The sequence below is a fragment of the Doryrhamphus excisus genome, chromosome 10 (assembly GCF_030265055.1).
Source record: "Doryrhamphus excisus isolate RoL2022-K1 chromosome 10, RoL_Dexc_1.0, whole genome shotgun sequence".
Taxonomy (NCBI): domain Eukaryota; kingdom Metazoa; phylum Chordata; class Actinopteri; order Syngnathiformes; family Syngnathidae; genus Doryrhamphus; species Doryrhamphus excisus.
The window spans coordinates 19196697-19318592 of NC_080475.1; the positions used below are offsets into that span (position 1 = coordinate 19196697).

General features: G+C 43.1%; 1 protein-coding gene, 2 long non-coding RNA genes and 1 other non-coding gene across 9 annotated transcripts; 1 reads left to right on the forward strand and 3 right to left on the reverse strand.

The window, feature by feature from the left end:
- Nucleotides 1-14221: 14221 nt before the first annotated feature.
- Nucleotides 14222-19139, reverse strand: LOC131137549 (uncharacterized). The gene is made up of 3 exons (XR_009131937.1): nucleotides 18277-19139; nucleotides 15974-16284; nucleotides 14222-15897 (listed from the first exon to the last, which is right to left on the reverse strand). It is a non-coding gene; the product is annotated as an uncharacterized LOC131137549 (long non-coding RNA).
- An 11520-nt stretch (nucleotides 19140-30659) lies between these two features.
- Nucleotides 30660-30732, reverse strand: trnav-aac (transfer RNA valine (anticodon AAC)). The gene has a single exon. It is a non-coding gene; the product is annotated as a tRNA-Val (tRNA).
- Nucleotides 30733-36638: 5906 nt separating this feature from the next.
- Nucleotides 36639-116660, reverse strand: LOC131137546 (cholecystokinin receptor-like). 6 transcript variants are annotated; one of them, XR_009131932.1, is made up of 6 exons: nucleotides 116299-116660; nucleotides 76300-76548; nucleotides 59319-59580; nucleotides 53010-53140; nucleotides 38897-50634; nucleotides 36640-37423 (listed from the first exon to the last, which is right to left on the reverse strand). XR_009131932.1 is itself a non-coding variant. In XM_058085645.1 (5 exons), exons 1-5 carry the CDS (start codon nucleotides 116429-116431, stop codon nucleotides 50072-50074), a joined length of 1338 nt encoding a protein of 445 aa, XP_057941628.1. In that variant the 5' UTR covers nucleotides 116432-116660; the 3' UTR covers nucleotides 38348-50071. The 6 variants fall into 6 exon arrangements, 3 of the variants coding, with proteins under 3 accessions (XP_057941628.1, XP_057941629.1, XP_057941630.1); XR_009131933.1 differs by having other exon boundaries at nucleotides 38595-50634; XR_009131934.1 differs by lacking the exon at nucleotides 76300-76548 and having other exon boundaries at nucleotides 36639-37423.
- On the forward strand, nucleotides 112092-113122 carry LOC131137547 (uncharacterized). Its single transcript, XR_009131935.1, has 3 exons — nucleotides 112092-112682; nucleotides 112755-112832; nucleotides 112950-113122. It is a non-coding gene; the product is annotated as an uncharacterized LOC131137547 (long non-coding RNA).
- Nucleotides 116661-121896: the final 5236 nt, after the last annotated feature.

Here is a 121896-nt window from a genome sequence, read left to right on the forward strand (position 1 = left end):
AGCGAGGTGATACAAGGGAATACAAGGGCTACACCCCTCCCTTGGAGTGTTGAAGTGCAAGTGCACCAGTACAAGAATTTTTATTTTACATTGGTTTTTGTGTTCAGAGTCAGTGCGTCTAGAATATTCTAATGCGTCACGTCAGTGTACATCATTTGTAAAATACTTAATTTTGGACTAGGATAAACACAATCATCATTACATTAAAGTAGAGTTACAGTCCAAATTCTAGGTATTTCTGTTAAATAACTCATTTGGTATAAACAAATAGTAAACACTTAATTTCAATTTTTCCTGAACGAAAAACACTAAAAATGGCTATTCTGTCGACAATGATTTTAGGGCTAAAATACCCAAAAAAGAAGGATGACATAGAGAAGATGGCCAGTAAGTGGGCGAAACGTACTAAAAGCTTAAATCCAAGTAGGCCCGAAGGTGGAACATTTGATGTGAGTTTGTTTGATGACATGGAAGTCAGAATTAAAGACTATAAACCTAAAGACAACAGTAGCAAGAGGCAACAGAAAAGGGAAAAGGAGTTGGAAATTGTTTAAAAAGGAAGGTGAATTGTTCAGGAAAACAATTAAAAAGAATCGCGAAATGCTGTAAGCTAAAGGCGATGATGGATTTAAAACAAAAACCAAAAACATGGAGGCTAATACTCAGTTCTCTGCAGTGGCTTCATCTGGCATTTATCCTTTTATCTCTGGAAATGTCCAACTTGAAGGAGAGATTGACATTGACAAGCAAGAAGTCATCTCACCAGTTGAAAGGTTGCAAAATCCACCCCAATACTGCAGCACGGAAAGAAAGGGTGCAAAAGCAAAGAATTCAAAAGTTTTGGATTGTTATGCTGACAAAGATCATGCTCTTAAAGAGATGACAAGAAAGGATGGACACTCCTATTGGTTAAACCTGGAGCACTTCGACTCGGATAGAGAAAGGGAAAGAACTATGATTCAAGAACTTGAGGATGGAACAGATGAGGTTAATGAAAAATATGTTCAAAATAAAGCTGCAGAAGAAAAACAAGAGAGGAATAGAGGAGCAGGAGGAGGAGTACGTAGTGCTCTAGCAGGGAAAAGAAGGGTAAGTTATCCAGAGAAAACGCGCGAGGCAGAAGAAAGAGAACTGGTGCAACTGGTAAAGACAATGGAAAGTATGATTTCAGATACAGGTCTGGCATACACCCTCTAGAGAGGAATTGATTAGCTGGGTCAATAGACCCAGCTAATCAATTACCAATAATAATAAAAGGAACACAGGGACAGTACATTCCTTGGCAGACACTTGATCTTGAGGGGTTGATCGCCAGGCTGCCTGGTATTCATGAGGGGGCCAGCAAATGGATAAGGGCGTTTGAAGAAGAAACGGTGGGCAAAGTACTGGCACTTGGAGATATCAAGGCTGTGTGGGTACGAGTGTTGGGGATACCAACAATGGAAAACATGTTATATCTAAGTGGCCATCAGGGGATGCGAACTCCAGAAGCGGATGGAATTGAGTTCAATCCCTATCGCAGAGACTTATGGGGGGACACTGCGACGGGAGTATCCGATCAAGATTGATCCCAAGGCCCTGAAGGGACAGCCACTCACTGAAACAGAGAACCCTGCTGAAATATCAGCCGCCAGCTCAAGAGTTGGAAGCAAGAGACTGAGGAGGAAGTTGACAACAGTCCTCTGACGACCACGCTATTCAGAACGGCAGTAGTTGAAGCCATGCCAACTCCAGTAAGAAGTAGACTGGAAGATGTTGTGAGACTGGCATCAAAGTCACACAGAGAATTCTGTGAGCATGTGGTACGTGCTATTGAGAAACACAGACGAGATGAACAAAGGGTGCAAGAGCAAGACAGACAAGTTCAAAGAAAGTTGCCCAATTACAACTTGGGGAACTATCAAACAAAAAAAAAGTTCAAGCCTCAGCTGGGGATGCAAGGCCAAGTGTGGATGCACCCGTGATACCAGCTACAGCCCCACCTGCAGTACCATCAGCACAAGCGCCACCTGTCATTAATGTATATGCTCAACCAAAAGCAAACCAAATGCCACAAAAGGGAAGGCAATCTCAGATGGCACGAAGAGGCGGATCAAACAAGGGGTATCAGCAACAACCCACGCCTCAGCAAACACTTCCCAAATGCTGTTGGGGATGTCAGCAGCCTGGACACACTCGACGTCACTGTCCAACCAACCCATGGCCGGCACCCAATTGGGTCGAGGGAGGCTATGGAGATCGACACGACAGCAGTTTTCGGTCCGGTCAACCCATGGGGAGGTCCAAATTATGGTTATTAGGGGTGCCCAGAGAATCCTGCAGGTGAAGGTCAGTTGCCACTAGTAACATTAATAACTAAAAAAGAACCAGTAGTTCAAGTGCAAATTGAAGGGAAACAAATACCAATGTTGGTCGATACAGGAGCAACTTACACTTGTGTAGGTCCAAAAGACAGCTCATACCTCCCCATGTCTGACAAATTTGTCAAAACAGTAGGATTCTCGGGAAAGCTTCAAACAATACCAATGACAGCTCCAGTTCGGCTAACCATGGGGGGAGACACAACGACATTGCCAGTTCTGGTATCTGAGCAAACACCAGTAAATTTGCTAGGAAGAGATGCCTTATGTAAGCTGAATGTAAATATTTCATGTACACCTGAGGGAGTGAAATTAGATAGAGCTGAGGAAAATTTCCAAATGACTGTTCAGACAGCACGAGCAAAAGTGTACTGGTTAGGAGATATATCAAAACCAGTGCTCCTGGCTTTCCAAAAGTGGGAAAAGTACATCCTTGCACAAATTCCAAAAGCAACAAAACCACAGTCTGAGTACCACTGCACAGTCTATTATGATCCATCATGTAGCAACACCAAAAGAAGTGATCATTACTCCAGTTGAGGTTCCACAGATGCCACAAGTCAGTGAAGGTGAGAGTGACTTAAAACAAAACATGCTGAAACATTAGGGTTAGTGAAATCTGAGAGAGCTCGAACCCAACGTGAAACTTCCAAGACGCGCTCAGTACCCTCTGAAATTAGAGGCAGAGAAAGGTATAAATCAAACGATTGAAGGGCTTGTGAGAAAGATGAAAAAGGTTTGTGGGGATCACATGAAGGATTGCTCGTTGCACCAGTCTTGTTACTTACATTGCTTATATCAGATGTGCACAGTCCAGATAACTGTGCAAAGGGGGAAGTTGTAAGGAAGGTAAAACAACAAGGATATTGGTCACTATATTTACAGTCAATCAGGTCACGTTGGCCTCCCCAAGTCACGTAGCCCTCTTAAGTTCAACTATAGTTTAACAAAAAGATAAGTCATATGCAATGTGCAAGAAAGATATATTCCCCCCTTTTGGGGGTACTAAACCCCCAAAACAACAAACAATGTCGCTTGGTCCAGTCTTGGCCCCTTGGCACATTACCATTTTCCGAAACGAATTCACATATGGCGTTCAAGGGGATCTTGCTGCCTTCTTGTCCTGGAACATGGGCATGGGGAAGGGGAAGTGTTGTTGGCTGGGATTCGGGGCCCAGGGCGAGGGCAGAATTGGTTAAGAGCAATGTTTCTGCTCCCATTATCATCGCCCAGAGGATTATTGTGCCTCTCTACAAACGGTGTTGGCCATCTTTAGTCCCTTTCTTCGACCACCCGCCGATGGTCAGCACGATGTCATCTGGAGGGACTCTTTATGACGAGGGGCTTCTTTCGTCGAGATGAGGTGGTGACTTGGCACGTCACATGTAGGAGGAGGGCGCTCATCTCACCCCTTCCTCAATGCCAGCCTCCTGGATGGATGTCCTTCTGCTCGGCCTGGCTCCTTCCTTGACTGTGGCCCCCAGGAATGGTTTGCCTCGGTTGATGCGGTCCTCCGGAATGGCTCGTCTCAGTTGGTGGGTTCCCTTGGATGGCGCCAACTTCACTGGAACATTGACCTTTCCCTGCAAGCTTCTCTGGGCACCCCTAATAACCATAATTTGGAACTCGCCATAGGTTAACAGGACCCAAAAATTGTTGTCGTGAATTTGGTCCTTGGCCTTGAGGTTGTCGATCTCCATAGCCTCCTTCGACCCAATTGAGTGCCGGCCATGGGTTGGTCTTTTGTGGATGTTCGATTTGCTCTTGGTTAAGCATATACATTGATGACAGGTGACGCTTGGACGATTGGTACTGGAGGTGGGGCTGCAGCTGGTATTACGGGTGCCTCCATACTTGGCCTTGCATCCCCAGCTGAGGCTTGAGCTTTCTTTTTGTTTGCCAGTTCCCCAAGTTGCAATTGGGCAACCTTTCTTTGAACTTGTCTGTCTTGCTCTTGCACCCTTTGTTCATATCGTCTGTGTTTCTCAATAGCACGTACCACATGCTCACAGAATTCTCTGTGTGACTTTGATGCCAGTCCCACAACATCTTCCAGTCTACTTCTTACTGGAGTTGGCATGGCTTCAACTACTGCCGTTCTGAATAGCGTGGTCGTCAGAGGACTGTTGTCAACTTCCTCCTCAGTCTCTTGCTTCCACCTCTTGAGCTGGCGGCTGATATATTCAGCAGGGTTCTCTGTTTCAGTGAGTGGCTGTCCCTTCAGGGCCTTGGGATCAATCTTGATCAGATACTCCCGTTGCAGTGTCCCCCCATAAGTCTCTGCGATAGGGATTGAACTCAATTCCATCCGCTTCTGGAGTTCGCATCCACTGATGGCCACTTAGATATAGCATGTTTTCCATTGTTGGTATCCCCAACACTCGTGCCCACACAGCCTTGATATCTCCAAGTGCCAGTATTTTGCCCACCGTTTCTTCTTCAAACGCCCTTATCCATTTGCTGGCCCCCTCATGAATACCAGGCAGCCTGGCGATCAACCCCTCAAGATCAAGTGTCTGCCAAGGAATGTACTGTCCCTGTGTTCCTTTTATTAATATTGGTAATTGATTAGCTGGGTCAATATACCTCTCTAGAGGGTGTATGCCAGACCTGTATCTGAAATCATACTTTCCATTGTCTTTACCAGTTGCAGCAAAGGTAAGAGAAGTGTTACGGGGAACCCTAACAATTCTCTTTCTTCTGCCTCGAGCGTTTTCTCTGAATAACTTACCCTTCTTTTCCTTGCTAGAGCACTACGTACTCCTCCTCCTGCTCCTCTATTCCTCTCTTCTTGTTTTTCTTCTGCAGCTTTATTTTGAACATATTTTTCATTAACCTCATCTGTTCCATCCTCAAGTTCTTGAATCATCGTTCTTTCCCTTTCTCTATCCGAGTCCAAGTGCTCCAGGTTTAACCAATATGAGTGTCCATCCTTTCTTGTCATCTCTTTAAGAGCATGATTTTTGTCAGCATAACAATCCAAAACTTTTGAATTCTTTGCTTTTGCACCCTTTCTTTCCGTGCTGCAGTATTGGGGTGGATTTTTCAACCTTTCAACTGGTGAGATAACTTCTTGCTTGTTGTCATCAATGTCAATCTCTCCTTCAAGTTGGACATTTCCAGAGATAAAAGGATAAATGCCAGATGAAGCCACTACAGAGAACTGAGTATTAGCCTGCATGTTTTTGTTCATCATCGCCGTTAGCTTTCAGCATTTCGCGATTCTTTTTAATTGTTTTCCTGAACAATTCACCTTCCTTTTTAAACAATTGTATGATTTCCAACTCCTTTTCCCTTTTCTGTTGCCTCTTGTTACTTTTGTCTTTAGGTTTATAGTCTTTAATTCTGACTTCCACCTTTGGGCCAACTTGGATTTAAGCTTTTAGTACGTTTTGTCCACTTTTTGGAGATCTTCTCTATGTCATCCTTCCTTTTTGGGTATTTTAGCCCTAAAATCATTGTTGACAGAATAGTCATTTTTAGTGTTTTTCATTCAGAAAAAATAAAAACTGTTACTATTTGTTGATAACAAAATGAAATAATTTAACAAAAATACCTTGGACTGTCACTCTAACTTAAGTTAATGATGATTGTGTTTATCCAGGTCCAAAATTAAGTATTTTACAAATGATGTAAACTAACGTGACGCATTAGAATATTCTAGACACACTAACTCTGAACACAAAAACCAATGTAAAATAAAAACTCTTGCGGTTGTAACCACTTCCCTTGTATCACCTCGCTCAACACCTCCTCCAGTGAATCAGTTCACATCTGGTCAATGGCACAACCACACAGCTTGACTAAATTTAAAACACTTTTAAAATAATGTAAAACAGAGTTCAATCACGATGCAGAAGAGACACGTTCTATTGTCAACTGTAACAAACCTGTCCTTTCAACAAGCCTACCACTTTTGCCACAGAGCAAGCAAAGTTATGACGCATTTCAAATTTCTCCTTCACAATACACAACACATGAGGCTGACTAACACAGTTAAACTAGGTGTTCTAACTTAGCAACTCCTGCGACAAACACAGAGATGACAAACAAACTGCTTGCACTTCAGCTATGTTTCAAGTTGACCTTTTTATTGTTCCAGAAGAGATCATTCAAACACAGATTAATATAGGAACTATTGTGACAATACACTTTTAACCACACTTCTCACTTGGCCGGTCACAATGCCAAGACACACTTTTACCCTCAGCTGACCCTCATTCATATAAACACACACACTCACTCAAGACACTGAAGAGAAAAACAGCTGAAAGATTTACAGATAAGACAAGACAGTCAGCCAGGCACACACACAAGTCTTGAATAAGCCAATCAAACTCTGGAGTTTTATTTACATACAAGAAATCAATCACACAATTTGAGCAATTCAATCGATTGCTTCACGCCTTACTTTCCTCCAGTTTTCTAGATTAGGTATACATTAATATGCTCATAAATTAATCGGTCCACCTCATAGGACTGCAAAACTGTATTCGAGTTACATCACAAAGTAGACAAGAAGACTTGTTTTATTGCAAATCTACCATGTGTAGTTTGAGTATGCTTCTCTTCTCACTAGACGTGAAATGATTCACGTGTATTTTATTAGGCGCAACCTTTTTGCTCTATAGTTCGTCACCTCCTTTGCGCGTTTGGAGGTCGTAACTACCCAGACTCAGAGCTCCTGCAGCATATGTAAGTCTTAAAACACACACAGCCGGCAAGAGCCTCTTGCTCTTTTTCTTACACTTTACACTTCTACAACAAGCCAATCATGCTGTAATACAGCCAGACTCGAGTCATTTTTAGTAAAACACACAAAGGTTTTTCCCACTCTCAAGTGAGGGCTACAGTGTATGTGTGAGTGTACCCCACCAACAATCTGCATTTGTATTACTCAAGCAATAATAACAGGCTCTTTTATTTGGAGAAATTAAACATTAATGCTCATTAAGTACCTCCACAACTGCACCACACTGTCAATCCAAATGGTAAGAAATCTTACCTGTTTTTACGGCCGTTGGCTTGCAGTGCTGTGCAGTTCTGGAGCCACAAGCATCAACGTCTTTTGTTCCAATCCTGTTCATGACGCCAAATGTTGGCAAATAATGCAACACGAACCATCTCTGCAGTTGTAGGAAAAGGGGTCCCTTTGTTTATTTAACACAGCACTTATATAGACCTCATGAACACCAGCAATGACGTGGATTTCCAGAATTCAGTCCTTATCTGGTCATGTTTCTTGACTGGACCTAAGTATTTTGGCAGAACGTCCACACCCATATGAAAACATCTTGTATAACAATCAGGTCACGTTGGCCTCCCCAAGTCACGTAGCCCTCTTAAGTTCAACTAGAGTTTAACAAAAAGAAAAGTCATATGCAATGTGCATGAAAGTAGTCATTTTACAATAGCGGGGGCGCCCTTGTGCTTGCAGGTGTGTGGCCCTTGATGCCCTAGTGGGGTATGGTCTCCCGCTGGTCTCGGGGGTGCGGCTCTCCACCGGCCTGCTGGCGCCCTGTTGCCGGTTGGGATTGCTCCTCCATGGCCTCTTGCTGGTCTCTTCGGGGAGATGCTTCGGGGGCGGGTCTTGGGGAGTCGGCCCTGGCTTTGCCCGCACCCACGGGGGATCTCTGGCGGTGGGGGCTTGACCTGGCGGGGCGGGGTTTACTGGGTGGTAGAAGGCAGTATCTTTCCTTTTGTCAGTGACATCTCAGTGACAATTACACATTCACACACACGCATTCAAATACACGAACACACTTACGCACATATATGAATATATACACAGAAAAACACACCTCCATATGGACACTCACAGCACATGGGTGCTTCTCTACACAATCTACCATCATATCCCTGATGTCTATATGCTATTGGTATGCTATTATTACAGTAATAATGATGTCAAGCAGTGAGATTTTAATTACTGCAACTGTATGGATGTAATTGTGTTTACTATCATGGTTCATGTCTTCATTGTTACTATTGCCACTGGCTGGACTGTTTCATTTCAGTGATCATCTCCGTTGTGATTCTTAAAAACTCAAGCTTCCCGCTATGGAGGTGGTAATTCTGCTCAGCTGGGGTCAGTGTGCGTGCTCCATATCCAATGTCCCTCATCTTCCCATTTTGGTTCTGATAAAGGACTGCCCCCACACCATTCTGGAAAGCATATGTCAAGTTCCTTCTTGCCTTGCGCATCCCCTGAACTTGAAAAAGGGGGGCTGAGTAGCCACACTGAGGATAGACTGGATCCACTCGATGCTTTTGCTGTCTAGCGAGAAGTAAGTCTCGTTGTGGCAAGGTACAGCACAGGTGAAAACCTTCAAATAAAAAGGGAAAGTGTATAAGTACACACAATATACATACTATTTACAAATATATATAATATACACACATAATATACATATAAGGTATATAAATCAGCGTCATGTTGTTCACAGCAGTACATTAACCATTATACATTTTTTGACAACGGTTGGAAATATTTTTATCCCCTTTACCTGCATTTATTAACCTATTCTTTACTTAATTTCTTTCCTCATTATTCCGTTATTTAATTTGATCTGCTTATTAAACCATTTGCATTGCGCCTATCTTGCCAAGTAACTAAAATTATTATTATAAAGGCTCTAAATAATATAAGCACACTGCAAAAGAATGAGCACTACGCATTCCTTCGATGCCCAAAGCCCGCTGATCAGCCAATTAGGGCCAATTAAATGAACCACCGCGAGCCGCCGTGTGCACCTACAGGCGATCGACGGTGTTCCAGATCCCACTTTTCCAAACAATTGCACCATGTTAATGCTCTTAATTCAGTCACAATAACTAAAGTGAGGCGCGCCTCATCGGCGGCCGTCATCCAAAAAAAAAAGAGCCGTTGTTGTGCCGAGTTTTGCATGCCTGCCGGATTTTGCATCCACCTCGCGGGAGCGCGCACGCTCAGTTAAAACGAAAAATATGTGACGCAGCGGTGTTTTTTGGCCACAGGACTTCACGATAATGAAGATATTATACTTTGTGTCTCCTTTATCATTTACTATGAGACATCTAAAGCACACAGTATATGAAAACTTCGATTTATTGGCTTGGTATTTGTTAGGTATGTCAAGCATTTGACGCATGCGTATCCAGGAATACGGTGAGTGGAGCAAGTTAAACATTTACAATGTAATTGTGGCGCTTTGTAACACATTTCTTCCGCCATTAAGGTATTTCTGCATAACTAATGACAAATATGACCAAACCAACCAAACCACAAGGAAGAGTTGTTAACAGACAGTGAATGAGGCATGATGCAACAGTCGATCTCACCCGTTTGACATACTTTGGACTGTAAAATGAAAAATAAAAGTGTTGAACTTGGGGGCTCCACTCATTCATTCATTCATTATGGAGCAACACAATGGTTATTTGGTGAATTTTAAATTCCCCATCAACAAATATGGGTGCATGCATTCTATGCCGAGATTTGCATCCACCCCTATTTGGGCTGAGATAACTTCTACATGTCTATAGTTCACATGATTTACTTTGAAGACATCCATCTCTCATGTGGATGTCATCATTTGAACAAAAAAGTTCCCATATTGGAAATATGGGGTGCATGCATTTTACAGCAGGGCGGATTTTGTGCCTGCCGAGATTTGCATGCACCCCCTACTTGGACTAAGATAACTTCTACATGTCTATACTTCACATGATTTACTTTAAAGACATCCATCTCTCATGTGGACTTCATCTTTGGACCAAAAAAGTTCCCATATTAGAAATAAAGGGTGCATGCTTTTTATGGCAGGGCGGATTTTGTGCCTGCCGAGATTTGCATGCACCCCCTATTTGGACTAAGATAACTTCTACATGTCTATACTTCACAGGATATACTTTAAAGTCATCAATCTCTCATGTGGATTTCATCATTTGAACAAAAAAGTTCCCATATTGGAAATATGGGGTGCATGCATTTTACGGCAGGGCGGATTTTTGACCTGCCGTAAAATGCATGCACCCCATATTTACAATATGGGAACTTTTGTGATGAAGTGATGAAGTCCACATGAGAGGAGGGTGTTTTAAAGTAAATCATGTGAACTATAGACATGTAGAAGTTATCTCAGTCCAAATAGGGGGTGCATGCAGATCTCGGCAGGTCAAAAATCCGCCCTGCCGTAAAATGCATGCACCCCATATTTCCAATATGGGAACTTTTTTGGTCCAAAGATGAAGTCCACATGAGAGATGGATGTCTTTAAAGTAAATCATGTGAACTATAGACATGTAGAAGTTACGCTGGTCCAAGTAGGGGGTGCATGCAAATCTCGGCAGGTCAAAAATCTGCCCTGCCGTAAAATGCATGCACCCCATGTTTCCAATATGGAAACTTTTTTTTTCAAATGATGACATCCACATGAGAGATGGATGTATTTAAAGTAAATCATGTGGACTATAGACATGTAGAAGTTATCCTGGTCCAAGTAGGGGGTGCATGCAAATCTCGGCAGGTCAAAATCCGCCCTGCCGTAAAATGCATGCACCCCCTATTTGCTGATGGGAAACTTTTTTGGTCCAAAGATGAAGTCCACATGATAGGTGGATGTCTTTAAAGTAAATCATGTGAACTATGGACATGTAGAAGTTATCTCAGCCCAAATAGGGGTGGATGCAAATCTCGGCAGGTCAAAAATCTGCCCTGCCATAGAATGCATGCACCCATATTTGTTGATGGGGAATTTAAAATTCACCAAATAACCATTGTGTTGCCACATAATGAATGAATGAGTGGAGCCCCCAAGTTCAACACTTTTATTTTTCATTTTACAGTCCAAAGTATGTCAAACAGGTGAGATCGACTGTTGCATCATGCCTCATTCACTGTCTGTTAACAACTCTTCCTTGTGGTTTGGTTGGTTTGGTCATATTTGTCATTAGTTATGCAGAAATACCTAAATGGTGGAAAAAATGTGTTACAAAGCGCCACAATTACATTGTAAATGTCTAACCCGCTCCACTCACCGTATTCCTGGATATGCATGCGTCAAATGCTTGACATACCAAACAAATACCAAGTTTTCATATACTGTGTGCTTTAGGTATCTCATAGTAACTGATAAAGCAGACAAAAGGTATAATATCTTCGTTAATCTGAAGTTCTGTGGCGAAAAAAACCCGCAGCGTCATATATTTTCGGTTTTAACTGAGCGTGCGCGCTCCCGCGAGGTGGATGCAAATTCCGGCAGGCATGCAAAACTCGGCACAACACCGTGCCTTACGTGGCACGGGCGCGTCAAACCACAGCGCTAATATTAAGGGGAATTTCTTACCGGCTGCCTCTTCAGTGTTGTAGCTCCAGCTTGCACAAGGTTTGGGACGCAGTTCTGACTACCTTTTCGATCCCACCTGTCTGCAGCCTTACCTGCTAAAAAAGGAAGTGCGCCCTAATGCAGACGCCCAGGTGCGCTTAAAGCTGATCCCCACTTCCGGTTCAGATTTTTCTCACCTGATCTCCCGTGTTTAATTTAGCAAAATAACGTGATAATTGCAATGAAAAGTTATTATTTCCTTAATGTGGGCTATGAAAAGTTTTTTTTTCTCATGTTTGTCTTATCTAAATTATTTTGGACAATGGTTTGACTTGACACCTCCCACTCGATCTACCCAAGGGGCGCCGGGGAGATCGCCAGTTTTTGAAGTCAAACATTTTGCTGTGGATCAGTTGGAATAGTCTGTTCCTCTACAGGTAGTATCACCACCAGTAGATACTACCTGTAGACTACCTGACATCCCGATGAAGAATGGTGCTGTGCATCTTCTCTCTCGGTCCGTCGCAGGTCGGATGGGTTCTCTTGGCCTTTACAAGGGGAACACAGTAGCTTGGGAAGACCTTTACATCCACGTCTCTGACAATGCCTTTGTTATCTGGATTTGTGCTTACAACTCTGCCCAGCTTGAATTGCCCTCTCAACGCATTTTGGTCAGCAATCCATACGATGTCTCTGATTTTGACGTTCCTTTGAGTGGTGTGCCACTTACTCCTTATGAGGTTATGAACAGGTTGGGGCCTGCTAATTGGCTCCAGCTTCTCCAGAATTTGTTGACCTCCGATTGCATTACTCTGAGTCTTTTGTACGGGTAATTGGAAAAGTCGAATGATTTCAGGTCTCCGCTTTGTGATGCTCGGCCAAGGAGAAGACTGTTTGGTGTAACATACTGGACACAATCCTTTCGACTCTGGATGGGGCGGTCATTCACCAGATTGGCCGCCAACTGGAGTACTGTCTGGAACTCACTATAGGTGAATATAGAATCTCCACAGACATTCTGGAGTGCTCTCTTGACGGCACGCACGGCAGCTTCTGCAGCACCATTCCGATGAGGGGAGTCTGCAGGGTGGATTTTCCACATCCACTCTGTTACCTTCTTGGCTGCCGTCTCTTCCAGACCTTCTCTGTTCTGGCTTCCCAAGAATTTATATAAATCTTTCAGGACAGATTTTGCTTCTATGAAATTCGTGCCTGGGTCAGACCAGATTTTTGATGGATGCCCTCTGATTGCAATTAACCGTTGGTAGGCCAAAAGGAAGCTTTCACTGCAAAGGCTGTTGACCAACTCTGCATGAATGGCTCCGCTTGCCATGCAGCAAAATACAGCACTCCAGACTTTTAGGCTCACCCTCCTCTTGATGTCGTCCCTAACATGGTAGGGTCCAAAAAGGTCTACAGTCATAAATTGGAATGGTGCAGCGGGCTCTGTCCGCTCAGGTGGCAAGTCTCCCATCACTTGTTAGCATTTTACCGACTTTGCTTTTCTACAAAGAACGCAGCCATCAACAACTTTTTGGGCTATTCTTCTTCCCTTGACTACCCATGCCTTCCGTCTCATTTTTAGCAGGGTACCAGCTACACCTTCATGACCTTCATCGTGGGCTTCCCGAGTAAGTAACATGGACACCCATGCTCCACACGGCAGGAGGGGTACAGCACTTTTGTCTTCTTTGAAGATCTGCACACGTCCGCCACAGAGCAGCAACCCAGTGTCTGCCTCTTTGTAGACCACTAACCTGTTGGTCGTAGTATCCGGGAAGGTAGCGCCCTCAAGGAATATGTCTCTTAGGGCATTCTCTCGCTCTTTTGCAGAGATGACACCTGTTGAGAGAATTGCCTCCCACTTTGGACTGCCTGCTGCTGGACTCTGTCCTCTGAACCTCTTTGCGGCCCTCCACATCCATGCAACTGTTTTTACTAGTCAGGTCAAACTGCTGAATCGCTTGATTTCCACTAACTGGATTGAAGCTGGCGCAGGTGGTCTTATTGAGTGACTGGTGGTTTCCTCCCTTGGATTGGTTCTTGCTCAGGGAGAAGGTCTTGGCCGAGTCTAATTTTTTTTCCTCCTCTTTGAGAAGTTGATGCCCATTGTAAGATTTTCAGTTGAAAAACAATGGCCTCTTACTAGCCTGGGATAGCCATAGCAGCTGAAAGGTACACCAGACCAGGGCTTGAGAGCTTTTCGAGTTTATTTTACAAGACAGTGCAGCAGCATTTCCCCCAGCACACACAACAAGCTTCTCTAGACAATTTCACCCAGCCCCTTTTATCTGTGAAGGGCCAACCACAGTTCTCAATGAGAGGGTGAAGCAAGTCCAAAAGGTACCCGATTTACATTCCCAACACCCTTCATAAGTCCTTCAGGAGTCCCCCACTGAAGGGTCACTTCCTGTATATATATATATATATATATATATATATATATATATATATATATATATATATATATATATATATATATATATATATATATATATATATATATATATATATATATATATATATATGTATAAACACTCAAGTACACCTAACAACTTGGATTCCCCAACTACCACCCAATCCCCCCCTCCTCCAGGTGGCACTTGGGAGAGTCCAATTGAGGTGATCAGCCTCTGGCCTGCACTCCCATGGGCGCACCTCCATGTTTGGGCCACGACCAATCACCTCAAACAAAAGGAGAAACTAATGAGAAATTAGGAACAACACAAATGACTTCTGAATGAAAAACTAACTAACTAAAGTGGCACTTAAACGGCAAACACATATAATTAAAGCACTAACCAAAATATATGTAAATAACTAAAGCCAACTATATACACAAAGAGAAACCGGACAGTGTAGGTGGGGCATACACCTGATCAGTGAGGGGGGATTGGCAGCTCCCTCACACTCCCTCCCCCTTCGAAAGATCTGCCTTCCTCCTGGCGCGACAAGAAGTCTGCTACGGTGTTCTGCCTCCCAGGCACATACCGGATGTTGAACTTGTAGGGTTGAAGGGACAGGAACCATCTGGTGATGCGGCTGTTTGTATCCTTCATAGTTTCGAGCCACTGGAGTGCCCGATGGTCCGTTTCCAGTGTGAACTCCTTCCCCAGAAGATAGTATTTGAAGGAGTCGATCACCCACTTGATGGCCAAACATTCAAGTTCCACCGTCAAGTAGCGCATCTCACGTGGGAACAGCTTCCGGCCACGTGTTTCCTGTCCTCCGCCCCCTCCTGCAGCAGAACTCCACCAATCCCTCGGAGAGAAGCATCCGTCTGGACGACGAATAGCATGTCGAAGTTTGGACTCTGAAGAACAGGCTCATGACACAGGGCTTCTTTGAGATCCTGAAAAGCTTGCTGCTGCTTTTCTCCCCAGACCCACCTGGTCTGGCTGGCTCGAGTGAGGTCCGAGAGGGGTACAGCTCGGGCTGAAAAGTTCGGAATGAACCTCCTGTGCCATCCCACCAGGCCTAGAAAGAGCGAACCTGCTTCCTGGTGGTTGGTCTCTCCGTCGCTCTCACAGTCTCCACCTTGTCCTTCACATGGCGGATCACCCCATTTCCCAGGATATGGCCCAGGTATTGTAGTTCCTGCCTGGCTATTGAACACTTTTTGGGGTTTATTGTCAAGCCCGCTTGCTTTATCCGGCCCAGAACAGCTTCCAGGTGGCGCAGATGTTCCTGCCATGAATTGCTGTGGATGATAACGTCATCAAGGTATGCCACAGAAAATGATTCCATACCTGACAAAACCTTGTTCATCAGTCTTTGAAAGGTGGCAGGAGCACCATGGAGTCCAAAATCTTTGTGAACTGCCACAGTCCATGAGGGGTCCAGAAAGTGGTGAGAGGCTTGGCAGCCTCATTAAGGGGAACTTGCCAATACCCCTTACATAAGTCCAGTGTACTGATGAACCGTGACTGGCCGACACGCTATATCAGGTCATCAAGTCTGGGCAGAGGGAAGGCATCGAACTTTGATTGTGCATTTACCTTACGGAAGTCAATGCAAAAGCGGATGCTCCCATCCTTCTTGATGACCAGAACAACAGGGTTACTCCATTCACTGGTGGAAGGCTCAATAACTCCCAGCTTACGCATGACCTCGACCTCCTCCAAAAGCACTGGAACCATCCTCTCCGGAATCCGGTACATCCGCTGCCTGATGGGGGTGCTGTCAGTCAGCTGGATGTCATGTCGTACCAGGGCAGTGGTTCCAGGCGTCTCCTTAAAAAGGGAATTACATTTTTCAGTCCTTGCTGCTGTGCAGGAGAGAGATGAGACCTTGCTGGAGTGAACTCACCCTCCTCCTCTTCTTGCACTGCCTGGACAAAAAACTGCGGGCTACAGGTGGCGTCTCGGGATTTCCACTCTTTTAGCATATTGATGTGAAAAGTCTGCTGCGCATTTCTTCGCTCAGGCACTTCTATCTCATAAACAGTGTCACTGACCGTATATGGTCCCTTCCATTTTACCAGTAACTTATTGTCCGATGTCGGTAGCATTAAAATAACTTTCTGACCTGCTTCAAAGGATTGTTGCCTCGCAGCTCTATCATACCAGCTTTTCTGGTCCCGCTGGGCCTTCTCCATCTTCTCACAGCTCCGTTGCCGTCTACTTTCACAGAGTTTAACAGAGCCCATATGTGGTAATTCAGTCAAAGTGTTTGGACCAACTTGAGTTGAATTTTTGGTGCCTTTAAGCAGGGCTCTACATTAAAAACCAAAATGACTTGCCCATAGGGAATCCTTAAGGTGAGAACTACTTGCCCGAACTTGCCCCATGTAAAATGAAAAGACTGCCATAATGATATCATGTAATTTTTTGTGGCATCACATGAGAATCTCAAATAAATAAAATAATGAAATAAATAATACTTTACACATGGTAGTCGTAGTAAGCAGTGATATTTATAAGTTGTGCACCACAATGAAACATTATTGAATAGACACATTTGTGTACTAGTAAAGTGTTTTTAATCCAGAAAAAAAGCTCAATGGTCAAACAATAATTTGTGAAGCAAAGGTGAGAAAAATACACAGAGAAATGAAACCGCTAGGTTTTGTAGCTTGTGCAAAATCAGCACTTGGTATTGGATCTAATGGGTGGTGTTTCATTGTGACCACTTCAAATTGTCACAGCAATGTGATTCACTCACCTGTGCCATCATTTGATTTGCTGCCGCTAATAAAATACTTGTTTAGGAGGCACTGGTTCATCACTTTTTGCTGTTTCCTTCAGAATTAGACGATGTTGGCAGCGCCGCCATGACGGATGTTTTCGTAGTCAAACGATCGCTGATTGGTTGATCGCGAACAACGGGCGTGGGTAAAACGCGGACTGTGGATTACGGACCGCGGTCTAAATAAACGATTCTGATTGGTCCATTTCAAGATTTGCAAGGATTGCTTTGCAAATTACCACCGGAATTACTCAGTCCGTGTTTTACCAACACCCAACAAGAACCGCTTTAAAAAAAAACTCTTGGCAGTATGGCATTCCAAAGTGCACTTGCCCGACGGGAATATCGCTGATTGGATTTACTTGCCCGAATTTTGTTTTAACTTGCCCCGGGCCATCGGTACATCGTTATTGTCGAGCCCTGCTTTAAGGCAGGGGTGCTCATTAAGTCGATCGCGATCTACCGGTCGATCGCGGAGGTAGTACTGGTCGATCGCGGCGTGACATTAAAAAAAATATCATCCTAGCATCAATGTCGTCACTTGATTGATATACAGGGCAGCCATTCAGATGACAACTGAATGTTGCCCTTCGGGTGACCAATCAAATCAAACAACGTCTCTAAGTGCAGCAGAACTTACAATGTCAGCCTATCATCCATCCCCGTTACTTGATTGACATACAGGACAACCAGTCAGATGACAACTGAATTTTGACCTTTAGGTCACTGCTCATGCGTAAACAACAATGCAAAGTGCTAAGCTAGTCGGCGAATTGCGTCAGATTTTAAGCCCTCTCTAAAGTTTATGGTCACTAAAATGAGTGAAGTAGCTGGACCAAGTAAAAAGGCAAAAACATATCACTTCCATACGGAATGGGAGGTGGACTTTTCTTTTCACAATGTCTTTTTCGAAGTGCGTTTGCCTGGCTAACCTGGCTATCAGCAGCTACTGTCCGGACTATGCATCCCCGGCTGATTCAATTCAGTGCAAGTCATCAAATTAAACTCAGGTAATTACAAAAAATGTTAATAGTTAATTATGTGTGTTTTGCAATATTGGCTCATTTGGTTATGTAAGGTACATCAACATACATTGTACGTACAAATAATCCTCAATATATTTGAAAATAAATAGATGTTTTGCATTTTTGTAGTGGGTAGATCATTTTGACTCGGTCATTTTAAAAGTAGCTCGCATGCTGAAAAAGTGTGAGCACCCCTGGTTTAATGGTAATGGTTTAATTTCTATCCTTAAATGTGGCGTTCTGTTGCTTTTTTTCTTGACAGATTTCAATAGTTATGCATTCTAAGATATTGTCAATAGGAAGTGACATTTTCTTTACCGCTTTAAAAACTCAATGAACTGCACACTTATTAATAAAAAGACAATCGTTCATCTGTGAAAGAGTGACATATTTACTTACCAAAGCGTTCGAAGCACAGGAATCAAAGCAATCCCGACAAAAGTGACCACTTCAGTAGCATGGACATCCGCTCGCTGGACTTGTCAGGACACGGAAGTTAATTAAGCGCCAAATAGATGAGGGCTCCTTTGCGCTTGTGTGAATTGATCAACTAAACACATCTCACTAATAACTTATTTTTTCTACATTAATACAACTGAGACATATTGAGTTGTTCAACTTTTTCATCTTCTAATTACATGGTACTTGCTTAAATTGAGTGTTCGTAACAGATTGACGAAAAGTTAGTTAGGTTCACTTGGTATTTTTTATTAAGCTCCATGTTATGTTTTACAGTGTACTAACTTTACTAGTGGTTGACAGGTACTGATCACAGTTTAACATGGCATTCATCTAATCTGCATGGAATATGTTTTGAATGAAACAGAATTAGACTACAGCAGTCTCTTTGTAAATCAAATTGTAAAAGAAAAGAAAAAAAAATGGAAAGAAAACAGCAACAATGTTCCACATGGACTTAAAGAACCATAGCGCGTACCATCCCCAAAGTGGAGGACTGGTAGAACAGAAAATGCATGGAAGAAACAAAGTGTCGAAGGACATAATGTTTAGATCTTGTTAAATTACAAATAAACATAATGGCACAAATGGTTTGAGTCCATATGAAACGTTGTTTGTTAAACCTTATAGGTTGACACAGTTCGAAAATGTGTAGGAAACTGATGAAGATTCCACTTTGATAGAAGACATGAGATTGACACCAGGAGACTGAGTGTTGAGTAAAAGTGTAAAAAGAAAACACTGGCACTCTCCCAAGTGGGAAGGGCCTTATCAAGTACTGTTAACGACACCACAGCATTAAGAATTGCAGAAAGAAACACTTGGATACATCAACCGCATTGTAAAGTAGTCATTGTTCGGGAGTCTGACGAGGAAGGTAAAGACCAGTCTGTGATGCAGGGGACTTCAGAGTCCTAGACTCTGAGGCATCGTGCTGAGCAGTGAAGATTATAGCACATCCCCTTGTCCAGAAAACCGAACAATGCATCCTAGTTCTAAGATCACTATTGTAACAGGATTGGTATTCCTAACAAGTTGCAGTGTCTTCTTCTTTCCCATACAGTGCCTCAGTGTCTCGGAGTGGTCCATGATCTTGATCGCACACCTCCACCCTTGCTTTGCCAACAACCTGCCAACAACATCCTGATACAACAACATGCATGATGAGTCCTCTCATCTCATCAGCCATGCCATTGTGTCCAGTTTTATCTTCACCAAGACCTGAAGAAGATCCATCACATGAACTGTGCTCTGACAGCAAACAATCACTTCCAGACTAAAAGTTCAGAAAAAATGTTTGCTGACATGGTGTTCACAGTGACAACGACAATCACATCACCAGCCACTGAAGTGGAATGTGGCCGACTCAGAACTGGAAGGATCACATCTTTGATGCAAGGACAAGCCAAGCACCAGAATCTAGAAGTGGCAACAAATGGCCACCTGCAAGGAGGACATCCGGAGGAGAGACTGGGACAGCAATATGACCCTGGCATGTGCAGCAAAGGAGACTTTGGACCAAAGACTTGATGGGGGACTTTCTTAACAAGCAAGGTGGAAGGAAGCAAGGAGGTGGGGTGTGATGGGATCATGGCTACTCTGACTCATCTGACGCCAAGGATGATACCGAAGTTGACAGTAACACACGCACACACACAAACAGTACTCGAGAGCAGACGTGTGGTGTTGATGTAGAGACAAATACAACTATGACATTGTAAATAACATGAGCGGAACATGTGCAGTAGTGACCCTAATACATAGACTGATTCCAGTATCCATTTACCCTATGAATGTTGACATGTTACTAAATGCTATCTTTGAAGCAGATGAACATCACCTCCCAAACTACAGTAAAGTCTCGTTATATAGATATCGGTTATATCGAAGTACTGCTTATTACGATACTATTTTCATTTCCCGGCAAATTTCTAGTCTTTTATGATATAATTAGTTCTGTTAGTACGATACCCGGTTATTATGATAATCTGGTTACTACGATTTTCATCTCCCGCCAGCCAATTTGGTCTGCTTATATCGATACAAAAGCAGCTTAAATCAATCTTTGCTTAAGGATTTCAATACCAAAAAAGAACACGGCGAACGGCTGCTTCCAGACACTTCCACCACCAGAGCACAGCACACACACCGATTCCCGCACTTCCTGGTTCACAGGTTACGCTCAACCCGCCCACATAGCTGGCCAACCACATGCCTGCAACAGAAGAACCAACTGACATAGCATACACACCTATTCCAACGAAGACACAATCGTACAAATACATGTATTTAATTGTGTTGTATTCAGATATCTTTTTATCGCTTGCAATAATCACTGTTTTTCATATGTACATGCTGGCGTTCGTGGTTTCTCTCGTGTGTATAGATTCTATACACACGAGAGAAACTGTTGCAGGCATGTGTTTGGCCAGCTATGTGGGGCGGGTTGAGCATGACCTGTGAACCAGGAAATGCGGGAATCGGTGTGTGTGCTGTGCTCTGGTGGTGGAAGTGTGAAAAATAAAGTTGACTGGAAGCAGCCGGTCGCTGTGTTCTTTTTTGGTATTGAAATCCTTAAGCAAAGATTGATTTAAGCTGCTCGACATTGTTCTATACTATAGAACAATGTCGAGTGCATTATTGCCCACTTTTAATGCAGTTTGACGCAGGATCGGATATATCGACAGTCCGGTTATATCGATATTTTTTCCGACTCCCGACAATATCAATATAACGAGACGTTACTGTACTTCCAAACGAAAAGGGAGGTTCCAGACACCGACTGGATGATGAAGACAATCCCGCTTACATCGATGCCATCAGCGTGCCACAAGGGGTACGACCAGAATACAAACTAGTAAATCAGATTGCATCAGGTTTGGAGGAAAGTATTATCCCATGGATAAGTTAACAAAAATGTGGATAGGATTAACTACCTCCACTATGACATACAGAAGCTTGGGAACTACACCGAGGCCGGACTCACAGCAATTGGAGAAAAACTCCATGCCACGTCACTCATGGCCTTCCAGAATCGCATCGCCTTGGATGGACTGCTGGCACATCAGCAGAGTGTGCGCCATGTTTGGCGACCAATGTTGCACGTCCATCCCCAACAATACAGATTCCACAGGAATGGTGATGCGTGCGATCTCTGGTGTAAAGGCGCTAAACACCAAGGTGAAGAACACTGGTGTTGACACTGAGATGTTTGGTGACTGGTGGAGAGCATTTTGGAGACAAGGGTCTCCTTATGTGATGTCCGTGCTTATTACACTCGCTGTTGCCTTTCTTTTGTGCGGCTTATGTGGATTTTGTATCCCTATCTTGAAGGTTAGAATCACATGGACTGTGAATTTAGCCATGGCACCAATGACAACAAGGTAAATGAAATGTACCCCCTACTGGTGGCAGGTGGCAGCGATGACAGTGATGATGACTAGGACAACCATTATAGATATGCTCCTGACTTGTTTCCTGACCAAGACAAGTACTTTGACTCAGATGACGAGAACACTTCCGTTTAAATGTAAGCACATTTTCTGACAAAAATGACCTGCGAGGAAAAAACCGAGAGGAGATCCAAGGAGCAACAGCAAACAGATAAAAGCGTGATAAACAGGAGGGAAATGTTAGAATAAAATGTAGATACAGGTATTATTTTGTTAGTTATCACCCTTATATCCATTTGCTTAGACAATAGAAAGTGTTTGAATGTGCTGAAGAAGGAATGTTCCTGTGACCCTAATCAGAGAACCCCAGCGACCCCCAGGTCCTGGAGGTGCCTGGATGCGCCAACAGCAACCCTGCAGATGCTCATGTTTATCCTGCAAGAATGTGTCAAGATAAGAACTCATAAAACATTAAAAGTAATTGCTCTCACATACACACACACGTAGACAAACAAATACAGCTTGTGCAACTGTCTTCTCCACCCCCCCCTTAGAGTTGCACGACCATGTAGTAGGGACCCCCGAAAGAGAATAAAAGGAGAGGAGTGTGAACTGCATATTCAGAGTGGAGCGGCATGTCACTGGGTATGTTGTTTCACTCTCCTCGCTGCGAGCAACTTTGAATATTGTTGTCTGTCTCTTCTGTATTTCTATAGTTAAGTGTTTTTACAAGTGTCACATGAGTTTGAACCTGACAGTTAAACCTGAAAGTCTTTGGTCCACGCCTGGCAGAGAGAAAGTTCTCTACAAACTCCGCTGCTTGCCGTCCAGAAGCTGGGTTGCGCTCCTTAACCCAGACTCTCAGCTCCGGTGACAGTGAACGGTAGAACTCCTCTAGGACGAGGACTTCACCCACTTGCTCCTTTGTCTTCTTCACTGGCTGCATCCATTTGTGGTACAAGTCTTTAAGGCGGTTGTAGAACTCCCGCGGCGTCTCTCCTGGCTGGATGTCAGGCTCTCGAAACCGCTGACGATACACATCTTCATTTATTTCATATTTGGTCAAAATGGCTTCCTTCATACACTTGTAATTGCATGAATCTTCAAAAGCCATGGCAATGTAGGCTGCACAGGCCTTACCAGTCAGATACGGGATTAATCGAACTGCCCAGTCTGTCTGTGGCCATTGATAAGCTGTAGCCAAACGTTCAAAGGTGGTGAGATATTGTTCGATGTCATCACCATCTTCCAACCGGGGAATAGCCGACTGTGCCCAGCCTTTTGCTGTGTTTTCTTGTAACGTAGGGGGCTCTGGCACTTGTCCAGTATGTTGGTGTGGAGGGGAGATTAGGGGTATTTGTGGCTCACCCATGGGACTCGAGGAATCACTAAGGCGGTTGACTTGCTCTTGCATCTGCCTCCATCGTTCATCTTGCAGCTGTGTCTCCCTGTGTCACCGATTACTGAGGTCCGTCTGAGACTGCAGGCATTTCTGCAGCATACACACAATGGAAGTCAAATCCATGCTACCTGGTGGCCCCGCCTTGGGTAGATCAGCCCCGGCCTCCACAGCTGTGGCTCCTTCCTCTTGCATTTCTCCCTCCAGCTCCACTTCAACCAGCTTCTTCCTTGGCCCCATTGCCGTTCCGGTGTACTCAGACTGGCAGTGACGATCCCACTTCTGACACCAAAATGTAAGATTTTGAGTCGAAAAACAATGGCCTGGGATAGCCATAGCAGCTGAAAGGTACACCAGACCAGGGCTTGAGAGCTTTTCGAGTTTATTTTACAAGACAGTGCAGCAGCATTTCCCCCAGCACACACAACAGGCCTCTCCAGACAATTTCACCCAGCCCCTTTTATCTGTGAAGGGCCAACCACAGTTCCCAATGAGAGGGTGGGGTCATATTAAATATAAGTCCTTCAGGAGTCCCCCACTGAAGGGTCACTTCCTGTATATATATACTATATATATATATATATATATATATATATATATATATATATATATATATATATATATATATATATATATATATATATATATATATATATATAACACTCAAGTACACCTAACAACTTGGATTCCTCAACTACCACCCAATCCCCCCCTCCTCCAGGTGGCACTTGGGAGAGTCCAATTGAGGTGATCAGCCTCTGGCCTGCACTCCCATGGGCGCACCTCCATGTTTGGGCCACGACCAATCACCTCAAACAAAAGGAGAAACTAATGAGAAATTAGGAACAACACAAATGACTTCTGAATGAAAAACTAACTAACTAAAGTGGCACTTAAACGGCAAACACATAATTAAAGCACTAACCAAAATATATGTAAATAACTAAAGCCAACTATATACACAAAGAGAAACCGGACAGTGTAGGTGGGGCATACACCTGATCAGTGAGGGAGGATTGGCAGCTCCCTCACACCCAACATCACGTGCAGTTCGTCTTCCTCCACCAGGTAGCCCAAACCAAGTGCCTTGTTGTCGTCGTCTTGCATCTGATTTGGCAACACCAAGGTCTCCACAGTGCTCGCTTCTGTGCCAGCATGGATGTCTTTCCTCCCACTTTTACCCGAGAAGACCCAAGGCTTCAGCTCAAATCCTCCTGCTTTCAAGATCTTCTGCACATTGGCTGTGATGGCTCTCAGCTGTTCGGGGTCATTCTGAGAGGTGAGAATGTCGTCAACATAGCTGTCTTTATGGAGTACCTGCTGCTCCCCTTTGAGGCGAGCGAAGGGGGAAAGGTTGGCAGTTTCACGCATTGCTAGTTGTGCGATACACCCAGCTGGCTTGTCGCCGATGTTCACTCAGGTGATTGCGTATTCCTTGAGTTCTTCCTTCTCCGAGTCACGCCAAAGGAATCGGTGTAGGTGTACTTCCTGGTCCTCCAGCCAGACGGAGTTATACATCTTTTTAATGTCTCCTAGAGCAGCATAGGCTCCACACCTGAATCTGAGGAGGACAGCATGGATTTGATTTAGAACGTCTGGGCCTTTCATCAGCAGGTCATTTAGGCTCCTGCCCCTAAATTTCTGACTGCTGTTCCAGACGAGTCTTACCGGGGTTGTTACAGAGTGGGGGTTTGGTGCAATGAGATGGCTTACGTACTAGATGGGCCCAATCCAAGTGAGGATCTCTTCCCTGGATAACTCCATTGCAGCTTTGCGGGCGACCATCTCATGCACTTGTTCAGCATACGCAGCCTTCCATTCTGGTTCTTTTGCCAATTGTTTCTCTGTTCTGAGAAAGGTGGCCTCAACAGCGCTCTTGTTGTTCGGTAAGGAGGCTGGGTCTTCCAACCAAGGATATTTGGAATGCCAATGGGGTTGCTTGCTGTGGTCATCCCCTGTGATGTAGGTGAGGCTTGCTTTCACAACTTCCAGTTCCCTCTCCTCAGCAAGAGTCATTTCTTTGCCACCTGGTTGGCAGTTTCCACAGCGACAGCCTTCACACTTCAAGCTGCATCAATGCTGTCCCACTTCCACCAGTTTAGGAAATCGTGTTTACTTGTTCTTGACATCTTCTGGCTTAGCAGAAATTCTCTATGGGGCCCTCCAACGAGCTCCTTGTACTTCATGGCAGCTGCTCTCATCGACCGCACAAAATGTGTCTTGGACATGTGGGTAGCGACAAAAAGGTCTTCAAAAAGTTCTGGATGAGTTCCCCCAACTGTCTTTCTGAGTGATCCATCCCACAATACGAGGTCTCCCACAGCTCTGACTTGTTGCTGTGCTAGTGAACCCTCTCGGTGACTTATAAGGAGGTTTACTTCTTTGGGTCTCCTCAATTCTTCGAGTGAGGTGCCTGGGAAGAATTATTGCAGTTGTTTGGGGGTCGCTGTTTTATGAACATCGGCAATGGTGTCCAAACCGTAGCAAACCATCTGGTGTGATTTGACCGTGCCTCTTGAGGTGTTGACCCTGATTTTTAGGAGGTATCTTTTTGTCTCAACATGAATTTTCATTCCTCCAACGCCATGCACAACAAGGGTGATTTCCTCGCTTCGGAGGTTTAGTTGACTTGCAGCTTTGTGAGTTATGTAGTTGGTGTCTGAGGCAAGATCGATAAGTGTTCCAATTGACTGTCCCGCATTTGCGGTGACTTCAAGGAGCATTATCAATACTGGGAGCTCTCGCAAACCACTTTCCTTCAGAAGAGTAGGTGTATATTTAATAGTACTAAGGGCCTTGGACGTGCTGTTGGAAAAGACATCTCTGCACTGCTTTGCCAGGTCAGGGGAAAGTTTCTTGAGGAATGCCTCTTGTTCCTCTGTGTTTCTCCTCCTGCTTTTTCCGTCTACAGGACCGACATGACTTCTCTGAAGTGGCTCTCTTCACCTCTGCATTCGGGCAAAGCTAGTAATGGTGTTCTGCTGTGTGTTGATTCCTGCAGTCTTGGTTTTTGCATAGGAATCCAGACTTGCAATCTGAGGGGTCGTCATGAACTTCCAGACACTTCCTGCATGCACCTAGCCTTTGCACTGCCCCTTTCTTCTCCGGCAGTGTGAGGGATTTGAATTGCCTACAGAAATACAGCTTTCTTCTGTGCTTGCTATCCCCACAGACAATACAGCCGACCTGGTCATCACCTGCTTTGGTCAGTCTTGTTCTGGCATATCTTTGCTCTGATCTGGGGTCTCTTTTGTGAGGCTCCTCCTCTCTTAGCAACTCCAGTTGCTCATATATGGACTCCTGTGCCTTTAGGAATGCCAACAGACAGTCAAATCTTCTTGCCGGGGTTACACCATTCCCTCCATCAGCTGCGTGCACAAGCCACTCTTTTTTAAGCAGCTCTGGAAGTTTACTTTCAATTGATTTTGTTACAAGGGGATTCTTAATTGCTCCTGTGTCTCCAAGGTTGATCAAGTCCTGCAGTGCTCTCTCCACTGCCTGAATCAACTCAACAATTTTCCGTGGTTGGTTTCCTCTAGCGGCTGGCATTTTTGCAATTCCTCAGCAATTTCGATGGCAATAGCTGCTCTGTTGCCGAAGCGGTTCTCTAGCACACGGAAAATGTCTTCTGCTGTATTGTATGAAGTGAGGCGAAAGTCTCTGGTAATTTTGTCATCAAGGCTGTCCAGTAATTGCACCTTTTTGACTTCTTTTGAGCCCAGTGGTTTGAAGGGCTTCCCAATCTTTCCTCCACCTGGTGAAATCACGTCTGTTACCTGAGAATTTGGGAAGGGCTGTCGGCCTCAATCTGATTGCCTGCATGGGGTAACTGGGGCTGTAGGGTTCTTGTGGCCATTTCTGCATCATCTTCGCATTTAGCTTGGATGAAGTCTGCCTTCCTGGAGATGAGCTTTGGAACCTGGAGCTCCAGCGCCTTTAGCTGGTTTTGGAGATCCTTCACGTTTTCCAGTGGGATCCAACGCTTCCACTGACCATAGGCTTCTTTAGAAGACCTCACCAGCTGTTGAAGATGACTGAGCATGTAATCATATGTCTCAAGTTTAGCGCTTGGTGTCACGGCAGCAACATGCTCGTACTCCGCTTCCGCCACATGAAAGGCTGTGGACAATTCATCACATCCAAAGTTTGACCAAAGAGTCATTCGGATCATGCGTCTGACTTCCTTAAGTTTTGCCTCGCATTCACTTTTTGCTGTTCGGTAATGATACTTCCTCATCTGTCCCTAGCTCCGCCTCCAGTTCTGCAATCAGTCCGGCTTCCATGTCGTCATTTGCCTCCAGGACCCTCTCAGCCTCTTGTGTGATCTTGTCAAAATAGCGCTTTAGCTCTTTTTCTGACATATCTCCAAAGCTTCGTGTAATGTTGTTAAAGAGTCGTGTAAATGCTCTTTTTGCTGTTGTCCTGTCCACTTTAAGTTGCTCCATGGTCTTGGTAGCACATGATCAGCCATTATGAACTTTTATTTTTTCTTGACGCAGTGATGATTTTCTTGTTGCCTGATCCTTGCACACACAGGTCAAGCACTCTTGGTTTTCCAGCTCACTGACCGGTTTTCACTGTCAAGTTCCTTCTTGCCTTGCGCAACTTGAAAAAGGGGGGCTGAGTAGCCACACTGAGGAAAGACTGGATCCACTCTATGCTTTTGCTGTTCTTTGGTTTTTATTTAGCGAGAAGTAAGTCTCGTTGTGGCAAGGTACAGCACAGCACAGCACAGGTGAAAACCTTCAAATAAAAAGGGAAAGTGTATAAGTATACACAATATACATACTATTTACAAATATATATAATATACACGCATAATATACATATAAGGTATATAAATCAGCGTCACATTGTTCAGCAGTACATTAACCATTATACATTTTTTGACAACGGTTGGAAATATTTTTATCCCCTTTACCTGCATTTATTAACCTATTCTTTACTTAATTTCTTTCCTCATTATTCCGTTATTTTATTTGATCTGCTTATTAAACCTTTTGCATTGCGCCTATCTTGCCAAGTAACTAAAATTATTATTATAAAGGCTCTAAATAATATAAGCACACTGCAAAAGAATGAGCATTACGCATTCCTTCGATGCCCAAAGCCCGCTGATCAGCCAATTAGGGCCAATTAAATGAACCACCGCGAGCCGCCGTGTGCACCTACGTGACACAGGCGATCGACGGTGTTCCAGAGCCCACTTTTCCAAACAATTGCACCATGTTAATGCTCTTAATTCAGTCACAATAACTAAAGTGAGGCGCGCCTCATCGGCGGCCGTCTCATCCAAAAAAAAAAAAAAAAGAGCCGTACCTTACGTGGCACGGCCGCGTCAAACGACAGCGCTAATATTAAGGGGAATTTCTTACCGGCTGCCTCTTCAGTGTTGTAGCTCCGTTATTATTTCCTTAATGTGGGCTATGAAAAGTTTTTTTTATTTTCTCTCATGTTTGTCTTATCTAAATTATTTTGGACAATGGTTTGACTTGACAGCATCTGTGTGCTGAATGAATGGACTTTCAAAATCAGGGTATGCAAGTACGGGGGGTTTAGTCAGCAGGTCAATCAAGCATTCCAGAACCTTTTGATGATCCTCACACCAGTTCACTGGGGTCCGAGATGACTGCTGGGCGACATTTTTCCTCACACGTGACACATTGGGCCGTGCGTCGTGAGTCCTCACCTGGAGCAGGTCATATAAAGGCTTTGCTATTCTAGAGAAGTCTTGCACGTACATATGTTCGATAATAGCCCAAAAATATCAGCAGCTGCCTGACATCGCGACTGTCTGTGGTGTCTTGTTTTTCAATGCTTGAACAGCCTCTAGGTCTTTGGGATCGATCTTCACACCCTCTGCTGAAACTAATCGATCCACATACCGGACCTCCTGGCGAAATAACTCACACTTCTCTGGTTTTAACGTGACTCCATGTCGTTGTAGGGCTTGCAGGACTTTGCGCAGCACCTCCACATGCTCATCAAAGCACTTGGCAAAACATAAAACATCGTCGAGGTAGGGGATGCAACATTTGTCCCGCAGGGTATCGAGCATCTCTTCCATGCTCCTCTGGAAGGCGGCGGGGGCATTTGATAGTCCAAATGGGATCCTGACCCACTCATAAAGACCCCAAGGAGTTATGAAGGCTGTCAGGTATCTCGATCCCTCGGCTATAAAGCCCTGGTGGTAAGCTTTGCCTTGGTCGAAAATTGAGAACCTGTTGTAAATGCCCCCCCCCCCCAGTGAGTCAGTGAGGTCCTGGATCCTGGGAAGAGGGTGTCTGTCTGGCACGGCTTTGTTATTCAGCAGTCGATAGTCTATACATAGCCTCAAGATACCATCTTTTTTTCTGACGCAAATGACAGGGGCTGCATAAGGAGACCGGGACTTTACTATCCATCCCTTCACCAACAGCTCCTGTATGCACTCCTTCACTTCTTTATACAGGGGTTTGGGGATCAATGCATAAGCCTTTTGAACTGGGATATCGTCTTTGACTCTGACCTCCATTTGCAGTGATTGTATACAGCCAATGTCATCACTGCTGTTGGAAAAAGCGCCTGACTCCTCAATGGGAAAGTACCAGACTGAACTGAGCATGTGCAAGGGGAAAGTACTGGACTGAAAAGGTTGACACCTTCTGGGAGGGCTCAAGAAGAGAAGGCGGGAAAGGGGCAGAGCCTAATCAGAGCATATAGGGAGTAGATACTCAATGCTCTTGGCTGGTTTCAGGCTGCCTAGCAAGAAGGCAGCTCTACAAAAAGCTCAAAGGAGAGAGCAGCCTTAAAAGCAGAGGGTCCAGTGTCACGCACGACCAACCATCGGTTACTCTGATCGTGCGCAGGCTCGGATGCAGCCTCTGCAACACCGCGGCTGTTAACACCTGGGTGAGTCTCTCTCGCTCCCTGATTAAGAGGCCTCCCTAACCTCTATGGGAGAGGCCTTAACCCTTTGAATGGAGTAGTCAGGCAGGGAGGTGCGCCTGCTCCTTTAACATGAGGGGAGCCAGGGTCTTGCATCCCCTGGGTAACTAGGGATTAAACACACCTTATCTGGTTGTGTAGTACTTACCAGAAACTCAAGTCTATCATTTATTGACGTGTTTTATTCGTATTCCTGTTGTCAGCCGCTTCAGGATGACAGCAGTTCGCTGATAGTGCTTAAAGATGACCCTAACTGTTCGACCAAGACAAATCGCAAATCTCCCCTCAAAACCTGTCCAAATGTCAGTTCCCTGAACGGGAATCAAACCCAGGCCGCGGCGGTGAGAGCACCGAGTCCTAGCCACTAGACCACCAGGGACTGCGTTATGGCTGCACTCAGAAAGGCAGTGACAGTGTCGCTTTGACGTACTCCAGTAAAGGAACCAAAATAGTTCTGAGACTGGACCTTCTCCTGTAATAAAACTGTTTTTTAAAACAGTGATAGCTGCATGATAGCATGATAGTCGTTAGCATTTTAGTATTTTAGCTAATTTACGCATGTCTAAAGGCAAATGCACCCGATCAGTTGAAAAGTTGAAAAGCCATGTTTCCACCCAGTTTTGAACAGGGGACCTTTTGCTTGTTAAGCAAACATGATAACCACTACACTATGGAAACCTGAAGGAAGGGGCTTTTAAGAGGACTGGCGAAGTCACAAAGCAGTTGCCAAACATTGAAACACAACGATGTGTCCAAAGTGGGGGCAGATTGACAATTGTCCAAATTGACAATTATTTCTCCTTTGTAGGGAAAATTGTTCCAGAAATAATGGGCTTTTCTTCAACAAAACAAGAAATCACAATCACGGTTTGAAAGGTTTAATAGCAAGCTGTGAAAGAAACACCTGAGCCACCCTCGGGCTCACCGGACTCAACTTGTGCGCTTGATGTCAATGGTTTGGCTTGTAACCCCCTCTAACCTTGTCTGGTGTGGGAGGGGGGCTTTTGAAGAATGAAGTTAAAATCCTTACAGCCAGCCAATAAGCTTTTTTCAAACTGTTTGCCAAGTCGGAACTTAAACAGGGATTGTGCTGAAACACGGGCTTGAAACAGGGACCTCTAGAACTTCAGTCTAACGTCAGTTGGATCGAAACCACCCTCTGCTATGGCTGCACTGTTTACGTGCCCTTTGACACGGTTGCAGATGTATTGTCTTCGTTCCTTTTGAAAATCCAAATTTTAACGGAAGTGACTTGCCTTGCAAAAATCAAGTGTTTGGGCTGTGTCTTCCTTTAACAGTAAGAGTATTATTACTTACATTTACATGTTGATTTGAAATTTCAAATGCAAGTCAGTGGTAACCATGGATCAGGATGAGTTCCCAAATGATGCGAATGACTGTGACAGCTGATGTCAAGGGTACAAGTCCCTGTTCAGGCGGTGAGTGGTAGGCCCCTTCCCTTAAATGTGAAACCAACCTCTTTTGTCCTGTTAATGCGGTTTTCTGAGCCTCGCAAATTAAGAGTCTCATGCTCTACCGACTGAGCTAACCAGACCTTTTAACAGGATTTCAGACAATGCATTGATGCAGACTGGTCATGATGATATTTCTATAGATTTCTATCGATATTGGGGTGGGATTTAATAAGTTCTACTTCTTCCCACTCCATTTCGAGCTTTCAATGTGTTATATATTATTTCTTCTTGCTCAAGACTGGTGGTCTTGATTGTGCTGATTTATGTGTATCTTGTTGTATGTTTGCGACAGTGCATTTCATTTGGTTTTTTTGTTTGTTTGTTTTTTGCTCGAAATAAAATGACAAACAAACAAACAAACAGGATCTGTCCAGGCATAACTCCAAGAGTCAACCGGTTTAGGGTACTCAGCTCCAAGAACAGCAAATAGAGGGCGCGCATGAGGGCCAAAGAGTTCATGCAGTGCAACATCATTTAATCCCGCCATTGCAGTCAGAGCATACAGATGGGAGAGCAAAGTGATTTCAGCCAATAACTGGCGCACATCTCCCCAAGCCAAATTAATGCCTGCCGTTGCCTGTAACAGTGCATCGTTCCACCTCGAACCACCTTCAGTGATCGGGGGCAATTTTTTAGCCACTCCTGCTACATCTGTGACTCGAAAGGGTGAATATTCTGTGTGTCTGCCTTGACTATCTACCTTAAAGGGGAAACATCTTCGCAGGGGAATATGTCTTTGTCTTACTTTTGCCTCCCTTCCATTCACTCGCTTCCCGAGTCTCACTTTTATAATTTGGCGTGTGCCTCCTGTTTGCATTAAAATGGTCTATCCACCAGGTCACACTGGTCCTCTCGGGACTTCCGTCTGACCCAGACCTGGACTTGTTACTATCTCCACTTCTGTGGCAGCTCCTGTCACGGTCGCCTTTTCCAGACAGTATGTTTTCTTTGTTCACTCTCTTTGCTAGTCTGGCTGCCACTTTTCTCACTTTTCTCACTTATCAGTCATTTGTTGCGCGTCCTGTGTCAAAGCCAAATTAGATGTGATATTGTCCCCTGTGGTGACAATATCTGAAGGCGGGGCTGCTTGGCTGTCATCCACCTGGTGTCTACTTCTAGCGGTACATAAGTCCTCTACAGGGGTCATGTCGTCATCACCGTCAATGTCTGCCCCGCCCTGAATATGTTAGATATATGCCAGCGTCTGTAGAGACATACAACGGAGCTGCAGTCAGCACTGGAACCTCCGTGGGGGAGGACTTATTAGACTCCAGTGGAGCTAGAGCAGCACTGGCCATAGCCATTTTGTGTACAACCTGTCGTCTATGTTCAACCCTGTCACATTCCTTCTTATACTTTCCTCGCCTCAACACTGACACATCTTGCTGTCCTTCTCTCAACTTCTTTTCAGCCGACCTCATCGTCTTAATCACATCACCTCCAAGCAACTTCCATTCTTTTTTCATTACCACTTTATCAGCCTCATGACTGGCTTTATCTTGACCACTCAACACTTGCTTTGAAATTCTCTGATGCAACACTCCTGGAGGGCCTTCACAACCCTCTCCCTCTTTACACTCCCAGTCAAACTCACGATCCATTGCAAAAATAAAAGAGGACAACACCCCACAAAACACAGCCAACAAAAGGAAACAGCGTTTCAGGCAAACAAACAACAACAAGGGAACACAATACAACAATATACCCCAACAACCTTTAAATATTATGGAACTTCACGCTCAAAGCACAGGACTTCCAACCTTTGTATGGAACTTTGCATATAAATATGGGACTTTCAACCCTCGTAACTTGTGTTCAAATACAAAACTGTATAATAACAAAATACAACAGGTTGACTTTCAACTTAACTTATCCACTTCCGTTTTGGTATGTTCAATTGCAGAAATTTGAAGTAACAGGTTTTCTGCTTACCTTTCAAATGTGGGGCCCATGGATTGGAGAAGGCAAGTGAAGTCGACCGGACAACCTACACACTAAACTCCCCCTCCACCACGTTGGGCGCCAAAATTGAAGGAAACTCACAGCCTCCCTGTACTTCGAGGCGAGTTCCTGGTGGGTGTCGAGTGGAGGGTGGGAGAGATCAATACACAAACCAAGATAGAATATGCCCAAAATGTATTCCTGACACCACAAATCTAATACAGACGTCCGGGCTTATCACAGTCCCTGTCCAGCCTACCATCTAAGTGGGTCTTAGATCAGAGCAGCTGCAAAAAGCCCCTTCTTTCCCTTCCCTGTTTTTACATATTTCAGATTGTGCAGATGTGGCATCCGCCGGCCAGTAAGAAGTTGCCACTACCCTGAACAGCGGCATATGTTGTCCAGACGCAGAAGGGCCCCCAATCCTCCTGTAGGTGGATGCCGTTGGTGACCTCCTGACCTGTAAACAAACTGCAAGAGATATCTTCCCCATCCCGTAACTCTTGGGGGTGCGTGTCTGCTTTGCACAGACACACTAATGAATAATCACCTTCAGTTTGTATCTCTATTTTACTTTCTGCTAGCAATTCATTCTTATTAATACATTTGTCCAACGTTATTGAATAGTTTCTCGATATTTTTTTAAAATTGTGGCAATAAGGCCACTAGTCAGTAGTTAGTAAAATGATGTTTGTCTAATTTGTTTTTATTTGGAATTTTTTTTGGTGTTTTCAGGCTTTTGTTAGCCCTCAACTTGAAGAGTTCCAGGGTGAATTACTGCATCTACCACCCCCCTGCACTTCATGCAACAGTGAGTTTAGTTATTCTACTTTTTAACAATACACTCAGCCAATACAATTATAGAAGGTACCTTCGCCCAAGCTCCACTCGCCAGGCACTTCCTCCATGTTCACGTCAGTTTCGCCCAATAAACATGCCGGTTCTTTCTCAACATTGTCAGAGTCTGTAGTAGTCCATTAAACTTATGGTGTGTAACTCACCCGGCACTTCCTCCGTGTTTGCGTCAATTTCACCATCAAACATGCATGTTCTCTCTCATTGTCGGAGTCTGTTGTCATTGGGATGTCCTCCTGGCACCGCTACCATCATTGCGCCAATTTCGCCATGAAAAATGCCGGTTCTCTCTCTCATTTGCGGAGTCTGTTGTCGTTAGGTAGTCCTCCTGGCAGCGCCTCTGTTATGGTGTCAATTTCGCCATCAAACATGCTGGTTCTCTTTCATCATTGTCGGTGTCAATGCAGCCCTTTGTACTGATAAGTTGATAATGCCTGACTTTTAGAACTTTTTATGAATTGTACAATTTGAATTTGCAAAAGGCTGTTCAGGATTCTGAGTCAAACCACATACTTTAGGATTTATGAATAAAACAAATATTGTGACGCTCCTGCCCTTGCCTGGTTCCTCTGTCTCCTCCCTGTTTTGCTTTTCGTTGCAGACGCTGTGTTACTGTACAGTCAGTAACACAGGGTCTGCTGAACGCACCTGAGATTGGTCACCTTCCCCTCTATGTAGGCTGACTGCTGACAGCTGGGGAACGCCGGATTATTCCTCATTCTCGACTCCGAGTTCCCCTGTGCTGCTACTGTGTTTCCTACATGTGTGACTCTGTCTCCATATGCACGCTCAGCAGCCTTCACCTTCAGCCTGTATGAGAGAACTGTGAGAACTGTCAGGAAGCGCTATATTATCTCTGAAGTGGCTGCAAATTGTATTGACATTTTAGACAAACATCCTCCAGTTTCTTTACCTGCACCCTGTGATTTTATTGTTGATGATTTTACAGTAAATTAAAGACAGCCATCGACATTGTTGCTCCACTGGTTTTAAAGAAAGTCCCAACTAAACATACTACACTGTGGAGAAATGAAGAAATCAAAAAACTGAAGAGAAACTGCAGGGTGGCAGAGAGAAAATGGAGGAAAAACAAATTAACAGTAAACTACCAGATATACCGTGAGCAATTAAAAACATTTAATAAAGCTCTGAGAAATGCAAGAAATGACAATTTTAACAGAATAATCTCATCTCACAAAAACAATCTCAAAATCTTTTTCACACCATTGACCATTTAATAAATCCGGATGCCAGCAAATTCCAGCACACTCCAACAAACTCTCTTTGTGAGGACTTTGCGGTTTTGCATCTTTCCGGTTTTATGGCCCCCGTTTGTGGAACAGCCTGCCGGAGGACCTAAGGGCCGTAGAGAATGTTGAGATTTTTAAAAAAATAGGCTCAAGACCCATCTATTTAATTTGGCTTTTAACTCATGCTCTTAGTATACTCTTTTTTTTAACCTTTGAACTTGACTTTAATCTTATGGTTATTTTATATGTTTTTATATTTTTACACATGCTTATTTTAGGTTTTATCAATGTTCTTATATATTTTAGTTTTTATGTCATTATTTCTATATATACTTTCTATATTCTTATTTTTTATGTTTTTATATTTTTTATCCCATATATCCAGTGTTTCCTCAGTGAGGGCTCTCTGCGCTGGGGGCTGTTCTCTCCTCTTGTGGGGCTTACCGACTGGGGTGGTTGGGAGCTCTGTGGCGGTGCCCCACTGCAGCACAGTGGGTCGCCTGCCTCCTTTTTGGTGTGGTGGGCCCCTGAGCATTATGGCCTGGGCCGTGGGCAGCCCCCAGCGCAGATGGCAGTGCTTCCTGAACTGGTTCCTCTGTACTCAGGCAAATAAACTTCTTATGTGTGTGTGTCTATGTACACTGTAAAATTCGACAATTTAGTTGAACTCGAATGGTTTGAGGAAACAGATTGCCGTAAATCATTTAAGTTTATTAACTCAAACCTTATAAGTAGAACATTGTTTTTCAGTTAAGTCAAAGCAACCCCTTGTTTGAGCTAAAAAGACAAAATTTAAAGTTAGAATTACTTAAGCTAAATAAATAATTCAGATAGTATTATTTGAGTACTATAAACGCAAACATGTCTCGTTAACTCGACTCTAAAGGCACAAGTTTAACTCGCTTTGTTCAATTGTACTCACCTCATTCTAGTGGTATAAACATAATGCTTTGCAGTAGTGATTACTCACTTCATTTAAGGAAATCGATTGCCTTAAACTGTTTAAGTTATATGAACACAAATGAGACAATTATTTAAAACAAATTTGCCATTTATTTTAAAACAATACAAGCATTCTTTATTGAAGATAGACTGTTCAATAGACTGTTTAAGTCTACAAGACTTTAAGCATTAAGGGAGGCAGCAACACACTTAAAATGTGAAATCAAGCAGAAACAAACTGCTTGATTTCTCACCCTGAAAAGCAAGCCGATCCACACAAAACTACCAAACCAAGTAATTCTATATTACTAAAGACATTTCCAGAAATTTCAATCCTTGTGTAGACTTCTGAAACTGAAATTACAAGACCATATTATTTTCGAGAATAACTGTCAAAACTTGAAACTCAAACATATAACTTAGATTGTTGTCAAAATGAGACTGACTGGTGGAAGTTTGAAAATGTAGAAATGTACTGAAATATCTTTTTTCAAATTGGAAATTGAAAATGCAATAAACAATCTGGAAAAGCATAATATTCTAAACAACAGCTACTCAATGGACTTGTGAGGCGCTTGGTTCAACATACAGGTACAGCTTTTACCAAGTTAGCTCATTTTTTTAAGGCCTGCAACTTTCTACCATCATCAAGGTTTAAGAGGACAACCTGGATAAACTCAAAAAACCCATTCAGCTTCTCAGAGTAGTTCAATGGAGAGCATAAATCAGTCCAAACAAATTTGCATTTTTCCGAAACGCATCAGGCCAAGATCTCAGAGACATTACAACCTGACCCTTGAGGACGATGGACACATGGTGTGTTTCAAAATTTATCCCAGCTGGCACCTCATCCTCACTGACCACAGTCAGCAGAGCCACTGCTTCACCGTGGGGTGCCTCTTTATCCTGCAAAGTAGAAAATGTTCACCATCATATTTATTCAAGGATTGACCGGAAATATTGAGTACATAATCCTGCTGATTTTTAAAACGGTTTAAATGTTGTGCTCGCAGACTGCAAGTTAAGAATTGGTTATCTTATATAAAATACAAATAATTTAATCAAAATAAAAATGACTTTATCCTTGAGGAAATTGCAATGTAGTAAGGCTTTCTTCTTTCTTTTCAAAAAAGAGACACAAAGAAACTTTCGGGCTATTCACAGACTTTAAAGGGGTAGTTGGGATTTTTTTAACATGAGGTTGTATGACATCCCCATCAGCAGTGTAGTTCATCACACGTGACTTACCCCCCACTTTGTCCTGTAGGCGGTGTTCTGGTCGGATTTTGGTGAAGAGGAACATAGTTCTGGTTAGTTGGTGGGGTTACTTAAGTAAAGAGTTTGGATTCTCATAACAATATGCGTTCAAAAGAGTATTACATTTGCATCACAAAAATGCCTCCTCAAAGAAATCAAAACTCACAAATTGCTCGGCATTATATATGTATCCCTTCACACGGTCACCTGTCCATTGTTGAGTTTGGTTCCACAGTGGATGAAGACTGCAGCGACGCAAGATGGGCAGGCAAATACTCGTAGTGATACAAACGGAGAGAAAATAACACAGAGAAACTGAGAGGTCTGACGTTTTTGTTAGCAACGGTATTACTCTTTTGAAACCATATTGCTTTGAAAAGCCAAACTCTTTACTTAAGTGGCCCCACCAACTAACCGGAACTACAGTCTGCCTCACCAAAATCTGACCAGAACTCTGCTCAAGGGACCAAGTGGGGGGTAGGTCACTGTTGATGCACTACACTGCTGATGATGTCATACAACTTCATGTAATAAAAAAAATCCCAACTATCCCTTGAAACTTACATCTGCTTCAAGACAGGATTTCTGTAAGGATTTTATTTCTTACAATATGTGATTACCAAGGACATGTGATCAACTTCGATTAAAGAAATCCCAAATGTATATGAGAAAAATAATGTCATGTTTGTAATGTAATGCTTCTGTAATGTTGTTCTTGTCCTAAAGTACACAAAAAGGACAAGATGTGAACATGTGAAGCTAGACTGTGAATGCAACAATCAGATTTTATCATTAATTTATTGTATAGGAGTAGCTGTACCTGATTATCATGTAAGAGCTTGTAACCTTTCACCGAAACATCAGATTTTCTTCATTTGGTAGAGCTTTAGAAGCTGAGATGTGTGCTTGTCAAGAGCAGCAAAGGAGGAGTAGGGAAGATTCTGATTGGTGATGTGATGGAATTCACAGTAATGGAATTAAAAAAGAGACGGGCTTTTTTTTACAGAGTACCCATTACCCAATGAAAAAGTCCTGCATCTCAATTTTAAACCTATGATAGACTTATGTAGACAAAATAGACAGTTATTTTTACATTACATGTGCTCTTATATTTTTACCCACCTGGGCTTGACAGAAGAGTGCAGGCCATCTTGCAACAACATCAACCAGGGGAGGGTCTGAATGTACTATTTCTTCCCGCTTCAGCGCAAAGGTCTGCTGCATATGTCAATGAATGAGAACCATATCTTTCTCCATGGACATTTTCTTAAACTGCTCCACCATCTCGAGTCTCTGTGTCTCCAGTGTGTCCTTAGTCTGTCCTTGATGGTAATTTGGAAGAAAGTTGAAGGCGCAAGTCATAAGTCAAGTTCAACATGTTTTTAACGTCATATATTAGGGCATTTACGCTCTCAGGATGGGACGGCAAAATAAGCCTCTCTACATTTACATAATCAAGAATGACCCTGAGTTTCAAACTTTTGTTTCCATTAGCACTGTTTTAAGAAAATCTGCAATACAAAAAGGGAAAAAACAAAAGTAGTATAGTTTTCTTCAACAACAAATTAAAAAAAACATTCCAGAGGTAAGCACATTGTCAAATAGCTTTCCTCTAGCTTTGTGTCAGGTTTAACCCCCAACACTTGTAAAAAACACTGCCTGTACAAAGGAAGACACAGAGAGGTGAGTTTCTTTTTACTTGCAAGGAGAGTGATGGAGACTGCACAGTTACAATCCTCCTACCAACTCTGAAACAGTCCCCATTTCTCCTGCCCTTTTATTTACTTAGGGACGCCCTAGTTACACGAGATTTCAACTACTAAGGGGAAGGGGGGTTTAACTAAACAAGTTGAAACCGGTTCTTTCGTACAACATGTTATCCATAAGGTGTGGGTATCTCATCCTTGGCATGTGATCCTCTGGGGACATACACACATTCTTTGAGGTCATATCTACTTCTGACCTGTGCAGTTATGTCTCCTGAGGGTGTGATAAAACTATCTGCTGAGGAATGTTCTGTCATGTTCTGTTTTCCCTTAATCATGATGTACACCACAAGTGCAGGCGTCACAGCATTAATCTTACATTGCTATGTGTTACTAATCTTACTTTGTTATGTGAGTGATATGAAATGTATGTAGGTCATAAGAAAAATAGGTCATAAGAATATAGTAAAAATAGGTCATAAGAATATAGTAAAAATAGGTCATAAGAATATAGTAAGAATAGAATAACTTTATGTACAATTCTTCCAACACTTTGTTACAAATCAAAATTGGAAGATGAAAAATTACCCTTTAAATGTATTTTTATTTGGCAATCTGACACGGTTTGGAGATGATAGTTAAGAAATACCAAAAGTGTGCAGACAATTACTTTTCTGTTCTGAGATATGTTAATTGGCTAACTTACCCTTAAAAGCGAACTTAAGCAGTGATCTTTCCCCCACTGAATGCGGGAGGAAAAACTTTAAAAGTTGTTCTTACCATAGACAAGACATCAAGGTCCATTCGCCGCTGGCCTCAGCAAAAGTGAAGAAGTCGTTTCAGATAACCTTCTGATTTCTTGATAAAACTGAAATAATTCAGCTGTGCTCCTTGTGTGGGTACCGTGCTGCTGAAGATGTGAGGGTGAACAGGTGCAAACAGGTTCCAACAGGTTTCATAGAACTCGCTCAAAAATTAAAATAAAATCAGAGAAGATGAGTTTATCTAACTAAATAGGTTTGTTAACATCTACTTGAAACCTTCTGTAACTTTAAATGAACTAAAAATGAAAGAGTTATTGAAACAATTGTTATTGTTTAAGTATATTCAATTCATTTTAAGTGAGTGTAATTTTTTTCAAGAATCAAGTCTAATTAACTTAAGTGGTTTAAAAAGATGTGCTACTAGGTTTTACAGTGTATGTGCGAGTGTGTGTGTATATGTGTCTTGTTGTCTTTCTTTTTTAACATGTAAAGCACTTTGTGCTACAGTCTATGTATGAAAAGTGCTCTACAAATAAAGTTTGATTGATTGATTGTATGGTTTAGATGAGGGGTGCTCACACTTTTTCAGCATGCGAGCTACTTTTAAAATGACCGAGTCAAAATGATCTACCCACTACAAAAATGCAAAACATCTATTTATTTTCAAATGTATTGAGGATTATTTGTACGTACAATGTATGTTGATGTACCTTACATAACCAAATGAGCCAATACTGCAAAACACACATAATTAACTATTAACATTTTTTGTAATTACCTGAGTTTACTTTGATGACTTGCACTGAATTGAATCAGCCGGGGATGCATAGTCCGGACAGTAGCTGCTGATAGCCAGGTTAGCCAGGCAAACGCACTTCGAAAAAGACATTGTGAAAAAAAAGTCCACCTCCCATTCCGTATGGAAGTGATATGTTTTTGCCTTTTTACTTGGTCCAGCTACTTCACTCATTTTAGTGACCATAAACTTTAGCGAGGGCTTAAAATCTGACGCAATTCGCCGACTAGCTTAGCACTTTGCATCGTTGTTTACGCATGAGCGGTGACCTAAAGGTCAAAATTCAGTTGTCATCTGACTGGTTGTCCTGTATGTCAATCAAGTAACGGGGATGGATGATAGGCTGACATCGTAAGTTCTGCTGCACTTAGAGACGTTGTTTGATTTGATTGGTCATCCGAAGGGCAACATTCAGTTGTCATCTGAATGGCTGAATGGCAATCAAGTGACGACATTGATGCTAGGATGATATTTTTTTTAATGTCACGCCGAGATCGACCAGTACCACCTCCGCGATCGACCGGTAGATCGCGATCGACTTAATGAGCACCCCTGGTTTAGATTCTTTAGCTTGTTCTCCAGGGTGCACCCTTTTGTGACCATCGCTTTTGTTATACCCCTTTGGACTGAATAAATTGTGCAAGCAACCTCACCTGCCTCTGTGTCAGCAATCCAGAGCTACACCGCACCGCGACAAATCCACTGACAATCCAGTGTCTTCCCAATATTTATTATATTAATTGAACAATTTATGAACCTAAACCATGGAAAACTAGAAAGCATAAAGCATTAATGACAACTATAACCTTACATATACTACAACAAGTATAGTAACATGACACATTGAAACACAGTTTCAACAGCACAAATTGTGCAGTATTACCACATGACACAAGCAGGAACCAGATGTGACAAATACAAATTAAAATACATAGAAGCTTTGGTAGACATGTACATACTGTATACAAACAATCAGTGTGATAATAAATAAATAAATAAATAATAGAGGTAAACATGACAGAACAAGTTCAAGACTCTTCCTCCTTGATGTAGGCTGCTGTTTAACCAAATGTATCACTTGCCCCTTGCAATGTTTGGTACAGTTTCAAAAAAAAGTATTCATTAAAAAAAAGATCTCTGTATAACGCCAGTGAGTCCAAATGGACAGCTCTTTACCCTGCTCGGATGTGAAACAAAAGATCTTGTAAGTCAATTTCTGTGTACTAAATATCCCAAGTTACAAAGTAGACACTTATGGTGGCTTATGGACACAAATCTTTTATTATCTTTAAATTTAGTGGGTACGATATACGTATATTCAGCTGCACTCATTCCAGAAATTAACGGTAATCACAAAAAGTGAGGTAATCCCACAATTCTCACTGAATTCACTTGAAACTTACAAAAGTAACAATAAATAAAAAAAAATTGAGAATTAAACAATCAAAATCAGCCATCACTTTTGAATTGTTGATTAACATAATTATTTTAAAAAACAAATTAATGAAACAGGCCTGGACAAAAATTATGGTACCCATAACTTAATATTTTGTTGCACAACCTTTTGAGAAGATCACTGCAATGAAACGATTTCTGTAAGTGTCAATGAGCCTTCTGCACCTGTCATCAGGTATTTTGGCCCACTCCTCTGGAGCAAACTGCTCCAGTTGTCTCAGGTTAGACGGGTGTCTTCACCAGATGGCATGTTTCAGCTCCTTCCACAGATGTTCAATGGGATTCAGATCTGGTATCATAGAGGGCCACTTCAAAATAGTCCAACGCTTTTCTCTTAGCCATTCTTGGGTGCTTTTGGCTGTGTTTTGGATCGTTGTCCTGTTGAAAGACCCATGACCTGCGACTGAGACCAAGCTTTCTGACACGAGGCAGCACATTTCTCTTCAGAATGCCTTGATAGTCTTGAGATTTTATTGTACCTTGCACAACTTCAAGACACCCTGTGCCAGATGCAGCAAAGTAGCCCCAAAACATAACTGAGCCTCCTCCATGTTTCCCAGTAGGGACAGTGTTCTTTTCTTCGTACATAGGCTTGATTTTTCAGTCTATGAGCATTCAGTTCATGTGCCTCACCAAGAATCTCCAGTTTTGACTCATCTGTCCATAGAACATTTTCCCAGAAGCTCTGCGGCTTGTCAACATGCATTTTCGCAAATTCCAGTCTCGCTTTTTTATGATTGTATGCTTTCAACAGTGGTGTCCTTCTTGGTCGTCTCCCATGAAGTCCACTTTGACTCAAACAACGACCAATGGTGCGATCTGTCACTGATGTACCTTGGCCTTGAAGTTCACCTTTACAATCTGTGGAGGTTGTTCTGGGCTCTTTGGATACAATTTGAACTATCCATCTCTTCAACTTGTCATCAATTTTCCTCTTGCGGCCACGTCCAGGGAGGTTCGATACTGTCCCGTGGACCTCAGACTTCTGAATAATATGTCCCATTCTTGTCACACGAACTTCAAGCTGCCTAGAGATGGTCTTATAGCCTTTACCTTTCAGATGTTCGTCTATAATTTTCTTTTGAATGTCCTGGGACAATTCTTGCTTTCTGTTGTCCATGTTCAGTGTGGTCACCAAACAGCAAAGTGACCATTTGTCACCCTTTAAATTGGCAGACTGATTATGACAGATCATGAGTTTGAAGACACCTATGATGTCAATTAAAGGACACACGTGAGATAATCATGTGGCTCTGGTCAAATTGTTTTCAATCTTTTGAAGAGGTACCGTCATTTTTGTCCAGACTTGTTTCATTAGTTTATTTGTTTAAATAATTATGTTAATCAACCGCCCTGTGATTGGCTGGCGACCAGTCCAGGGTGTACCCCGCCTCTCGCCCGAAGACAGCTGGGATAGCCTCCAGCACCCCCGCGATCCTCGTAAGGATAAGTGGTAGAAAATGAATGAATGAATGAATGAATGAATGGATGAATGTTAATCAACCATTCAAAAGCAAAGGCTGATTTTGATTGTTTAATTTTCAATATTTTTTTTATTTATTGTTACTTTGGTAAATGTCAAGTGATTTCAGTGAGAATTGTGGAATTTTCTTTCTTTAACTGAGGGGTACCAACAATTTTGTCCAATTGTGTAGGTTGTACAGGAAACATACTTACATACATCTAAATTGTAATGTCCTGCTTAAAGAGCAAAATACTTTTCCAAACAGTTCATATGTTGGACAAACTGCTTTTTGAACCACCCCTTTTTTAAATTTACAGTATATGACCAAATAACGTGCATGGAGCAAATGAGTTTTTAATGTTTTTTTGGGGGCGTTGTTCTCAGGGCATTGAATTGGTCGCAACTTTGTTGTTCAGATTGTCTTAGAAGATGTTTTGCCTCTAATTGAAGCAGGCCTCACCAGTTCATGTTCACAGACTAGACGCCAGTGAGTCCAAATGTGACAACTCTTTACCCTGCTCGGATGTGAGGCAAAATATCTTGTAAGGTAACCTGACCAGTCCAGTTGCGATCGATTCTGTGTCCTAAGAATTCATTGACCTGGATGAATGAGGATATTCACAGGTATATTGTGCCTTTTCTGTGTCAGCGGTGTGAAAAAGTGTTTGCCCTCCTTCCTGATTTTCTTTTTGTACGCTCGCCACACTAAAATGCTTTAGGTCATCAAACAAATGTGAATATTAGTCGATGACAAAACAAATGAACACAAAATGCAGTTCTTAAATGGAACTTTTGATTATTAAGGGGAAAAAAAGCCACTTGTGAAGCTTTGGGACTCCAGTGAACCACCGTGAGAGCCATTATCCACAAATGGTGAAGCATGGAAAACTAGTGAACCTTCCCAAAAGGGATCCCATTATTAAAAATGTACACCAAAGTTTTGACACAGTTTGAGTACATTTTCTGTTGGTATATAGAGTACTTTCATTAATAGAGGCGCAGCTGGCCTACCGCTGCTTGTTCGACCTCTGCACTTCCTGTGTTACATCAGTTTCTGTTTTCTTTTCGGCATGTTGTGTTCACATTGTTGCTGTCTGCAATAAAGCTTATTAAAACTAAAAACTACAGGTTATGGGCCCAGAGCGTCGCAAGAAAGCTGAAGTCCATGGAATACGGTGTTGTGGAAATTCACAATGAAAGACAAGCGGTTTATGGACAGGCTATGCGGACCAGAGAATTGGGCAACATGGAAGTTTCAGATGGAGCACTTGCTAAAGGCTAAAGGACAGTGGGGCATGCTAACGGAGCAAGACGTGCTACCCGGAGATGCTAACACAGCAGCACATGCTGAGTTTACAAAAGGAAGAGAAAAAGCATTCTCTATGTTGGTGCTGAATGTAAGTACACCACAGTTGTATCTGATAACCAGCTGCCAGACTCCTACAAAAGCATGGACTACGTTGAAAGGCCATTTTGAGAGAGACACTTTGGCAAACAAATTATTTCTGAAGAAATACTTCAGATGTGAGATGAAAGAAGGAGATGGTTTAACTGAGCATCTTAAACGAATGAAGGAGCTAAGGAGTCATTGAAGAGGAGGACCAAATTGTGACACTATTGGGAAGTTTGCCACCAAGTTATGCAACTATTGCCGCTGCACTTGAAACAAAGATTGACAACCTGACACTGAAGATTGTTCAGCAAGCACTGATCAATGAAGAACAAAAGCGAGTTAATGCTAATGATAACAGTGGTGCTACGTCAAGTGGTGCATCAGCAATGTCGTCACAATTATGTGGAAATGTGCAGGATGTCTCCAAAGCAGTGGGAGCAGCAGGACAAAGCATGTGGAGATGCTATAAGTGTGGGAAAGATGAAAGACGGAATTTATAAGTCGGTCAAAATATTTTGTCACCTTCATAGATGGCTACTCAAGGTACTGTAAAGCATACTTCATGAGACAAAAGACTGAAGCGCTATGCAAATTCAAGGAATTTGAGAAAACTTTCACAAATGACTGTGGCGAAGCATCTCAAGGCTGAGAACAGACAATGGCGGTGAGTACACCTCAAAAGAATTTCAAGAATATTGACTAAAGACTAAAGGCACCCACCATGAAATGACTGTACCCCACTCACCACAGCAAAATGGTGTTGCTGAAAGGAAAAATAGAACACTAGTTGAAGCAGCGAGGAGCATGCTGTCTCATGCAAAGTTACCAAAGATGTTTTGGGCAGAGGCTGTAGCCACAGCGGCCTACATACAGAACAGGCTACCCACTGTTCTGAAGGGAGAAACACCATATCAGAGATGGTGTGGCAAAAAACCTGATGTGAGTCACATGAAAGTGTTTGGCTGTATTGCTTATGCACATGCACCAGATGAAGACAGAAAAAAGCTGGACAAAAAGGCTGTGAAACTTCGCTTCATGGGATATGCAAACAATGCCAAAGGCTATCGACTGTATGATGAAGACAAAAAGAGGATTCTAATCCGTTGTGATGTCATCTTTGACGAATCAAACTTTAACTGGAAGCAAGAAGTGAAAGTACCCTGCACAGAGAACGAGATAACTGACACCAAATGAGAGTGAAACGCGAGATGATGAGGTCGCTGTCGAGAGCACTGTCAGAAAAAGTGGCAGAATCAGACATGCTCCAAAAAGATTTGTATACGATGAGTGCGCTGATGTAGTGACTGTTGATCATTATGCCAACATGTTGACAGAACCACTCTCACTGAAAGAGGCAATGAAGAGTCCTGATGCAAAGTAGGTGGCAAGTAGCGGCTGACTTGGAATATGAGTCTCTAATTGAAAATGAAACATAGGACTTAGTGGACTACCAAGAGACAGAAAGGCACTAGGATCAAGATGGGTGTTCAAAGTCAAGCATCATAGTGATGGAAGAGTGGAACGATACAAGTGCAAGCTTGTTGCCAAGGGCTACTCAAAGTTGTATGGCACTGACTATGATGAAACATTTTTACCAGTGGTATGATTCAGCTCTATTCGTACATTACTGTCATTTGCTGCTCAAAATGATCTGCATGTGCACCAGCTGGATGTTGTTACTGCATTCCTTAATGGACACCTGGAAGAGGAAATATACATGGAGCAACCAGAGGGCTACATAAAACCAGGGCAGGAGCACCTGGTATGCAAACTGAAAAGACCAATCTATGGACTGAAGCAGTCTCCTCGCTGTTGGAGTAAGGCGTTTACAAAGTTCATGATGGAGATTGGATTCAAACAGACCCCTGCGTGTTCGTGAGATCAAGACACAAGCTTGAGATACTTGCAGTTTATGTGGATGACTTGATTCCGATTACAGAGTCAACTGAAAGCATGAATGAGCTCAAAACGGCTCTCAAGGAGCGCTACAAGATGAAAGGACATGGGTGAGCTGTCTAACATCCTTGTCATCTCCGTGATGCAAGATAAAGAAAAGAATATATATATATGAATGTATCTTTCTTCACTAGAAGCATTACATTGAAGGCATACTTCAAAAATATGGAATGGATAATCCTGTAGCAACCCCTGCAGATGCCAACGTCAAGCTAAGAAAGAGTGATGGTGTCAGTAAGTGCCAGTGCACCAACACACCTATCAGTCAATGGTTGGAAGTCCGCTGTATGCTGCAATGGCCACACCACTAGACATAGCTCAAGCTGTGAGTACAAAGTTCAACGCAAATCCAGATGCTTCACACCTGACTGCTGTAAAAAGGATACTTCGGTAGTTGAAAGGGACGGTGAACATTGTTCTCAAGTATGAGAAATCTGACTCTGGAGTATTAATCGGATACTCAGATGGCTCAGCAAGAAACAGGCAACCGTCGCACTTTCAACTGCAGAAGCAGAGTACATCGCACTCAGTCAAGCAGCTCAAGGAGGAACCTAGCTAAGACGACTACTGCGTGATCTCGGAGTGGAGTCTATGTGGAGTCTAACAAATAGACATCCGCTACCATTACGTACATCCGTGAATTGTGCAGAATGGACAGATCAAGCTGCAGTATTGTCCAACAACTGACATGAAAGCAGATATCCTTACTAAGCCACTGGCGAGACAGAGATTTGAATATCTCAGGGGAGAGATCGGGCTTTTCAATATTTAAAAATGCTTGAAAGTTTTATGAAGAACACGGCCTGGTCAAAGCAATTATTTGGGGGAAAAATGTAAAACGAGAGAAGTTTGAAAAAAGGTGATTTTTGTTGTTCACATATTTTTTTACATGACCTTATTGTAAAGGAGAGCATGGCTCTGACATATTACTTAAGGGGACTTGTAAATCCTATTGTAAAAGTAAGTGGGAGGGTTGGTATACAGAGTACTTTCATCAATAGAGGGCGCTGCTGTTCTACCTTTGCTTGTTCTACCTCTGCACTTCCTGTGTTACGTCAGTTTCTGTTTTCTTTTCGGCATGTTGTGAACACGTTGTCGCTGTCTGCAATGAAGCTTATTAAAACTAAAAACTAAATTTTCCAGTTAGCATACAACATGGCAACTCTAAGCTAAGTGCAAAGATGGATAACGTGTAACCAGCAGCCAGAGAGTTTTCTTCTAAATGGAAAAAAAAACATCCATGCATATACCAGTATATCTTGTTAGCAAATGTTTTTGTCATTTTTTTTCAGTGCTGAAAAAAACCTATAAAATAATTTATACAACCAGAAAAGAATTTGAATTATTTTAAGGATTATTATCAGGATTATAATCTCTCCACTTTGCACAATGGATATGATTATGTGGTCATTTGTAGAATCGAAATAACAGTTTTCGAGGAGTGGTATAAATGATCCACTTTGCACATACAGAGTGAAAATGGGTTGCTTAATACGTGCATCATCCCTAACTGCCTCAAATCGATCGACTAATGGCGCATTTGCACATTTGTAGTACAAATCAGATTGCCTGATGCATGACTGCCGTAAAATACTTGATAAGATGCTTTATGTACTGTATGTAGAACAGATTGTATTTCCGGTACAGATTGAGTAGTGACAAGGCCAAATGTGTTTTTAATGTTATTAATTTGTTAGCAGCCAGTCAGCTTGCTAATACGAGGAAACAGGAACCAGAAGTCAGCTCTGTCACGAGTCTATTATGCTATATCATCAGCAGTTGACCCTATTTGCTAACTAACAGTACACCACAAGTCTCAAGAATGTTAACAGAAAACACATTTTTTAAGTTTTACATGCAATAAACAATGTGACATGCATATGAATAACAAATGAAAGAGTTAAAGGAACATTTAGGGTTATTTTTACCTTAATTGAAGACATGATTCTTGACAAGACCGCCGTGGCAACGAGATCAACATGGACTTCACCTTTGTGTGAATCGTGTGGTATCAAATTTCTGTGTCCATTATGGCTTATTTTGCAACCGTGCTCAAAACAAAAGCAGAGACCTGAGTTGAGAAACACCACTGTGTAAAATTATTTTGATCTTACTGCCACATTGCTGTCTTTGGCAATCACATCTGCAAGGAAAGTACAAGTAACCTTAAATGTTAATTTATCCCTTTCATTTCTCACTTATATGTAATATATGTTCAACTGTAACATGTTTTTGGTTTTGTTTATTTACATTAATAGGAAAAAGGTATTTAGTTGGAGTATGTTTCAGCTCGAGTCGGGACCTTCTGGAATGACACTAACCGAGATTGACTGTTTTAAGATACAACACCAGTAATAAATAATGGTAAATAATAAATAATAAATACACAATGCCAACCAAAAACAAAATAAGACAAACTTGAGAAAAAGCCTGGGTAACCCTACTAAAGTTAATCGGATTTAGTGTAGCCAGGATCATGTTTTGGTGCAATTACTATATGGTCTTTATTAATAATTTATAACATAACATTATATTGTAAATAAAATCAAATAAAAGAGCTCTGGTACTTGACAATTCAACAGAAGTGCTGTACTGGCTCACATTCTGCAACATGCACTCAGAACATAAGGGGCAAAGGGCAAAGGGCAGCTGCATTAGTCAGCACATTATTCAAAACATATATATATGTGAATATGATGAATGAAAGGTAAAGGACTGTAAATGACTGCCCAGTACTAACATGGCACTCTTATGAAGGGTCATCAGGCTGTGGTGCTGACAGTAGTGTAGCTGTACTTTGAGACAGAGGTAGCCATTGTCGCCCCCATGGTAGTGGCGGTGGTGCCATCGTCTCTTCCTGCTTCTTGTTTTTTAAACCACCAGCACTTGCGGCAGAGGTGGTGGCGACAGCAGCAGGCAAAAGTGGATAGCAGGGCCTTGCGGAAGCGGGTGTTCATAAAGCAGTATATGACAGGATTGACACAGGCGGAAGTGTAGGACAGCAGATGTATGAAAGAAATTGGTGCCCCTGAGAGGGCTTTGGAGGCTGACCTTAGGTCAAAAGCCTTCCAGGTGTTTGCGAAGTACAGAGGCATCCAGCAGATGAAGAAAAGAGCCACAATTACCATCAACATCCGAATGACACGCTTCTTTCCTTGTAATTTGGCCTCAGAGGTGTTGCTGCGAGCACGCTCAGTCTTGGGTTGAGCAGCACTTGACGAGAGGGTGGGAAGCTCCACGGTTGAAGAGGGCTTTTTGGAAACCTGAATGTAACAACCATCATCACCATCATTTGGCTGCACTGCTACAGCCCCATTTTTCAGCTCTGTGAAAGAAGTGGCAGTTTGATTAATATAACGAAATTACCTGAATAATTTTTCTACAAAGCTATGAAAAGGTGTGGATGTGAGTGTGACTGGTTGTTCCTGCGATTGTCTGGCTGTAAGTCCAGGGTACCCCACCTCCCGCCAGCTGATGTCAGCTCAAGTCCATGAGCCTCCAGGTCATTATGCTAATACGGACAAGAGGTACAGGACGGATGGATGGATATTGCTACTAGTTCAGTGTCAAACCAAGCATACATACTAGTTGAATGCCAAGAACTATATTGTTGAAGTTTTATTTGGGTTTGATGGATATAGCCTGGTTGGCATTGCCAACAGTCAAGCCTGTTTCCGGGGAACGTTGGCCTCCGCCAAGCCTACCCTGTCATCAATTCTGTTCACAGAATTTCCAAGTACAGCTAAGGCATCAAGGGAGTCCAGTTCAGTGGCCTCCTGATAGCGTCATTGGACTGTGACCTTCAGTGTTTGCTAGGAAGGTTTGTATCTGAGTGTGACGCTTCTGGGATGAGACTGCACCTACAAATTGTCCCTTTGGGCAGTGATTTTCAACCTTTTTTGAGCAACAGCACGTTTTTTACATTGGAAAAATCTTGCGGCACATGACTAACCACTAGCACTGGGTTAAACGATTATTTTTGCAATAGATTAATCTAGAAAATTGTTTTCCGATGCATTGATTAATCTAACGATTCATTTTTAAATCCGATTTGATTCAATTTCGATTTGATTATCAATTATCTCCCCATAATTTGACGTATGTAGCATTCATTCATTCATTCATTTTCCACCGCTTATCCTCACGAGGGTCGCCGGTATGGTGGAGCCTATCCCAGCTGTCTTTGGGTGAGAGGTGGGGTACACCCTGGACTGGTGGCTAGCCAATTACAGGGCACATATAGACAAACAACCATTCCCACCCACATTCGTACCTACGGACAATTTGGAATGGCCAATTAACCTAGCACGTTTTTGGAATTGCCATGAATAAAACACAAATTTCTTCTTTCCAATATATTTTTATTAACAAGTTACAAAATTAACTGTAACTATACTATAGGAATCCTATAATAATTAAAATAATAAATTTAACTTTCTTCCAATAAATGAAACTGTACAATCTGAATCAAAATATAAACATAAAATACATTTAAAAAAAAAGCAGCTGTGTGTGTTCCTGCAAGATCACTTTATCTTTCCCTCATGCTTTCCACCACCACCCTCACTCGTGCTTGTGTGCATCTGCTCAGGTGTGTGTGTGCGAGATTGGCACACAAGTTATGTGGTGCGGTTTGGATGAATGACGGGGTTAATCATTGCAAACAAGGAAAGAAAAAAAAGTTGAAAGGGTATGGTCTCTTCTCCTCCACACAAACAGCTCCCAGGTGCTGGTGCATTACAGTAGTGCTTCTATGGTACGCACAGGTCACAGACCACCGAATCGTTACCTTTTAAGGGTACTCACATACTTTTGATATCCTATTGCGAGATATTTTCTTCTCCCACACTACTTGATGCTGCGGCAACCGCCGCCATGTTTTGATTCTGAGTGATGACGCATTGACGTGCAGTTCTTCTGTGACGATGGTGACGCGTCGTCCCAGCCCTACTAACCATCTCATGTGCGTCACTAAGTCTATTGGAGGAATGAGGCGATCGGCTTTGTGTTGCCACACGCACAAATATTACATTGCTCCACTTGTCTTTACACCACGGACACTCGACAATGACATAATATTTGCAGAAAATTATTAATCAAGGTTCATTAGAAAATAAATGATATTGGATAATTTTCTCACAGCACACCTAACGATTTGTCACGGCACACTAGTGTGCCACGGCACAGTGGTTGACAATCACAGCCTTGATGGGCCATGATGAAAATAATAGAGATGCACTGCCCTAGTGTGAGGAGCTCAGTCCTCCCGGAGGGCCTGCTGCTCCTTTACATCAAGAGGCGCGAGCATCTCATCCGTATGCCTCCCGAACATCTCCCTGATGAGGTGTTCCAATGCATGTCCAGCCGGGAGAAGGCCCCGGGGCAGACCTAGAACATGTTGGAGGGATTATGTCTCACAACTGGCCTGGTAACGCTTCTGGTGGAGCTGGAGGAGCTGGCTGGGGACGAGGAAGTCTGGACTTCCCTACTGAGACTGCTGTCCCTGCGACTTGGACCCGGATAAGAGAAGGAAAATGGATGGATGGTATTTCAATAAATTATCGTGTACATTAGGATTTTGGCTTGAAGAAATGTCCCTGGAGTAGAGCACTAAGTTTTAACTAACTAGACCATGAAGTTTTACTTGATGACGATTTATGGTTTATCATGCAGCCAAGGTGACCACAACAATTTTCTCACCAGTAGTCTCTGTGTTATTCTGCTTCATTTCAAACTGCATGCCGCGGAAGAGTTCTCTGGAGATGAGACCGTAGGCTACAGCCATCACCACTCCAGGAATGAAGAACAAAATAAAGAGCAGTAGCACATACCTGTAAGAAAGCCAGAATAAAAAAGGGAGAAAAGGAGGAAAAGACAGAATAAAGTAAATATTTATTTCAGGTTTTATTGCCTTCAAGTACAGCTTCAAGTACAATATAGAGACAAAACGCATGGAAAAGCTAACCCGTACTGTATCTGTATCTGTATCTGTCGTGTGTGGGGCATAACCAAAAGTGGGTGTGATTTAACCTGTAATGGGCGGATCTTAAAGCTGTAATTGATTTGGATTGATCAAATTACTATATGTCTTCTTCTTCTTCTCTTTCGGCTTTTCCCTTCAGGGGTCGCCACACCAACTATCCTCATGTCCTCCTTCACTACATCCATAAACCTCCTCTTTGGTCTTCCTCTTTGACTCCTACCTGGCAGCTCTAAACACAGAATCCTTCTACCAATAAATTCACCTCTCAATTCATCTCTCCTCGAGACAACCCAACCATCTCATATTTAATGTCCCTCTGATGCACTCGTTCCTGATCCTATCCATCCTAATCACTCCCAATGAGGGATCCTGTTTCCTACTCTCACTACAAATCCCAATGTCATCTGCAAAAATCATAGTCCATGGAGATTCTTGTCTAAGCTCATCTGTCAGCCTGTCCATCACCATAGCAAACAAGAAGGGGGCTCAGAGCTGATCCCTGATGCAGTCCCACCTCCACTTTGAACTCTTCTGTCCCACCTCCAGCACATCTTACCCCTGTCTTACAGTCCTCATACATGTCCTGCACCACTTGAACATACTTCTCTGTCACTCCAGACTTCCTCATACAATACCACAGTTCCTCTCTAGGCACCCGTCAAAGGCTTTCTCCAGATCTACAAAGACACAATGCAGCTCCCTCTGACCTTCTCTGTACTTCTCTATTAACATCTATTATAGCAAATACTGCATCTGTAGTACTCTTTTTTTGGCACGAAACTATACTGCTGCTCACAGATGCTGACTTCTGTCCTTAGTCTAGCTTCAACTACTCTTTCCATAACTTCATGGTATGGCTCATTAGCTTTATACCTCTGTAGTTGCCACAGCTCTGCACATCACCCTTGTTCTTAAAAATGGGCACCAACACACTTATCCATTCCTGAGGCATCTTCTCACCACCTAAGATCCTATTGGACACTTCCATCCATCCATTCATCCATCTTCTACCGCTTATCTGAGGTCGGGTCGCGGGGGCAGCAGCTTAAGCAGGGAGGCCCAGACTTCCCTCTCCCCGGCCACTTCGTCCTGGTCCTCCTGGCGGATCCCAAGGCGTTCCCAGGTCAGTTGGGAGACGTAGTCCCTCCAACGTGTCCTGGGTCTTCCCCGAGGTCTTCTACCGGTTGGACGTGCCCAGAACACCTCTCCTACCCAGATGCCCGAGCCACCTCATCTGGCTCCTCTCAATGTGGAGGAGCAGTGGTTCTACTCTGAGTCTCTCCCGGATGACAGTGCTTCTCACCTTATCTCTAAGGGGGAGCCCAGCCACCCTGCGGAGAAAACTAATTTCGGCCGCCTGTACCCACAATCTTGTCCTTTCGGTCACTACCCAAAGCTCTTGACCATAGGTGAGAGTAGGAACGTAGATAGTCTGGTAAATTGAGATCTTTGCCTTTCGGCTTAGCTCTCTCTTTGCCACAACGGACCGATGTAGAGACCGCATCACTGCAGATGCCACACCAATTCACCTGTTGGTCAGGCCCGCCCCCACTCGTGAACAAGACCCTGAGGTACTTAAACTCCTCCAATCGGCCAGCCACCAAACCAAAACCCCTCAACGCCCTGACTGCGCCTAGCTATTCTGTCCATAAAAGTGATGAACAGAATAGGTGACAAAGGGCAGCCCTTGTGGAGTCCAACCCTCACTGGAAACGGGTCCGACTTACTACTTACTGCAATGCGAACCAGACTCGCATTGACCGGTCATACAGGGAACGAACACCAGAATTAGCTGGTCCGATACCCACACAAAACACATGTAGACTGGTTGGGCAAACTGCCATGCACCCTCAAGAATCCTGTGTGTAGAGCTGGTCAATAGTTCCACAACCAGGACATAAACCACAATGCTCCTCTTGAATCTGAGATTCGACTATAGGGCGGTTCCTCCTCTCCAGAACCCTTGAATAGACCTTACCAGGGAGGAGTGTGAATCTATTGGACACTTCCATACCTCCATATACCGTATACCATCAGGACCATGTGCCTTGCCACTTGGTCTTGATGGTATATTCATTCAGTCATTCACTTTCTACCGGTTATCTTCACAAGGATCCTGGAGCCAGTTTCCAGCTGTCTTTGGGAGAGAGGCAGGGTACACCTTGGACTGGTGGCCAGCCAATCTCAGGGCACATATAGACAAAGGCACATATAGACAAACAATATATATATATAATATAATATAATATGGAATGTATAATATATATATATATATATATATATATATATATATATATATATATATATATATATATATATATATATATATATATATATATATATATATATATATATATATATATATATATATATATATGCCCGAGCCATATATCTATCTATCTATCTATCTATCTATCTATCTATCTATCTATCTATCTATCTATCTATCTATCTATCTATCTATCTATCTATCTATCTATCTATCTATCTATCTATCTATCTATCTATCTATCTATCTATCTATCTATCTATCTATCTATCTATATATATATATATATATATATATATATATATATATATATATATATTATAATAATATATAATATATTTAATTATAAGTAATAAAAAATATATAATGTGATTAACAGCAATCAAATATTTTAATCGATTGAGAGCCCTAATATATATAATAGATAATAATATATAATAAAATCCCTCATAATTAATTGCATTTAATCTGAGATATTTTATTTATAATAAATAGGGGAAATCTCTTTGTGGTCAACGATTCCATGTGCAACTACAATGATATAATTAATTACATCCAATTTTATGTAAAAGGATATCAATTTGGGAGCTATGGGCCATTATTTAAAACAATACAGTCAGCAAGCAGATTTTTTATTACTATTTCTTTCTGATTAGCATATTAGCTCTTAAACTCGCTCACAAAATCCAAAATGTGAGCGAGTGAGACCTCTCATACTAACATGTTTTTGTATGTATATATATATATATATATATATATATATATATATATATATATATATATATATATATATATATATATATATATATATACACAACGTGTTACTTCAGTGCTCCCGTTATTTTCTGAGCAGCCGTTATTTTTTGAGCAGTATGTATGTATATATGTATGTATATATATATACATATATATATATATACTATATACGTATACTAATACTATATACTATATAGTATTTCCATACTAAACTATGGAAAGAATCAAGTATTTAATTCTAATTTCATTCATTCAGATCTACAACGTGTTACTTCAGTGCTCCCGTTATTTTTTTGAGCAGGATGTATATATATATATATATGTATTATATGAATGTATATATATGAATGAAATTAAATACTTGATTCTTTCCATAGTTGAATGTGCTGACAACAAAATCACCCAAAAATGATCAATGAAAATCAAATGTATCAACCCATGGAGGTCTGGATTTGGAGTTACATTAAAGTCTCGTTATATCGATATCGGATATATCGAAGTACTGCTTATTACGATACTATTTTCATTTCCCGGCTAATTTCTAGTCTTTTACGATATAATTAGTTCTGTTAGTACGATACCCGGTTATTATGATAATGCGGTTACTACGATGCCCTTTTCATCTCCCGCCAGCCAATTTGGTCTGCTTATATAGATACAAAAACAGCTTAAATCAATCTTTGCTTAAGGATTTCAATACCAAAAAAGAACACGGCGAACGGCTGCTTCCTGTCAACTTTATTTTTCACACTTCCACCACCAGAGCACAGCACACACACCGATTCCCGCACTTCCTGGTTCACAGGTCATGCTCAACCCGCCCCACATAGCTGGCCAAACACATGCCTGCAACAGAAGAACCAACTGACATAGCATACACACCTATTCCAACGAAGACACAAGCGTACAAATACATGTATTTAATTGTGTTGTATTCAGATATCTTTTTATCGCTTGCAATAATCACTGTTTTTCATATGTACATGCTGGCGTTCGTGGTTTCTCTCGTGTGTATAGATTCTATACACACGAGAGAAACTGTTGCAGGCATGTGTTTCGCCAGCTATGTGGGGCGGGTTGAGCATGACCTGTGAACCAGGAAGTGCGGGAATCGGTGTGTGTGCTGTGCTCTGGTGGTGGAAGTGTGAAAAATAAAGTTGACTGGAAGCAGCCGTTCGCCGTGTTCTTTTTTGGTATTGAAATCCTTAAGCAAAGATTGATTTAAGCTGCTCGACATTGTTCTATACTATAGAACAACGTCGAGTGCATTATTGCCCACTTTTAATGCAGTTCGGCGCAGGATCGGATATATCGACAGTCCGGTTTTATCGATATTTTTTCCGACTCCCGACAATATCGATATAACGAGACTTTACTGTATAGTCAAAATGAAAATGGAAAAACATACCCCACGCTGATCCAACTTTGATGTTGGATCCAACTTTGATGCTTTAAACAAGTAAAAATGAGGCTCAGTAGTGGGTGTGGCCTCCATGTGCCTGTATGACAGGTCTGTATGACACGATGTGCCTGTATGATGACATAGTGGCACAGCATCCTGGATGGCAAGAAGGTTTGCTGTGTCTGTCAGCGTAGTGTCCAGAGCATGGAGGCGCTATCAGGAGACAGGCCAGTACATCAGGAGATGTGGAGGAGTCCATGTAAGGACAACAACCCAGCAGCAGGACCGATATGCCTCCTCCTTTGTGCAAGGGGGCACACTGCCAGAGCCCCGCAAAATGAGCTCCAGCAGGCCACAATGTGCATGTGTGTGTGCAAACAGTCAGAAACAAACTCCATGAGGGTGGAATGAGGGCCCGACGTCCACAGGTGGGAGCCCAACATCGTACAGGACATTTGGCATTTGCCAGAGAACAACATTTGCAAATTGGCCAGTGGCGCCCTGTGCTCTTCACAGATGAAAGCAGGTTGACACTGCACACATGTGACAGACGTGACAGAGTCTGGAGATGCCATGGAGAACGTTCTGCTGCCTGCAACGTCCTCCAGCATGACCAGTTTGATAGTGGGTCAGTAATGGTGTTGGGTGGCATTTCTTTGGAGGGCCGCACAGCCCACCATGAGCTTGCCAGAGGGAGCCTGACTGCTCGAGTGTGTCAGCACTTGCAATATGAAGGCATTCATGTTATAGACTGGCCCGCCCGTTCCCCAAACCTGAATCCAATTGAGCACTTCTGGGACATCATGTCCCACTTCATCCACCAATGGCAGGTTGCACTACAGACTGACTAGGAGTTGGTAGATGCTTTAGTCCAGGCCTGGAAGGAGATCCCTCAGGAGAACATCCGCCGCCTCATCGGGAGCATGCCCAGGCATTGTAGGGAGGCCATACAGGCACGCGGAGGCCACACCCACTACGGAGCCTCATTTTGACTTGTTTAAAGCATCAAAGTTGGATCCAACATCAAAGTTGGATCAGCCTGTAGTGTGTTTTTCCACTTTCACTTTGACTATAACTCCAAATCCATATCTCCATGGGTTGATACATTTAATTTTCATTGATCATTTTTGGGTTCTCCCCGTGCATGCGTGGGTTTTCCCCGGGGACTCCGGCTTACTCCCTCATTCCAAAAACATGTTTTTTTTTAAATTGGCGACTCCAAATTGTCCATGGGTATGAATGTGGGTGGGAATGTTTGTTGGCTGGCCATCAGTCCAGGGTGGACCCCTCTTCTCGCCGGAAGTCAGCTGCGATAGGCTCCAGCACCCCTACGACCCTCTTGAGGATAAGCAGTAGAAAATGAATGAATGAATGATCATTTTTGGGTGATTGTTGCCAGCACATTCAACTATGGAAAGAACAATGTATTAATAAAAAGTATTTCATTCATTCAGATCTACATTGTGTTACTTTTATGTGTTCCCTTTACTTTTTTGAGCCCACACACAGTGGTGTCTGTTGTAGTTAGTTAGCTGGGAGTGGCTGCAGTTCACCAAAACCTTGAACATGGTAGAAGATGATAATGTATCCAATACAAACCAGGTTTGCTCAGCTTGTTGACTGGGCCAGTGGAGACGACACATGTGGCCCACAGTGTCATTGGTCTTGGGGAACGTCTTGATGATGCTGAACACTGGATAAGGAATCATAATAAGGAGCGAGAGCACCCAGGTGGCAGCAATAACACGGTATGCATGGGATTGGGTCTGCCATGCTCTGGACTTCAGTGGGTTGCAAATTGCACTGTATCGCTCGATGGCAATTGCCACCAAGCTGAAGGTTGAGATACTGACAGAGAGTCCTGAAGGATAGAAAAGAAAAGCAACATTTAATACGTTCAATACTTGTTGAGTTGGTTTATCGGACGTCTCTTCAACGTCAGTACCTGCAACCGCCGTGAGAACAAGTGACACAGAAAATGGATGAATGGATTGAAGAAGAATATTATGATATTATTATAGACTTCACCTTTCCTGCCATGCCATCATCAAGCATTGTTGTCACATCAGAAAGCTAAAAACACTGACCAATGAATTTTCCTCTGGTCCGTAGAGGAGTAAGATTTTTTTTCAGCGGTATCACCCTTCCCTGTCATTCAACCATGAGTATATGGGGATATGAGTTTTTTGTCCATATCGCCCAGGCCCAGCATAATGCATTGAAATGAAGGCACCCGTTCTGCTGGCCAAAGCAAGCTCAAGTCAATCCACACAAACACAACTGATGCATGAGAAGTGAAGTGAAGTTTATAGGATTGACAGAAAGTGTGCAATAATTATTTCAATAATTAATTCAAACAAAAGTAGGCAGGTGCATACATTTGGGCACCCTTGTTGTTTTATTGAATTCAATACCCTGAACACTAATTGTTGGAAGACAAAATTCGTTTGGCAGGCTCATTGACCCTTGACCTGTATACCAAGTGAAGCCAATCATGAGAAAGGGTATTTAAGGTGGCCAATAGCAAGTTGCATCTTCTCTGAATAGTAGAACCATGGGAGCCTCAAAACAACTGTCATATGACCTGAGAGCAAAAATTGTTCAACATCATGGTCTAGGAATGAGATTGCGGATACAGGCGGCTGAAATGAGTTTAGCTGGACTCACCCTAAGAGATAGGGTGATCTATCAGCCATCCGGGAGAGGCTCAGTGTAGAGCCACTTCTCCGTCACATCGAGAGGAGTCAGTTGAGGTGGCTCCGGCATCTAGTCCGGATGCCTCCCGGACGCCTCCCTGGTGAGGTGTTCCGGGCATGCTCAGCCGGGAAAAGGCCCCGGGGCAGACCTACGACACGCTGGAGGGATTATGTCTCACAGCTGGCCTGGGAATGCCTTGGTGTCCTCTCGGTGGAGATGGAAGAGGTGGCCGCGGACCGGGAAGTCTGGGCTTTGTAGCCTAATCTAGTTTTAAATAATTGTCTTTGATGTAGGGTAGATGAGTATCAAGTCAAACTGTGACCAGTGCCAGTTAAGGGTCATCCTGCGTTGTGTTTCTTCTTCTTATCTTTGCAGAGGTCATTGGGGGAGAACCAAAAGCTACTGAGCCAGCCCATATTGTTATTGCTGTTTAGTTATTATTATGGACTGGCTCAGTAGCCAGCCCATATTGTTATTGCTGTTTAGCTATTATTATTATATATTAATCTTCCACTTTTTGCGCGCGTAATGCGGCCAAAACCGCGAGAAGGACCCCCACACATGTTACACCGCCGGAATCGTGACGCTCGGGACTACAGCGGTATTTATTTTTTGGAGAGGTTCATGTAACCATGGCGACGCTATTAACCAAAACGTTCAAAAATGGGCCACTAGATTAGGTACACCATGTTCTATTTTTAGAACAGCACATGGCAGAGAAAAAAACGAGAATTTACAGACTTTTCACAGCCTTGTAGCTCAGCCATACGGCCACGTAGAAACGTGATTGATGGCTCATTTTTTTAGAACTTCTGAACTCTCTCTGTGGCTAAATGCCAATTGCTAGCATGTTAGCATTTAAGCTAATTTACTCATGTCTAAAGGCAAATACACACATGGCATGATGTAGGGAGGTTATAGGACAACCTTGGCACTTTCTAAAGTTGAGGCTCTCTTGCTAGGTGCTAGCATGATGACTGTTAGCATGTTAGCATTTTAGCTAATTTACTCGTGTTTAAAGGCAAATACACACATGGCATGATGTAGGGAGGTTATAGGACAACCTTGGCAGTTTCTAAACTTGAGGCCCTGTTGCTAGGTGCTAGCATGGTAGCCGTTAGCATGTTAGCATTTAAGCTAATTTGCTTATGTTTAAAGGCAAATACACGCATGGCATGATGCAGGGATGTTACAGGACAACTTTGGCACATTCTAAAGTTGAGGTTCTCTTGCTAGGTGCTAGCATTACGACTGTTAGCATGCTCGCATTTTAGCTAATTTACTCATGTCTAAAGGCAAATACACACGTGGCATTATATGGGGACACTATGGGACTGCCCCAAACTTTTCAGGACCTGAGGCTGTCTTGCTAGATGCTAGCATGATGACTGTTAGCATGTTAGCATTTTAGCTAATTTACTTATATCTAAAGGCAAATACAAACATGGCATGATGTAGGTAGGTTATAGGACAACCTTGGCACTTTCTAAACTTGAGGCTCTCTTGCTAGGTGCTAGCATGATGACTGTTAGCATGTTAGCATTTAAGCCAATTTACTCATGTCTAAAGCCAAATACACACATTGCATGGTGTAGGGAGGTTATAGGACAACCTTAGCACTTTCTAACTTCGAGGTTCTCTTGCTAGGGGCTAGCATGACTGTTAGCATGTTAACATTTAAGCTAATTTACTCATGTCTAAAGGCAAATACATGGAATGATGTGGGGATGTTACAGGACAACCTTGGCACTTTCTAAAGTTGAGGTTCTCTTGCTAGGTGCTAGCATTACAACTGTTAGCATGCTTACATTTTAGCTAATTTACTCATGTCTAAAGGCAAATACACACATGGCATGATGTGGGGACACTATGGGACTGCATCAACCTTTTCGGTACTTGAGGCGTTCTTCCTAGGTGCTAGCACGGTAGCCGTTGGCACACCAGGCCCGAGGTTCACAGCACAGGTGGCCAGCCCATCAAAATTTCCGTGGGAATTTTGTAGTTATGGACTTGCCCAGTAATGCAAGCCTTAATGCAAGCATTACTGAGCAAGCCCATATTGTTATTCCTGTTTAGTTATTATTATTCCGTATATCTTAATCTTCCCTTTTTTGTGCGCGTAATGCGGCCAAAACCGCAAGAAGGACCCCCAAACATGTTACACCGCCGGAATCGTGGCGGTCAGGACTACAGCGGTATTTAGGTTTTGGAATGTTTTGTGTAACCATGGCGACGCTATTAACCAAAACGTTCAAAAATGGGCCACAAGATTAGGTCCACCCTGTTCTATTTTTAGAACAGCACATGGCAGAGAAAAACTGAGAATTTACAGACTTTTCACAGCCTTGTAGCTCAGCCATACGGCCACGTAGAAACGTGATTAACGGCTCATTTTTGAGATAAACTTCTCAACTCTCTCTGTGGCTAATTAGTTTTTTGTACGATGTTTAGTTTTCGCTCTATCTTCGTCAGAAGGAGGTGTGCGCAGGGCCAGCGTCTCCCACTCTGACTCCACTGTGGCAGGGGAGACGAAAAGATAACTTTTTGGCTTTGCAAACAACTCCTCTTCCTGGCCACACCGTTTTAGCCAGCTCGATTTAATTTGGTGAAAACGTAGGAAATCTTGTCCCCTTTCCAAAAATGTCACTCTTATGTCTGAGAGATGTACGGATTGCCTTCTGGGCCCTCAGAAGCGAGAAGAGCGCCGGCATGTCTCCCATTCACTCCCATGTTAAAGACGCCGTCTTTTCTTTCTCCAAATCTTTAATTTTCTGTGTTTTCAACTCGTCATCTTGCGGTCGTTTCTCAACCGATATGCAAAAAGAGCAGATCTATGCGAAGCCCCGACCCTCGGGCCGCTCACGGTCGTCTCGTGGTGTCGATATCTCGAATCGTTTGGCCGTAAGAAGCTTCTGTTCGACATGAGCGATTCAGCCCTCTGAGCTCATTCACTGCCATGGCCGCCTCCTCCTCACAGCCCCTCCCTTCAAAAACCACCTTCTCTTGACATGTGCGATTACAATGATTCGCTTCCCAGCTGATACCATACAGCTCATTTATTGTGTAGATTTTAAAAGTTAGATTTTTCTAATTAAGCACAGTGACTCCAGGCACCTCAAAGACCAAAGTATCAAAATATCAACATTTTTATAGAATCCATGATACAGCAATAAGCTGTGTTATCATCATGTCAGGAATCGATAGTTCAGTATCGACCCACATGTCACGCACTCTCTGCTCTTTAGTCCTCCATGGCAATGCAAGTGCTGCTTTCAATTGGAAAACAACACATGACATGTACAGACACCACAGCAGTGCCTGGCAACTTTCAAGACTTGATGCTATGTTGCTAGGCCCTCTTGCTAGGTGCTAGCATGGTAGCCGTTAGCATGTTAGCATTTAAGCTAATTTACTCACGTCTAAAGGCAAATACACACATGGCATAATGCAGGGAGGTTATAGGACAACCTTGGCAGTTTTTAAACTTGAGGCCCTCTTGCTAGGTGCTAGCACGGTAGCCGTTAGCATGTTAGCATTTAAGCTAATTTACGCATGTCCAAAGGCAAATACACACATGGCATGATGCAGGGAGGTTATAGGACAACCTTGGTACTTTCTAAACTTGAGGCCCTCTTGCTAGGTGCTAGCACGGTAGCCGTTAGCATGTTAGTATGTTAGCATTTAAGCTAATTTACTCATGTCTAAAGGCAAATACACACATGGCGTAATGCAGGGAGGTTAGAGGACAACCCTGGCACTTTCTAAACATGAGGCTCTCTTGCTAAGTGCTAGCACGATGACTGTTAGCATGATAGCATTTAAGCTAATTTACTCATGTTTAAAGGCAACTACACACTTGTCATGATGTGGGGACACTGTGTGACTGCTTTAACACTTTTGGGACCTGAAGCTATCTTGCTACGTGCTATCATGGTAGCCGTTGGCATTCTAGCATTTAAGCTAATTTACTCATGTCTAAAGACAAATACACACATGGCATGATGTAGGGAGCCTTCGCACTTTTTAAACGTGAGGCTCTCTTGTTAGGTCCTAGCATGGTAACGGTTAGCATGTTAGACTTTAGCTAATTTACTCATGTCTAAAGACTAATACACACATGGCATGATGTCGGGACACTATGGGACTGTCTTAGCACTTTAGGGACTTGGTGCTTTCTTGCTAGATGCTACCATGCTAACTCTTAGCATTTTAGCATTGTGGCTAATTTACTCATTTATAAAGCCAAATACACACATGGCATGATGTAGGGATGTTATAGGACTACTTTGGCACTTTCTAGACTTGAGGCTCTCTTGCTAGGTGCTAGCAAGATGACTGTTAGCATGTTAGCATTTAAGCTAATTTGCTGATGTCTCAAGGCAAATACACACATTGTATGATGTGGGGACACTATGGGACTGCATCAAACTGTTCGGGACCTGAGGCCCTCTTGCTAGGTGCTAGCGTGGTAGCCGTTAGCATGTTAGCATTTAAGCTAATTTACTCATGTATGCAGGCAAATACACACATGGCATGATGTAGGGATGTTACAGGACAACCTTGGCACTTTCTAAAGTTGAGGTTCTCTTGCTAGGTGCTAGCATTACGACTGTTAGCATGCTAGCATTTTAGCTAATTACTCATGTCTAAAGGCAAATACAAAATAATTCCTGCAATATGCAATGCATAATGCTCGGCGGCGCGGCACGGCAGACACCGGGCCCGGGGTTCACAGCACAGATGGCAAGTCCATCAAAATTTCAGCGGGAATTTTCTAGTTATGTATGTATAATACTACTACTACTACTAATTTTACTACTACATTTTTAAAAAAGAAAAGAAAAGATGAATGGTAAAGTGAAAGTAGAGGTGGCAAAGGCCAATCAAGAGGTCTATGATGACTTGTACGCTAGGTTGAACAGTAAGGAGGTAGAGATGGATCTCTACAGGCTGGCAAGGCAGAGAGACAGAAATGGGAAGGACGTGCAGCAGGTTAGGGTGGTCAAGGATAGGAATGGAAGTGTACTGACAGATGCCAGTTGTGGGATGGGAGGGTAGAAAATGGGCTTTCAAGATGAATGATGATGAATGAGGAAAAGTAGAGAGAAGGAAGAGTAGAAGAGGTGTCTGCTGTGGACCAGGAAATAGCAAAGATTGGTAAAGAGGAAGTGAGAGGAGCATTAAAAAGGATGAAGAGTGGGAATGCACTTGGTCCTGATGGTATACCTGTGGAGTACTACAGATTCAGTATTTTCTTTAAGAATGTTAACAGAGAAGTACAGAGAAGGTCAGAGGGAGCTGCATTGTGTCTTTGTAGATCTGGAGAAAGCCTATGACTGGTGCCTAGAGAGGAACTGTGGTATTGTATGAGGAAGTCTGGAGTGACAGAGAAGTATGTTCAAGTGGTGCAGGACATGTATGAGGACTGTAAGACAGGGGTAAGATGTGCTGGAGGTGAGACAGAAGAGTTCAAGGTGGAGGTGGGACTGCATCAGGGATCAGCTCTGAGCCCCTTCTTGTTTGCTATGGTGATGGACAGACTGACAGATGAGCTTAGACAAGAATCTCCATGGACTATGATGTTTGCAGATGACATTGGGATTTGTATGTAGTGAGAGTAGGGAACAGGTGAAGGAGATGCTAGAAGAGTGGAGGTTTGCCCTGAATAGGAGAGGGACGAAGATTAGCCGCAGCAAGATGGAGTATATGTGTGTGAATGAGAGGAACCCAAGTGGAATAGTGAGGTTACAGTGAGAAGAGATGCAGAAGGTGGGGAATTTTAGGCACTTGGTGTCAACAGTCCAGAACAATAAAGATTGTGAAAAGGAGGTGAAGAAGGGTGTGCAAGCAGGATGGAACAGGTGGAGGTGTGATGTGTGATAGAAGTTTTAGCTAAAATGAAAGGAAAGGTATACAAAACTGTGGTGAGGCCAGCCTGGAAAAACTGGAGGTAGCAGAGATGAAGATGCTCATTGGGAGTGACCAGGATGGATAGGATCAGGAAGGAGTACATCAGAGGAACATGTTAGAGGCCTTAGACTGAGATGGTTGGGACGTGTCCAGAGGAGAGATAGTGAATATATTGGTAGAAAGATGCTGCCAGGTGGGAGGCGTAGAGGAAGACCAAAGAGGAGGTTTATGGATGTAGTGAAGGAGGACGTGAGGGTAGTTGGTAGTTGGAGATTGATTTGCTGTGTGAGACCCCTGAAGGGAAAAGCCAAACGAGAAGCTACCAATGAAGCTACTGAAACATCTCAAGGATGATCAGTGGAAACGGAATGCTCTTGAGCTCAATTTTGAGCTTCACAGCTAAGCTGTGAATACTTACTATATATACTTATTTATTAAATGTGATTATTCATTTTTTTTATTTGGAATACATTTGCAACAATTTAAAAAACCTTTCTTCACATTGTCACTATGGGGTGTTGTGTGTATAATTTTGGAGAAAAATATGAATTTAATCCATTTTGGAATATGGCTGTGACATAAACAAATGTGGAAAAAAATTAAGCTCTGTGAATACTTTCCGAATGCACTGTTTAGTATTTTATTTACATTTATTTTACTATTTATTTACTTTTTGTGGAGACTTGGATAAGTTACAATCTTCCTTTATGTGGCTAAATAGACCTCCTAATATTCGGAAGGCCGTGCTGCAACTCTCGAAAGACCAGTGCAGGCTTTTTCAATATTACTGTGCATGGAACATTGCTAAGCTTTGATTCACTGGGTCGACCGAGGAACTGCTGCAGGCCCATCCTTGGCTCAAATACAACAGTGATCCTCAAAGTATCCCTTCAAGTCCCTTATGACTGCAAAACTGCCCCTGACGATCCACAACCTTTCCCCGTTGTTGAGTTCAGATTTCGGCTACAATTCCATAAGAACTATGGTTTAAAGTAGGGATGAGCCAATTAAGCCCAGCTTTAAGTTCTGCTCATTTCCGGGTAAACCACACCCACTTCCGGCCCCACCTTCTCCAAGTACAATTACAGAAACAGATCATTTAGGAGGGTGAACAGATACAAATACATATAGTGATGTACTCTTACTCCAATAGCCAAAAATAACTTGTTCTCCTATCTCAACTGGACGCCACATTTATCAATTGGAGAGAGAAAGGTTTGCTATACATTAGGGACCTGTACAAAGACAATATGTTTACACACTTTACCGAACAAGCCGTGCAGCCCCTATATAGGATAATAATTTATCTGTTTATCAGCGCTCATGTCAAACTTTATTCTAGCGTCACATTTTACACATGAACATTAAATACACATTTTTACCTAAAATCACACTAAATGAATGAGGCATTGAATCATGTTCAATATTTTAAGTTAATTAAAATAATAGGGTTTATGTTTTAAGTGTGCAGTAGTAGGGGGTCCATGGCTTCAGGTAAAATGTCTGAAGGGGTACGTGACTATTAAACCACAACCATAACCATTTTCTGATCAAATACAGGGCAGAAACCTTAAGATGAGACTGCCGCACACTGCCAAAGCATCACTTCTTGAGTTGGATGATGGTGCCTTCCAGTTTCTGTTTGCTGCCAAGCCGTCAATAATATAACGTTGCAGAAACATTTATTGTACACTATGACGTTCTACAGCCTGTGTAATGTATTTAAAGGGGACCAATTATATGCTCATTTTTGTGGCCTTTGAATTGCGTTGAGGAGCTACCCACGCTGAGCAGCACAGAAAGTGTTTAGTTCTTCCAGAATCTGCACCTATTCAGCTGTATTTCTAGTATTTTGTTGTTCCTGTGAAAGTTGTCTGTTTTAATGTATTTCACTCTGCTGTAGTTGGTCACACTGACGAGCGCATAGAAACACTTCCGGTTTGTGCCGCTAACTGTTCAGGACTTGATAAACAGCGACTTTGCCCACTGCCGAGTGCATATAAAGACTTCACGTTTGTGCCGCAAACTTTATAGGAGTTCATAAACAGCGATTTACCTTTTTGAAATGTCTGTTTTTAACATCCGTGTGTTGGATCCCGAAGTGGAAGTGGAGACTGTACAGTCCGAAGTTTCTCAAGAAGTTACTTCAAGACATCTCTTAGACGTAGCTTTAGCATTTTAGCTTTAACTTTGTGGAATGTGTTTTGCGTGACTACCAGTGCGTAAAAAGCTTGGGTATTAGCAACCCTGCTTCCTCTATGCCAGTGCGTCTAAAATTTTTTCCCTATGGTATAATGCTACACAGACAAGCTTTTGACAAGATTTTGCTCCATGACTTACCCAAAATAAACACTTAGCACCCTGATAAACTGTTACTTACTGCTTGCCCTTCTGACTCTTCCACACCATCTAGTAATGTTGGAAAGGCCTAGGGCTTCAGCAAGTTTCTGTGCTAGTCCAGCTCCATAGTGGCCCATGTTCACTAAACAGTCCAGTGTGAAATGGCCTTGACAGATGAAAATAGATTTCTTTTGCTGGTAGGGAATCAGGAACTCCAACCACTTGATGATGGTGGCGTCTTTAGGAATTGGAAACAAGTGTGGCTTTCCCTTTCGAGGCATTGCTAGCAAATAAACAGAGAAGCAGAGCTTGGGGGAGGGCAGCGAGTTTATATATATGGAAATCCACCCCTCTGTGACAACACAAAGAAACAGTTTTACCACGCCTTTTCACACCCAGCTTTTTGATCCCAAACGTCTTTCAAGGTTCACTTCCAAATCCCCAAACCTCATTATGTGAAACTTTGGCATGGTTTAACACCAGAATACAACATTCCAACTACATGCATCAGTCAGAAAGGTGGAAAAATCATCATAGGTCCCCTTTAATATAAATGTGACGTTTGAAGCGCCGAAGAACTGGAGTCTGAGGCGGAGTGTCGAATTTGGGAGAAAAATTTATTTTTCTTGCAAACATTAACTTGCACTCTTTGCTACGTGAGACATGAAAGCCCCGTCTCTCAACCGCAACAGGAAGCGGAAAAAACCCCGTCCCTTGCGCCCACCCCGGGTGGCATTCACCCATAGCCAAAATCGTCTGGGGACGACCGCACGGCCCCGCCGTGTGCGCACTGCTTGCGTCAGTGAAGAAGGGTGTGGTGAAAGGGACGAGATTGTCCACGCGGGGGTCGGCATGCCTGGCCCGGCAGGGGGCGCCTTGCCGGGGAGCGGGGGCCTACCCTGGCGAGGGTGCTCCGCCAGTGTCAGGGGTTGGGTGTCGTCCACCAGCGCAACCTTCAACCGGTCCACCGAGAAAGTCTCCCGTTGGCCGCCCATGTCCAAAACAAAATACTTGTCGCCGTGCTCCAGGACCCTGTAAGGTCCGTCATAGGGTGGGCGTGAAGGCCCACGGTGCGCGTTGTGGCGGACAAACACCAAACGTGCCGTGCCCAGGGCAGTGGGAACTGGGACTGAAACGTGGTGTATGTCCGTGGTATACTCGGCGATGAAGGACAGTTGTCTCTGCTGTCTCACGGACCACGGCTCAGCCACTTTTGACATGGCAAAGACGAGTGGTTTGTGGTCGGCATAGGCCGTGAACTCAGAATCAGAATCAGAATCAGAATCAGAATCAGAATCAGAATCAGAAAAGGTTTATTGCCATGTATGATCAAACACATACTAGGAATTTGTTTTGGTGTAGTAGGTGCATACACATCTATTAAAAAAGAATGAGAATACAAAATATGAAATACAACATATGAAAATACAAAATATACAGAATAACAGTATAAATATATGTACACAGTCTGTTTTTGTTTGTTATTCCGGAAGTGCAGTCTGATTGTTTTCCTAAGAGTCCAAACTGAGCGTTAATGTAACGTATACGTATACAGTGTCAAAGTGTCAAAGTGGCAGGATGAGGCAGAGGTGGGGTGTGAAGAGTGTCATGTGGGGTTCCGGGCCTTGTTGATGAGGCTGACAGCAGACGGGAAGAAACTGTTCTTGTGGCGTGAGGTTTTGGTCCTGATGGACCGCAGCCTCCTGCCAGAGGGGAGCGTCTCGAAGAGTCTATGTCCGGGGTGAGAGGGATCGGCCACAATCCTTTCTGCACGCCTCAGGGTCCTGGAAGCGTACAGATCCTGGAGGGACGGGAGATTGCAGCCAATCACCTTCTCTGCAGACCGAATGACACGCTGCAGCCTGCCTTTGTCCTTAGCAGTGGCAGCAGCGTACCAGATGGTGATGGAGGAGGTGAGGATGGACTCAATGATGGAGGTGTAGAAGTGCACCATCATTGTCTTTGGCAGGCTGAATTTCTTCAGCTGCCGTAGGAAGTACATCCTCTGCTGAGCCTTCTTGATGAGGGAGCTGATGTTCGGCTCCCACTTGAGGTCCTGGGAGATGATGGTACCCAGGAAGCGGGAGGACTCCACAATGTCAATTGTGGAGTCACAGAGGGTGATGGGGACAGGAGAGGCTGATTTCTTTCTGTTGTCCACAACCATCTCCACTGTTTTTAGGGCGTTGAGCTCCAGGTTGTTCAGGTTGCACCAAGTCGCCAGATGGTCAACCTCCCACCTGTAGGCGGACTCGTCACCGTCAGAGATGAGTCCGATGAGGGTGGTGTCATCCGCAAACTTCAGGAGCTTGACAGACTGGTGACTGGAGGTACAACTGTTCGTGTACAGGGAGAAGAGCAGAGGAGAAAGAACGCAGCCCTGGGGGGATCCGGTGCTGATGGTTCTTGTATCGGAGAAGTGTTTCCCCAGCTTCACACACTGTTTCCTGTCAGACAGGAAGTCATTAATCCACCTGCAGGTGGAATCAGGCACGCTCAGCTGGGAGAGCTTCTCCTGGAGCAGAGATGGGAGGATGGTGTTGAATGCAGAGCTGAAGTCCACGAACAGGATCCTAGCGTAGGTTCCTGCGGAGTCCAGGTGCTGGAGGATGTAGTGGAGGGCCAAGTTGACTGCATCGTCTACAGACCTGTTGGCTCTGTAGGCAAACTGCAGGGGGTCTAGGAGAGGGTCGGTGATGACTTTGAGGTGAGAGAGCACAAGGCGCTCAAAGGACTTCATGACCACGGAGGTCAGGGCGACGGGTCTGAAGTCATTAAGTCCTGTGGTCCTTGGCTTTTTGGGAACAGGGATGATGGTTGCGGTCTTGAAGCAGGCAGGCACGTGGCATGTCTCCAGTGAGGTGTTGAAAATCTCTGTGAACACTGGAGACAGCTGGTCAGCGCAGTGCTTCAAGGCGGACGGAGACACAGAGTCCGGTCCAGCTGCTTTCCGGGGGTTCTGTCTCCTGAAGAGTTTGTTTACGTCTCTCTCGTGGATGGAAAGAGTCGTCACTGAGGTGGGTGAGGAGGGGGAAGGGAGGGCCATTAAGGCAGGTCTTGGTGGAGATGGCTGGAGCTGGAGCTGTTGGAACGTGTCGAGGGGGATGGTTGCTGGACTGTCCTTTTGTCTTTCAAAGCGGCAGTAGAACTCGTTCAGGTCGTTGGCTAGGCGTCGGTCGTTGATGGAGTGGGGGGCTTTAGGCTTGTAGTTGGTGATCTGCCTGAGCCCTTTCCAGACAGACGCAGAGTCGTTAGCTGAGAATTGGTGTTGGAGCTTCTCAGAGTACAGTCGTTTAGCCTCTTTCACCGCCTTGCTAAACTTGTACTTCGACTCTTTGTATTTGTTTATGTCCCCACTCCTGAAGGCCTCCTCCTTCGCCAACCTTAGATGTCTGAGTTTGGCTGTGAACCAGGGTTTGTCGTTGTTGTAACTCACCCTGGTGCGTGATGGAACGCAGCAGTCCTCACAGAAGCTGATGTAGGACGTCACAGCCTCTGTGTACTCATCCAGACTGTTGGTAGCAGTCCTGAACACATCCCAGTCAGTGGAGTCCAAACACGCCTGGAGATCCTCCACAGCCTCACTGGTCCACTTCCTTGATGTCCTCACTACAGGTTTGCAGAGCTTTAGTTTCTGCCTGTACGCAGGAATCAGGTGGACCATGATGTGGTCAGAGAGTCCCAGAGCAGCACGGGGGACGGCGTGATAAGCATCCCTGACTGTAGTGTAACAATGATCCAGAATATTCTCCTCTCTGGTCGGGCATTTGATAAACTGTTTGTATTTAGGGAGTTCGTGGGTGAGGTTGCCTTTGTTAAAGTCACCAAGGACAATAACTAAGGAGTCCGGGTAGGTCCCCTCCACACACAGTATCTGGTCGGCGAGCATGCGCTGTGCGTCCTGCACGTTGGCCTGCGGCGGGATGTAGACACCAACCAGAATGAATGAAGCGAACTCACGGGGTGAATAAAAAGGCTTGCAGTTAATGGTGAAAGATTCCAGGTCAGGAGAACAGTGCTGCTGGATCACTGTCACATCGTTGCACCAACCACTGTTGATATAGAAACAGATTCCTCCACCTTTGGTTTTGCCGGAAAGTTCCATGTCTCTGTCCGCGCGATGGAGTTGGAAGCCAGCCAGCTGCAGCGCAGAGTCCGGTATTAATCCACAGAGCCACGTCTCAATAAAGCACAAAACCGCAGATGAAGAGAAGTCCCTGTTTTTTCCCAACAGCAGTTGTAGTTCATCTAGTTTGTTGGGAAGTGAATGCACGTTAGAGAGAAATATCCCGGGTAGCGACGTGCGTAATCCCCGCTGACGAAGGCGCACGAGCACGCCGGCCCGTTTTCCTCTCCTCCGGCGTTTCGCTGCGTGTGCAAGGGTGAGCGCACCTTTGACCAATATATCCAAAATTTCCGCTGTTGGAAGCAGAAATTTAGGAAATAAATCCTCTGGTGTTGCTCCCCTGATGTTCATGAGCTCTTCCCTGGTGAAAGAGCTCCCGGTACCGGCGCAAAAAACAGTTTTATAACATAAAACAAAGCAAAACAATGCGCACCAACACACCGAGGCAGCCGTCCGCGGCGCCATCTTGTAGAACAACTAACTTGTAGAACTTGCGACCTTTGAGCAGGAAACGGAAGTGTTGAATCGCCAGCCACAGCGCAAGGAGCTCCCGGTCGAAGGCGCTGTACTTCTGTTCCTGTGGGACCAGCTTGCGGCTGAAGAAGGCGAGCGGCTGCCAGGCGTCATCCACCCACTGTTCGTAAACCACACCCACCGCGTAGTCCGAAGCGTCCGTGGTGAGGGCCATCGGGGCTGTGGGGCATGGGTGTGCTAACAAGGCAGCTTGGCTTAGGGCGGACTTGGTGGCTTCGAAGGCATCCTTCCTCTCCTCTGTCCACACAATAGCTTGGTTGGGCGACAGATTATGTAGCGCCTCATATAGCGGCCGCATGACGTGCGTTGCATGGCGGACGAAGCGGTGGTAATAAGCTACCATGCCCAAAAACTCTCCGAGGCCACGGGCTGTGTGTGGGTGGGGAAAGGCGGTGATCGCCTCCACTTTCGACGGCAGTGGCGTAAAACCGTCCGTGCTGACGAGGTGCCCCAAGAATTTGACCGAGGGGACACCGAAGACGCACTTTGCTGGATTAATGATCAGTCCATTCTTGTCGAGTCTTGAGAACAGCTCTCGGAGGTGACGCAGGTGCTCTTGTTTAGACCGACTAGCCACCAGGACATCGTCCAAATAAACAAAAACGGACGGCATGTCTCTGAGCACAGAGTCCATGAGGCACTGGAAGGACTGGGCCTTGAGGTGTTCTTGAGTCCAAACAGCATCCGGAGAAATTCGAACAGTCCAAAAGGTGTAATGACGGCCATCTTTGGGATGTCGGCGGGGTGTACGGGTAGCCCCGCACCAAATCAACCTTCGAAAAGATGTTGCAGCCCGCAAGGTGCGCCGAAAAGTCTTGGACATGGGGAACAGGGTAGCGGTCAGGCGTGGTAGCATCATTGAGGCGGCGGTAATCCCCACATGGACGGAACCCGCCGTCAGCCTTGGGCACAATATGGAGGCCCAAGGGCTGTCAGAACGGCGGACAATGCCCAAGCGCTCCATATTGGTGAACTCTGACTTGGTGACTGCCAACTTCGCGGGGTCGAGGCGGTGGGCTCGAGTGTGGACGGTGGGCCAGTGGTGTCAATGTGGTGTTCCTCACCATGCTTGGCAGAGAGGGCAGAAAAGGTGGGGCTGGTGAGGCTGGGGAACTCCTTGAGGAGGCGCTGGAAGTCGTCGCCCTCCGATTGTGAGCAGCACAGGCCCTCGTACCGCCCTCCGTCCCGGACACAGGCGAGGGACGAAAACGTTAAAGCATCCACCAACCGGCCATTCTTAGCGTCCACCAATAGGTAGGGGAAAAGCGATGTCCGGCGTAACAAAGTCCCGGCGGCCGTGGCAAAGAGCCAAAGAACTGTCCATCAAACTGTAGTTGCACGGGTTCCATAGGTCCGGATGGAGGCCAGAGCCGGTCGATGCCCGCCCCCCGCGATGTCTTTGGCCGTCGCGGGAACTACGCTTCTCTGAGCGCCGGTGTCGCCGAGGAACTTCCTTCCTTCCTTCCTTTGATGAACAACAGCCAGTTCGCCGTGCCTATGCCCAGGGCCGCTACTGAGCGCAGGCCTCCCCGTTTCCCTTAACTTTATAGGTGCACGGTGGGCGGCATCTCCTCACCTTCGCACCAAACCTGGCATGGAAGAAACACCATCCATCCTCACGCTCGGAGGGCATCTGGAGACTTCCCCTGGCCGGCGGCGTTGTTCGCAGGGGTGCGCGGGCTTGCACCGGTGATGGCCGGGCGTAGAGCGCTGGGCGGCCAAGAAGAAGAGGTCCGCCACGGCCGCCAGGGTCCTCGGGTCGGAGGCTGCAGTATTGGCGAGGGCGGTTTGCACCTGCGGGGGCATGTGCCGTAGGAAAAGCTCCATGAAGAGGAAATTAGGCTCCTCCGTGCCCAATCCGTGCCAGGTTCAGCATCATCTCCATGTGCTCTGACGGCTTATGGTCTCCCAACCCGGAAATGTCCAGGAGCCGGCGTGCACGCTCTTGCCGGGAGAGCTCGAAAGTCTTCAGCAATGACTTGAGACCTTCTGCTGGGCCGGTGGGGAGGTGATGAAGTTTACCGCTTTAGCGGCCGTCGAGCTGCTCAACGCCGCAACAACATGGTAGTAGCGAGAGTCGTCGTCATCCACGCCGCGGACGGCGAACTGTGCCTCCGCCTGTGCGAACCACGCTGCCGCTGCTGATTCCCAGAAATCCGGCAATTTTAGGGTGGCGTTTGTAGCCATGTTCGCTGTAGCTCCGAACACTTCAAGACTACTGTCGGGGTCACCAGTGAAGCGCCGAAGAACTGGAGTCTGAGGCGGAGTGTCGAATTTGGGAGAAAACTTTATTTTTCTTGCATTATAAACTTACACTCTTTGCTATGTGAGACATGAAAGCCCCGTCTCTCAACCACGACAGGAAGCGGAAAAAAACCCGTCCCTTGCACCCACCCCTCCGGGTGGCAACCCCTCCCCTATCCCGGTAACCTACCACTACACGTTATTATTTTTGCTGATATCCATCCATCCATTTTCCATACTGCTTATCCTCACAAGGGTTACAACAACGTATCTGAGTTTTTCCAGGAGGAATGATAGGGTGCAAGTATACATGTTCTTATCCTCTTAATTAGTAACCTGTATAGACATTAGAAAAAAAAAAACTCCAAAGGAGTTTGACAATTAATTTAGTAATTAAGACAAAAAAAATATTAGATTGTGTTGCAGTGATTACACGACACAATAATCAGAACACACATGGAGGCATTGGGCTCTCCAGAAACTGTTGCAGTTGAGGCTGAATCAACAGCAGCCCACCAATCGACTTAAAAAATATATAATTCATCATCATTCAGTTCCACACAATTGTCAGAATTCTTAATGAATTATTAGTTTAAATATTTGATTGGTGTGCCCATTCCTTGTTGAAACAGACTGTCTTTGTAAAACAGCTGTTGTGAAAAATGAGTGAAAAAGACTGCAGCTGAAGCCAAGTGGAGTTGAAGCCAAGTTTTTAAAAAGTGTTCTTACCCATAAAGTAGGTGACTGTCTTGCACATGGCGGCCCCAAAGATGAAATCCTCAAGTATATTGGGGATAAGCGTGAAGGGCATACAGAAGATAGCCATCATCAGGTCACTGAGCGCAAGCGACAGCAGGAACGAGTTGGTGACTGTTCTCATGCGCTTGTTGAGAATCAGGACAGTGATGATAAGGAGGTTGCCAAACACACTGATGAGGAAGATGAGTGTGTAGAGCAGAATGCGCACCGAGTCCATCTCTAAGGAGAAAACATGACCACAAATGTCATATACAGCATGTCATTTTGATTGCAGAAAGCACATACAGGCAGGCAAAATTATAATATGTTAACATTAGGGCTACAATAATTATTAGTATAATTCGATTACAAAAACTATTGATAGATTAATCGACTATTGATAGATTGAAGACGCAAGGCAAAATAGAGAGAAGGAAAACAAAAAGTAAAAAAAAAAAAAAACAGACGGAAAATGTGGCTTAAAACCGTGACGTGTATTCGCTGGAACGTGCCACTAACATACCACAATAGCAGTCCTTTCCTGATTGTGCCAACATTGAAATCTCAGCAGTTGCCAGTGTGGCTGATGGATAAAACAGCAATGTGGTAAGCTGCAACGCCATTCACCTTGAAAAGTTACTTTTTTTTTTACTTTGCGCCGATTGTGCCATGAATTCCATTGTGGAAATGTCTTTTTTTCATTGACTTCTTTGTTTCTTTATTAACTAAATGACAAGTGATGCCATTGGCTAAAGTTTGCATTGTGGTACTTTGATGTTGGTTGTTATTTGTTTTTTAATAAGTGTCTCTTTTTATTGAACAGTATCTTTAATGCTATAACATCTACTGTGCATAATGCATGCTACGTCATCGTCATCTGAAATACTATTGAATCAATTAACAGAAATATTAATGAATCCTAGAATGATCTTTATTGCCATATTCAGCTGAGTTATTCAAAACATGTTTACCCTTACACTTTTTGACAATATTAAATATTGATGCATGTTTTCTGGCCTTTAAGGATCTTTATTTCACAGCTTGGTTTTGTACCCAAAGCGAGTATTATTTTGTTTCATCTTCATTTTTCCAATGACTGCTGGAGCGTATCCCAGCTGGACTGGTGGCCAGCCAATCACAGGGCACATATAGACAAACAACCATTCCAATGAAGCTAACATGTTTTTGGAATAGGGGAGGAAACCAGAGTACCCGGAGAAAACCCACGCATGCACGAGGAGAACATGCAAACTCCACACAGAGATGGCCGAGGGTGAAATTGAACTCCGGTCTCCTAGCTGTGTGGCCTGCGGGCTAACCACTCGGTCGCCTTGCAGCCGGGTAGAATAATCGATTACTAAAAAAATTTATAGTTGCAGCCCTAGTTAACATTATTCAACAAAATAAGTTATTGTACTATTACTACTACTACTACTAATGATAATAATAATAATAATAATAATAATAATAATAATAATAATAATAATAATAATAATAATAATAATAATAATAATAATAATAATAATAATAATAATATATTGAATTTATAACACACTTTACATCAAATAAATGATCTCAAAGTGCAATAGCTACAGTAGAAGAATAAAAGGTAAAGCAAATGTCACAATAACACAATAAGAACAACCAAAATAAATAACTAAAACCAAACTAACACAACAGACTGGGGCCAGCTGCGCAAAAGGCACGATCGACCATAGTTTGGAGCCTGCCCTGAGCGGAGAATTGTGGGGTGAGGAGTTCTTTGGGGGTGGGGGGGCAGTGCCATAGAGGCACTTGTAGGTCAGGAGGGAGACCTTAAATTCAATCCGGTATTTAACAGGGAGCCAGTGGAGGGATTTGAGGGCGGGGGTGATGTGGTCAAACTTTCGCACCCTCATCAGGATTCTGGCAGCACAGTTCTGGATGTTTGTGCTGGGAAGCCTGATGAGGATTGTGTTTCAGTAGTCCAGCCTGGAGGAGACAAAGGTAAGTTTTTCGGCATCATTGAGGGTAAGTGTGGGGCGGAGTTTTGCAATATTCCTGAGATGGAAAAAGGAGGTTTTGCACAGATGTTTGATGTGGCCTTCAAATGTTAGGTGGGGGTCCATTGTGACTCTGAGGTTGGCAACTGCAGATGAGAGATGGATGTCCTGGCCGGAGAAGATGATGGTGGTGATAGTAGATGACCGGGTCTGGTGTGGGGTGCCAATGAGGATACAGTGGTATGAAAAAGTATCTGAACCTTTTGGAATTTCTCATATTTCTGCATAAAATCACCATCAAATGTGAACTGATCTTTGTCAAAATCACACAGATGAAATAAGTGTCTGCTTTAACTAAAACCACCCAAAAATGTATAAATCTTCATATTTTTATGAGGATGGCATGCAAACAATGACAGAAGGGGGTGGGGGGGGGGGTAAATAACTGAACCCTCTGCCTAAGGAGAGCAATTGAAACCAATTTTTACCAAACAATTTAAGTCAGGTGTGTGCCCAATCACTGATGAGTGGCTTAAAGCTGTCCTGCCCAATATAAAACACACACCTGGTAAGAATTGTCTTGATGAGAAACATTGTCTGATGTGCACCATGGTTCGCTCAAAAGAGCTGTCTGAAGACCTGCGATCAAGAATTTTTTCTTGATTGTGGGGGATGTAGTGTTGGTGATGGTAATTAAATATCATCCAAAGGTCATAGATAATTAATTCGCAGGCAGCATCTGGCCCGCGGACCTTGACTTTGACATACATACGTATGTGTTCTAAATTGAAAGATCAGCGAAAATGCCTCAAAACTCTGATCTGAAAATGGCTGGCAGTCAAAGTGTTAGGTATTCAACAGTTTGACAGCCTGAGTGGAAAACACTGTTTACTTTTCTAGTTGTTTTGGTCAACAGTGCGCTGTATCTGTATCAAAGGGGAGTAATTGGAACAGTTTGTGGCCGGGCTGTGAACTAGGGATCGACTGTTTTTTTTTCGGGCCGATGCCGATACCGATTTTTTTCCATCACCCTTAGCCGATGGCCGATTTTGCTTGGGCCGATATTTGTGGCTTATACAGCTTTTGCTGCCTCAATTTACATGAAAAAATGATAACAAAATGATAACAATGATAACAAATATTACAGGTCTCAAGTTTAAACAAATATTTATTGAAATGTAAACACTGAACACACTAGGATTCAGCTTTCTTAAACACACATTTAAAGGGCATTATCAACTGTAAAAGGAATCAAGATTCAACCATGTGCAACATTTCTTTCATAGTTTAAGTTTTATCTAGCATCAATGATCGATGACTGCTCCTCCGCAGTGAGGCGCACCCCCCCGCCTCCACACACACAAACACATCACACTGACACAATTTAGTACGATATATAAAACATTTCTCTCATCATTCATGTTGTGTTCAAGTTCATGTTGTGCACGCTAAAGACCTCTCATAAGCAGACATGGCTGCTCCTATCCGCTCTGTGTGTGTGCGTGCATGCTCGGAGAGAGCGCACACACATAAAGCAACACGCATTTCACCTCAGCTCGGCGTTTGCTGAATGAAACTCCTACAAACACCATGGGACTGAATTGACAACGGTGTTGGTAACAGCTGTACATATTAGCCTCCAACTACATCAACAGCTCCTAATTCCAACGGTAGGCACTTTTAAAGATGAAGCATTCAGCAGCATTCCTGGATTTCAGACCCACAAACTCAACTATATTTTCAAGCACGTATATTGCATGCACTTGGCGTTCATGTTTCCTATTTCAAAACAGGTGGCAATATTTAAACTAAGTTTAACTGTTAGAGGCTAATTCAAAGTTGAACACGTACCCTTGTTGTGATTCACCACTGTTGCGGTGTGGGAAGGGTACCGCGACTGCGTGACTGCAGGGTCTTCCGGCAACACAAAGCTGCCCGGCGGATGCCTGTCTGTAAATCATGCGGCGGAAAAATACATCGGTGAAACCACGCGCGTATTGGCCGATACCGATTCAAGTAAAGAACACAAATATCGACCGATATATTGGCCGGCCGATGTATCGGTCGATTCTTAGTGTGAACAGTCCGCAGAGAGGTTGCCTCTGGACCGCTACAGTTCCTCTGGGGAGGGTAGAAAATGAATCTTAACTCAAGCGTGATTGTTGAGAAATGTGCTCTCATTTTGTTGTTACGTTTATAATTACTATGCCCCAGAAATATTTGTGTTTAACGATGTCAATGGCAACCACTGTGACTGCACCAACCATGTGACATGCAATCAGTGTATGTCATGCACGAGTGTTAATACATGAGGCGAGCCCGTGAGTCTGCGTGGTTCACAAAGAAAGAGTAAAACAAGTGCTGTGTTAGGTCACAGTAAACGCTGCAAAGGAAGACTCTTCTAACAATGATGAAGGAGAGTGATTTCTGAGAGCAACTCTGACCAAGGAGAGGACAAAAACTTCCCACAGCCACCAGCCTTGGTGTCATAACAGACAGTGACTTTAAACTTAATAAAACAAAATCAACGCCATTGTAAAATCCCGTTTTATGATCTTTCATTCTGGATGAAGCTACAAATCTCTGTCCCGCTTCCAGTTAGTCCAGTACTGGCTTTTAACAGAAACAAAAAAGAGGGATAACATCAACCCAATTCTCGTCTTCCTGCGGCCATTGAGGTCCAAAGGTGGGTTCCAACTAGTGGTACCCAAGACTAGACTTAGACAAGGGGAGACCAGGATTTTTCTGTAGCCCCAAGCTATGGAACTCTTTCCCCCCTCATGCAAAAAAACTTTAAGTCTTGTCTTAAAACCCACTTTCATTCTTTGGCTTTTAACTTGGCATGATTGTGTGGTCCTCTGTGTCTTCTAGTCTTTTCTTTTACTTTTAATTGTTTTTTATGATTTTCAGTTTTTCTAGTCTGTCCAGCACTTTGAAAACAGTGTTCATCAAATGTGCTCTATAAATAAAGTGGGTTGGATTGGATGGGGGCTGCACGGCGGTCTAGTGGTTGCCACCCTCGGCCATCTCTGTGTGGAGTTTGCATGTTCTCCCTGTGCATGCGTGGGTTTTCTCCGGGTACTCCGGTTTCCTCCCACATTCCAAAAACATGCTCGGTTAATTGGCGACTCCAAATTGTCCATAGGTATGAATGTGAGTGTGAATGGTTGTTTGTCTATATGTGCCCTGTGATTGGCTGGCCATCGCCTCTCGCCCGAAGACAGCTGGGTTAGGCTCCAGCACCCCCCGCAACCCTCGTGAGGATAAACGGTAGAAAATGAATGAATGAATGAATGGATTGGATGGCACAGTCTTCTTAGAGCTATAATTGGTTATTCCAAAAAGGGGGAAAGACCAAAAAAGAAAAAAAGGTGCTCCAAGAAACCAGCTGATCCACCTCACATCTACAAGCAGATTCATCACTGTCATTGATGAGGCCACTGGTCTATAGTCATTCAATCCTGTGATGGAAGGTTTTTTGGGGAAGCAGGACATTGGTGGACAGTTTCAGGCAGGTGGGTCTTCACACTGCTCCAGCGACTTGAATATCTGACTGAAGGTGGGTGTCAGCTGTTGCGCGCAGACTTTCAAGCAAGAAGGTCAAATCCCTAGTTTTGTTTTTTTTTAATTACAAACATTAAGTGTGTATTTGCCACTGTGTTAATCATATAAGGTGGATATTTACAAACATATAGATGAACAGGAGGAACGGAGGGTTGAGGAGTATCACAAGATTTGTCACAGATTTGTCGCTAGAGAGGTGGAAGGTATACCAACAGGAGACAGGTCGAATGTGTGAAAAAAAAAGAGAGGAAAAGTGGTAAAACGATAATAGTACAGAGTCACATAATTGTGCGATATTGGTGGGAGAGAGAGAATAAAAACATGTATAGACATAATAAGAAAGGGTAAATTTCGTTGCGTTAAGCTAAACAAAAAATATTAAATAAAGAATGCTAATTCACGAATTGATAATAAAATGAATACAAAAATTGTGTCTGCTGATCAGTTGACTGAAAGGCAAATATTGTCTGCTATTCAGCTCCTGCAGAGCCCGAGCACCCCCGGCACACACTCCTTCGCCCCACAGCCAAAACCCAGGCAAGGCACCGTGCACCGCCCATCCAACCCCAATCCTAATTCTCATTTTGTCCCCTTTCCCCTTGTTTCTTCCTGCATTTGTCTATGCTTTCATGTGTGTTTTATTTATTTATTTTATTTATTATTTATTTATATATATTTTTTCCTTTTTCTCCCGTTTGTATGCCTGTGCATGTGTAGTGCATTAAAAAGAATGGCTGGGCGGCAGACAGGGCCACCTTTGGTCAGCTCAGCGTAAAGGGGGAATGCCGAAGGGATACCCGAGCCAAAGCAGGCCCGGATACACCACATGAAAACTGGGGGGAGAAAAAATAAAAATACTTCCAAAATTAAACAAATAACCACAAATATACATATATAATAATAATAATAATAATTCTCTCTTTCTTTTGTTGTGTAGATGGTTTGGTGAGTTATTGAATTACTGATAAGTGTAAATAATCAATGAACGGGGTCCATATTTCAATGAAGGCTGACATATGCTTCTGTTTGTGAGCTATTTTTTTTCCATTGATATATGATTTGTTATTAGATTGATCCAGTGGGTGATATTGCATGCTTTTTTGTTTTTCCAGTTTTGAAAAATGACTTTCTTGGTGATAGTTAGAAAAATGAGAAGGGAGTTTTGATATTTATTAGGAATATCTACGTATTTGTGTGATATCTCCTAAAAGACACAGTGATTGATTTAATGGGATCCCACAGCCCAAAATAGTTGAAAGCTTATCAATTACTGATGACCAGATGGAATGTATGGATGTGCAGATCCAAGTGGCATGTAAATAATTATCTGTGCAACCCTAAGTGCATTGTGATATCTTTGAGTTTTATATTGTATGAGTTGCAGGTTTGGACTAGTTGACATGGAGTAGATATTTTTGCATGTGTCGAGGTGGGGAGATATATCTAAATCCTTTTCCCATTTGGTAGATAGCAGTGTTATCTGATTTTTTGAAGTTGTTATTATTTTCTGAAGTTTGGATGTTACTTTTCTATTGCTCTTGATTTTCAGTATGCTGTCTATTCATGAAGAGGGTTGTAGTGTAAATATATAATTTTAATTGAATACTATGTTTGATTTGTTGGTAATGGAGAAATTCTTCTCTCCCCACCCCATACTTCTGGATTAGTGCATGGAATGATATGAATGTGTTATTTTCATACAAGTGGTGAAGGTGAGTGATTCCCTTTAGGTGCCAATGTGGAAAATAAATAGGGGAGTTGTATAGTTTACAATCAGGATTATGCAAAATTGTGTTTACATGGTGTTATTGAGGAGTCAGTTACTTTTACAGTTTTCCACCAGGCTGTCAGAGTCGTGGATATGGTGATAGGTTTGAAGATATGTAACTTTTTGATTGACTGGGGTAAAAAGGGGAGTTCTGCAATGGGTGTGTTACGACATTGACCCTGTTCTAATTGTATCCATGCTTTGTTGTGGTATTGTTTGTTAATCCAAAAAAACAGGTATTGTAGTTGGGTTGCCAAGAAATAGTGGTTAAAATTTGGTGCTTCTAAGCCTCCATGTTGTTTGCTTTTTTGTAAAGTTGAGAGAGCAATGCAAGGTTTTTTTGTTTTTCCAGTAAAACTGAGTGGTTAAGGTATTGAGTTGTTTGAACCAGTTATCAGTGGGAGTGATGGGTATCATAATAAACAAGTAAGTAATTTGAGGTAAGATTTTAATTTTTACTGCGGCAATTCTTCCAGTTAGTTGTAGTGGGAGATTTTTCCAGCCTCTAAGAGTGTCTTCTGTTTTCTTAAGTAATGGGGTCTTATTCAAACGAAAGAGCTCCGACAGCCTGGAGGAAATACTAATACCCAAGTATTTTATACTACCTATTTGCAGAAGAGGGAAGGATTGTTGGGCTGTGGGGTCTCATGAGTCTTGGGTTAGTAGGAGTAATGTAGATTTTGACCAGTTTATTGTGTAATTGGAAAGACTGGCGAAACGGTATTCTGGAAACTGGTATTCATCCTTCCATTCAAATGTCCTTTTCACTGATCTTTAGGGCAGATTGAGTGTTGCTGCTGGGGTTGGGGGTACAGATATGCACCGGATCGGTATCGTTAGAGGTTGGAGCTGCAAGTGAGTGAGGTGGGGGTTGTGTGTGAAAACATGCAGTAGAACTGATTTATCTTGTCTTCAACCAGCATTTTGTTCTCCACTGGGTGGGTGGGCTGCCTCCTGTAATCAATGATGGTCTTTATGTCACGCTGCGCAGTGACATGTGTTGTTACCTTGTGTGTCGGTTTGGGGGTATGCCCGGTTCATGTTGTTATTTGGACTCTTACTGCTCTCTGTGTGCATCTGCAGATGTGGACCTCCTTTGAGTTGGGCGGAGCTACCTGATGGGCGCAGCTGCTGCCAATCAACCTCATTTCCGGTTCCCTTCTGCGGCAGGAGGATGCTGGATTATTCCTTTGTGGACGTGACAGACTAGCTCCTAGCTGCGGCCCTGCTCCTGTGCCCCTCCAGCGTTACTCACACCTCGGCCACGCACCCTCCTACCCATCCGGTAGCCCGCTGGCCTCTAAGACTGCTCTCTGTTCTTCCTTGTATTTTGTGTTGTGCCTGCGTGCACCCTTCCACGGAGCCCCCTCTTTTATGCTTCATCGCCTTTCGTTTACTCGCTCACCTGAACAATTAAAGCAGCTTAACCTTACCTGAGCTTGCTGTGTCCTGCATCTTGGGATCCACCCTCTCTGCCACACGGTCAGATCGTGATACTTTAAGCCTTACCACACAGTTGCTGTGTCATTTTCTAAGAGTGTTTTAAAGTTTCACTGAGTAATTCCTCTTTGCAGCTGTGATTCCTTTGTTTTAATGTGTTCCTCGCAAAAGCTACTTAAACCATGAAAAGGTTTAAGGTTTACAGATTGACTGACTATTTGCAAATCATTTGCCAGGGTGCGTATACTTTGGAAGAGTCTCTTGGCTCTCAACGAAGGCGGTCGCATCTTTCCCCTCTCCTCCTTATCCCTTATCTTCCCTGCTTTGGTTGCTTCCTATGTCTTGTCTAGTCTTGTCTTATACTTTCTCAAGAGCCTCTCTCTGCACTATTCTCCAAAAACCTAAATCATGGAATTGATCAACTGGTCTCTCCAGGAAATTGACACGATCTGCTCGACGAGAAGCTCAGGTTCGGGGGAACCTGCCTGCCCTGACGGAACGTACACCGCGGGTACGTGATGGACAGTTGGGGAAAGTTGAGGTCATGTGCCTGGCGATTCCTGGCGATACCTTTTCGGAACCATGATAACAGGTCTGTTGCTGATCGGATTGAACACTTTCCTGGTGTGTCGCAGAATTCGTATGATGAAGTCAGCGGATCAAGTTGGCCCACAGCTGCCCATCGTGAATGATTTGGTGGGCAGAGCCGTTCACACTCTGACTGTGACTCTTCCAATCACAACAAGGATGCCATCTTGATGAAGATTTCGGCTGTGCAAAAGCAGTTGGATCAATTGGGAGACCAGAATGGACAATAGGGTGGTCCGGTCTATTGCAATGTGGTTGCCCGAACTAACCCAAACGAAATTCTTAATCTGGACTTCGGCTTCCCCACCACGGCTAACCAAGGGCGTGTTGTGAAAACAACTTCTCCCAATAGATTGCTGCAGCAGGACGCTCTGATCCTCCATTATTTCTTCACAGACACATGTTGTTTCTCTTCTCTGGGCCCACCACAAACTTCTCCATGGCAACTGCTGTGTATCGCAATAACACCAGGGCTCGACAATAACGATGTACCGATGGCCCGGGGCAAGTTAAAACAAAATTCGGGCAAGTAAATCTAATCAGTGATATTCCCGTCGGGCAAGTGCACTTTAGCATGCCATACTGCCAAGAGGTTTTTTTAAAGCGGTTCTTGTTGGGTGTTGGTAAAACACGGACTGCGTAATTCCGGTGGTAATTTGCAAAGCAATCCTTGCAATGGACCAATCAGAATCGTTTATTTAGACCGCGGTCCGTAATCCACAGTCCGTGTTTTACCCACACCCGTTGTTCGCGATCAACCAATCAGCGATCGTTTGACTATGAAAACATCCATCATGGCGTCGCTGCCAACATCGTCTAATTCTGAAGGAAACAGCAAAAAGTGATGAACCAGTGCCTCCTAAACAAGTATTTTATTAGCTGCAGCAAATCAAATGATGGCACAGGTGAGTGAATCACATTGCTGTGACAATTTGAAGTGGTCACAATGAAACACCACCCATTAGATCCAATACCAAGTGCTGATTTTGCACAAGTGACAAAATCTAGCGCTTCCATTTCTCTGTGGATTTTTCTCACCTTTGCTTCACAAATTATTGTTTGACCATTGAGCTTTTTTTCTGGATTAAAAACACTTTACTAGTACACAAATGTGTCTATTCAATAATGTTTCATTGTGGTGCACAACTTAAAAATATCACTGCTTACTACGACTACGATGTGTAAGGTATTATTTATTATATTATTTTATTTATTTGAGATTCTCATGTGATGCCCCAAAAAATTACATGATATCATTATGGCAGTCTTTTCATTTTACATGGGGCAAGTTCGGGCAAGTAGTTCTCACCTTAAGGATTCCCTATGGGCAAGTCATTTTGGTTTTTAATGTAGAGCCCTGAACACCCTGCGAACTGAGCTCCAGGTTTGGCACCTGACAGGGGAAGTGTCGCAGACCATGCACTCATGCATCCAAAGACACACATACGCATTGCACTAACCCCCCCTCCTCATCCAACGCCTTCGCCGCTATCGCCCAATCATTCCGTCCTGTCACCCCTTGTCTCACTGCACAGTATGATGTATATGTATGGACGGATGTTTGCACATGATCGCTTGTACTTCTGTATAAGTGACTATATATATATATATATATATATATATATATATATATATATATATATATATATATATATATATACTATATAGTGAAGAATAAAGGGCTACATCATCAAACTGGTGGGCAAGAATAATTAAAAAAGATTGAGATAGTCTTCCCCTAGTGAGGAAAAAGTGGTAGAAAATGAATGCATGAATGACATAGTATTTGGAAAAAATGTGTGGGGAATCAGAGGGAGTTTTGTCTCTGAGAACTGGGAACTTGAGTACCAAAGGAAAATATGTATCACTGAAGTGGTTCAATCATGTATAGGTAGGAGGAATGCCAACAGTTTGGAAGGAATCAACAATCACGTCATATTCGACAAAGATCCTACACCCCGGAACCATGTGCTGCCCATTCAACATGGCCCCCCTCACGGCCTTGCCAACTTGGTCCAAGCTGAGTGTCACATTTTCGAGCTGGTTTTGGCTGCAGGAGTAGATAGTGACTGGGTGGAGGGAGCGAGGATTGAATCATCAGTCTTTCGGTTTCTGGACGACCTGTTCTACTGCCTGAGCCACAGCCACCCATATCAACCGTATCAAAGTGGGTTCAGAAAGGGAAGGAGTACTGTGCTGCCTGTTGATCGGTAGACTCCAGTTCCTTTTACAAATGTTTATTTTCCATCATGGAACATCGTAGAACTAAGGTACATTTAAAAAATAAATATGACAAATTATACAGCAGTTAGACATCAGCAGCACTGTAGCATCAAAGCTAATACTGAATATAAATAGCACTCACCCCTTTAGCCTGTTTCTCAATCAATGACAGAGTTTTGACTTTATAAAAGGACTGTGGACACTGTAAAGTACAGCATTTTATAGAGTCCTTTTTACCTCTTGCATTGTTGTCTTACTTAATTGTTTGCTTCTCACGTGCATAAGTGCCACCTAACAGCCGTAACTGTTGTTTAATTACAGAAGTGATGATACAAGTTCCTGTTTGGTTTTAGGATAGACTGATTTTCTTCGGGCCGATGCCGATACCGTTTTTTTCCCGTCACCCTTTGCCAATGGCCCATTATGGACTGCCGATTTTACTTGGGCCAATATTTGTCGCCGATACTGCTTTTTGCTACCTCGAATTACATGAAAAAAATGACAACGATAACAAATATTACAGGTCTCAAGTGTAAACAAACATTGATTGAAATATAAACACTGAATACAGATTCAGCTTTCTTAAACACACATTCAAGTAAACACTTTCAAGTAAAGTGTTTGTAAGTAAGTGTTTGGTGCTTTTAATTATTCAAGTGATGTCTATGAAATAAAATAAAACAAATATTTTAACTTAAGTATAGATAAAACAACACCTACTGTACAGAGTAGGTTTCAACTTTTTCAACTTAACCACATGTACTTTAAAATAAAAAAGTATTTGGTGCTTTTAATTATTCAAGTGTTGATGAAATAAAAAAAATATTTAAGCATGATTAAAACAACTGAGGTATTGCACACAGTAGTAACAAACACACACACACACACACACACATCAGCTGAGCAGACCCTGACTGAAAAACTTCGCTACCGCTATATTGATAACGGCAGCAAACGGCTCTAAACACGTTTTCATGAAACACTGACACATTTTTTCACGATATACACAATATATAAAATACACAATATATATATATATATATATATATACAGTGAAGAAAATAAGTATTTGAACACCCTGCTATTTTGCTATTTCTCCCACTTAGAAATCATGGAGGGGTCTGAAATTTTCATCGTAGGTGCATGTCCACTGTGAGAGAGATAAACTAAAAAGAAAAATCCAGAAATCACAATGCATGATTTTTTAACAATTTATTTGTGTGATACAGCTGCAAATAAGTATTTGAACACCTGAGAAAATGAATGTTAATATTTGGTACAGTAGCCTTTGTTTGCTATTACAGAGGTCAAACGTTTCCTGTAGTTTTTCACCAGGTTTGCACACACTGCAGGAGGGATCTTGGCCCACTCCTCCACACAGATCTTCTCTAGATCAGTCAGGTTTCTGGGCTGTCGCTGAGAAACACGGAGTTTGAGCTCCCTCCAAAGATTTTCGATTGGGTTCAGGTCTGGAGACTGGCTGGGCCATGCTAGAACCTTGATATGCTTCTTACGGAGCCACTCCTTGGTTTTCCTGGCTGTGTGCTTCGGGTCGTTGTCGTGTTGGAAGACCCAGCCACGACCCATCTTCAATGCTCTGACAGAGGGAAGGAGGTTGTTCCCCAAAATCTCACAATACACGGCCCCAGTCATCCTCTCTTTAATGCAGTGCACTCGTCCTGTCCCATGTGCAGAAAAACACCCCCATGCTTCACAGTAGGGATGGTGTTCTTCGGATTGTACTCTTCATTCTTCTTCCTCCAAACACGCTTATTGGAATTATGACCAAAAAGTTCTATTTTGGTCTCATCTGACCATAAAACTTTCTCCCATTACTCCTCTGTATCATCCAAATGGTCATATGCAAACTTAAGACGGGCCTTGACATGTGCTGGTTTAAGCAGGGGAACCTTTCGTGCCATGCATGATTTCACATCATGACGTCTTAGTGTATTACCTACAGTAACCTTGGAAACGGTGGTCCCAGCTCTTTTCAGGTCATTGACCAAGTCCTGTCGTGTAGTTCTGGGCTGATTCCTCACCTTTCTTAGAATCATTGAGACCCCACGAGGTGATATCTTGCATGGGGCTCCACTCCGATTGAGATTGACCGTCATGTTTAGCTTCTTCCATTTTCTAATGATAGCTCCAACAGTGGACCTTTTTTCACCAAGCTGCGTGGTAATTGCTCCGTAGCCCTTTCCAGCCTTGTGGAGGTGTACAATTTTGTCTCTGGTGTCTTTGGACAGCTCTTTGGTCTTCGCCATGTTACAAGTTAAAGTCTTACTGATTGTATGGGGTGGACAGGTGTCTTTATGCAGCTAACGACCTCAAACAGGTGCATCTGATTCAGGATGATACATGGAGTGCAGGTGGACTTCTAATGGGCAGACTAACAGGTCTTTCAGGGTCAGAATTCTAGATGATACACAGGTGTTCAAATACTTATTTGCAGCTGTATCACACAAATAAATTGTTAAAAAATCATGCATTGTGATTTCTGGATTTTTCTTTTTAGTTTATCTCTCTCACAGTGGACATGCACCTACGATGAAAATTTCAGACCCCTCCATGATTTCTAAGTGGGAGAAATAGCAAAATAGCAGGGTGTTCAAATACTTATTTTCTTCACTGTATGTGTGTGTGTGTGTGTGTGTGTATGTATGTATATATATATATATATATATATATATATATATATATATATATATATATATATATATATATATATATATATATATATATATATATATATATTGCAAATCATTTCATCATTAAAGTTCATGTTGTGCACGCTAAAGACCTCTGATAGCAGACACGGCTGCTCCAATCTGTTCTTAACGTTGCCATTAAAGTGGTGTTGGTAAAAGCTGTACATATTACAGCAACAGTGGTGAATCACAACAAGGGTACCTTTTCAATTTTTAATTAGCCTCTAACAGTTAAACTTAGTTGAAATATTGCCACCTGCTTTGAAATAGGAAACATGAACGCCCAGTGCATGCAATATACATGCTTAGTTTAGTTTATAGGTGTGAAAAACCAGGAATGCTGCTGAATACTTCATCTTTAAAAGTGCCTACCGTTGGAATTAGGAGCTGTTGATGTAGTTGGAGGATAATATGTACAGCTGTTACCAACACCGCTTTAATGGAAACGTTGGCAATTCAGTCCCATGGTGTTTGGAGGAGTTTCATTCAGCCGACGCCGAGCTGAGGTGCCCTCTCTCTGAGCATGCACGCACACACACACACACACACACACACAGAACGAATTGGAGCAGCCGTGTCTGCTTATCAGAGGTCTAAATGTTTTATATATCGTACTAAATTGTGTCAGTGTGATGTGTTGGTGTGTGTGGAGGCAGGCGGTGTGCGTCTCGCTGCGGAGAAGCAGTCATCACATCGTTGCTAGATAAAACTTGAGAAAAAGAAATGTTTTGCACATGGTTGAATATTTAAGTTGATAATGCTGTTTAAATGTGTGTTTCAGAAAGCTACCTACTGTGTTCAATGTTTACATTTCAATAAATATTTGTTTAAACTTGAGACCTTGAATATTTGTTATCATTGTCATTTTATCATGTAAATTGAGGGAGCAAAAGCAGTATCGGCCACAAATATCGGCCCAAGCAAAATCGGCCATCAGCTAAGGGTGATGGGAAAAATCGGTATTGGCATCGGCCCGAAAAAAACCATATCAGTCTATCCCTAATTGAGATCCAGCGTTTGAGGGCTTGATGCACATGTGTTAATTACACAAATTAAAAGTCCCATTAAAGAAATGAACAGCAGCAACATTTGTAGTAAAGTGATGTTATAGTGCCATACCTTTATCTTTGGCCCCCTTCTCTTCTTTCTAAATTGTGCACCTGATGACTTTGTGCTTTATATGGTTTGTTGGCACAAATTAACAGCACAATTATCATCGTCTCCTGCCGTCACCCAACTAGCAGCCAAGGCTAAACTGACTCAAAATGCAATATGAGTCGGTCTACCATGTGCTGACTCAATGAGGACTTGGTGAGGGCACAGAATTAGTAGAGATTTATTCTTTTTCCCCCCTCAGCAGTGCCCTGTGGAGAATGCCAGCTAAGGCAATTGCCCATGTGGCCCATAGCTAGAACCGCTACTGCCACTGAGCTCCTCTGTGGCTGCTGCTTGCAGAGTCGGTCTAGGGCAGGGTGTCAAACATATGGCCCGCGGGCTGGATCAGGCATGCAGATGGATTTAATCCGGGCTGCGAGACAATTTTATGAAGTATAAAAATAAGATTTGTGATGATGAATGTAAATTTTTCAATAAAACAAAAATTTTCAATAAAATTAATTGCTGTTCTAATTACAACCACTAGATGGCACTATAGTAATTGTTACACAAGCAAACTGTTATACCAGGACAGAGCAAGTCAAGTGCAGCCAGCCGCCTTGTGTTTTACCCCCGTCATCTATTACGGTGGTGTGTTCACAGCACGTTCCAGTGCTGGAAGAATCGAACCTTGGTCGTCACGATGTGAGTCTTTGTGACGACAGTATGACAACTTTTATTGAACACAGAGAAGAGAGAAGGTGATTGAACTGTTGGCGGATCTGAAGAAACAGCAGTCTGTGTTTACTCACGAGCCCGAGTGGAAGCCAGCAGGGTTAGCTTTTGTGGTTGGGCTGGATGAGTATATTTTCACCACGTTGTATTTTACAGCTTTAATGTAAGGAAGGTTTTACAGTGACCGGTGACCAAGTGGAAGATCTGAGTGAATAAAATGCAAGAAGTACGTCTATTTTTTAACGTAGTTCGTCTTCGCCGTAAACACACATTCTCCACACATGGAACACACTTTCATAACCATCAAAATAAGAGCGCTGTTTGCCCCATGTCTGCGTGAACTAAACAAGAGTGTCATAAATATCTTCCATATGCAGTTGGAATGGCATGGGTGACTACATCTTCTGTCATGAGAAGCACAGGCATTACAGTTGGGTAACAATTTAGTAGCAATGTGCGTAGAGGCTGACATCCATATTGACATCCAACAGTTAGATACTTTCTTACTAATAAATACATGTGCTTTATCATTTCAGACAAGTGTATTTTATTATATGGCTGAATGTTTGTAGCTTTTTATACAAGACTCTGCTGAATTTAAATTTCCTATCGTCATATTTATTTGTTTTATTAAAATCATGGTATACAATATATACTATATATATATACTTTACTCATCTGACCCACTTGGAAGTTGATTTTCATCCATTCGGCCCCTGAGCTAAAGTGAGTTTGACACCCCTGGCCCAGAGAGAGGCGGTCACTGTGTTTGACTGGCCAATCACAGAGCATCAAGAGTGAATACATCATGAGGATTTTCTTTAAACACGAATACAGATAATGACTAAATGTACTTGTTTCATACTCATATCCGGCAAAAATGCATTATCTGTACCATGTGCTGTGAGTGCGCATATGGATGTGTGTATTTCTGTTGGTGTACATATTCATATATATGTATGTGTGAAATACATGTGTGCATATGTGAGTCTGAGTCTGTGAATGTGTAATTGTCACTGAGAATGTGTGTGTATAAATATATAATTATAATGGAATGGGGGAGGAAACCGGAACCCACGCATGAACGGGGAGAACATGCACACAGAGATGCCCGAGGGGGGAATCGAACCCAGGTCTCCTAGCTGCGTGGCCCGTGCACCAACCACTCTCACCAACACGCCTCAGCCCGGTGAATGAAACTCCTCCAAACACCATGGGACTGAATTGCCAACGTTGCCATTAAAGCGGTGTTGGTAACAGCTGTACATATTAGCTTCCAACTACATCAACAGCTCCTAATTCCAACGGTAGGCACTTTTAAAGATGAAGCATTCAGCAGCCATCCCGTTTTTCAGACCCACAAACTAAACTATATTGTAGCGTTGCTGGGAGCACTTCCTGGTTCCCAGCGTGCCTTGTAATGTAAATAGTTCGGCAGTTTGTAGTTAAAGTTGCATAGTTGTTCATTGTTGTTCTGCTCAACTAGTGAGAGTGCTTTTATTCGTCTGTTGCATTGGTATGTGATGTTTTTGGGAGTTCTTGTTGTCACACCGTGACTTAAACTGTTACGCCTAGCGATCACCCAGTGATGGGCTTAGTAAGGTGTAAAAAGCAAGCTAATCCGTTTACTTGTGAAAACGCGCCCTTGTTGTGATTCAACAGGGAGGCGGGATGCCTCGACTGTGTGTGTGTTGCGGGGTCCTCTGCCACCGGGGCAGCTGCCTTACTGTAAATCATGCGGCGGAAAATATATCGGTCAATCCACGCGCGTATCAGCCGATACCGATTCAAGGAAAAAATGCATATATCGGCCGGTCGATGTATTGTCGATCCTTAGTATATATACTTTCTTCATTCACTTTTAGCAACATTGTGTGTGGAATGTGCTGTAATATTTTGTTGGAGTTTGGTCAAAGTACATGTTTTGGATGCAGTAAAATGCGTTTCGTGCACAATGAGTTGTTATACTCATGGCAGCTGACACGTAAGTTCCACTGTTTTGTATTAATACATATAGACACAACTATTCACTCACGGACAATTTAGAATCGCAAATTAAGCTAACATCATGTTTTATATGGAAGGACACGAGAGTACCACCAGGGAAAAGATGTCAAACAGAGATTTGAACTCAGATCTTCCAATTCTCCTGACTGTGTGACCAACATGCTAGGCCACCATGCTGCAGCAATGCAAAGATGGGCTGAAATTGACATCATATCGTGTTTTATACACCACAGGCACGAAGAAAGTATGCAACACAGTTTCCCCTGTTTATTCAATATATTTCAGGAAAATCACCCAGTTTCACAGGAGGGTTCACTCATTCAGTTCATACAGCTATAGAACTAACAAGGCCGGGTGTTGCGACACACTCTTGTCATCGAGTCTGTTGACTAGTGACCAAGGAGGAAAACAAACACAGGTCAATATATATAGAGGCCAGCAAAATTTAATTTAGTTAATTGATTTCTTGATTATCGTGACAAGCCTAGTTTTGGGGAAAATGGACAGAGAACATTTAGTTGCTCAATAGGGAAATAGGAATCCAGTGTCACTAAATAAACAGATTAAAGTTCATGTCAATATTTGCCATCTTGAAAGAGAAAGATGAAGCAAAACAGCCTCAACAGGGCTAAGAACAACGCTTTAGGAAGCATTTGTCAAACTGGAAAAGGGAGATCAAAATTAAACATCCGTCTCTTGATTGAGATCAATATTTATACACAGGGTTTTTTTTTTCAAAGACAGTAAAACAAAACATGGTTCGTGGTTGTGGAAGAGCTATTTCACAGGTTGATTCCTAAACACCCCCCACACCGGCATCATCCCGACTGAGTGCAGGACAGCATGGACACAGCCTTTTAGGGGCACTCTGCAGTCACCATCAATCTGTTTGAGAGTGAAAGCATGTGACAGGACGAGGTCGAGAAAGCCTGAGCATATTGCTGACTAAGCACACTGACTAAAGTTGGTGACGAGGCAGAAGTTCAAAAGTCTGCAGCAAAACACCCAGACACATTTTGGTACAGGAAGTCAGGTTGCACTGCTTCCCATGCCACAATATTTAAGCATTAATGAATTGATATCCACTGTTATTTGTTAATGCATTATCAGTTGTATTCATTTATTATATGCAATTATTACTTATTGGTTATACATTTTTTTTTCTCAATAAAAATATGGACATAAAACAATGATGTCATAACAAGGTTACTCCATTTGAATCACATTTTCTAAATCTAAAAACAACTAAATTAGTTCCAACTGTTTTAAATGGAGAAAAACATCAATTTACAAACTACTGACCAGTCTCCTTATTACCGCAATTCTCTAAAATGATTGAGAAGCTTTTGATACAATCATGACATCTTCGTAACAAAATTAGAAAAGTCAGAGGTAATAAGAGGATTAGTTTTGAACTGGGTCAGAAGCGACTGAGAAAACAGGAAGCAATATGTAAAGCTAGGAGTACACACATCTGTTCAACTGTATATCAATAACATCTGTAGAGTTAGACTGTGGTATGGTAGTTGGTATAATTTGTGTATAATACCACTGCCTTTTGTTCCAGAGGAAGCACAGAAGAGATAATTAAAAAGGTCAGAAATGAAATGGTCATATTAAAAAGATGGTTTGATGATAAAAGATTATCCTTGAGCCTAAGTAAAACAAAAATAATGCTACACATGATACATATGAGCAAATACAAATAGACGGTGCAGACAGTGAAAGGGTGAATGAAAATACATTTCTGGGGATCAGATTTGATGTATAAATGAGCTGGAAACCTCATATCAAATATATACAATATGAGGTGGCGAGATATTTTGAATAAAGCCAAATTCATTCTCTAACCAAAAATCACTCCATACTCTTTATTGGTCTCTGGCTTCTACCATATAAGTAAGTTCACTGTGTGGAGATAATCCATCATGCCACACATTTCTAAAATCACAAATATATTTACGATCATTATATATTATGAATGTGAAAAATCACCATTACATCACCATATGGTTGCATCTGGAATACAGGAACTGATTAAATGTACTGCAATAGAAACAGACGAGTGGGTAGGATTTAATAGGCTTTGCTTCTTCCTACTCCTTTTGTGACTCCATGTGGAACTCTGAATTAAATTATGTAATGTATTCCATTATAACTTGATGCATGTTCAAATAAAAAGTAAGTCTGCGCTGACTCATATGTTACTCTATTTTACAGTAACAGAACAGTAACAGTAAGTATCTCTTACACATGCCACCCACTCAGTCTCTTGTGATAGTGTGGAGCGAAAAGGGAATGTGAAGCAGCACTATGTTGTCTCCCCAGGGCCTTCCGAGTTCTGGGAAATTGACTTTGTTTGCATTGACTCCTCAAGTATGACAACTATGCGTCATCTCCTGTATAAATGTTTGTACATGACAAACAAAAGCGCATGGCCCAGAGTGTTGACATGGAACACTTTAGCAAGTTTGACCGACAAATTTTGGCTCTATTTTCGAAGCACAGCCAAGGTGACGCATGGTGGCGGAACATGGTACACCCCGTGCAGTGGTAATTTCCACTGTGCGCAGCCAATTTGGTAATCTGGTAGACTGGGCTGCGCAAGGGGAAGTGTGCACATTATCAGCTTCGCGCAGTAAAAATCTCCTGACAAAACGGTGAGCCAAAGGTGATCTAAAAGCTCGTCAGCTCCGACTTGGCCTATTCTCAGCACAGGCGAAGCACATCCTGCGCCGTGATAAAATGGCTGACACAGTGCACACACATCAGGAGGCAGGCAGGTTGAGTGTCAGAATGTCATTTCAATGCAATAAACAATCTCAGCAACCACTACTTAATGTAAGCGTCTGAACCAGCATGATTTTTGTATTCATTGTCCGATCACATGGGTGGCACGGCGGTCTAGTGGTTAGCGCGCAGACCTCACAGCTAGGAGACCAGGGTTCAATTCCACCCTCGGGCATCTCTGTGTGGAGTTTGCATGTTCTTCCCGTGCATGCGTGGGTTTTCTCCGGGTACTCCGGTTTCCTCCCACATTCCAAAAACATGCTAGGTTAATTAGCGCCTCCAAATTGTCCATAGGTATGAATGTGAGTGTGAATGGTTGTTTGTCTATATGTGCCCTGTGGTTGACTGGCGACCAGTGTGTACCCCGCCTCACCAGTGTGTACCCCGCCTCACGCTCGAAGACAGCTGGGATAGGCTCCAGCACCCCCCGCGACCCTCGTGAGGAAAAGCAGTAGAAAATGAATGAATGAATGTCCGATCACATCTGATGTCAGGTCAAAGACGTGGGAATAATGGGAATGAACCTGACGGCAGTATGATGCCAACTAATGAGTTCACATCTCTCAGCCAACCACAAGCAGCCACGCAGTCCGCTACGGAGAATATATTCGGCTTCTGTCATCTCATGAATATCATTCAATGTGAAAAAAAGAAGAAAAAAGAGCAAGACACTCGTTGAATAATTGTAAGTCACTGCTGGTCCTGCAAAACACGTTAGACATTACCGATGCTATCGATAACCTAATGTTGAAAAGCTGAAGCTATTTACCATTGAGGACATCTTGAAGTAACCTCTTTTCTTGAGGAACTTTGGACTGTCCAGTCTCTACTTCCGGATCGGATTAGATATCCCACACATAGGCTGTATGTGAAAAGTGGATATTTTAAAGAGATACATTGCCATTTACTATCAACTCCTATACGGTGGGTTCGCAGCAAGCGACACAAACCAGAAGTCCATTTCAGCACTCAAGATTGTGACCAAACATAGCGGAGAAGGTGTGCTTGGATGCGGTCCGTGGGTGGAACGCATTAAAACAGACCATTTTCACAGGAAGCACGAAATCCAAAGAAACATACCTGAGTAGGTGCAGATTCTGAAAGAACTAGAAAGCTTTGTGTGCTGGTTATCACGTCTAGACAACTCAAGACAAAGGGCCGTAAAATTAGTATAATAGTAATAGTATAATGCCTTTAAAGGCGATGAGAGGCATTCATTTGTTTGGTTAATATTACACTCGGCTGTGTTACACCTTCTCAAGCCTTCTCTCCTCCCTCTTTGCCACTTGTGCCAGTGGGAGGGATGGCGTTTGGGGTGTGCTGCCCTGCACTATTCATGAAAATTCCAGTGCGCTCGCCACACCTCGTTGGCGCAGTGGAGGCACAGCGCAGGGCAGGGAGACCAGTGCCTGGTCTACGAAAGCAGAGCCCTTTGTGTCTGAATGATTCTTATTCAAGCCAGGGACAACTACAACATCATTCCTCCGTTTAGACAATGGCGTATATACAATGTTGTGTACACAACGTATTTAAACTTGCGACACGAGCACGCTTCCCCTGCCTTACCCGTGCGACATGGCTGCATGCAATTTTTTCCTGCATGCATGCAGAAAGTAATTAATAATTATTATCAATTAGATTAATTAATTTTAACAGTTTTAATAGTTATTCATTAATTAATATTCTTTTAATTAAACATTTTTAGTCTAATAGTTATTAATAGTTATTCATAATCGGCGCAAATACATCGGGGGTGTAACTCCCTCTTAAAGTACACTTACAAACTGAAATGTGAATGTGTAATCTTGCTCAAAGTGACTCACATTGAACACATTTATATTGATAATGCTGTCCAAAATGTAGGTTGAATTGTTTAATGAAGGTATTTGACATCACTCACAAAATGTTTTTTTAATATTTATTGATTTGTAATATTTACTCTGCTGCTAAGAATGCACCACATGGATCAATACATTTGTTTATTTTTATTACATGGTGATTGTTTTGGTCTTATATGGTGTGTGTAGCAGAACTGTACTTTTGAGGTGAGATAAATGTTGTATTTTGTATAAGAAATGTATCAAACCGAACAGAACTTGTTTATCGTTGCATGAGTGCCAAATGAGTGGATGTAAAATGACAACTATCACCCTTCATGCATGGCCGGGGTAGATGTGGATGCACTGCAGCTGATGACAAAGCCACTCCAGTCACATTTACATACCTCTAAATGACAATGTTCTCTTTAAGCCATAAAATTCCGTTACAACAGACAAAAAATACAATATGACGCTTCCTGATGCTGTCTTAGCATTTAAGTTATCGGACATGGCTTGCCCAGAAGAAAAAAAAAACAAACAGCTGGCATTAACGGCTTGCTCAGAGCTGACGTTCTCCTTCGTGAAATCCGCGGAAAGGATTTTTTTGAGGAAAAATTCAATTGGCAGCAAATGGACATGTGGACATGTGCAGTACAGGTGCTAGAGTTTCAAAGATAGATCCAGCAATCTTTAATTGAGTGGATGAACGCTCACAAGTTGGAATACTGGAATACTTGCATGTCATGTACACAATTTCTTTTTGTTTTTTTGTTCAATTTGTTTTTGATAAATGTGATTCCTATACTAACGTCGGCATTTCATGTTGGGCGTGAAGAAAGTGAAAACTTCTATTATGTAGGGATGGACTTCACTACTATGGATGATGGGGTTCAGGTCCATCAGCACACCGACAGTGATCGACATTGATCATTTGCTGTCTTAATGAGGCTGAGAAAGAACAGCTAAAATCAAAAATAGGGCAAATCCTATGGGTTGCCAAGCAGACCAGGCCTAATGTTATGTTATACTTGCATTTTGGCCTCGAGTAAAACATGCAACTGTGCAGTCTGTTCATGAAGTCAATAAGGTCGGGTGCTGGCAGGCTTTCTTCACTTCTCTATTGTTGATTGCAAATTGATGGTTGATTGTTTGTATTTGTATGTGTTGTATTGTGTCGTATTGTTGAGTAAATGAACTGCACACTCTTTGATGCTCTGCACAAACAAAAGTTCCTAACGGATAAATGAAGTTCTTAAGTAAGTAAGTAAGGTAATTTGCAAACTAAAGTCAGAAAAGGTGACCCTAAAGTTTCAATATTTGGTAAACAATGATATCCTCAACCTCGTGGTGTTCAGTGATGCCTCCCTTGGTAACCTTTCTGTTGGAGGTACCCAGGGAGGGGCCTTGATTGCTCTTGTGGGAGAAAGAGGGAGGTTTTCCTCTCGATGCTGGCAGTCCAAGAAAATCAGACGTGTGGGAAGGAACACCCTTCCTGGAGAAACCTTTGCAATGTTAGCTGGCATTGACAATGCTATTTTTCAGGCAACTCTGTTTTCTGAGCTCACCACTGGGAATGCTACAAATAATGCCCATCCACTAATCTGTGTTTGATGCACTAAAATCTACAAAGCAGGTCACAGAAAAAAGACTTGGACTAGAAATTAGTAGCATTAAAGAGCTCATAGAAAAACTACAAATCAAAGAAGTGCTTTGGTCAGACACAAAAGGTCAGCTTGCTGACTGCCACACTAAAAAGGGAGCATCAGCACTTTTGCTTCTGAACGCATTGAGTGAAGGACTATAGTATCTTAAAAAAGACTACATGGGTTTGAAAGTTTTTGTTTTGGTTTTGCCTTCCATTGTCACTTGTCAAAAAAAAAAAACTTTCCGAAAAATATTTTCCGGACTATAAGTCGCACATTTTTCATAGGTTGGCTGTTCCTGCGACTTATACTCCAGAGCGACTTATAAATTAAAAAACTGTTTATGTTACATAAACACTGGACACCTTTTCTGTTCATGATTATTTTTTGTGTAGCTGAATAACCATTGTGTGAGCATATCTTACACCTATTAAGTCTGTCCTATATTCTTTTATTAATGTTAGAACTAGCCTTCCAAGATGACGTAATGTCTGTTTTGGTCAAGTAGTTTGTAAAATAAATTACTAGCATGCGACTTTTGTATGTTTTTTTCTACCTAATTATGCATTTTTGGCTTTGTGCGACTATAGTCCAGAAAATACGTTATTTATCAATAAATATTTTACACGATGGGAGATCGTTCCCTCTACGGTATATTTTCACTGTTCTATGAAATAGCGTGTCCATTCTTTGACCAGCAGGGTGTGCTGGAATGTTATTGCATCTTTTGGAGGTACTGTAGAAGAAGACTTGTTACTTCCCGGTTGTCTTACTGGAGGGAAAGCAGCGATTGAATAAAAGGATCAACAGATAATAAACGTCATGTTTATTCTGGATTAACAGTTTTCACCCTTGTCTCGGTCGGGTCTACCACCTCTCTCTTCTGTGCAGCCCATCTGTTTGTTATGTTATGTACGTATCGCTCGATGACTTCAGCTCAGCATTCAACACGATCATCCCCCAGCAGTTCATCCTCAAACTAGTCCAGCTGGGACTCAACACCTCAACTGACTGTTGGACTTTCTGACGGGGACAACACAGGCAGTCCGGGTCGGCAGCAACACCTCTAGCACCATCACACTGAACACTGAGGCCCCCCAAGGATGTGTGTTGAGCCTCCTCCTCTTCACTCTGCTGACCCACCTCTGCACACCCTCATCCAGCTCACACCTCTTCATCAAGTACGCAGATGACACAACTGTGGTGGGTCTCATCAACAGCAAAGATGAGACAATCTACAGGAGTGAGGTGAGCTGCCTGGCCACGTGGTGTCAGGAAAACAATCTCCACCTGAATGTGGAGAAGACGAATGAGATTGTAGTGGACTTCAGGAGAGAGCACGCCCAGTACTCTCCACTAACCATCAACGACGCTGCTTTGGAGCAGGTGAGCAGCGCCAAGTTCCTGGGTGTACATATGTCCCAAGACCAGTCCTGGAACATCAACCACATCAACATCAACACCACATCTCTGGCCAAGAAAGCCCAACAGCGACTCTACTTCCTGCGGAAACTGAGAAGAGCAAGAGCTCCGACCCCCATTATGTACTCTTTTTATAGAGGCACCATCGAGAGCATCCTGACCAGCTGCATCTCCGGTGCCTGTACCATCTCCTGCCACAAGATCCTGCAGCGCACTGTGAAAGCACCTGAGAAAATCATTAGTGTCTCTCTAAAATGGTGCCCGCGGCCCACAAAGTATTGCGTGATCACGTGCAACTATCGCAAGACTTCATCTTGAGTCGTGGTCCAAGAAGGAGACGTAAACAAACCAGCCACTAACACAATCAAAGGCAACATTTTAGCAAAATTGTGGATGTTAACCAAGAAACCCTTTCTAACCAGGGCAGACCAAGGTACCATTGTATGTATGTATGTTTCTATGCTCTAGGATATTTTTTTGTTAACAGGATTTTTCATATCCGGCACATTCTATGTTAGACCTATTGTATGTAATACATCATAAAATCTGTGATACTTCCTTCCTTATTAAAGTTATGGAGTGTGACCAAAAAAACGGTCAGATACTTGGGAATAATAGTACAGTATATCAAACCATGCACTAAAAATTCTCTCCCGATGTAAGGTTGCAGGAATAATTTTTTGGCAATACCAACTGGTCTGGTGTTCGACTTTGTATTCTAGCAAGGCAGGACTACATTGAGAGTTAAGGGAGGAAAAGGTATTGGAGAACAAACTGTTCTTCTTTTGTTCCAGAAGAAACCCTAATTTTTTAAAAATGGCTCTTGACTTGGGAACTCCTCCTTGGTAGGAGTTCAAATTGTCCACTTCCAGAGGAACCGTTTTTAATTCTGCAGTCCTTTGCAGGCTTTTATACAGAAAATCAAAAGCAATCATCCCAATCATATACATATACAGCATACTATGCAGTGAGACATGGGGTGACAGGACGGGATGATTGGGCGATGAGGGGGAAGGGGGACAACAACTCCAAACTAGACTCTTAAATGAAGGAGCACAGTGTGGGACTGTTAAAACAAACCTTGGCAGACAAGTAAAACACATTGTTCACAAACACAAACACAAGACCAGCACCACGAAGGGGAAAAGGTCACTGATGCGACCAGCAGCCACCTGCTACCTGCAGCTAATTACGGCTCGCCATGCCCGCATCGGGTGAGGGTATAGAGCGGCGAAGGCGTTGGATGGGGGTTGTGAGTGCAATGCATATGTGTGTCTTTGGATGCATGAGTGCATGGCCTGCGACGTTTCCCCTGTCAGGTGCCCAATGTTGGAGCTCAGTTCGCAGGAGGTCATTGCGATAAACAGCAGCTGCCATGGAGAAGTCCTTGGTGGGCCCAGAGAAGAGGTTTGAAATTTTCTTATGCTGACCGATTGTAGAAGCCAGAGGTATTTTCTTGCCAGTTATGCTTAGTTGCCGCACCAGATGCTCAGAGCAAAAAGTAGCCGTGGTACCTGGGTCCAGAAAGGCATAGGTCTGTATGATTTTTTGTCCCTTGATGGACTTCACTTAAACAGGGGCAATAGTCAGGCAACAGTCACTCCTTCCAGCCGGTATGGCCACACATTTCTGACGATGATATGGGCATGTGTGAGATGTTTACGGGCTGTTGGATGTTGATGCTTTGCCCATTGGAGGGGTGTACGTACATGAAGTGCAGTGGGATGTTTCTTTCCACACGTCTGACAAGTCATCTGTTCCTTGCAGTCCTTATGTACATCCACGTCCAAACACCCAAAACACAATCCCTTATCCTTCAGGAAGCAAATCTTCTCCTCATGCTTCATTACCTTACAGTGGGAACAATGTTCCAGCGTCCCTTTGTTATATTTGAGGAAGTATATATATATATATATATATATATATATATATATATATATATATATATATATATATATATATATACATCCAACCAGAGGATCGGAGAGTATTTTGGTTTGCCTGTCTATATATTCAACCCGGTGTCATGTGCTGGCAACTACGAACCAGTTCCTTTGGTTGTCCAGTCGTGAATTGTTCCAAAAAATAAAAGCAATCTGCTTTGTTAGCCTTTGACTTCACGCCATATTCAAATGATCTTATAAAATGTAGTTGTTCCACCACTGCACCTTTACTTGAACCTTTACTTGAAATATGTGACCTTTTACATGAAATGTTTGATATGCTATCCTCTGGATTTACATCATCAACCCAGTATACCTCTTGACCATCCCACCCTCCATTCAAAAATGTTTTGCCAACATGTCAAAAATGCATGCACGCAGGTGGCTCGTACTGTACATCTGACACATAATCCTACATCACTGCCACTTACACACACATATATCTCACACATGCATACACCAATATTACACCTTCACTAGTCAGGAGGACGACATTATAATATGCCCATGTGCAATTTAAGCATATATTTAAATGTATATGCTTACATTACCTACAGGTACATATACTTCACACTTGCACATCTATACACACACATCACCATAAGCTAGTCTAGTAGGATGTCCTCATTGCAATTTGTCACTTGGAATGTCAGGGGAGTCGGGTCTCGAGAAAAATGACAAAAAATGTTTAACCATCTAAAGAATATCCAAGCAGACATTGTCTTATTGCAAGAGACTCACAAGCAGCTCCAAAGCAGCTGCCCATACATTTCACTCACCACAGTTTCCACATATATAATTAGCAAATTACAACTCCAAACAGAGGGGCGTAGCCATTTTAATTAGCAGGAGGGTCAATTTTACACTGCACAACAATATTACAGACATCGAAGGTAGATATATAATAATTAACATATCTGTGGACAATGTAAAATTTTGCATTGCCAACATATATGGCCCTCATGTTGATGACCCCTCTTTCTTTCACACCTTTTTTTCTTCTCTCTCTGCACACCTGGATTCAAGCTTGATCTTGGGAGGGGACTTCAACTTGGTATTTCATCCAGATATAGATAGGTCTAGCCCAGCTGGGGGACATCTTGAGTCTCAATCAACAACAACACTGAAGAAATATATGACTGATTTTGGTCTTTGTGATGCTTTGCGTTCTTATCACCCTTCTCACAGAGAATATAAGTATTCCACACCAGTGCACCACACTTACTCTCGAATTGACTACTTCTTAACAAGTAGCTCAATCTTATCAGACATATCAAATATTCACATACAACCTATCATTATTAGTGATCACGCACCAGTCTCTCTCTTTCTCACTAACCAAACCACAAGTACACATGTACAATGCTGGAGATTTAATACATCATTGTTTAAAGACACAGACTTTCTAAAAGACTTTGAGAGAGAGTGGACAATGTTTTTAGATTTTAATGACATATAAAATCATATAAGAAAAAGAAAGAAAGATTATTGGAATTGGAGAAAAAAATCAAACTTCTTGAAACCGCTTATGCAGATTCACAGGATGAGAATACTCTGAATAATCTAAGAAAATTGAAATTAGATTTAAAAGAAATTACTGAAAAATCAGTTTCAACTACAAAGACTACGTTTGGAGAAGTTTGAACATGCCAATAAATCTGGAAAATACTTAGCTAACCAACTAAAACTTAATAAAGAAAAAAGCTCTATCTCCTCCATTAGAAACTCAGAAGGTAACCTCACTCACCTTCCGGAGGAAATTAATTCAGTCTTTAGGGACTTTTATAAAAAACTATACACACCTCAGATTAACCCTTCTGTTCCAGACATTGAAACATTTATTAGCACCATAGAATTACCAAAATTAGAAAAAAATCAAGTGACAACCCTGGACTTACCCATTTCACTAACAGATCTTTATGATGCTCTGCAGCAAATGCCAAATAACAAGGCACCAGGACGGACGGGTTCCCTGCCGAATATATATAAAACATATATATTTATAAAACATTCTGGTCATTGCTAGCCCCAGTATTTTTTTCAGTTCAAAACCCTTCATAGAGTACACTACACAGGACAGAGAATGTTTAAAATGGGTCTAACTGACTCTAACATCTGTGTACACTGCCCAGATCATATAGTAGATGACTATTTACACTCCATGTGGGCTTGTGCCCCCATTAATAATTTCTGGCAAGCAGTGTGTGAAGACCTATCTTTGGCACTTGGGACCTCTATTCCTTCCTCACCTGTATTATGCTTGTTGGGCGATCTTTCTACAATCAACGTAGAAAGAAATCACACACAACTCCTCATCACAGCGTTGAGCATCGCCAAGAAAACCATTTTCATCAATTGGAAATCCCCCAAAAAACTGAACATAGCCCTTTACAAAAATCTTCTGTTAGATCATATAGCAATTGAGAGAATGTCTGCTGAATCCAAAGAACAACTGTCAGAATTTCAATCTATATGGGCTCGAATAATCTCTTAATCTAATTCTCGAAGGGCTGAGTGTGCCTGTCTCTGCCCCTGGTCTTGGTCGCCGGGTTGCCCTGGGGTCTGGGGGGTGGGCGGGTGGTTGCCGTGTATCTCTGTCCCTTCTTGCTGGGCTGACCCCCTGGAGGTTCTGGTGAGGGTTGGTGGGGGGCTGTCCGGATCTGGGGATGGAACGTGGGTGGGGTGGTGGTGGTCGTCCCGGGGGCAGTGCAGGCCGTCCCTCGGGGTGGTGGGTAGACGGGGTGCCGCATCCGGTGGGTGGTGGGTGCCTACTGCTGCTGGGGGGGGGGCTGTGTGCGCTGGTTCCTCCGCGGCCTCCCTCGCCTCTGAGAGTGGGCCGGGGTTTGCCCTGGGTGCTCTGGCTACTGTGTAGGACCGTGGTATCGTGGCAGTGGGGTCCATGCTGCTGGTGGTCTACAGTGGTGGCTTGGGGTTGCTGCGCTGTGGTGGCTGCTGCAGGGACTGGCCTGTGTGTTGGGATGGGGCCTGATCTCGCTCGTAGGGACGGGGGCCTGGGTGGCGTGTGGGGATGGGGGGCATGCGCCTCGGAGTCGGGCCTGCTGGGGGGACGGTGCTCTCCCAGGCGTTTGGGTGTCTGCTGCCGCTGGTCCTATGCTTTGCTGCATCACTTTCCTTGTCTTTGCCCATCCCCAGTCTTGCCTTAGGGCTCGTCAGGGATGGTTCACCGGTACGTGGGTGGTGCGCTGCTGGGTCTGGTATTGACCCAGCAGCCGTGGTCAAGGGGAGTCTGGGGGTGCTATCCCTTGGCGGTCCGTATCTCTCTGGGCTCGGGGCCTGGTTGTGGGTCTGGGACCCCTGGGTCTCCCGCCCTATGGCGCCCCGGACGCCGTATGTGCTTGCGTGTGTGCATATTGAGTGGATGGGGTGTGCACATGTGTCTGAGCTGATTTAATGTATTTATTGTTTTAAATACTTAAATAAATATTAGTTTTATTATAATTATATGTTTATATATATATATATATATATATATATATATATATATATATATATATATGTATGTGTGTGTGTATGGCTATATAAATATTCGGGGGGTGGGCTCTGCGGGGGTCTGGCGCAGGGCGTTCCATTTGTGCCGCCCAGTCCTCCATGGGGCAGTGGGTCCGGGCCTCTTCTGTCCTGGCCGGGGCGGTCCTGTGTCGGTGCTCGGTGCCTGGGGCAGGCCGGGTTCCCCTTCCTGGGGGTGTGCGGGGGGCGGGGGGGGGGGTGGCGCCTCCAGCCGTGGACGGGCTCCCTTCCGGTTGGTGGGGGCGCCCTTGTGCCCGCAGGTCTGTGGCCCTCGATGCCCTTCTGCCCTAGTGGGGTATGGTTTCCAGCCGGTCTTGGGGGTACGGCTCTCCTCCGGCCTGCTGGCGCCCTGTTGCCGGTTGGGATTGCTCCTCCGTGGCCTCTTGCTGGCCTCCTCGGGGGGGATGCTTCGGGAGCGGGTCTTGGGGAGTCTTTGCCCGCACCCACGGGGGCGGTGGATCTCTGGCGGTGGGGGCTTGACCTGGCTGCGCGGGGTTTACTGGGTGGTAGAAGGCAGTCTCTCTCCCTTTGTCATTCTCAGTGACAATTACACATTCACACACACGCATTCACGAACACGAGCACACATATATGAATATATACACAGAAGTACACACCTCCATATGCTCACTCACAGCACATGGGTGCTTCTCTACACAATCTACCATCATATCCCTGATGTCTATATGCTATTGGTATGCTATTATTACAGTAATAATGATGTCAAGCAGTGAGATTTTAATTACTGCAACTGTATGGCTGTAAATCTGTTAACTATCACGGTTCATGTCTTCATTGTTATTACTGCCACTGGTAAGTTTGACTATTTCATCTCAGTGATAGCATCTCCATATTGACCCTTAGCCATCATTGACATTACCTGATGCAGTTTGTTTGTCACTGTTGTTGTTATGGTAATTGTTGTTACTGCTGTTTTTGTCTCTCTCTCTACTGCCCTCCCCACCCCCACCCCAGTTATCTTTTTCTTTTCTGTGTTTCTTCTTGCTCCAGTCCGGTCGCTCCAAATGCGCATAACAAAAACATCAAATAACGGCAAATAAAATTTCATGGTACAGGGAAGTTGTAGCTTACACCTTTCCTGACACAGAGGGAATCTGTTTAGCATGTAAGGGCATTTAGATCAACAATACTATCTGGCCCAATGGCTGGACGGGACAAAAAAATACAAATAAAAAATGTTTCGACATCAGCCATAAACCCATCCTTCACCAGCATCTTGGCTTTAAACCACACCCTCCTCCCCAGGCACTAATGCCACCAAAGATTCATGAACGCTTTTTATTTCACCTCACAAAAGGACATCCTATCAGAGGCACATTTAACTTCATGCACATTATTATTTCCAATTGTTTTTTAAACCCCTTCACTTAAGAGTTTCAAATTTATGGAATAAATAATTTCTAGTACATTGCAAATGTTATTTTTATATATATTTTATATATTTTTATATATATTTTATTGTCGACTTCCTTGTATGTTAACTTTATTGGTCTTTTACTCCTGACAGACCCATCATTGATTGATGCTAATGGTCCAACTTGTCTTTATCATTATTCGCGAGTGCATCTCCTGCGCTGTCACTCGCTGCTTCATCCATGTTCATTATTTTCAGTAAATGAACTCAAACACGATAGTACAATAGAAAGAAATGTTCTTGAGTGTTCATGATGTAATAATAACAAAAATTCATAATACGGTAGTACTGTACAGAGCCATTGGGCGCCTTGTGTTAACACAAGACCCCGACCGATATATCAGGGGGCCGTTTAATCAGACCGATCACATATCACAGATTATTTGGTGAAAATGGAGCCGATATATTAACTTTTCTTGATGTTGCTCTCTTTCTCTCTCTTTCTGAGCTGCCCATGTGGGCACCTGGCCCATTTTTCAGTCGTAAATATGACTGATTGATATTAGTATGATGTCCTCATGAATAAGTCTTTTCTATGCTCATATTATTTAAAAAAAATGTATAACATTAACAGCCTCTGAATGATCACTTGCAATCCAATGCAGCCACTTGTTTTATTTTAAAATGGTCAACTAGTAGTATCAAAGTAGTATCAAATCCAAGAGCAAAAATAGCAAAATGAAAATGTAAAGTACATGAAATGTATATCTTTTTATTTGACAGGCAGAGGGGAAGACCTCAAAAGACCAGTGATGGCAGTAACAGCCTTACTAATGCCGTTACTTTTTTCAGTAACGGGTACTCTAACTAATTACTTTTACTGTCAGCATAACAATGTTACCATTTTCAACACCCTGTTACTGCACGTTACTGACGCCGCCTAATAATATATCACCGACATTCATGACTAATCTGCAACGCAGTGAGAGTGTTGCAGAGTGACAAGGGAGGGGGTGAAATAACCACATAAGCAATGAGGATTGGCTAAGGTTTAGTAAGACTGCGTCTTCAGCCAATCAGAGAACTTGGGTGGGCGGGTGTTTAGAGCAATCTAAAGTGCTGGGTAGTAGATACAGCATCGCGAGAGATGGCGAGTGAGAAGGACTCTAGTGAGAACACAGCATTTGCGAAAGAGAAGTACAGACACTACTTTAACCTTGTTGAGGTCAAAGGTAAAAATGTACACATCAAATGTACATTATGTCCCCGAAAAAAAAACTTTGTCCACGTCTTGTGTGAGCAACTCAAACCTACAGAAACACCTGTTAACTGCAATAAATACAAACCTCTGTAATGGTACCCATCTTTTCCGGGGGGCAGCAGGGGCGAATAATGCAACAGTTACTTTTACTGGTAACTAGTTACTTTTGCATTGGAGTAACTCAGTTAGTAACTCAGTTACTTTTTTGGACAAGTAACTACCTTGCAGATTGTGCCACGATTGAGTGGTCCACCAAGTAAATACTTCCCCACATGAATGTTTCTTCTCCTCATGATGACAGCATTTTATTCACAGGATTCTGCATTTTACAGTTAATTACATTTTTATTGGCCAATTCCATAATTCAACCATCAACCATCGCGGCAGCATGTCGTTAATGAAATCAAACAGCGGCGTCTGGCCTTCAGCCCCCTCACGTATGCCAGATAATCATAGATTCTTTCTCCTAGCCCTGTTCTCCAGGTCTTCTGTCTTATTTTCAAGATACTCCATACACTTGACAGAGCTGAGGGTGGCCTGGCTTTTCTCAAGGGCATTTCCTGCTTCCTGTATGCGACATACCGCTTCATCTGTTAGGAAAATTAGTAATGCCCTTTTGCACAATCCTCACTTGTTCTCACAATTTCAGCCAAACTAGCGAGCACCGTTGCAGACTGTCCATACTTGAAATGCATAAACAGAAACGCCTCCTGTGTGTCTTCATGTTTGGTGTTATGCCACTGGCATTATGCAGGTGATCCATGATCAATGCCCAACCACTGCAAACTTGTTATAGGAAGTATGTGGACGGGGCTTCCCAGCATGTCTTTGCTCAGTTGCAAGTGTTAAATGTTTGCGTGTTTATATAAATGTTCTTTTGGTTCCCTCACAATGTGGTATTTAGGGTTTTGCTGCTTGATGTTTAGCTTATTACTGCTACCTTTGACAGCCCATGAGTGAGAGCGTTACTGCAGTTAGTCCCTCTGTGTACTTTTCCTGAAGCCACTGTGTAAACAAGAGACACTTTGTGCATATTGAACTCTTATTGTTTGTGGTAGCAGTGGTTAAGCATTATTTAATTATGATGTACTTTGTTTTTGTTGAGGTGGACTATCTATTTCCGTGTCTATGTCTACACAAGATGAGATACTAGTATACTGTTACGTCCCATAGTGTGTGGGATGCTTTTGTGTGCCCCCCCCCCTTTTTCACTGCAGAGTGGTGGCACACCTGGAAGGTGCATCCCAGGTGTGCCTGATTGCCAATCAGGTAGCTGGCATATCGAAGGCAGACAGCAAAGTTGCTCTCTCACTTCTCTCTCGTGCTGTTCTCCTAGTGTTGCTGTGTGACCGGGTGTCAATGCTGCATGACGTGTGCCGTGTGCTCAGCAATTTTTGTGTCAGCTATTTTTGTCACTAGTTTCTTTTGCATCCTGGGCCCCGTTTCACGAAGCAGGTTCAACCAACTCTTGAGTCTAACCCTGAACTCTGAGTTGATCTACTCTGAGACAGGAAACTGTGAGTTACGGGTTTCAGAACAGGTGATTTCAATTGGTTCAATCAACACAGAGTTTGTTCACTCTGAGTTAAGCGCGTGCACCACGACTTTAAAAAGCCCTGATCAATGGAGCCCCGTTCCCTCGATTCACCATGGCAACGAGTGACAAGAAAAGATCGTCATATTTCAGTCCTCTGGAACTGGATATATTAATGCGGTCATACGGCGAATTTGAAAGCGTTTTTAAAAAGAAAAGAAACACGGCGGCATCAGCGAAAGAACGCGAGTCGGCGTGGGAGAAGATTACTGCTCGAGTCAATGCGTAAGTTTACATTTATTATATACATTTATGCAATCACAATAATATTAGGCTACAGATGCAAACAAGTAGAATGGTGTTACAGCTACAATTGATGTCACTTAGATGTAATCCCACCGGCGAAAAAAGAACGTGGAAGCAGCTGAAGATGAAATATAAAAACATTGTTCAAGGTAAGCCCTCGGCATAACAGTCAGGGTGCCTCTTTTTAATCATGTTTACCACTAAATATCATTCAGCGGCTGTTTCAGTGTGCATTATCTCCAACATAATATTGTTTTCACACACATAAATGTCCTCGCCTGTATACAGTTAAATCAGACATATGAAAAGCAACATCTAACTTCTACTCAGCCAACAGAAAGCGGGCAGATGCCCGCAAAACTGGCGGAGGACCACCCCCACCACGTCTGACCGAGGCAGAGGAGCTGGCCATGAGTCAGACTGTCGGGAGGCCAGTCGCAGAGGGGATCCCTGGAGGAACCTCATCCTCGGACATGATTACACAGGAGCCACCAGCCTTGATAAGATGCAATAGGCCTAGGCCTCAAACTTCTTTTGGGCCTATAGTCCAATGTTAATTTCCCTTTCATGTGTTTTTCTTTTGTCTCAACAGATTCTGAAGGCGTACTTGGTCTAGTGGATCCATGTGCCACTTTAACTGTAAGTAGCCAATAGTCCAGAGATGATGCCATATTTAAAGTATAGCATAGTGAAACACAACACTCTAAACAGGATGATGAAGATGATGGGACCACAATGTCTGCTGCCTTCTCTGTGGTGTCTGAGAGGGAGCCTGAGAGGCCTACAGAGGTAAAATCTTGATGTTACTGATTTCCTCTCCATTCACATGTCTTTACATGCTTTTGTGGATTATAGTGACTTTTAGCCTACACTGAAGTATTAACGGATTCTCATCCATTTTAACAGAGCATGGCTGGGCAGCAGGAAGAGGGTCCCTCAACCTCCACAGCACAGATTGACACAGTGAGATATTCAGTAAATTCCAGAGGTTAATTCAGTGGAATTCATGTGCAACTGTATAATGTCATCCTTATGTGTTCCCAGCTACCACTAAAAGAAATCTACAAAGTGCATTTATTAAAAACCGTACAAAAAACAGAAAAAGAAATGGTGCTGCTGGACCGCCAGATAACTAAAACGGATCTGGAAATGTGTTGATGATTGTAACAATTAAAAAGTAAGAAACCATTTTTTTTCTTATTTGTAGGAAATAAAGAAGACCAAATAAAAAATGTTTTGTCTTTCTGTTTATTTTACTGCTGTTGGTGATGGTGATTATGAAAAACGACCAAACTGGCTTTAAACACGCGCGACAATGAATGAATCACACCGTGTGTAGCGTAAGAGGGCGGAGACAGAAAGAAACTCGAGGTTCATTGAAGAAAACCCGGTCCCGACAAGGTTATGTTCACAGAGTCTGTTGCCATAGTAACTGACACCGAGGTTAAGTTACCTCTCTCTGTGAAACAGGCTGGAGTTACTCCTCTGTCTCTGGTTTTGACTTACCTCCCTTTTTGAAACGGAAAACTCAGAGTTTCCCTCATTTCAGGGTTAACATACTCCGAGTTTTCACTAAACCTGCTTCGTGAAACGGGGCCCTGGTGTTGAATTTTGTGGGGATTGTTTTCTGTTGCTCCTGGGATTGAATACTTTATTTACATTGACCTGATAGGATGCTACCTTTCCCTTCACCGGGATTTTCTTTCTACACCTTTGTTACGTCCCATTTTTGCCGTAAACACCTTTGAGACATAACAATACAAATGAGGCAGAATACCATGAGTAATTGATAGCTGTAGCAGTGAAATAATACAAAATTTAATTAAATTACTAAAATGTTAATCAAATTAATCATTCATCCGTGCTTTTTCTATGCCACTTCTCACTCACTCACTTATATTGATATACAGATACTTTTACTATTCATCAGGGCTCTACATTAAAAACCAAAATGACTTGCCCATAGGGAATCCTTAAGGTGAGAACTACTTGCCCGAACTTGCCCCATGTAAAATGAAAAGACTGCCATAATGATATCATGTAATTTTTTGTGGCATCACATGAGAATCTCAAATAAATAAAATAATGAAATAAATAATACTTTACACATGGTAGTCGTAGTAAGCAGTGATATTTATAAGTTGTGCACCACAATGAAACATTATTGAATAGACACATTTGTGTACTAGTAAAGTGTTTTTAATCCAGAAAAAAAGCTCAATGGTCAAACAATAATTTGTGAAGCAAAGGTGAGAAAAATACACAGAGAAATGAAACCGCTAGGTTTTGTAGCTTGTGCAAAATCAGCACTTGGTATTGGATCTAATGGGTGGTGTTTCATTGTGACCACTTCAAATTGTCACAGCAATGTGATTCACTCACCTGTGCCATCATTTGATTTGCTGCCGCTAATAAAATACTTGTTTAGGAGGCACTGGTTCATCACTTTTTGCTGTTTCCTTCAGAATTAGACGATGTTGGCAGCACCGCCATGACGGATGTTTTCGTAGTCAAACGATCGCTGATTGGTTGATCGCGAACAACGGGCGTGGGTAAAACGCGGACTGTGGATTACGGACCGCGGTCTAAATAAACGATTCTGATTGGTCCATTTCAAGATTTGCAAGGATTGCTTTGCAAATTACCACCGGAATTACTCAGTCCGTGTTTTACCAACACCCAACAAGAACCGCTTTAAAAAAAAACTCTTGGCAGTATGGCATTCCAAAGTGCACTTTCCCGACGGGAATATCGCTGATTGGATTTACTTGCCCGAATTTTGTTTTAACTTGCCCCGGGCCATCGGTACATCGTTATTGTCGAGCCCTGTTCATCCATCTATCCATTTTCTACTGCTTATCCTCACGAGGGTCGCGGGGTGCTGGAGCCTATCCCAGCTGTCTGTGGGTGAGAGGCGGGTTACACCCTGGACTGGTGGCCAGTCGATCACAGGGCACATATAGACAAACAACCATTCACAATGTCAGGTGGCTGTTCGTCAGAAATGCCAGCTTTCACCAAAGCCCGCATTTAAAATAGATATCCGACCCCAGAATCCATAATCCATTCACATATAGCTGTGCTGTAACTCACCCAGCGCTGCCTCCATCCATCGCTCTCACGCCGCTCGCAACTTCACTTTGAACAGCCTGTTTCCACCAATGTCCAGTTCTTTTGTTAATCCTCCAGGAATGATGGTAAGCTCAGAATTCATTTCTTTCACTTGATTTTTCACAGTAGTGGAGAGATGGGCAAAACGTTGTTTTTGTTAAGCAGACGTACGTATTATGTCTCTGTGTCAGTGTTGGATTGGACAACAACATTTTTCCAGATTTGGAACTCATTGCACACATAAGGTGCAACAGATTATCAGGCACATTGTCGATTTTTGAGAAAATTAAAGGCTTTTAAGTGCACCTTGCGGTGCAGAAAATATAGCAGCTGTACTTAAATAAATGAGTTACCGCTGCTAATGTGCTATTTTTGACAGTCCTAGTAAAGACATCCAGTACAGGGTGTACCCCGCCTCTCGCCCAAAGTCAGCTGGGATAGGCTCCAGCATACCCCCACCCTAGTGAGGATAAGCGGCATATAAAATGGATGGATGGATGGATGGTAAAAAGTATCTATGTACCAATACAAGTTGAGTGAGAAGTTGACTCTCAAGGTGCTTTTTGCACTACACTAGGGTGTGCATCAAAAATATACTCAAGAGTGTAACTCCACCACTACAGAATACAAAAAGCTAGCCCGGGAGGCACATTTTTTCTTTTTAGGTTCAAAAATGTACAAAGAAATGCTGTGGCGTTGAAGGATGCAATTTTAAAGACTCTCCCTGCATGTCTTTTCTGTTCTGTGTTTCCTACAAGTGATGCAGCACAGAGGAAAGCGTTTGAATAATTTATTCAGTGGAGGGTGGATTGGAAAGCAATTTTTTTGCTGCAAATCTGAAGACATGCATGAGCATAATTCTGATGCAGCAGCAGTTTTTCCGATTCCATTAATTCAACGTGTCTATCACATGCGGCATGATGATGGCATTTCAATGCAGGCACACTATACCGTGTGTAGGAACTGTAAGATGGACTGATGAACTTCATTCAATAAAATGACAAATTGCCAGTCTGTCACACTATTGTTTCATTCCACATTAAAAGGCAATTTGTGGTCGATTAATGGATGGACGCATGAATTGAAAGAAGCGGTGAGATTGGTGAATGAGAGAAGAAGAGAGGGGCGGAGAAGAAATGCCTACCTTTGGGTCTGTTGGCGAGGACTGATTCGTTTGTGCGGCTCATATTCATGCTGGTCACTTTCACGCTCATATTCCACGGCTTCTCACTGGCTGTCCACTCCGCCGCACTCTGGTTCACCTCCTGCAGCGACATGGTCTCCACGACGTGCACGTTAGTGTTCACACCCTCACACACATGCGATCAACGCGTCGGGGTCTCCCTTGGCTACATCCAAGTTGTCAGAGAAACTTGGAGGGAAATCCTGACGGTGGTAAAAAAAATAAAAACAAAAAAAAAAACAATCTATACCTAGCGATCTTGAATGAGCTGAAGCGGTGACGTGCACTGCAGAGATACGACTGTGGAGGAATGACTCTTCTCAACTAAGGCCTCTCTCTCACTCTCACTCTCTGTCCCTCTCTCTCACTCTCCCTCTCTCTCTCTCTCTCTCTCTCTCTCTCTCTCTCTCTCTCTCTCTCTCTCTCTACATGCATGACATCATACAGCCACAGGCATCACGCATTAATTGTGTGAATGCGTCTGAATGTGTGAATGCGAAATCCTGCACCACTTTTCATCTAATTTACTACTATTATTCCCCCTATTTGTCCGCTAACTAGTCCCACAATTTTCAGGAAAAAGGTGCTCTCTAAAAATAATTGCTGAAAAATTCCCAGATTTCAGCAATTCCAGAGATTTTTTCCAATGACAAATGAATTGTAAAGTTCCAGATTTCTTACATTTCTCAACCTATTCAAACCATGCTCTAATAATCTCATACATTTAATCTTGTGTGGAGTTTGCATGTTCTCCCCATGCATGCTTCTCCGGGTACTCCGGTTTCCTCCCCCATTCCAAAAACATGGTAGGTTAATTGGCCACTCCATGTTTTTGGAATGGGGAAGGAAACCGGAGTACCCGGAGAAAACCCATGCCTGCACAGAGGAACATGCAAACTCCACACAGAGATGTCAGAGGGGGAAATCGAACACAATAACATGCATTTCAACTTAATTAGAATTGATTTTAAGAAACTAGTGCAATGTTTCATTGGTCAAACCTAAATCAAGTGCAACTCTATTGATTATAATGGAGAATGTGTTTGCAAGCTCGAGACAAAAAGTTACACCAATAAAGTGGTAATATTAGACAATATTACAGATACAGTGTTACTTGAGTAAATTGGTGGTTAATCCATAATAATCTTAAAAGTGTTATCTGTATCATCCAGAGTACATTCCATTTACATACTGTTTATTTTTGGGGGTGGAAATGTCAGTCACTGTAGGCAATATAAATTTATTTTACCACCATTTTCTCATGTGAAACTCCAATCCAATATTTGGATTTGGAAAAGTTTTGTACAACTATGTACTGTAAAAGAATCATTTAAATGCGTATCATTAATGTGGTGTTTGTGATAGTAATATAGGTTAGGATTAGGATTAGGATTAGGTTAGGTTCGGTATAGGATAGGTTTTGGAGAATTTAATTGGTTCTCACCGTTATCACTCTGTGATTAACTCTTATTGGTGGATGGAGGGAAGGGGTGGGGCCAGTGGGGGAGGAGGAAGAAAGGTGGGAGAACGGGAGATCGGTAGGAGGAGGAAGAAGTAATGAAAATCTGTGAGAACCATTATTAGCGATTTGAGTATAAAATATGGGTGATAGTGATATTTCAACAATCTCAATGTTTTGCAAGACCCACTGGAACAGGCCTGCAACGTTACTCTGAACTAAAGGATAGACAGTTGACAATGAAGGCGTGTGTGGGAGGGAGAATCCACGCCATTTTGTAGGACGATGACTCTTGGGGTGAAAAAGAATCTGCTCCGATTGTACATAGTATTTTGTGTGATCCCCATTTAGACTGTAAATATTATTAGGTGTTGACGTAGGTTCATGTATGTTTTGCCCTATGGGTGTGTTTCAATACAGGATCACTATGGTTAAACGTTACCTCGGGCTTTTGAGTGTCTTATTCCGCTGCGAGTCAGCATTGCATATTCATTTAGAGTCAACAACTTATTTGGTGCACCTGTGTTTGAACGAAACCAAACACCCGTCATTTCCATTCGAGTGGCAATAGGGGTGCTACATACTAAGTATCTACTCAAATGAAAATGAAAGATATATAACGTCACTTACTGTTGATCGGAAAATGACTTTGTGGCAATAGCTATGCTTTTGCTACCAGAGTTTTTAACTATTTTGCCTTCTTCCTGACCACATTTTGTGATTGTCAAACAAGTACAGTGTGCTGATATCTCTGGCTTTGAATAATGAATGAATAATAAGCACAGACGGTTGTTGCAAGCTAACAAGCCGACCACTGTACGGCAGTTGCTTAGCAGCAGATTACAAACTATTTTGGAATCTTTCTGACCATACTTTGTGATCCCAAGATCAGAAGAGACTGCTGACAAATGGCTTCACTCTTACTGCTGAGAGAGGTACAAACTTGCCAAAATAAACAAATAATCAGCGCAGACAGCTGTTGCGAGGCAAGCTAACAAGTTAACCTGTTGCTCAGAAAATGCAAGAATACAGAGGAAAAATAAATTGATTGTGGAAAGGGGAACTTGGGTCGAAGTACCCCTGAAAGGCCACACCTGGGAAGAACGCCACCACCAGCAGAGCTGTTAACAGACATCGGGTCACCCAGAATGCAGGATGGGGTGATATTATTATTATTATTACTGCGATAATAGCATACCAATAGCATAATGACATCATGGATAAGTCGGTGAGTTGTGTAAAGAAGTACTTATGTACTGTGAGTGTGTATAGGTATATCTGTAGGTGTGTGTGTACATGTATATGTGCACAAATGTGCCCATATGTGTGAATGTGTAATTGACTGAGAATGTATGAAAGGAGAGGGACTGCCTCCTACCACCCAGTAAACCCCTCCTCACACAGCCCGGCTGAGCTTCCAGCCCCACGGGGGCAGGCAAAATGGGTACTGCTTCCTCTTCTGACTCTTCCACACCACCAAGTCATGTTGGAAAGGCATAGGGCTTCAGCAAGTTTGTGGGCAAGTCCAGCTGCATAGTGGCCCATGATCACTAAACAGTCCAGTGTGAAATGCCCTTGACAGATGAAAATACATTTGTTTTGCTGGTAGGGAAACAGGAACTCCAACCACTTGATGATGGTGGCGTCTTTAGGAATTGGAAACAAATGGGGCTTTCCCTTTACGAGGCATTGCAAGCAAGTAAACAGATTGTAGAAGGGCAGGGGAAGCAGAGCTTGGGCGATGGCTGTGAGCTTATCTTGCTTACGGCCATATTAGGAAGTCTGTGAGTTTTTTTAGGGCTCACTTCCAAATGCTCAAACCTCTTTATGTGAAACTTGGGCATCGTTGAACACAAGAATACAACATTCTAACTACATTTATAGGGCAGAAAAGTGGAAAAAGCATAAAGGTTCCCTTTTAATACAAAACAGCATTACAGCTGTTTCAACACGAGAAGGGAAGACAAGTAAAACACAGGAAATAGCACAGAAAGTTGAAGGGAGAAATGGCGACGTTGAAGTGGCTAGAGACGCTAACACAGCTCGCTATGATGCAATGCTTTGCAGCATTTCACTCCTGACTCAGGAGTGTTTTTTTGTTTTTTGTCCTGTCGTTTGCAAACCCCAACACAAAGCCTGGAATGCACTGGGAAACAGGACTTCGGATCTACAAGAGTATGAGCGAGGCAGCCCAGGATCTGAATGAACAAGGCAACCATAACAACGAGGGAGGATACAGTGACAGTGGTAGAGGGGGCGACTGAGGAAACTGTTGCCATAGAAACGAGTCAGTACGGTAGGCACAACTGCATCATGGGCGAAGGAAAGGCTTATGGAGTTCATATATATACATATATATATGTATATATATATATATATATAATCACAGTACTGTATATTAAAATTAAAAAAAAGTTTCTGTATTTACCATTACTGCTGAGAGGTAGCTGAAGGAGGGGAGGCTATCGCTGAGGAAGCATGTGCAGGTTCTGCTGGTCTCTCCACCCTAGTCAAGTACTTGCAGATGTCCGTCTGAGAGGAAATCTTCCTCTTTTCATCCCAGATCTGACGGTAGCATTTGGTAGGATTTCCCGTCCTCTCCAACACCTGAGCCATAGTCCTTGCAAGGAGGGCGAGATGACGACTTGATCCATGGGCTGCAGCAGGGATGTCATGTTGACTGAGAGGTAAACCACTTTAACATTGGGGTGGAAATCACCGAAAGTAGGAGGATGGCCAGCACCATTGTCGAGCAAAAGTAATACCCAGAAGGGGATTTCCTTGGGCACACAGTACCGCTCCACTGCAGGGACAAAATGGTTGCTGAACCAATCCTCAAAAACACCCATGCCTTCCTCCTTGACTTCCAGATGATTGGTAGAATGCTCTTCCTTAACTCCTTGAGTGCCCTGGGGTTTTCAGAAAGATAGACGAGCAAAGTCTCCAGCAGCGTTATCCCCAGGCAGCAAAGTAAGCCTCTTCTTCTCAACTTTATGGCCGGGGCCGTCTTCTCCTCCTTAGAGATGTAGGTCCGATTAGGCAGCCGCTTCCAGAATAATCCGGTTTTGTCCACTTGTATTCGTAAATTGTAAAAAAAAAAACAACTCAAAAAAACTGTGAAACAACCAACATGAACACAAAACAAGGACATTTGAAGAATTCTAGTTCTTCTGCCTCCCACCCCCAGCAAGCCAATCTGGGACATATTTGAGTTAGCTCCTGACTACGGCTATCACATCAGCATCTGTTCCCTGGTGGGCCTGTCAATGTAAAAATAACTTTGGTTAATGTAACCCATACAAATGAGTATGTCTAAAGTGCAATTATTTTACGTATAATTGTTACCTTGAAGAAGACGGTACGACCAGTGTTACCAAAAACAGTTTTATTCCCCTCGCACGCCACTTGAGCGGCCCGATTGGAAAATACTTCCCCTCACCAACGTTCTTTCTCGCGATGACGTCATTTCATTCACATTATGTCCCTTTCCGTGAGATTCCACATGGTACACAACAGATTCCACAACTATAAATTCCGTTTTTATTGGCCAATTGCTTTATTTCATTATCATGGAAATCATAGGGCCATACTTATGGCGATATCCTTGCAAGTATGGAGTGGATTGACTAGCTTAATTTTACATTGACAGCTTCAAATGCTGCATAATTTATAGTGTGGTGGCTTCTTGGTGAATTAGATTTGTTTTACAGTTGTCCAGCGGACTTCATGGTTCAAAGCATCATGCAGTCTATTGCATGTACAAAAAAACATGTTTCATGGTTGACCCAGCCAACATGTACATGTGGGCCCCATATGGATTACAAAGGGGAAACATGGGTACCGAGTGGGCATGGGCTTGAACTGGGCAAATTGTCTGGGCCCCATATGGTTTCAATAACATGGGTCCGATATAAGAAGCCCATGTGGGCTGATCACATGGGTCCCATTGAGGATGTGAGTCCACAAAGTGGGCATGAGATGGAAGTAGGCGAGTTATGTGGGTCCCACATGGGTAACTTGACATGAGCCCCACATGGAAAACCCATGAGGGCCAACTCCACGGGTCCCATAGGTGATATAAGTGGGCAGAGTGGGCATGG

Coding starts and splice junctions, on each gene's coding strand:
- LOC131137546 (XM_058085645.1), bottom strand. CDS start 116,431: ATGTCGCTGCAGGAGGTGAACCAGAGTGCGGCGGAGTGGACAGCCAGT. Junction 53,141..59,318: donor CAACAAGCTGAGCAAACCTG/GTTTGTATTGGA, acceptor GCTTTCTTACAG/GTATGTGCTACTGCTCTTTA. Junction 50,635..53,009: donor GAATAACACAGAGACTACTG/GTGAGAAAATTG, acceptor CTTCTTTCACAG/AGCTGAAAAATGGGGCTGTA.